Source organism: Rhinoraja longicauda, chromosome 1, assembly GCF_053455715.1.
Source record: "Rhinoraja longicauda isolate Sanriku21f chromosome 1, sRhiLon1.1, whole genome shotgun sequence".
Classification (NCBI taxonomy): Eukaryota; Metazoa; Chordata; class Chondrichthyes; order Rajiformes; family Arhynchobatidae; genus Rhinoraja; species Rhinoraja longicauda.
In genome coordinates this window covers 109303082-109424977 of record NC_135953.1, presented here as the reverse complement: position 1 = coordinate 109424977, position 121896 = coordinate 109303082, and the positions used below count along the sequence as shown (strand labels likewise).

Here is a 121896-nt window from a genome sequence, read left to right as displayed (position 1 = left end):
AGGAAGGATCAGCAGGTTCGTTAAGAGTGCCAATCAAGCAGGCTGGTTTCTCTTGGATGGTGCCAACCCTCTTGAGATTTGTAGCTGCAATCATCACAAATGGTAGTGGATATTTCTGTGGTGATGGAAATTACAAATATTACTATATATTGAATGGAGGAAAGGATTACCTTATGTGGCAGTCATTTTGCTGCTCGTCATATAGAATGGATACTAGTGTGAAACAGCAGACAAATACTATCCTTGGAACAGTAACCCAGCATAGTTCAAACTTAAGTGAAATACAGAAATTGGGGAACAATATTAATGGTCCACAGAATACCTTTGAGAATGTTTGTGACTTTAACTCTTAGATAATGGATAATATAGATTTGAACTCAGTGCTTGCTGATATGACATCATAATTGAGATTTTTTGCAATTATTAAAAAGAGGCTTTGCACTAAGTCCTTTCGAGTATGTTGCTGTTCAAGATTATTTCTTAGTACATGAATAAGTGAATGTCCTGGACCTACTAATGTTTTGAAATATGGTCCAGATTTTGCATTGATTTACCAGCCATTCTACATGGAAGCGTGGCATTTACTTTCAGAAAAGGAGTTTCATGGACCAACCACGTCTCAGTTAAAATGGGATTCCACCACCATTCTGGGCATCAATGCTTCATTCCAAGATAGTGTTTAGAACAACTTATATTTATAGATGTGAACATTATAAATCTGTGACTTCAAAGCTGAAGAAGTGAATCTCACTCAATAGATCACGACCATTTATTAAAAATACGTTTTTATGCAGTGTAAATAACCCAAAATACTGATAAACTAAATTTAACTTTTGAGTCTTTATTTAGGTGTAAAGTAATTCCACAATGAAACAAAATCAGTTACTCTGGTGTACATGAAATCAGAGAACAATACAACCACTTTAAGCAAAAATTAGAAAAAGGCTAACAACTGAGAAATGGGGAACTCAGGTTTCAGTACTATGATGTATACTATTCTACAACATGTTCTATGTTCTCTTTTAAACCTGCTTGTAGTAGATGGCAAATAAAACACCCTCCCCTACATTTCCTCGATAAATCACTCAGTTGAAACCCTGACCATAAGAAACTTGAAATCGCATTTCTCAAACTATCCCAATTGAGTGCTGCTTTTATGTTTTTTGAATTATACGAGTATGGAAACTACTTCAGGTGACATGTAAATGTTTCATTATTTCCTAATCCACTTCTTAAGCCTTTTTATCTTTCTAAAGATGACTTAACATTATAATATTCTTTTTGACAAGCTCATGCATCACCTGACATAGTCCTTATTTGTCTGTGTAAGCAGCTCTAAAAAGAAATCATAACTTAAGCATATATGATTTAGAGAAGGCTTTCAATTCTCTGCTCTTGTTAACATCCATGGCCATTCAAAAATTCTATAACCTTATTTAAACATAATGGTTATGAATTTCTTAAAGCTGCACCATTTGTTTTTGCTTGCTCACGCACTGTCGCTATTAAAATAACCCTCAATCAAAAAAATTCACAGAAAGGGCCCTGATAAATGTTTTGTAAAGTTTAAAATTGTAATGGTTAAAACTATTTCAATGAGCAATAGTAGCTATCTCTGACAAACTTGCGTGCAAACTATTATTTTTACGATTGGCTCATACGTACAAAAAAAAATGTTGCAGCTCTAAAGTTCTGGATGCTGAATTTATCAGTAAGATAATTCAATTCAATCCTTCCACTTTCTTAATATACTATAAATTATCACCATGATAAGTTCTGTGGTTACTCTGTTTCTAATATAAATTCAAGTTGAGGAAAATTTAACTCGAACTTTTGATCTACATTGTAACCAGCGATTACTGTCATGGGATCCAGGTAGCCAATCATGAAGTCGAACAACTCATGGCTGGCTGTGTACCTGGTGACCAGAATATTGTTCCCTTGGCTTTTTAATTTTGCAGATTTATCGCACAAGGGTGTGACAGATATTCAACAATAATGTTACGATGTCAAAGTGATGTTTATGACACCAGCGTTTAAAAAAAAAGGAAAAAAACCTCAAAGTAAGTCACATGAAGAAACAATCATTACTGCAGTCACACATGTTAATGAGATTCTTATGTTTTAAGTCTTCACTTGGTTCTTGCAGTCAGCAAAAGTAAAATGTCAGAATGGTTCCTCACACCCTTCCAAAACACAAAATGAATTCTGCTAAGAACTATAAAATCACAGTCACAACATGGATTAACTGTAATTTGCTCAGGATTTTGCATACAACCACAGTATACAGATTTATCACTCTTCTGCTTAATACTGATGCCTAAAGTCAGTGTAAGAATAAGTTTCATCAACCCAATCCTTCACACTGAAATCTTTCCCAAACCTTGTCAAATCCTGGCTGTTCACAGTTTGCATTTCACAAGCCATACTCACTAATTTTATCTCAATTTTATGAAAACATATTTAGAATCATTCAGGAAAAAAAAAGTATTTATACTTATTCTGATTCTAAAGCACAACCATGTTGTTCCTACTTTGAAGTGAGATAGCAGGTTTCAATTAGATGATTTAAGTCTATTCACCCATGCTGTTGTCCTGCATTCAGAAAGGCACTGATCTAATTATGTGAAAAGTTTACTTGAAGTATTTATCTCCCAATTCTTTTACAACAAAGCATTATAACTGTGCCATATGCTAAGAGCCTCCGAATAGCAGAAGTTGTAGTTCACAGAGTAGTCCTAATGAGAACAGTAGTTCTACAATAGTAATGGAAGCGGTCGTAATTAATCAGCAAAATAAGCATTGATGCTAGTAAGATAGACACATGCACAATCATTCTTTGACAAACACAACCTATACTAGTTGAAAAAGCCAAGGTTTCGATAAACTATCATTGTTAGTTTTCCTGTCATGGGATTGCAGTCAATGCCAAACAGTGAAACCTACAAGAAGAGAAAGATAAATCCTATCTAAAGGAGTTAAATGAAAAGAAAACTAAAGTTTTTTTTCAAAGAGCAATAAGTTCTCAGCAAGAAAGTTGTGAACTTATTAAAAGAGCAGTTGCTTCCCAGCTGGAAAGAGCTGAGCAGAATTAAAGATGTGTGCGAGAAAAAAGCTCTTCATCTGGAGGGTCATCCCAGTCACTTCCGTCTTCTGAAGCAGTTTCGTCCGAGCTTGAACAGTCGCTGGAGAAAAGCTTTCTGCGGATGACAGCTGACCTCCCTCTAGTGTCATGCTCTACTCTGCAATTCACCTCACAGGTTGCTGTAGTCTGCTGAGAGAGTAACGTGTTATAACTTTAATGTTTTGCGACAGTTATACATTTAATATTTTTTGTTCACTGAATAATTCATCAAAGTGAAAATATGCCTTCTTCTCCACAATTACATTAAAAATAATAAAAGGGTAATTATTTTAATGCCAAGAATTTAATTTATCCCTATCGTTGTTGCTCATGTTTAATCATCCCTGTGGTAACTTATTCCTGTCATGGAGAAACGTACTGAATAAGACTGTCTCTCAAAATATAAAACATAAACCTTGCAGCTCATTAAAACCTACCCAAATCATTTGTGTCATTTCTGATTGAAACAAATCTGTGATTGGTGAAACCCCAAACAAGAGAAATAATTCTATATTCTGTACAGTCTATTGATGATCAGAGGAATGGTCTTCAATGGACTGCACAAAATACAAATTGTAAAATTTCAGAGCTTAAATAATGTTAAAAAAATAATTTCCCATTGTTTACATATACATATTAAAAGACTAGTTCACCAAATCACAATAAAAATGTTTTAACAGGACAAGTTGTATATATAAATGTTACATTGAGTTTGTTCACTGTTAATCTATACCAAATGAATCTAAAATTTATCATTTACAAAAAGCAAAAGCAATTATTATTTGTATATCTGCTAAAACTATTGGAATGCACAGAACAAATCTGTTTTGAAAAGATGCAAAGAAAATATGCTGTTATTTGCAAACTACATAATTTCTATATTTATTGTTCTCTTCGGCCAAACTTCTGGTAAAAGCTTACTGTGCAACATTATAGACACAAAATGTTGGAGTAACACAGCGGGACACGCAGCATCTCTGGAGAGAAGGAATGGGTGACATTGTGGGTCGAGACCCTACTTCAATGTAACGGATGTAGAGTTCAGGGATAGGGCCAGTGTACGTCTGGAACATGGATTGTTCAACGCTCATCTACTGTATCCGCTGTTCCAGGTGTGGACTCCTATATATCGGCAAGACCAAGTGCAGGCTCGGCGATTGTTTCGCAGAAACAATTACCTTCGCCCAATCTGCCTAAACCTACCTACTAATCTCCCGGTTGCTAAATACTTTAACTCCCCTCCCATTCCCACACTGACCTTTCTGTCCTGGGCTTCCTTCATTGTCAGAGTGAGGCCCAGCTTAAATTGGAGGAACAGCACCTCATATTTCGCTTGGGTAGCTTCCACCCCAGCAGTATGAAAATTGACATCTCTAACTTCAAGTAGCCCTTGCTTTCCCTCTCTCCATTCTTCCCCTTCCAAGTTCTCCGACCAGTCTTACTGTCTCCGACTAGTCTTACTGTCTCCGTCCACATTTTATCTCTGCTTTGTTGTTACCTTCTTCCCTGCTAACAAATATCTATTCTACATTTTCCTTGATCTCTATTCCCTTTGTCCTGATTTCACACCTTACACATCCTTATCTATGTATCTCCCTCTCCCCTGACATCAGTCTGAAGAAGGATCTCAACCCGAAACGTCACCCATTCCTTCTCTCCAGCGATGTTGCCTGTCCCGCTGAGTTACTCCAGCATTTTGTATCTATCCGGTGTGAATTAGCATCTGCAGTTCCTTCCAACACTGTGCAACATTATGTTCACTCGGGGTTAAAATAAAAATAACATGTTAAGCCTTTGTGGTGCAGTGCTTTTGATGGTTGGAGGTGGGATGAAGTGATAATTCCTCGTACTACTATTTACCTTCGGTCATCTATATAATAAAACCCCTTGTTTGTTTGTTTGTTTGTTCCTAAACTAGTCAAAACGGTGCACGATAGCGCGACAATTTTAGGCCCACCTTACTCAACATCGTCCCTTTGGTGCTAATGGAAGAAGTTGCATTGAAATCGGTGTAATATTTTTAGTTATTCACATCTTAAGGTTTAAATCTATCTCCTAGGGAGGGAGGGGGGGGGGGGGATAAGGGGGGGATTGAGGGGGATGGAGTGGGGGGAGGGGAAGTAACATACATTCTGCGTGAAGAGGAACCAATGAATGTACTGAACATAGATTTCCAGAATGCATTTGGTAGGATATCACCAAATGGCTGAAAATAAAAACACATGTTCAAGGGAGGTAACATATTACTGTGAATACAAAAATTGGCCAGCTAAAAAAGCAGAAAGTAGTATCAATGGGTAATTTTCCAGACAGCAAGTTGTAACAAATGATATCCACAATAATTAGTAGGAAGGAACTGCTGATGCCGGTTTAAACCGGATAGACACAAATAGCTGGAGTAACTCAGCGGGTCAGAAAGCATATCTGGAGAAAAGGAATGGGTGATGTTTCGGGTTGAGACCCTTCTTCAGACTGAGAGTTAAGGGAAAGGGAAACGAGAGATATAGACGGTGATATAGAGAGATACAGAACAAATGAATGAAAGATATGCAAAAAGGTAATGATGATAAAGGAAACAGGTCATTGTTAGCTGTGGGCTAGGTGAAAACAAGTGACAATGAGATTCAAAAGACGACTTTGAACCTAGTACAACCACTTGGGTGGGGGAGGGACAGAGAGAGACGGGATGCAAGCGTTATTTGAAGTTAGTGAAATCAATATTCATACCGCTGGGCTGTAAGCTGCCCAAACGAAATATGAGGTGCTGTCAACTTCAATTTGCATTTAGCATCACCCTGACAGTGGAGTAGGCCCAGGACAGAAAAGCCAGTTTGAGAATGGGAAGGGCAATTAAAGTGTTTGTTACATTTCCCGCAGGTGATAATGTCATCAATATATACCATGAATGTGTTTTGCTTATTTACAGGCAGACTGAGCGAAGCGAAACGATTGCCCAGTCTATGTTTGTTCTCACCGATTTATAAGAATCCACACCTTGAACAACGAAAACAGTAGCTAAAGTTGGAGGAGGTGCACGTGAACCTCTGCCTAACCTGAAAGGACAGGCCTGTTTCCTTTATCATCTAAAAAAAAAGATGTTTATAGATCCAAATTAACTGAACAGATGGTTATAGCCCACTCAAATTATTTTTTTCTGAAGCTGGATTTGTTAGACGTGTATATTATACCCTGAACTAAACAGTACACCATCTTAGTTATATTGCTTCATTCACAATAATTCTGGAGCAACACATAATTTAATAAATCATATGATAATTTAATGGTTGCATAGATACAAACCTCTTTTTTTTAATACAGGTTTTATAGGCTCAAGATAGTGCAAGTAAGAATAATGTATTCGCAGCTGTATTAAATTATAATGAAGCAGATAGAAAGACGGACATACTAATAAATAAATAGTGTTAATATGGGCCTCTAAAACATGTTATGCTTTCGGCAGATGAGAGACTGGATCAGGTAGATTCAGAAATGGATGTTCAGCATTGCAAACCATGGGCCCATAAATTCCATTCAGATTATATCTCCATAAAATTACAGTAACTTTCAATAGATCTTGTCATTCTTTCCCAAGTTAACACAACATGATACTGTACATTCAGTTCTCTTGAAAAACAACTTAAAAATCCTTTGTAACTGTTGCTGAATGATAAAGGATTTTAGTTTCAATGTAAAATTGAAACTCTTCAATTTCTGGCAACAGATCTTTAAAACTTGATGAACTTACCAGGTCTAACGGGAGAAGACAATCTCCGTTTTGTGAATGTCCTCTTAAAATTGGACACCCATTGCCCCTGGCATCGGTGTAGCATTCTTAAGATAAAGGTAAATAAAAGTAACATTTTAGATTTTGATTTACAACACATATGTATTAGGTATACAATAAAAGTTTTTAAAAGAACCTAATCACGTTTTTATTTCCAGTTGTGATCAAATACATGCATAAATACATAAATTATACAGTAATAGTATGATCTTTAAAGCAAAAACCTTTTGAATGGTGACAATCATTCTGTTTTTGAACAACACTTGCTGCCATGCAGCTATAATTATACACATCAATTATCAGAGACTAGAATCTGTCCTTACTGCTATATACATTACATTTCAGTTACTGCAGTGAAAATATAAATTACTCTTGCTTATCTACTACAGTACAAAAATGACAGGTGGACCATTTATCAAGTGTGTTCACAGCCAAAGATCAGGAAAAAGATCACGATCAGGTACAACGAGCTAGGCTAGGGAAAACCAGTCTAACCCTTTAGTTGCAAAATACAAAGTATTGAAGGAACTCAGCAGATCAGGCAGCAAATGTGAAGAAAAATGGACAGATGGCATTTCAGGTAGGGACCTTTCTTCAGACTGGTTCTTCCAAACAGTCTGAAGAAAGATCTCATCCCGAAACAGCTCCAGAGATACTGCCTGATCCGCTGTGGTACTCCAGCACTTTGTGTCCTTTTGTATATTAACCATCATCTGCAGTTCTTTCTTTCAACTACATAGAATGGCAATACCTTACTTGGTTATAGCGAACAGTGCACAGTAACACCCCCCCCCCCCCCCGCGATACTATATCTTTGAGTGAATTTGGTTTCTGAAAGTAAACAGGGAATTAACAGATTTTTCAGATGTTTTATCTAATCTTGCAAACATCACTATTTAAGAGCAAAATAAATTTGTGCAGAGGTGTGATGGAACAAGAGTCATCCATCGTATTATGACTTTATGTGATATATTCAGAATGGCAGGCAGTGGTGAGTGGAGTGCCGCAAGGCTCAGTGTTGGGGCCGCAATTATTTACCATATATTAATGATTTGGATGAAGGAATTAGAGGTCCCACTAGCAAGTTTGCAGATGACACAAAGCTGGGTGGCAGTGTGAACTGTGAAGAGGATGTTTTTTTTTGGTTTTTTTAAAATCAAAAATATTTATTCAAATATTAAAATAATATATACAATACAATAAAATCAAAACAGAACCCACCACCAGAATACTATACAAACAAATATACCAATTGAAACTATTATACAATTATATTACAATCCCCATCCATGTTACATCCAATCCCCCGCGGTGCCCAGTGGTCCCGGAAATCCTCCAGAGTGCCCGTGGACAGCGCGTAGTCCCTCTCCAACACCACCCGGGCGCGGATGTAACCCCGGTAAAGGGGTAGGCAGCTGGCTCGGGCAGAGCCCTCTTCCGCCTGGCGCCGTGAGTCGCGGATGGCCAGTTTGGCCAGGCCCAGGAGCAACCCAACAAGAACATCTTCGGCCCTACCCTCGCGAAGAGGATGTTAGGAGGTTGCAGGGTGACCTGGACAGGTTGAGTGAGTGGGCAGATGGATGGCAGATGCAGTATAATGTAGATAAATGTGAGGTTATCCACTTTGGTGGCAAAAACAAGGAGGTAGATTATTATCTCAATGGTGTCAGGTTAGGTAAGGGGGAAGTGCAGCAAGACCTGGGTGTCCTTGTACACCAGTCACTGAAAGTTGGCGTGCAGGTACAGCAGGCAGTATAGGAGTAAAGAGGTTCTTCTGCAGTTGTATGGGGCCCTGGTAAGACCACATCTGGAGTATTGTGTACAGTTCTGGTCTCCTAATTTGAGGAAGGACATCCTTGTAATTGATGCAGTGCAGCGTAGGTTCACGAGATTGATCCCTGGGATGGCAGGACTGTCATATGAGGAAAAATTGAAAAAACTAGGCTTGTATTCACTGGAGTTTAGAAGGATGAGAAGGGATCTTATAGAGACATATAAAATTATAAAGGGACTGGACAAGCTAGATGCAAGAAAAATGTTCCCAATGTTGGGGAGTCCAGAACCAGTGGCCACAGTCTTAGAATAAAGGGGAGGCCATTTAAAACTGAGGTGAGAAGGGACTTTTTCACCCAGAGAGTTGTGAATTTGTGGAATTCTCTGCCACAAAAAGCAGTGGAGGCCAATTCACTGGATAAATTTAAAAGATAATTAGATAGAGCTCTGGGGGCTAGTGGAATCAAGGGATATGGGGAGAAGTTGGGCACAGGTTACTGATTGTGGGTGATCAGCCATGATCACAATAAATAGCAGTACTGGCTCGAAGGGCCAAATGGCTTCCTCCTGTAACTATTTTCTATGTTTCTATGATATTTGTAATGTCTCCAATGACAGCAACCACTTTCTGCAGTTGTACCACAGAAAGCATCCTATCGGAATGCATCACAGCTTGGTCATCAAATATCAGTGTCACTCACGGCTCCGTTACAATGGCACAGTTGAATAAAAGCTGTTAAAAGAGAAAATTATATTCAATATTCCAGGTGCGGTTCCATCCACATCTCATATAGCTGAAATATGTTGTCCCAACTCTTGTATTCAACATTTTGTCAATGATCGCAAGTGTGCCATATGCTTTCTTCACCAACTTGACTGCTTCCTTTGCCTCAAGATCGCCACATCTCCTCTTTCAGAATGCTTCAGGAACTCACCATCTCTTCATTGATTGCCCTAACTTTCTGAACTTCATTGTAAATCCAGACAAGAAGTATTCATTTAACTCCTCACCAATCTCCTGTGGTTCCACATGCAACCTCAATCATCCTGAAGGGGACTTATTCTCTCCCTAGTATCTTTTTCCTGGTGATATACTTAAAGAATCACTTAAGATTCTCCTTTGCCTTACTATATCACCTTTACTAAATCTGCCAATGATATCTCATGTCCACATTTTGCCCTGATTTTCTGAAGTGTACTCCCTATCTATTTTTAATATATTACTTAATCAATTGTCTTTAATTATTGACTTGCCTGCACACTCGATCCCAGTAAACGGCTGTGGGTACAGTGTTTCTCGCCACCATTCAGGTTCTTCCTTGCACTCACTCTTCTCATCTTGGGTCAAATCTGTAAAAGGAACCTGTTGTGACAACGTAAATAAATCATCAATTTGAAATGTCATTACTTTTTGTATACGCTGAAGATTTTACTGAAATTTTGATTATTGCTTACAAGTAATTGCTTCAACACAATGCAAAATATTTAGTGCGGTCATTAATGCAAATGAAATTAGAAAAATAAAAGGAGAATAAAACTTCAAAATTCACTATGACCGCTCACTTTTTTTTAATCAATTTTAACCAAAATATTACATAACAACATTAAGGCATCCGTCCAGAATTAGGCATTTAATCATGTCATTTATTGCATCTCGTCCTCAAATAAACTATATTTCCTTCCACAATTCCTAGATACGTATTATAATGGTAGTGTCACATAATTTAAGTGATACTTAAGCGCATTGACAGCAATTTGTAATAAAGCAAAGTAAAAATAAGCTTACATCATATTTTAATGTAAGACTTCAGCATTAGATCCCTTATACTGTCCTCAGCTCCTTAATGTTTCAGTTGTGATGTAGTAAAGGTTTCTTACAGAAGAGGCACTTGAACTGCACAAGTTAGAAAGTTTTGATTAAGATTATCAACATGATGCATTCACTCCATTTCAATCCTGTAAATGCTGCCTGCCCTGCTGAGTATTTTCAGCACTGACAACTCAATAATCAGTCGACAATTGCTGCTTTATTTACAATGTGGAGGTGATAACAAAACTAGTCAAGAAGGGCCTTATTTAAATTTCATTTGCAACTCCTTCTAAATATTTCTGATCATCTCCATAACATCATGTATAAAAACATATGGGGGGGGGGGGAGGGGGTGGAATAGATGGAGAGAATGCACAAAGTTTCGAAGGATAGGGGAATCAAAGACCAGGGATCGTGGGTCTAAGGTGAGAGAGGCAAGATTAAATCAGAACCTGCTGGGGAACTTTTTCACTCAGAAGATAGTGGGTATATGGACCGAGCTGCCAGCTGAGATGGTTGAGGCAGGTACAATAACAGCAGTTGAAAGATACTTGCATAGGTACATGAATAGTAAAGGTTTAGAGAGATGAGGGCCAAACATGGGCAAATGGGACTCCGTTTGATGGGGGGCATCTTGGTTGGCATGGACGAGTTGGGCTGAAAGGCCTGCTTCCATTCTATATAACTACAACATCAACATCCACTTATATGGACTTTTATTACAGCTGAATGTTCCAAGGCACCGTCACGGAAGCATTAAGGAAATAATAGGTAGTTGACCAAAAACTAGGTCAAAGAATGAGCCTTTAAGGAGCATCCAGAAAGAAGATACAAAAATAAAGAGTTGGAAAGTTTGATGGGAATTCCAGAGCACAGGAATCATTGTCCAATAACGTTCAGAAAAAAAAGCCAAAGCAAAGGTAGATTAAGAGAGGAAAAAAAAGAGAAAGAGACCCCCCAAAAAATGGATAAGATGTACAATTAAAATAAAGAGTGCAGAAGGGAATGTGGGTAGTAACATGAGACACACTTTAAAATTCCAACCTCCTGAAGGGGCAAAACACGCTTTACGTGTCCGAAACAGCAAAAATTGCATGCAATGGACACAACTAAATAATTCAATACCCAAAGGAGCTGATCAAAGCTCAGCCCTACCAAGTTTCTCATTGATTGGTGGTGGGCAATAGACAATAGGTGCAGGAGTAGGCCATTCGGCCCGTCGAACAACACCGCCATTCAATGTGATCATGGCTGATCATTCTCAATCAGTACCCCGTTCCTGCCTTCTCCCCATACCCCCTGACTCCGCTATCCTTAAGAGCTCTATCTAGTTAACAAACTAATGAGAAAATCAACTCCGAGAACATCACCAACCTCAATATGGTTGGGCGAAAGATGTGAATGTTAAGTAAGAGACCACAGCATTTACAAATGTGTTTGCCCAGAGCAACAAGTGGATAATCAAGTTCAAATTGTCCATGTGATTCCTAGCATCACAGACACCAGTATTCAACTAATTTGATTAATTGCATGTCAAAACACCAGATATTGTTTTGGGACCAAACATATCCAGACAAGCTGCTCCAATAAGGTTTCAATACTGACATCTACCAACAATATGGAAAATTGCCCAAATTTCTCCTGCTCAAGGAAAGTCGGATAAATCCAATTTGACGAATTACCACTCATTCAAAGGTTTCAAAGGTCTTTTATTGTTACATGTACCAATTAAGGCACAGTGATATGCGAATTACCATACAGCCATACGAAAAAAAAAGCAAAAAGACACACAACTACATCGAAGTTAACATAAACATCCACCACAGCGGATTCCCCACATTCCTCACTGTGGTGAAGGGCAAAAAAGTCCAATCTTCTTCCACTTTATTCACCTGTGGTCAGGGCAATCAAACCATCCATCGGGGTGATCGAAGTTCCTGCAACCGGCGGTCAAAGCTCATGCGTCGGGGCGATCGAAGCTCCCGGGTCGTGGCGATCGAAGCTCCCGGGTCGGGGCGGTCGAAGCTCCCGGGTCGGGGCGGTCGAAGCTCCCGGGTCGGGGCGGTCGAAGCTCCCGGGTCGGGGCGGTCGAAGCTCCCGGGTCGGGGCGGTCGAAGCTCCCGGGTCGGGGCGGTCGAAGCTCCCGGGTCGGGGCGGTCGAAGCTCCCGCGTCAGGGCGGTCGAAGCTCCTGCGGCTTGGAGTTCCCGAAATCGGTCTCTGAAAATCGGTTTCAGAAAGCCTTTGATAAGGTCTCACACGGGAGATTGGTGAGCAAAATTAGAGCACATGGTATTGGGGGTAGGGTGTTGACATGGATAGAGAATTGGGTGCCAGACAGGAAGCAAAGAGTAGGAGTAAACGGGTCCTTTTCAGAATGGCAGGCAGTGGCGAGTGGAGTGCCGCAATGCTCGGTGTTGGGGCCGCAACTGTTTACCATATATATTAATGATTTGGAAGAAGGAATTAGAAGTAACATTAGCAAGTTTGCAGATGACACAAAGCTGGGTGGCAGTGTGAACTGCGAAGAGGATGTTAGGAGATTGCAGGGTGACCTCGGCAGGTTGAGTGGGCAGATGCGTGGCAGATGCAGTATAATATAGAAAAAAGTGAGGTTATCCACTTTGGCGGCAAAAACAAGGAGGCAGATTATTATCTCAATGGTGGCAGGTTAGGTTAGGTAAGGGGGAAGTGCAGCGAGACCTGGGTGTCCTTGTACATCTATCACTGAAAGTTGGCGTGCAGGTACAGCAGGCAGTGAAGAAAGCTAATGGCATATTGGCCTTCATAACAAGAGGATTTCAGTATAGGAGTAAAGAGGTTCTTCTGCAGTTGTATAGGGCCCTGGTAAGACCACATCTGGAGTATTGTGTACAGTTTTGGTCTCCTAATTTGAGGAAGGACATCCTTGTAATTGAGACAGTGCAGCGTAGGTTCACGAGATTGATCCCTGGGATGGCGGGACTGTCATATGAGGAAAGATTGAAAAGTCTAGGCTTGTATTCACTGGAGTTTAGAAGGATTAGAGGGGGTCTTATAGAGACATATAAAATTATAAAAGGACTGGACAAGCTAGATGCAGGAAAAATGTTCCCAATGTTGGGGAATCCAGAACCAGTGGCCACAGTCTTTGAATAAAGGGGAGGCCATTTAAAACTGAGGTGAGAAGGAACTTTTTCACCCAGAGAGTTGTGAATTTGTGGAATTCTCTGCCACAGAGGGCAGTGGAGGCCAAATCACTGGATGAATTTAAGAGAGAGTTAGATAGAGCTCTGGGGACTAGTGGAATCAAGGGATATGGGGAGAAGTTGGGCACAGGTTACTGATTGTGGATGATCAGCCATGATCACAATGAATGGCGGTGCTGGCTCGAAGGGCCGAATGGCCTCCTCCATCACCTATTTTCTATGTTCCCATCTTTCTATGCTCCGTGATGTTAAGTCCAAAAGTACCCACAGTTGGAACTCCGAGGTCGATCCCTGGCAAAGGGATCACGGGCTCCGCGACGTTAAAGTCCCGTAGGTTCCCTGCAGTGGAGCTCTCAAAAGTCGGTCTCTCGCAAAGGCCGCCAACTCCTCGATGTTAGATCGCAGCACGGACAGAGATACAATACAGAAAAAAATCGCATCTCCGTGATAATCTCATCTCTGTAAGAGATGAGAAAAGGTTTCCCCCAACCCCCCACATAAAACAAGATAAAGAACACTAAAACCATACATTTAACACATACTATTAAAACACAAAGAAGGAAAGGACAGACAGACTGCTGGCAAGGCAGCCATTGCTGGCGCCACCCGGTCATTCAGTTTCCAGTCAAACATCAGCAAAAATGCTGGAAAGAGTTCTTGACTGTGTAATCAAGCGGCACTTACTCTCCAATAACATGACCATCTTGGGTTTCACCAGCATCATTCATCGAAAGACTTCAGTACAAACGAACTAAATAGACCAAAGGACTAAATACTACAAACGAGGCAAGTGATTGCCCAGGTGCATATATCCCATGCAACAAGATCTAGACAGCATTCCAGCACAACCAAAAAAATTAATGTATCATTCAAAAACAGGAATACAGATTGTTTGGAGCTAGTTTGCATTGATGGCTCTGCTAACTCACTGAAGAGCCAAGCATTTCCAACTAACTCGATTTTAATTGCAAATTCATGCCCAATTGCAGTAGAATACACCCTGACTTGAAAGAAACTGGTATTTGCTAGCCTGTTACGGCAAAATGTGTATTTGTCTTCTAAGTCTCATCAAAAATAACTAAATGGAAAAACTTTTTCATTCAGAGTTTAAATCTCAAACTATGAGGAAAAACTTTTTCAGTCAGAGAGTTGTAAATTTATGGAATTTTCTGCCTCAGAAGGCAGTGGAGGCCAATTCTCTGGATGCTTTCAAGAGAGAGCCAGATGGAGCTCTTAATAATAGCGGAGTCAGGGGGTATGGGGAGAGGGCAGGAACGGAGTACTGATTGTGAATGTTCAGCCATGATCACATTGAATGGCCGAATGGCCTACTCCTGCACCTATTGTCTATTGTTTATTGAAACTTTGATGAAGAAGTTTCAAGGACAGGATTTCCAGCTACTATTTTGCTTGATTTTTATGATTACGAGACAAAATAAACTAACATCGCCTAATGGATTTAGGTCAATGTAAATTATATACAGCAGTCCAGTGTACTATTAAGGGAAGTTTTTAGAAGTTTTAGTTACCTCTCTTGACTTCAGATCAGATTATTTTCTGCATTTTATCCTTGTGAACGGATTGTATTGAAGCATAGAGTGATACAATGTGGAAACAAGCCTTTCGGCCCAACTTGTCCCCACCAGCCAACATGTCCCAGCTACACTAGTCCCACCTGCCCCCGTTTGGTCCATATCCCTTCAAACCTGTAATATCTATGTACCTGTCTAACTGTTTCTTAAATGTTGGGATAGTCTCTGCCTCAGTTACCTCCTCTGACTCAACTACCTGAACTGCTACTTTTCTGAATATACATAAATACAAAATATTATCTGATTTTCAAACCCACATGAGATAATGCAGACTTTTTACGTAATACCTAATCTATTTGGCTGGAAGGCCAGTATCTTGGGCTTTCATACACTCATTTTGGTTCACAGGGAAGCTGCCAAAATAAATTTATTTTTTAAGGAAAAAGTATTGATGTAATATGAAACATATAATTAATTTTCATCCATTTTCTCAGTTAATTCATGGACATTTCAAAAGCCAATCTTTTCAAAAAGACAATCTTGATCTGATATTAGCAGCCTCCACATTCTTCCCCTGATAAGGCAACCAGAATAGTATAGAATACTCCAAATGCAGCATAACTAAAGTCCAGTAAAGCTGCAACATGACTTCCTGACTCTTATCGTAAATGCCCCGTCTGATAAAGGCAAGCATACCATACAACTTCTTTACCACTGTATTCATGTTGCCACTTTCATAGAGCTATGGACTTGAACCCCAAGATCTCTCTGTGCCCTGCTGTTAAGGGTATTACCATAAACTTTCCCCATACATTTGATCTCTCAAAGGCAACATCTCACACTTGCTTGGATTAAACTCCATCTACCATTTCTCTGCCATTTGTGTAGCTCTTCTAGCTTTTAAAGTTTAGGTTTAAGTTTAATATTGTCACATGTACAGTGAAAAGCTTTTGTTTGTATGCTATCAAATTAGGTAATACTATATATATTCACATATATATCCCCATGTATCGACAACCACACCAATTTTGGCTTTGTCTGCAAATTTACTAATTAAATCATGATTCATCACCATTAACTTCCGAGTTGTTTCTATATATATCACAAATAACAGATGTCCTGCACAATTCCCTGCAGAACTCTACTGGTCATAGACCTCTAGCCGGAATGATCCCCTTCCACCATGAATAGTCACCTGTGGATCTCATGCATCTTAATCTTTGGATCAACCTGCCAGGAGAGACTTTACCAAATACCTTACTAAAAACCATGCAGGAAACATCCACTGCCCTATCTTCATTGATCACCTTTGTCACTTCCTCAAAAACTCAATCAAGTTAGTAAGACATGACCTGCCATGTACAAAGCCATGATGACTGTCTCTAATTAGACCACACTTTTCTAAATGCAAATATATCGTATCGCAAAGAAACCTCTCCAATTGCCTCTCTATCACTGAAGCAAGGTTCACCATCACCATTCCTGGATTAATTTAAGAATATAGCTGCTCGTTTTACTGTGAGTGGCCACTGAAATTGATAATTGTTTCTATTGACACGAGTGTAATGATACTCGATCAAGCAATGCCACTTACAGCCCTTAATATTTTTAGCTTGCACTAACAAAAATACATTATTGAAAAGATCTTTATTAAAAAAATTATGCAGGAAAAATAACTTTGTTATTGCAAACCTGAAGCTCTCTTGTCCCTAAACCCTTTTCTCCCCCATTCATCACAATCGTCTTAATAATGCTATCTTCCATAACACAGGGTTCTTTGGAATGGAACATATTATAGCAGAACTACCTGAGGAAGAATGTTTATTACTGATCAATGCTGCACTAAACATAAAATATGTGATTTTGTTGCGAGGTCATTTGTTCAGAATTTTGATGTCACAATTAAAAGTGACAAATCTCAGTACTCTGAGATGTGAAGCCCACGAAAACTGCAAATCAGATCTTGTACTTAAGTTTATAAAAGCAGGCAAATCTGATTTAAAAAGTCAGAAGGTCAAAGTTACAAAGCACTTTCACAACCTCAGAATGTTTTTAACTGCTTTACTACCAACCAGCTATGGTTTGAAGTGTGGGCATGCTGTTGTTTTGCAAGTTTGAGTTTGCAATGAATTAGTTATGCAGTAATCAGGGAATAACTGATATCAATTATTCATTCACAGCAAAAAGGATTTCTTTAACTTAAGGAGACTTAAACAGGTTTGCTTTTATGGATAATTATAGGTATTTAAATCAACAAATTACATACCCATTCCTTCTCTCCTGAGATGCCGCCTGACCTGCTGAGTTACTCCAGCATTTTGTGAATAAATACCTTCGATTTGTACCGGCATCTGCAGTTATTTTCTTATAGTATTTGATACATTAGTTCAGTTCCTTCCACAAGCTTAAAGCCCTCTTCAAATCAATTTACAATATATCCATATTTAAAACCATGATTTGAAATCGTTTTAGACATCGAACAGTACCTTTGGAGGGAATTTTGTGTTCAACCTGTACCGTTATGGCTCAGATAGGGACAGACGCAAAGAACATCTTGCAGAGAGGTGGTGAGTTTCTCAGTTTATTCAAGGCCTTAACAGTACGCACTTTGAAGAGTGTTTCTGTACGTACTGTTGAGGGCTTGAAGAAACTGAGAAACTCACCACTGCTCTACGAGATGTTCTTTGTGCCTGTCCCTATCTGAGCCTTAATTAAGAAGCCATCTGGGCCCCACGTGAAGCCAGATACAAGGTACACGTTAAATGCCTTGTTCTTAGACCTGCAAAGTGAACAAAATTACTTAATCTTCAATACCAAACTCCACTGTGCAAGGCAAACAACTTAATTATCTGAGCGCAATTCTCAACAGATTCTGCCCAAAAAAATGTAGTGGTAATGTACAGGCTCGTTCTTTACATGGAAGGCCCAATACCACTTTTGTGACCCATTACCTCCGATTTGCTGTGGTCAATTCAACAAGAGGTTCACTGATAGTAAAGCTATGAACATGACGTTGATTGACTTGGGCTTTAATGTGTCCAATATCCCAATGGGATAGTTATTATTCTCCCTTTTATTATAATACATAGAAAATTTCAAAGCAGTGGAAAATGTAACTTCTTGCAACTATGTAGAAAGTGAATGTAAATAAACTTATAAAGTACCAAAAGCACTTACCTCTTGTAGTGATGCAGCTGTGACACATGTTCCCTCGCTAAATCCAGGAAAGCTCCTGCTTATTGTACGATTCTGGAACATTTCCAATTTATCGCTCGGTACCTTCAACTTAAAATCTATTTCGCAACTATTCACATTGGTGCATCCCATTGATGCCTGTAAATGGCATTCTGGGCACTGCTGTTCTGACAATAAAAGGCCACCAGATCCTTCATGAGAATCTAATGACGTCTGAGCACTCTTTTCCATTCCGGCTTTTTTTAATCTTGGCAGGAATTTACCCGATTCCAGCTCTGATTTTCCATAGTAATGACCTTCCCGCTCAGCATCTTCTTCCAAAGGCTTTAAATCTGCCTGTGGATCCTCAAATAAATCTGACTGTGACAGAATAGGTATGGTAACTTCCTCTTTTTCAGATTCAAATTCGGATTCACTTCCTCCGCCTGGTGAAAGTTCAGAGGCAGGTATAGGTCGGAAATGAGTCCGTGGTGAGATTCGAATTGCCCTATACTGTGTTTTGTCAATACTATATATTTTAGGATGGAACGTTTCACTTTCTGAGTCTGAACACAGTATAGATTTGGGTTTAAAACTTGGACTAAATGTTGCAAGCCTTTCAGGTTCAAATGAACATTCCACATGAAGAACTTGTGAGAAAGGATTGTTCAGGTCAAAGGAGGAAAAAGAATACTCAACACCAGGATCTTGACTCTGATAATTACTGCAATTCCCTAATAAATCTTCATGGAAGATGAAAGAGAACTCAGCATTTAACTTGTCTTCTTTTCTCATCTGATCACACTGTGAGAATGAAGCACAAGATCGCCACAATGGTCTATGGCCAGGTGCAAAGTTACTACCTGGAGTCATGAAGACATCCGTACCTGCGATTGTCACTACATCTGAAGATGCACATTGCAACAAAGTACCTTTTGCAGGATCGGGTGGAACCACTCCCCAGTCACCACAATTGTCAAATGTTTTCAGTTCTCCATAGACTCCACCAAGAATGAAAGCACTTTCTTTGTCAGTACCAATATCCCATGGTTTAGAGGGTGCAGTGTAATCACCTACATCTATCTCTGCAAGCTCACCAGTGGCAATGGCTTGTGCCTCCAAATTTTCCTTCTGACACTCCCATAAGTGATATTCGGACCTCTGTACTGCCTTTTCAAGAGGCTCTTGTAGAATGTCTTGTTTTGTTGCCATGTCCAAACAACAGCAATGGCAGCCATTCACCTCACCAGGAAAGAGATCCTCTTCTGGTCTCTCTACATCTAGTGTTGCTGCAGCATCGTTTTCAGCTATGGATGTCCAAATATCTTTTATAACTTCTGAGTCATAGCTATCCCCACGACTGGCTATCTGTTCCTTGAAAATTTCCACAGATGTTTCGTACTCCTTATTTTCTTCTTCTTCCAACTGAATTCCACAAACAGACTCCAACTTAGATTTCTGCTTGAAAGCCACATTTGTTACATTTCGCAAAGCTCCATCCGTTTGTGAATGAGTTTCCTCATGCAACAAATCTAATAGATCTTCATCAAGAAGGCTGGTTGAAATGCCAGGGACTATGCAATCAATCTCATCTGCATTAAATTTAGTGGACTCCTCCATTGGAATACCAAAGGAGGTTTCATTATCTGAACGTGTTTCTTCAGAATGTGACCATGGGCTGCATGTTCGCGTTGAAAGATTTGAGCAGTGGTCATTTTCATCAAAGGCACTATTTTTGGTCCATATAAGCAAACGAGATTGTGCTTTCCCAGGCAAATCTGCCCAGCCTCCCATATCATTATTTTGATTACCCAAGCAAAGCCCATCAAAACAGAATGGCGAAGCAGGGTTATCATATTGCACTTCAAACAGAGAAAAACAAGTGGAGTTTAAACTTGACCCTTCATTTGCTTCTGAAAAGTGTTCTTCTTGATTGCCAGTACTACTGCTTGCGTCACACACTGTATTATCTACAATAGGAGAAAGGGTAATGGGGGATTCCCCGGCGAAGCTTTCCCCCTCTGCTTCATCAGAGCTAGAGCACTCCCAAAATTGAGCTATATTTGCAAGATCATGCAAGAACAATCCTTCTGCACCAAGAGAAGGTTGTGAATCTGTCCATATTGCACTTTCCCTCGTCAATTGTAGTCCATCTAATACTATACAACAGTCTGCCTCAAAATCAATTTGCTCTGTACTTTTCCGTCGAATCATGCTTAAAATTCGACTTTCTCCTTGCAATGAATTTGAGACACTAGGATCCAATATGGATTGATGAATGTCTACTTCATAGAAGTGAGTAAATTCTGAAAGATGCATATCATCTAAAATATCACTGTTCTTGGGATTAGAACAGTTTGAGGTCCCAATGAGGTCATTCGCCTCATCTAATAATGCAGGCATTTCAACAAAGTGACCATCAACGAAAGCACCTGCCGCGAGGTATGTTTGAAAATTATTGTTATTAATACAAAGACCCTGCATTGTCTCGGAAAGCTCTTCCAAAGTCAAAGATTCACTATCATTAGCAGCTATACTATTCCGGTATGCAGTTTCTAGCTTGCTTTTTCTACTCGGAGGGAACCAATATTCTGTAATTGGTTCAGTGTACCACAATGGTTCTTCCTTAAATTCTTGTTCCTTTCCATTTTCATTGCCAAGATCTTTAGCACCACTGTTGCCATTGGTTTTCCTCCTCGTTTCTTTCATAAACTTTTTGCCTTTTTTGCACAGTTGTTTGGTAGGTCCGCTGCTGCTGCTTCCACAGGTGCTTTTATCATCTTTGTCGACAGATTTCAATGATAGCCTAACTTGTCCATTTCGCTCCTTTTTGTTCCTTGCAGTTTCTCTCAACTTATGTCGGATTTTTACAGCTTTAGTGGAACCTTTTAACTCATACTGGTTGCCACTTGAGCTTGAGCCTGCTTCACTGGAACCAGAGGACCATGAACGAGGGCGGATCTTGCCTTCTGACCTGTGCCTGATCTTCTTTCCTGTTGTGAGTTTTTCTTCTGGCATGCAGTTATTGTGCCTATTTTCTTTCTCCTTTTTACTTCTCCTGAATGTACGATTGTTGGTTATAGTGGAAGCCTCATTTGTTCGTTCTCTAGTACCTTCACCTTCACTATTGCATTCTTTTGGAGAGGATGTATCAGTGCTTGTTTGTGGAGCGGCAGATGATGAAGAAGAACCAGAAAATGAACTTGCTTTGGTCTTATTCCACACGGTCATGATTTCTTGCAGACAGATTGGCTTTTCAGAAAGAGGTGGGAATGCTTCATAATACCTAAAGCAAAAAACATATATATGTTAAAATCCAGTTCATATTTGAATTATTGGCAAAATTGTTAATGTCAATTATCATCAAATCTATTACTTTAAATTCATCATGTGAATTATATTTTTTAAAAGAGTAGCTTTTCTTGGAATACATGCAAGCAACTAATTCTAACAGATCTATACAATGCGAGCATATTTTACTTTTCATAGTTAAGAACATTATACGGTTAGTTTTTTTCCCCAATGCTTTAGCATTGTCATCATAAGGAAACCCAAAGTATGTTTCAACATGCCAAATATTTCAAATACATTTCAAATATTTTTCATACAGAACAATATTTTAAGTACATACTTACATTTCCACCTGATCCTTGGCGGAAGATGATCCTATAATTTCAGGAGATTGAGATCCTTCTGCTTTCTTACTACTTTGCTTCTCTTCTGTAATTTGGGAAGACAGAATATGTCAATTCAAGTCAGTTTCATAAATATAATCTTTACTTTCTTTATTATTTTTACAACTTTGAATGAATAAAAGATAAATGAAAACTTAGAAAACAAACTTACAGAACATACTTAGAGACAAACTAGTGTCAAATTTGGTTTGGTGGATAAATTTTAGGATTTTAGACAGTTGCTAATATTTATTACCCGTGGTAAATTACCATCAACGAGGGATTGCATGAGTTCACAAAAGGTTGTGGGTTACTGAAATAAGTAGTGTGCTTAGTTGTGACCAAGAGTAAAGAAACCTATCAATGGACTGGCTAGGTTGGGCTATTTTATTTAGAACAAAGTAAGCTACGGAGAGATTTGCTCAAGGTGTACAAAATTAAGTGAAGTCAGTGTAAACTTGAAGGAGCTGTTTGCTTTAAAAGTTACATCAAAAGGGGCAAAGATTTAAAGTATGGAATCATGATTTTTATCAGGACACAAGAGTCCAGAATTCACTATCCAAACAGTAATGAAGACAGAACTCCTCAAATATTTTAAATCAAATGCCGTAGGTGAGAACTGGGCTATAAAAATAACCCGATTTCTGGTTAGCATGATTTTTGGTTAGCATGGATGTGATTCAGTGAATAGCTATCGGTAGCAAGAAGTCTATACAGACTAGTGTGCAATGAAATAGTTAGGTAGGGCAAGCAAAGGACTACACAGTCAATGATTGACTACTGAAGGTAGTAGAACTGGGGTGCATATCCCCAGATTTCTTCAGGACCAATCATGGAATCATACAGCAAGGAAACAGGTCCTATGGCCCAACTCGTCCATGAAAACCAAGTTGCCCCATCGAAGCTAGTCCCATTTGCTTGTGTTGGGCCCATATCCTTCGAAACATTTCCAATCCATGTACCTGTCCAAGTGTCTTTTGAATGCTGTTATAGTACCTGCCTCAATGACCACCTCCGACAGATTGTTCCATGTACTCACCATTCCCTAAGTGAAAATGTTGTTCTTCGGGTTCCTACTAAATCTTGTCCTTCGCACTTTAAATCTATGTCCTCTGGGTTGTGACTGCCCTACCCTGGGTGAAAGACAGGTGCATTCTCCCTAACTATTGCTCTCATGATTTTGTAAACCTCTATCAGAACACTACTCAGTCTCCTGCACTCCAAGGGATAAAATCCTTGCTGTCCATCTGCTCCCTATAGTTCACGCCCTCAAATCCTAGCAACATCCTTGTAAATCTTCTCCACGCTCTTTCCAGCTTAATTACATGCTTCATATCGCAGGGTGACCAAAACTGAACACAGTACTCTAAATGTGGCCTCACCGATGTATTGTACTACTTTAACATAACACAACTTCTATACTCAATAAGACACAAAGTGCTGGCTAACTCAGTGGATCTGGCAGAATTTGGAGAACATGGAGAGGTTGTGTAAAGCAGCAGTTTTAAGGAAATCTGCAGTTCTTTGTTTCTACACTTCTATACTCTGAACTATGAATGCCAATGTACTGAAAGTCCTCTTTACAACTACCTGTGATGGCACTTTCAGGGAACCATGTATCTGTATTTATAGATCCTTTTGCTCTACAACACTCTACAGGGCCCTAACATTCAGTGAAGGTGTTTCCTTGTTTGACTTCCCAAAAAGCAACACCTCGTACTTATCTGTATTAAACTCCATTTGCCATTCCTCAGCCCACTTGCCCAGCTGATCAAGAGCCTGCTGTAATTTTTGATAACCATCTTCGCTATCAATGATACAACCTACTTTGGTGTCATTTGCAAACTTACTAATGATGCCTTGCACATTCTCATCCAAATCGTTGTTATAAACCACGAACAGCAATAGGCCCACGCCAATCCCTGAGGCAACCACTCGTCACAAGTTCTCCAACCTACATTTTTTTTTTCTCCACAGTAAAACAGAGGAGAAATATTCATTGAGGACCTTACCCATGTCCTGTGGCTCCACACATAGATAACTACTTTGGTTTCTGAGGTCCATATACTATCTCTAGTTACCCTCTTTCCCTAATGTATTTATGAAATCTCTTTGGATTCCCCTTATTTTTATCTACCAGAGCTATCCCCAGTTCCCTTTAAACTCTCTTGATTTCCTTCTTAGCATACTCCTCAGTCCCCAAACCTCCTCCAGGGATACACTTGATCCCAGCTGCCTATACTGGCCTATGCCTCTTCCTTTTTTGCATCCCAATTTTACCTAAATGGGAGCCCTATTGCAGCCAATCCCTCCACTTCCAACAGCAAAGGATGCAAGGTATTTATCAATTACTCAGGCAGGTTAACAATATTTAAATAAACCGAATGACATCTGTTTACACGCTGATACTATCAAGTATTTGTCATAAGTAATTTTTAAATGTTTTAAAATACATGCCTTTTCTGCAGAGATATTGGTTAATACTCCTAAAACACAACAAAGAACATGCTTCTGAATTACTGCTTTATCTTTATTATTCTTGAGGCAACATTTTTCTGTTCAGTCATGCATAGCATTAAATATGACCGGTCTGTTTGGTTTAGCTGATTAAGTGGTAGAATATGCTCTCTTAAAACTTCGTAGGGTCCACTGAAATCAGACAGAATTAACAATCCCATAGGTCATGAGCCTGGTTTCTCATCAATTTGAATGATGATAATGTCAGTGTCCCATCCAAACAATGTTCTGAGTGCTGCAAATTAGTTTTTTAAAAAGCTGTCCAGAGAATCATCAGTTCAACATTTTAATAATGAAGATTAATTGTAACTAAATTAACATTTCAGGGTCAGCTAAACAGATTGATAAAACTTCATTTTTTGTAAAATTATATCAACATTTAAATGTAACTAATATGGAAACAACCTCTTATGTTAGTTTTGTAATGAACTTTAATGGCATATTTTGGAATTCTACCTAAAGCAGGTTTGTCACATGAAATGTTGGGTTCAGATATTTATTATCTACCTTTCTGATAGTTTACCAATAACTCTGACAGTGACCAATTAAAATACATACCAATATGGTTGCACTAAACTTGGAGAAAAACATACCTTTTTGCTTATTTTGCAGTTCTTTCAATTTGGAGCAAAGTTCCTCAACTAAGGTCTCAATGCCAGAATTCTAAGAAAAGAAGAAAAGAAAATGAAGTCCTCGTGTTTGTTTGAAATCATTCTAACGCATTACATCAGCTAACAAGTACGAAGGAACAGCTGACAGCATTTAACAAACATAGTCAGACGCAATACCTTTTTCTTTGTAAAAGGAATGAAATCAAACAAATATTTTTTAGATTGCAGTGTCACACATGGTCACATGTAATATACACTTCAAATATGACTGTGTACCTAACAATCAAAGTACTGATTCCGTAGACTATAGAATATCTACTGCAATTGTAAAATTCCTTCCACTTCCATTTCCATAAATAAACACAGAAAAATATAATGAGGCATAAGAGACTGCAGATGGAATCTGTAGACTGGAATCCACAGCAAAAAAAAAAAACAGATCTGGGGAAATTTGGAGGATCAGGCAGCCATCGGAGGAGGAAAATTGAGTCATTGTTTCAGGTCAACACCCTTCATCTGCTGCGTTCCTCTTTTTAGTCTGAAAAAATAAGGAGATCAGGTATTGCTGAAATGAAACAACACCCAATTAATTTGGCTCTACAATCGAGAAAGTACATTGCTCAGGGAAAATAAAACAGCAATTTGCATATCAGTGACCACCTCTAACTTGAAATAATTAAATTAAATGAATAAAACAGATTACATAATAATAAAGGCACCAAGCTAAATTGTCAGATTAACTCAAAGCTCTATAGTCAAAGTAACTAGTTGTACAGCAAAATGGGCATGCCATCACTCTTAATTGAAAAACCAATACATAATCCTAAGTTAATGTATGCCAATTTCTTGACTGACTTCGCTTTTTTTTTTTAAAAAGAGGACTCTCTGCTGAAAACTACCTATTGGATCAGCAATACAATATTGTCATATCAGATGCAGAAGGTGAGGCTTCCATTTCTTACCCCAGGCCTTGAACACATAACTGGGCTTACATTGTGACAGCAATATGGACTGCCGTTGTCAGAGGCATAACCCTAGAAATGTTAAATCAAAGGCCAAATTTGACCATTCTGGAAAATACATTTTCTATTGTATGTTTACAAACAGAGTTCACCCATGACCTGCATTTCCAAATTCAAAATTTATCATTTATCTTCTTGATGCTGTTTGTAGAAACTTATATGACTTGCATTAATATGATTTTATTAACATTGAACAACAACCATCACATTTCAAATATTCATTGAGATATTCTAGTCGTGACAAGTTACTGTAGAAACTTTCTTGGGTTTACTATATCCCAGACGAACAGTACAAGCAGACGCTTCACATTTTTTAGTAACAGCTTTTCCAAATGCATATGCATTCATTCAAATTAGGCATCCAGAATCTTTTGATGTTTGTAAAAAGTGATTTTTTTTCTATCTTCATATGCTCATGCTTTTTTGTTTGGATACATGCCATTATCTTTTGTAAGACGCAACGAGTTAGCGTGCAGGAAGAAAATCTGAGTAAGTGGCTTAATGAAACAACACGAGCTGAACCTTCTATGTTGCACTCTGTCACAGCACCACAGGATTATCCTCAGACTTGTCATGAACACTTGCTGGCAGGTTGATGGCAGACAAGTTTTACCCGGTATTTGTTTCTATTTTTTAATAGGAATCATTCTCAGGCTTGTTGCTTTGTTTCACATATTGTCTGGATGAAGCCTACCATTGTATGCTAATAAGCCTGAATATCCAACCTGAGCCAACAAGACCCAACCAGTATTTTTAAGGTTTCAGTTTTTTTAATCTATTGTTTGTTTTGAAGGACACAAACAGGCCCATTTGGCTCGCTGTCTGGTGGAAATCAGCAAACATTTTGGAATGAAAGGGTAGCACAGAGGCATAGCTGACAGAACTGCTACCTCGGAGATCCGGGTTCAAACCTGTCCGCTGGTGCTGCCTGTGTGGAGTTTGCACTAACTTTGTGACTGGGTGGGTTTCCTCCGAGAGCTCCAGTTTCCTCCCGCACCCCAAAGACGTGAGGCTTTGCAGGTTCATTGGTCTCTGTAAATTGCCCCTAATATGTAGAGAGTAGATGAGAAAGTGAGATATATAGTGCTTTCGGGTGATCGATGATCATCGTGGAATCGTTGGGCCGAAAGGCTGGTTTCTATCTCTGAACTAAATCTCTAAACTAAATCATGTGTTGCATTTGGGATACGTCAGAAAACAATTGGGTTCAGTACTTTACTCAAGTCAGGATGATTAGCTTAATATTACCATCACACACCGTCATTTTATGAGGATGTTGCCAAGACTAGAGGGTCTGAGCTATAGGGAGAGGTTGAGTAGGCTGGGACTCTATTCCTTGGAGTGCAAGAGGATGAGGGGTGATGTTGTAGAGGTGTATAAAATCATGAGAGGAATAGGTCGGGTAGATGCACAGAGTCTCTTGCCCAGAGTAGGGGAATCGAGGACAAGAAGACAGGTTTAAGGTGAAGGGGAAAAGATTTAATAGGAATCCGAGGGGTAACTTTTTCACACAAAAGGTGGTGGGTGTATGGAACAAGCTGCCACAGGAGTTGAGGCAGGAACTATCCCCACATTTAAGAAACAATTAGACAGGTACATGTATAGGACAGGTTTGGAGGGAGATGGACCTAACGCGGGCAGGTGGGACTATTGTAGCTGGGACATATTGGCCGGTGTGGGAAAGTTGGGCTGAAGGGCCTGTTTCCACACTGTATCACTCTATGAAGTGTCCATTGTTCCGGATCAATAATACCTGATATTTCTATCCTCATGCTATTGATCTATATGCTTGAGATTATTATGCTCACACCAATGGACAGGTGGAGTCAGGAATTAAAAAATAAGTGCTTCAGTTTGGGTTTAGTTGAGATTGACTGTGGCCTGGTTTAATGTTACACTCGAACAGACTAAAACTAAGGAATCCAGAGAATTGAAAGAAATACATGGACACATAGGTGGCCCTTTAACTTTTTTGACCAATGTCTCTTTAAATCAAATAATTGAAAAACCACAACAAAAAACTTTTATTCCAAGATGTGGTTAATTCTGCTCATTAGTCAGATAAGAAACTGCATTAAACTTAAAAAACAAGTCCAGCAATTTTGTGCAAAAAAGTTAAAGTAAATTATACCTGAAGTTAAAGTTAATTGTATCTAACTTCAATAACTGAAGACGTGTGTAAACTTTCACATCACATTCTTAAAAGGAAAAAAAGTGTGAATTATAAACATATAAAGCAGAGTAGCATGTAGTGGCACCTATAAAACCTTAATTAGCTAATTAACATTGAAGTCTCACATAGGCCCAAATACAAAACAATGGGCAAAGAGAGTTCAACCAAAACAATACATCAAGGATATTCAGCATTTCTTTCAAACATTCACAGGACAGGAAAATAAATAATGGCATTAACAGCCTCCTTCAAACCAATAACAAGATTGAACAAAATTCCATTTAACATGCCATTTACTTGTAAAGTTATTAAGATATCAAAAGTTTTCAGCAAGCCATATAATTAAAAAAGCATGTTGTTCTAAAGGCAACAGATTACAATTTAAGCTACATTAGGTTACAAACTATGAAAACTGGCTTAAAATTTTACCATGCAGTCAAACAGTCACTTATCACTCTATTGAATTTCTTATGCCATACAGAATTAAATCAATGTCATCTCTAGTGTTGCATATTCGCTTAAAGATTAAGGAAATTGACAGATAATTACCAATGTTTTTGAGCAATACGGAAAAGAGAAGGAGAAAGAAATTCTTAATTTACCATCCTCCTTTAGCAGGTAAAAGTTTGACGGTTCTATACACTGTATTTCCTCTTACATCATTTTCATCAGCTGACAAGCTGCGTACTGAGTCACAGCAATTCAGTGCAGCCAGTTGTGCCAAAAATAGACCACAGTACAGAATGCCAAACCAATAGTTATTCCATTTTCCAATAGCAACCGGTTTAACTTGTACTCCTTAATAGGTTGTTAAAACACTTAATTTTCTGCAAATACTGTTGTGTTGATCTGTTGACATGTTAACTATAAAAGTTGAAAAATCCTAACTTATTAGTTTAGTTATTTCTTCTCCTTTCACTATACCGCCCTTCACAGAGTAATCCGTATTACTGGCAAATCACTGGCCTCAAACTTCAAATAGAGCATACTTTCTGCTCCATATTTCTGCTATAATAGCATGCAGTTCAAGGTTTCAGCTCATGCATTTGATTTGTTGGTCCTTTAAGCAGCAGGAGCTTATGTCTGTTTCTGTACCAGGTCTAGACTCCTCTCCTAGATATTATTCAAGCTACTTTTATTCAAGTTTTATGTTTTCTAGGAATATCCACATTTTACATACACCAAATTAAAAAATTAGCTAACCTATAATCTATGACAGAAGCCATACAAAAGCAGAAAGAGGTGAGATCGTGCAAAAAGTTCTCATTGTAGAATCCATCAGATATCTCACTCCAATCAGAAGTTTGGAGTTCTGATTGGATAGGAATAGTGTAAGAAAATAACTGCAGATGCTGGTACAAATCGAAGGTATCACAAAAAGCTGGAGTAACTCAGCGGGTCAGGCAGCATCTCAGGAGAGAAGGAATGGGTGATGTTTCGGGTCGAGACCCTTCTTCTTTCCCCTTCCCCTTCCCAGTTCTCCCACTGTCTTCCTGTCTCCTACTACATCCTATCTTTGTTCCGCCCTCTCCCCTGACATCAGTCTGAAGAAAGGTCTCGACCCGAAAGGTCACCCATTCCTTCTCTCCTGAGATGCTGACCCGCTGAGTTACTCCAGCATTTTGTGATACCTTCGAGTTCTGATTGGAGTTATCTTCCTGTGAATTCTCAACAATACCAGAGAAAAAGTTATAGGTGCAAATAAGTGGTTCAGAAGAATAAATGAACACCCTTGGTTTTCAAGGCCGAATAAATGCCATAAATCTAAAATAAAGTACCATAGTTACCATGAGCAATACTAAGAGCATTCTATTAATTGCAATTAAATGTCCTGTACATGCCATTTATTTGTTGTGGACATTAATCTAGTTTTTGTTTTTAATGAAAATCTCACGATAGAATTTTATAACCCACTCCTCAGGGAGTCAAATTTTGCCTATTTCTATCATTTTTTGTTTCTCACAAGAAACTGTTATTGACCAATTTAACATTTTATACATTTTATAGGGGTGTCAGGAGTTATGTGGAGAAGGCAGGAGAATGGGGTTAGGAGGGAGATAGATCAGCGATGATTGAGTGGCAGAGTAGACTTGATGGGCCGAACGGCCTAATTCTGCTCCTATCATTTATGACACTTTTTAATTTCTTACTTTTTAATTTCTTTCGAAATATGCAACAAACCGTTTTTAAGCCTCCAGTCATGCCTCCTATTTTTCATCTTCAGCATTACTAATGGCCACAGGCTTTTGCCAAAAAATATATTCAACTACTTACAAGTTTTCAGGATAGATTACCCTGCATGGTTTTAGGAGATGTTGTTTCCTCTCCCCTTAAGCATTCTGAGTTTGTTCAATATACAATAATCTATTTGCTGCCACTAGGGCTGGTGGAATGGGGAGCCGAATTACTATTGCTACAGCTCTTTAGCCTGCTTACTGTAAATCTCTCCTGAAAAAGACAATCGTGTCGTTTTCCTTTTGAAATTGAAGAAAGATCCTGACCCGAAATGTTGGTGAATCTGAAGAAGGGTCCCCTCTTGAGATATCGACCCTCCATTCCCTCTCCAGATGCTGCCTAACCCGCTGAGTTCCTCTAGCATTTTTGTGTGTTTTGCTCAAGATTCCAACTTCTGCAGTCTCGTATCTTTCGTTTCTCTTCCGGCTTTTGCCATGATTCCTAGCTCTGCTCATCTGTTCTCAGCCAGCAAGCAATTTCTCATGAAATGACCTCTACTGGCTTGCCCTACAGACCAGTCCAAGATATGCTGTGAGCCAACTTAATAACTTAACCACCATCTGTGGGCAAAAACCACATCCAACAAAATATACACTTTAATTGGATTAGGAAGGGTGTTGAAACATCAGAATCAAACATGAAATTTGATTATTTTTATTACTTAAAATATACGCATCACCATATCATTATTATGCCGTTAAAACTTTATTTCTCCATTCCACACCCAATGTGAATCCCTCTGCCGTTAGCTGCTTATATAGTTTGAACAAAGCTCAAAGTAAGTTCAAGGAATAGGAATTCTTTTCTGACATATTGCAAAATCCCGAATTCAACAATTACAGGTAAATAGCCATTCCAGTTTGTGTAAGAACTGGGCAGTTCTGGTGAAAAGTTTTTGATTTGCAGCACAACATACTTTTTTCTCCCTCCACAGATAGTACCTGATCTGCTGCGTATTTCACAATCTCCCCTCTATTTCAGATTTCCAGCAACAGATCCAATTATCATAGTTGAATGTGTTATCCTCCACTTTGGCTGCATTTATTTATTTCTACTATTTATTCTCCTCCAGAGGTCAATTTTGATTAACAAGCATTCACCACCCTCTCTTAGAAAGCCCCAACTAGTGTTTGTGTCACCTCGATTCTCTTTAACTCCACACTATTACAAATAGTCCCTTTGTCTCCATGCCCCTTCCTCCTCCTCAACGACCTAAAAACACGCATTTACTCATTTTTCCCAGTTCTGACCTGAAATTTAACTGTGTTTCTTTCTCTACAGATGTTGCTTTATCTGTTGGGTATCTCCCATATTTTCTATTTTAATTTATGGTCCTTTTTTGGATTAGCATGTCAAACATATAGCAACAATAGTTTTTGTTTGAATTTGTCATATCCCCAGAAGAAAATGAATAATTTCAAGCAGCAGAGTTCCCACACAATTTCCCTAATTTCCACCTGTTTCTCTCATTAAAAATATTTTATTCAACCAAAAATTAGGTTGTGACATTGTTATTCATCTTGAAAATAAATAATATAACTCTTTAAAACTAGATAAGTTGGAAAATATATCTGAAATTATATATATTTTAAAACTCATATAATTTAAAGAATCTACACTTCACCTACACCCCAATATAAATGCTAAGAATGCCACTTGCTTCTTCAAACACCAAATTCTGCTAACTGTTAAAAATCGCAGTCACCTGGGAAAAATAAGTGATATGAATTTTATTTTGCTATTCCCAGCAATTACTGAAAGTACATATTAAGAAAACCCATCCCAAGCCAATGATTTAGTCATAGTCATACAGCGTGGAAACAGACCCTTCAGTCCAACTTGCCCACACCAACCAACGTGTCCCATCTACACTAGTCCCACCTACCTGCGTTTGGTCCAGATCCCTCTAAACCTCTCCTATCCATGTACCTGTCTAATTGTTTCTTCAACTTTGTGATAGTTCCTGTCTCAAATGCCTCCTCTGGCAGCTTGTTCCATACACCCACCACCCTTTGTGTGAAAAAGGTTACCCCTCAGGTTCCTATTCAATCTTTTCCCCTTCACCTTAAGCCTATGTTCTCTTTTTCTCGATTCCCCTACTCAGGGCAAGGCACTCTGTGCGTCTACCCAGTCTATTCCTCTCATGATTTTATATACCTCTATAAGATTACCCCTCATCCTTTTGCACTCCAAGGATTAGAGTCCCAGCCTGCTCAACCTCTCCCTCTAGCTTAAGCCCCCCGAGTCCTGGCAACATCCTCGTAAATCTTTTAATTCCCCTTTCCAACTTGATTTACTGCTTATGCAAAATTATTAAGCAGTGGTATTGCCTTTTATATAAGGATCTTCATTAAAGGAAATTGATTAAAAAACGGTGAAAAATGAAAAAGAATGTCCAAAGTCGAGTCATATAAGGACTTTCAGTAGGCTTTTAAAAGAAGATGGCAGCAAATAGATGGAAGGTGCATCAGGTGGAAATATGAGTAGTTTACTCACGTGAATGACAAGAAATTTGCAAAAGTCCAGAGGCAGAAAAAATTGGCAAGGTTCAAAAAATGTTCAACGACACAGCATGTGATGCCCTGGAAATGTTGGTTCTGGGTTGAACATGACAAAATGTCTCTGCCGCGGTTTGCACCTTTTGTAATGGTAGACATCAAACAACTGCAATGGTTTAACTATATACATGTGGATTTGTGGGGGGGGGGGAGATTTCTACTTTTAGGATTAGAAATACAATGATTCAGTCTGGTGCAGGGAACCAAGATATTAAAGTGGTTCAGGAACTACTAAACAGGTACATAAATAATATTTAAGCAGAACAGATATTAACATCAGCATTTAAAAATATCTGAGCTACTAAGCACAACCAAACTTCCTTGCAGTTTTTACTGGAAAATAAATATTCAGAGCAATTTCAAAAAAGGGACGGATATCCATTTTTAATTGATATGTAATTCAGTAGAGTCAGTATCTTTTACAAGAAATGTGGAATGAAAATAAAACCTCCATTAGGGTTATTGAAGAGAAGGAATGAGGATTGAAAGTTGTTGCATTATCGATTGCCATTATCTTTGGAGCTGAAAATAATGAGTTGCATGATTCTCTGCAATGTTACAGTTACCATCAAAGGGAAGATTGGTTTCAAAATGGCATTTATAATTCTCACTTCTCAGTGACTTGAAAATTATGGTTAGATTCTCTTCAATGATGTTAATTTTATCTGTGGATGCCTTGATTCTGACATACAGTCACTGTTCAAAAAAAAACAAAAGGGGACAAGCAGGGAGTGGGCTGTAGCAGAAATATCCTCTACAGGATGGCAACCATCTCAAGTCAAATTTATTGTCAGTATAAGAAAATAACTGCAGATGCTGGTACAAATCGATTTATTCACAAAATGCTGGAGTAACTCAGCAGGTCAGGCAGCATCTCGGGAGAGAAGACACAAAATGCTGGAGTAACTCAGCAGGTCAGGCAGCATCTCGGGAGAGAAGACACAAAATGCTGGAGTAACTCAGCAGGTCAGGCAGCATCTCGGGAGAGAAGTCTGAAGAAACGTCACCTATTCCTTCTCTCCCGAGATGCTGCCTGACCTGCTGAGTTACTCCAGCATTTTGTGAATAAATCAAATTTATTGTCACATGTACAAGCATGATGAAGTATACAATGAAAATCTTGCTCACAGCAGTATCATAGGTGTATACTCAGACAACACAAAAACATAATACATAAATTAAAAATAAATTGCACACGATAGTAAAAAGAAAAAGACTGCAAAAACAAGACATTAATGCAAAACAAAATAAGAAAGACAAGCCACTGGTAGTGCAAGAGGTGGTTGCCAAGGTAGGATTAGGATTGTGTAGGTCAGTTCATCGAACTTTGGGAAAATGTTCAAGGTGAAGAGATATGCTATTTTAGGTTAGCTCAAGAATGGCATAAAACAATCTATATTGAGGGAAAGGTACAGGAGGTAAATAGGAGAATTACCTTCAGACAGTATAGACAGTTTCAAGTGAACTCTACTGTAGGCTCTAGATTTTTAATACATATTTACACCCCAAATAGAAGCCATTGCTCTGGAATTGGCATTCACTTTAAATAAAAGGTTGCAACAACACCATTTTGAAATGAAATCAGAAAACACTGGAAACATTCAACAGTTGTGTGTAGCACCTGTAGAAAGGGAAACAATGTTAATGTTTCAGGTCAAAGACCTATCACCATGGTTGGGAAAAATATAAGAAAGGTAGTTTTAAGTGACTCTGGGTTTCCTATTGCCTACCACTTTATGTCCTCTTCCCACTCATATTCCGATATCTGTGTGATTTGTGCACTGTTGCGAGTCCCAACAAGCTCATGGAACAGCACCTCATTTTACATTTAGGTACCTTGCCTTGTCTTTTGGACAACATCAAATTCCCCATATCCAGCTAACTCTGTTAGAAACGGTAGAAACAACACATGCTTTTTTGTCTATTTTGTCATCCTTTAATTGCCTGCATTAATTTATTCAACTGTATGATTCCTGGAATACCTCACCAGAACAACCTTGGCCTCAACGTATTATAGATATTCCCTCGTATTATAGATATTCCCTTGATTTGTAAATACCTTCGATTTGTACCAGCATCTGCAGTTATTTTCTTACACTATAGATATTCCCTCTATCCTTCCAAACCCACCTGTCATTTTCTGTGCATCCTCAAACTTTTTTTAAATCGCTTTTTACCAGCATTAATGAAGGGCCTTTGACTTGAGGCATTAACTTTATCCCTGTCTACAGATGTTGCCTGATGCGCCGTGTTTGCAGCATTTTCTTTTTTTTATTACATTGCCATTGTGATTTGATATTAATCTGCCTGTGGGATAAAGCTGCTCAGAAACTGTCCAATCTCAGAAATCCTAAGCAAAAGAGTTGCCTATTCTTCACAAAACTATATCAAGTGCTCATATCAACATCTTACATCATCATCCCCTGCAGCACCTTATGTGCTACATTTTAAAACAAAATAAAAATATCTTGTTTCACTGTAGCACTGACTTAAACTTTAAAAAGAAAAGATCAAAACACAATAAGACAAAATAAATTCCACCAGAGTAAACCAGCTAGGTAGCTTTGTGGTTACAATAAAAAGCGAAGAAAAATATTTTCAACCTTGTGTCTACACAATTTGCTTAGATTGATATGTACATATCTAAGGAACTAGAGGAAAACTATTAATGTTATATTAACAAATAAGTACATAAATGTTTAGAGGGAAGAAATTACATTTGTCAATCTGCATTGAAAACAAAAGACATGGTTAACATTGTCAAACTTACCTCTTTTATCAAGGCATAATTTGTGAGTTGGAACAATCTGACTGCTTTATTGCATGTGGTGGTGCCCTTGATCAGGAATACAACTTGTGCAGCAGGACAGATCAGTTTCTTTAATGTGAAGAATGTCACAGGCAGATTAAACAGCTGTCGTGGAGATCAGCTGCCAATCCACATGAAGTAATTTAAAGCAGAATGATTCCCTATGGCAGCTCTTACTACTGAATCCAGAAGATTTAACTCTGGTACTTTTGTTACTAATCAAAATGGCCACGTGCCATATTTTACATTATAACAGTGAGCACACGTCAAAAATATTTCACAATTAGTGAAATTCTTTGGTGTGTCTCGAAGTTGCAAAATGATACATAAAATACTTATTTCTTCGGAGTCCTCAAACATGGGAAGTTCAGATACATATATGAGTTTGCAGTCCATTTAAAATTGCGAGGAACTGAAATAATCTGTGTTTCAATGCTTTAGAATTTATTAAGTTAAATGAAAAAAAATATTCAACATTAACATTACAGGCCAGGACAAGTTATTCCCAATATATTTATTGGTCTCCACAAACAAAGATGAGGGGGGAAAAAAGTCCCAGGCCAACAACGTGGCCTGCGGGAGGAGGAGGAGCCAGCGCTGCCGTCGCAGCTGCGGCTTGCCTGCAGTCCTTCTGTCTTTTGTGTTTTATGTTGGTTTTGTATGAATTGTAGTTTTAATATGGTGTAGTGTTTGTATGTTATGTGTGTGTGGGGGGGGTGGGGGGGAACGGGAACTGGAACTGTAAAATTCTCTCTCCCGAACGGAGACGCGACCTTTGTTTCTGTGTCGTGTCTCCGTTCCCGCTGCGGCCTACCACCTGCAGCCCGGACTCACCACCTGCGGCGCTGGCTGTCTGCGGATGCTGCGACTCATCTCCGGAGGCTCCGGCGCGGGCCGCGTGGACGTCGGAAGCCCGCAGGCCCCTGGGTGGGGGCCGACATCGGGAGCAGCGGCAGAGGCAGCGTGTTCGCCCGTCCCGAATTGCGGGGCTTGGGTCGGCCCGCTGCGGACCTTTCACCGTCCTGGAATAGGCCGCGGGATTTTCACCGCCCAGCGGGGGCTTCAATGTCGGGAGCCCCGACGTGGCAACGACAACAGCCTGACCGCGGGACAAGACGGCAGGGGAAGAGAAAAGACATTGTGGCCTTCCATCACAGTGAAGAGGGACTGGAGGAGACTCACTGTGATGGATGTTTCTTTTTGTTTGGTGTTAGTTTGTGATTGTATGTGTTATTGCATTTTTATGGATTATTCTTATTGGTCTTATTGTTCAACTGCGGGTAATGTTTCATTTCACTACACATTTATGTGTATGTGACAAATAAACGACTATTGACTGTGCAAACCAAAATAAAAACAGTTTGCACAAACATATTATTGTAGGTATGCGGTATTTTTTTTACAAATATCAGTTAAAAGGCTAATTGTGTTTCAGTAGTAACAGTATAAGAATGAGCGGTGCCACAATTTCAAGAACGATTTCACAAATTAAACATATATTCTAGCATAACCTCGGTCTGAGAGACCACGGTACTGACTGAAGTGAAAATAGTTGAAAAGACAAAGGTGGTGAAAATGCAAGAAAGTGAAACACATTAGAGACAGAGCGAGACAAAGCTTGAGAGGGAGGGAGACAAAGGGAGGAGAGAGAGGGGGGAAGGGGGGGGGGGGAGGGAGGGAGGGGGGGAAGGGAGTTTGACAACTGGACCGGCAATAAATACTGATAAGCTATCATGGCAAGCAGTGAAACTGAATGCAATAAATCAGGTAATTTGTGGACAGACTACTGTACCATCGTTACCATGGATGTCTCAACAAGCAGAATCTTGCAGCTTACTTTTGTTACCCAATAAAGTTGACTTTTGTTCCAGGTAATGTTTTCCCTGCAATGCCTGAGGTTAAGGGGACACCCAGTAGAAGTATATAAAATTATAAGAGGCATTGATTGAGAGACAGTTGGAACCTTTTTCCCAGGATGGAAACATCTAACAGTCGTGGGCAGAGCTTTAATGAGAGAGGGACAAAGTTTAAAGGGGATGTGCGGGGCAAGTATTTTTTTCTTACACACATAGGGTGGTGAATACCTGGAACACACTGCCGGGGATGGAAGTGGGGGAAGACACAATAGTGGCATTTAAGAGACTTTTAGATAGGCACATACATATGCAGGCAGGTAAGAGTTGGTCTCGGCCTCAAGTTCGGCACAGACATCGTGGCCCATCGGGCCTGTTCCTGTGCTGTTTTCTTTCAATGTTCTATATTACAAAAGTACAAAAGAGCAGAAGATTCAGTAAGAACATAGACTCAGTGACGCAAAGACGGCAAGGCTAGCAGAGCTACTGCCTTGCAATGCTAGAGACCTGGGTTTGATTCTGTCTGGCTAGATGGAGTTTGCACATTCTCCCTGTCACTGTGTGGATTTGCTCAGGATTATATTAAACATAGAAAAGAAACATAGAAAATAGGCGCAGGAGGAGGCCATTCAGCCCTTTGAGCTAGCACCGCCATTCATTGTGATCATGGCTGATCATCCACAATCAGTAACCTGTGCCCAACTTCTCCCCATATTCCTTGATTCCACTAGTCCCTAGAGCTCTATCGAACTCTCTCTTAAAACCATCCAGTGGTTTGGCTTCCACTGCCCTCTATGGCAGAGAATTCCACAAATTCACAACTCTCTGGGTGAAAAAGTTCCTTCTCACCTCAGTTTTAAATCGCCTCCCCTTTATTCTAAGACTGTGGCCCCTGGTTCTGGACTCCCCAACATTGGGAACATTTTTCCTGCATCTAGCTTGTCCAGTCCTTTTATAATATTATATGTCTCCATAAGATCCCCTCTCATCCTTCTAAACTCCAGTGAATACAAGCCTAGACTTTTCAATCTTTCCTCATATGACAGTCCCGCCATCCCAGGGATCAATCTCGTGAACCTACGCTGCACTGTCTCAATTACAAGGATGTCCTTCCTCAAATTAGGAGACCAAAACTGTACACAATACTCCAGATGTGGTCTTACCAGGGCCCTATACAACTGCAGAACCTGTTTATTCCTATACTGAAATCCTCTCGTTATGAAGGCCAATACGCCATTAGCTTTCTTCACTGCCTGCTGTACCTGCACGCCAACTTTCAGTGACTGGTGTACAAGGGCACCCAGGTCTCGCTACACTCCCCCCTTACCTAACCTGCCACCATTGAGATAATAATCTGCCTCCTTGTTTTTGCCGCCAAAGTGGATAACCTCACATTTATCTACATTATACTGCATCTGCCATGCATCTGCCCACTCACTCAACCTGTCCAGGTCACCCTGCAACCTCCTAACATCCGCTTTGCAGTTCACGCTGCCACCCAGCTTTGTGTCATCTGCAAACTTGCTAGTGTTACTTCTAATTCCTTCATCCAAAATTCCTTCATCCAGAGGCAAAATTGCCTCTAATGTGTAGGGAGTGGATGTGAAAGTGGGAAAACATAGAACTAATCTGAAAAGGTGATCGATGGTTGACATGGACTCGGTGGGCCGAAAGGCCCGTTTCCTTACTGTATCTTTCAATCAATCAAAGATCAGAGAGCTGAAAATGGCAGCACTCATGACGTTGTGAGTATTGGTGAAGGAGAGTCTGTGAGACTGGAAAGAGAAAGCTGCATCAAGAGAATTCTGCAGAGTGGCAGCACAAGGAAGGCAGGTAAATGATTGGTAGATGATGTGCACTGCGGCTTAAACTAACATCGCATTTGACTACATTTTGACCACTAAACTTATTTTTACTTAATTTAATAAAGAAAACAATTTGATGAACACCACATTAATGAAGTAACTAAGTAAGTAAAGTGATGGGAGCACAGGCAGTGTGTCACTGAGCATGTGGACATTCTGGCCAGACAAGTACATCAAGGATAAATGTCTATTGGACGAGAAACTTCAGCTCAGTGCTGAAGAACTGGAATCTGAGTTGCAGGCATTATAACTTATCAGGGAAGAAAGGTGCTGCCTGGATATTTGGCTTCATGAGCAGTCATGTCACTTACGTCCTTTAGACACATAGTTAGATGTGAGGTGGATGTGAGTGAGACAAGTATGAAGATCTATGAGAATACATTACAGGTATGACATTATGGTAATCCTTGGGATTGTATGGATTTCAACCAAACTGACCACAACATCAGCATCTCGGAAGCCATTCAAGTGGAGGGTTATAAAAAGGTGTTTGTAATACAAGTATAGTGGGAGTGATTGGCACTGCCTTCTGCAACCAGGACCATAAGAATCAAATGATATGTTGCCTTCTTTGTGCCATTATCAGGAATCACTTCCTCCAGGCAGGAGTGGAACTTGAATTGGCAGGAGTACATTATTATGGTCCACATAGAAACTAATGACATGTGCAAGACAAGATAAAATGGTTTTGTCGAGAGTTGGAGCAATTAGGAATAGAATTATCAAGGTAGTAATCTCCAGACTAGGTATGGACATGGTAGGAACAGAGTTTGAGCAAACTGAGCAACTAAAGAGGTAAACTGGCTTGAAACTACAGACGGCAGCTGGATTGGAGGGTCATTGTTCAGAGAAATCTGGAATGCTAAAGAAGAAAAACAAGGAAACACTGCAGCAAATATACTGGAGTAGGGATACCTGAAATGTGACAAGAAGGAATAGAAAGCACATCAACATATAGTGTCCAGGTAAGAAACATAATGGAATAAAACAAATAGAGGCACTGTACAAAATGCTAAGATATCTAAAAATCAAATAAAAAAGCACAGTACCCAAATACAGAAAACAGTAAGATGGATAAAAAAAGCAGAGCAAATATGAATGTAATTGCTCGGAAGGATGCAAAGCTGCAGAGTGACCAAAGGCTGGAATCTAAATGTCTAAAAGTATTTATTGTTTAGGAAAGACAGGTAAAATAAAGGATAAAATACATAGAGTGGTATGGTTTGTAAAGCACAAAAAGCACAAGATAGAGAGAAAGGACAGTGGGTTAGAATAATGAGATGCAGAATCAGTCTAGTTGGCACTACAAAGCACTAAGGGGCAGAAAACATTGGTGACGGTTGACAATGAACTCCCAAACAGTAGAGGTAATGCCAATGATGACATCAATTACGAAATTAGAGATGCATGTAATAATATTCACTTATGTGTATATTTGGGGGCTTATATTCATTGGTATTTATACGGGTGAGAGGGGATCTTTTAGAAACATATAAAATTCTTAAGGGATTGGACAGGTTAGATGCAGGAACAATGTTCCCGATGTTGGGGGAGTCCAGAACCAGAGGTCACATGTTAAGAATAAGGGGTAGGCCATTTAGGATTAAGATGAGGGAAAAAAAATTCACCCAGAGAGTTGTGAATCTGTAGAATTCTCTGCCACAGAAGGCAGTGGAGGCCAATTCACTGGATGTATTCAAGAGTGAGTTAGATATGGCTCTTGGGGCTAACGGGATCATGGGGAGAAAGCAGGAATGGGGTACTGATTTTGGATGATCAGCCTTGATCATATTGAATGGCTGGGTTTGCTTGAAGGGCCGAATGGCCTACCCATACACCTATTTTCTATGTTTCTAAAGGTATTACAGTAATATTGGGTGACTTTAATCGATGCGTAGACGAGCTACAGTAAATTAGCAATAATAGTACGGAGAATGAATTCCGAGTATGGGCACTGTATGTTTGGTTTGATACTATTACATGAATGAGTCAACAAGGGAACAGGCTGTGAAAAAGAACACAGGTTATTCTTGACTTTGTACTGTGCAATGAAAACAGGTTAAATAATAATCTAGTGGCTTCCTTAGGGCAAGAGTAATCATAACATGATAGAATTCTAAAGTAAAATGAAATAGTTAAATACAAAAATATAATTGTAATCACTCAATCACACGAGTCAACTAATCACTTAGTTGGAGCAATCACTCTAATAAGATTATATTATAGGCCACCCAATAGCCAGCAGTAGATAGAGAATCAGATATGTAAACAGATTACATAAAGATGCAAGAACAACAAGGTTGTTGTAGTGGGTAACTTTAACTTCCTCAATAGTGACTGGGACTTATTCAGTGCAAGAGAATTAGATGGGGCAAACTTTGTTAGGTGCATCCAAGGTGGTGTATGAGTGAGGAAGCAATGATGCAGCTCTATAAGACTTTGGATAGACTTTGAGTATTGTGTGCTGTTCTGGACGCCCTATTACAGGAAGGATGTGGAGGCTTTGGAGAGGGTGCGATGGTTTACCAGAATGGTGCCTGGAATAGAGGTACAATGCTAATGACGTTTTTAAGAGGATGTAGCTGGAAGAACAGATAAGAGAGAACCAATGGATATAGTTTGAATTTTCAGAAGGTCTTTAATAGATGTACATAAGAGGTACATGTTCAAAATTAAAGCATATTAGATTAGATTGGGTAACACAGTGACGCAGCTGCCTTACAGCGCCAGAAACCCGGGTTTGATGCCAACTATGAGCGCTGTTTGTATGGAGTTCCGACGTTCTCTCCGTGACCTGCGTTGGTTTTCTCCGGCTGCTTCGGTTTCCTCCTACACTCCAAAGACATTGTAGGCTAATTGGCTTTGATAAAATTGTAAATTGTCCCAAGTACGATAGTGTTAAGTGTACGGGGATCGCTGGTCGACCGCGGATCAGTGGGCCGAAGGGGCTGTTTCCATGCTGATTCTCTAAACTAAACTTTAGAGCTGATATCGTCTGCACTGTAATTAGTTGACAGGAAAAACAAACTATCTTTGCTTTTTTGAGGTGACACATGATGTACTGCAGGAATCAATCAGCTATTTGTAAAAAAGGAATACTTAAAAAAGGAAATATACCTCCCGCAGACAGAATGCAATGAAAATTTATCAGACTGGTTGCTGATGTTGTTGGTAGAGAGACTGGATTAAATAGGCCTTTGATCATTGGAATTTTGAAGAATGGTAGGTACATCACTGAAACATACAGAATTTTGGCAAGGCCAGACTGACAAATGCGGAGATGTTTCTCATGATTGGATAGTCTAGAATGGGAGATCACAATCTCTTTGAGACTGCAAAGAAGAGACATTTCTTCATTTAGAGAATGGTAAATCTGTGGAATTCTCCACCACAAAAGGTGGAGACCAAATGGCCACAAGAGATATCAATCAGTATGGACAGGAATATGTCGTCCAGATGGAGTATCAGCTGTTAAATGAGAGAGTACGTTCAAAGAGGTAAATGGCCTTCTCCTATTCCTATTTTCTGTTTCTATGTATGCAAACAAGACAGAAACACAACTTAAAATCGAGCAGTGCAAGACAGAGGAAAACCATTTTTGTCAAAATGAGGTTTTAGTTTCAATTGTGTTGATATTAAATTTACAAACTTTTGCTCTCACAGCAATTTTCAGAAGATTTTTAGATGTTTAATTCAACTTACTTCATCAGAGGCAGAACGCAGACACTGAACAGCAGCCTGTTTCTTCATTTCCTCAAGACTCAGATCTGAACACTTCTTTTTCCCTTTTCCCCATTTCTTGGATGTTCCTTTCTCCCAACCCAAAAAGATGTCATTTTCCTGTTTCATAAAATCAGAATGGGAGAATTAGTTTCTGGAAAAACCCATCATGTTAAAATTCCAAGTGCAGCTTGTTAATATTACAAAAAATAAATTAAAGAGGCCTGGATGGTGGTTGCTCTGATAGTGCCTTTCCAGAGCAAAAAGATTCAATTTGGATTAGGAAGTAACAAAATGCTACATAAAGATTCACCAAAATATCATTTGGATACTTCGTTATAGAAACATAGAAAATAGGTGCAGGAGTAGGCCCACGGCTGATCATCCAAAATCACTACCCCGTTCTGGCTTTTTCCCCATATCCCTTGATTCCCTCAGCCCTAAGAGCTAAATTTAACTCTCTCTTGAAAGTGATTCCTGGTGATTATGTGATACATTAACTTTGAAAACAATATTTTGCACCATCAGAGTGGGGAATACAGTGCAAGCAATTAAATTACGTTATTCCAGAAGTAGTTGTTAATGGATAATTAGTGTCACTCCATAATGAAACTAGGTTTCATTAGTTTGTAATGGAAGGAACTTGCATGCAAGGATAAGTTTTATATCTGCGCAGGATCACTTCGCCACCTCCACTGACTCACTAAACTTTTTCTCCCCTCCATGAGGACCAGCATACAGCCAACCCCATAATCACGACATAATTCCGAGCCTACATATCTTCGAGGCAGCACCCAATTTTATACAGCACCCAACCACTATCATTTTATTCCCCACTACCACCATAATACAACTACCTACCCACCTGTAATGCTATTTATGTTCATGTACAGTGCGCTCTCCATATTGTTTGGGACAAAGACCCATCATTTATTTATTTGCCTCTGTACTCCACAATTTGAGATTTGTAATAGAAAAAAAGTCACATGTTGTGTCAAGTGCACATTGTCAGATTTTATTAAAGGCTATTTTTACACATTTTGGTTTCACCATGTAGAAATTACAGCTGTGTTTATACATAGTTCCCCCCCCTCCCCCCTGCCCCCCCTCCCCTCCCCCTCCCCCTCCCCCCCCATTTCAGGGTACCATAATGTTTAGGACACATGGCTTCACAGGTGTTTGTTATTGCTCAGGTGTGTTTAATTGCCTCCTTAATGCAGGCACAAGAGAGCTCTCAGCATCTAATCTTCCGTCCAATCTTTCCATCACCGTTGGAAACTTTTATTGCTGTTTATCAACATGAGGACAAAAGTCGTGCCAATGAAAGTCAAAGAAGACATTATTAGAAACAAGAATAAACTGAGAGACATCAGCCAAACCTTAGGCTTACCAAAATCAACTGTTTGGACATCATTAAGAAGAAAGAGAGTACTGGTGAGCTGACTAATCGCAAAGGGACTGGCAGGTCATGGAAGATTTCCATAGCTGATGGCAGAAGAATTGTGTCCCAAACATTATGGTGCCCTGAAATGCGGGGAGGGGGGGACAGACTATGTATAAACACTGCTGTGATTTCTACATGGTGAAACCAAAATGTATAAAAATTGCCTTTATTAAAATCTGACAATGTGTACTTTAACCACATGTGATTTCTTTCTATTACAAATCTCAAATTGTGGAGCACAGACGCAAATAAATAAATAATGGGTCTTTGTCCCAAAATTTATGGAGGGCACTGTATATGCTCCAAGGGCCATCAGCACTCCACAGCAGTTAAAGCAGGAGAAGACTTGGAAGGTATGCAACGACCTTTCGACCAAGCCAAGTGAAGACTTTCTGAGCTTCCCATTATTACAAAGATAAGTCCACAACCTCACTGGCTGTGGGCCCATCCGATTAAAATTGCTTTTTTTAAATGACTGTGATAGTATTTTTTTTTAAAGACAGAGTTATGAATTTTGTAGGATGCATATTGGAAGGGAAGCTATTGAATTTTGAATTTATAGGTAATCCATGCAAAGATTAAACATAACCACGCGGAAAATTTCCGCCAAATTCAGAAGGGCTGGGAGGTCTGTTAAGGGCTGGGAGGTCTGTTAAGAACATGACCCTTCACTGTCCAAGAAGGCAACGTATGATTGCCACAAGGCTATCATGGATCTCAATCCCTACTGGACAATAGATCTAACATTGACTGTAACAAAACGCTTTGAAAGATTGGCAATGGCCCACATTTGTATCAGGAGGTAGTGCTCTTTACAGAAAGTAGAAAGGGGTTAGAACAGATGTGGAAGATGTGAATGGAGCTGGGCTCACGTTGCAAGTGGCGGAAATGTCAGAGAATGAGTTGTTTGATGCAGAGGGTGTTGGGAGCAGAACTGCGGGATACAGAGGCAACAAGGGTGAGGGATCCATTCACGGCCACATGGGAAAAACACATTTATTAAATCTTCTTGTGTTCACTCTATTTACTGGTGTTGGCACTTTTAGGAAGCTGTGGACTTGGACTCTAAAATCCCTCTGTACGTCAATACTGGTCCAACTATTTACTGTATACTTTCCCATGCATTTGACTTTGCTAAGTGTAACACCTCACACTTGCTTGGAATAAACTCCAACTGTCATTTCTCATATTCATAGTGTGTATCCTTTGCCAGCCTTCTCCACTGTTCGCAACTCAACCATTTTTGTGTCGTCTGCAAACTTACTACCAACTCATCTACATTTTCGTCCAAGTCACCTATATTACAAACAACAGAGGTCTCAGTACCGATCCTTGCTGGTACTGGATAGACTAGGCTTGTACTCGCTGGAATTTAGAAGACTGAGGGGGGATCTTATAGAAACATATAAAATTCTTAAGGGGTTGGAGAGGCTAGATGCGGGAAGATTGTTCCCGATGTTGGGGGAGTCCAGAACCAGGGGTCACAGCTTAAGGATAAGGGGGAAATCTTTTAGGACCGAGATGAGAAAACATTTCTTCACACAGAGAGTGGTGAGTCTGTGGAATTCTCTGCCACAGAAGGTAGTTGAGGCCAGTTCATTGGCTATATTTAAGAGGGAGTTAGATGTGGCCCTTGTGCCTAAAGGGATCAGGAGGTATGGAGAGAAGGCAGGTACAGGTTACTGAGCTGGATGATCAGTCATGATCATATTGAATGGCGGTGCAGGCTCGAAGGGCCGAATGGCCTACTCCTGCACCTATTTTTTATGTTTCTATGTTTCTATGTAACACCACTCTTCACAGACCTTCAGCCAGAATAACACCTTTCCACCACAACATCTTTTATGGGTAAACCGATTCTGAATTAAACTACCAAGTCACCGTGGAACACATGTATTTAATCTTCTCGATCAGCCAACTATGAAGGACCTTGTAAAATGCCTTAATAAAGTTGGATGCAAGAGACTGCAAAATGCTGGAATCTTGGGGAAAAAAACAAAGTGCTTGAGGAACTCAACAGGTCAGCAGCATCTGTGGACGTAATGGACAAATGACGTTTTGGGTTGGGATCCTCCTATAGAAGGATCCTGACTTGAAACATTACCTATCCATTCCCTCCAAAGATGTTGCCTGACCCATTGTGTTCCTCCAAAACTTTGTTTCTTGCAGCACTAAAGGCTATGTAGACAACATCCACTGTCCTACCTTTATCAATCACTTTTGTGACCTCCAAAACTCAAATCAAGTTTGTAAGACATTACCTGCTCTGCACATAGCCTTGCTGACTGTCCCTAATTAGCCATTCTCTTTGGAATGAGAGTGAATCCAATCCCTAAGAAATTAAGGAACTCAGCAAGTCAATTGGCTTCTGTGGAGGCAAATCGTGCAAGTCAACCTGATGCAGGGTCTCGACCAAAATCATTGACATACTCAAGTTCAGTTTTTGTTCCCGATTTCAGCATCTGCAATCTTTTTTTTTCAGAATGCAATAGCTAATCAAGGGTTACGTATTTTGCAGAGTGTGACTCACCTCCAAAAATTTGTAATTAATTAGATTAAAAATTGCCATTGGATTGGATGGATGTGCACAGCTACAAGAACGTTCAAGACACTTGATCTAATCCATAACAAAGCATTCTACATGATCTGGACCCCTATCCACCATCTTAAACATAAACTTCTTCCACCCATGATCATGTTATTGCATTGCCGATCAAATGCATTGCTGCAATTCAAAGTTTCCATGGTAACACCTTTCCAGCCTCACAACTTCCAATCTAAAGAAGACCATGGACAATAAATGTGCTGAACTTTCATCCACTTTGATTTAAAAATAGATTGTCATTTGTTTATTGACCATGGGTAAAAATTCTAAAATTCCCATCCTAATAGCACCACAGGCTTGGATAGAGTGGATGTGGTGAGGATGTTTCCACTCGTGGGAGAGCTTAGGATTACAGGTCATAGCCTCAGAATTAAAGGACATTCCTTTAGAATTGAGATGAGGAAGAATTTCTTTAGTTAGTGGGTGGTGAATCAGTAGAAATCTTTGCCACAGAAGGCAGTGGAGGCCGTCAATGGATATTTTTAAGGCAGAGATAGATAGATTCTTGATTAGTGCGGGTGTCAGGGGTTGACGGGAGGAGGTAGGAGAATGGGGTTAGGAGGAAGAGATAGATTAGCCATATTCAATGGCAGAGCAGCTATGATGGGCTGAATGCCTGAATTCTGCTCCCATCGCTTATTAAAGGTCCATTCACCACACATATTGCAGTGCCTGAATTCAGAAACGCATCAACATATTTTCAAGGACAATCGGCCCTAGCCTTGCCATCAATATTTACATGCTGAATTTTGGAGGCAACAAAATTGTTTTTAATGATTGTCCAATAAAATCAAAATGAAGAACAAAAATTATAAGTATAGGATTACAGATTATGCTTACAATTATAAATATAAGATAAAAGATATATCTTTTCATATCACTAACAAGGTTACCAAGAAGACCTTTGTTTCCAGGTGGAACCAGAGTTGAAAACAGGAACAACATCCAACCCTTTGACCAAATTCCCCCTTCAAATGCACATACTTTCAGTTTGGCACCCATTTTTTCCCTTTTGCATCTGATAGGTATTTTGACGCTTTTATTCTTAAATTAAAATGGAGGATATTAATGCACACTCCTTTCCTTATTTGCATCTTCTAACATAAGGAATTGCGAGGAAAGGCAAACAGCAACAAGTTATTCCCAACAGGATATTCCATTTCTAAGATATATACCAGTTCGGGATGCATTCTGCAAGTGCATAAAGAGAGAGAAAGAGAGAAACATTTCTACAAAGATTGAGCAATATCCAAATGGTCAAGTAAATTTAATTAGAAAAGAATATGGAGATAATTCAAGAAACATTTGGCGAACTGGTTAGGAGGAATCCAAAAAAGTATGTGGTCCAGCATATCTGACTTCTGTGATATTTTTATTTCTATTATGATGTGACACAATTGCCAATATCAGCCACCTCAACTATGGGGTGAATTCAGACAATTGGCATGAAAATGGGTGCAAGCAAACATTCTTGAATGCTAGGCCGGATGAATGGAAATAAAGATTCTTGTGAAGCATTTGGTTTACATTAAATTAAGACATTTATCATAGAGACATTTAGGCTTTGGCATTTTGCATAAGAGTTTCACCTTTCCGTGGACACCTAGCCAATATTTAACTGCTGAAAGCCACAGAGTTGTTGTTCAAGAGCTTTCAACTAATAATTGTCATCTCTCTGCCTGATTCTTGTCCAAATATCCAATGAATATAACAAGAAATATGACTGGAATAGAATGACATGGCTTAATTTACTGATTTCCATTAACTATTTTGAACTTCCTGCAATCACTTCTGTTTAGTTTATTATAGTGAAATCAGTCTACAATATACCAAATATCACCCATAACTGCATTGAATCAATATTGCTATATTAAAGATAATTTTATTTCATAGGAACAATAGGTCATGCAAATAGTCATTCTTTGACCTCCTAAGTGAAGCAATATATTCTTAGACTTTAGGAGCACAAAGTAAGCATTTCATCCCTTGAAGCATATCCAGAATTCAATTACACCATTCTATCTTCATGCTTTGAGCCTTTAACTCAAAAGCAAAGACAAAACAATCAAATTCCAGTTTTGAGATTCTCAAAGGACTTCAGCTGCTTTTCGGGAGAGATTTCCAGATTTCTGATACTCTTGGATGAAGAAAATGACTGACAACTCAGAAACAGCTAAAGGAAGCTACCATTTACCCTCTGTACACACTGGCGAGCAATAAAGAAATATTCACTTGAATTTAGAAGGATGAGAGGGAATCTTATCGAAACGTATAAAATTATAAAAGGACTGGACAAGCTAGATGCAGGAAAAATGTTCCCAACGTTGGGGGAGTCCAGAACCAGGGGCCACAGTTGAAGAATAAAGGGGAGGATGTGAAAGTTGTGAATTTGTGGAATTCTCTGCCACAGAAGGCAGTGGAGGCCAATTCACTGGATGAATTTAAAAGAGAGTTAGATAGAGCTCCAGGGGCTAGTGGAATCAAGGGATATGGGGAAAAGGCAGGCACAGGTTACTGATTGTGGATGATCAGCCATGATCACAATGAATGGCGGTGCTGGCTCAAAGTGCCAAATAGCCTCCTCCTCCTCCTCCCCCATGTTTTCTATGTTTCTAAATTATTCTATAAAATAATACAATTTAATCAATTTATTTTTGCTGAAGAGATGCTGCAGAAACAATAAAATTATGGAAAATATGTACCTTAGGAAGCGCCTGTCATAGTAAAGAGAACATTATATTTAACACTACATATATTTTTATTTCACAACAAAAGCAGCCTAAACAAACTACTTGCTATTCTGAAATGAGACTCTGAAGTCAGGTCTCGATCCGAAACGTCACCCATTCCTTCTCTCCAGAGATGCTGCCTGTCCCCGCTGAGTTACTCCAGCATTTTGTGTCTACCGATTTAAACCAGCATCTGCAGTTCTTCCCTACACATTATAATTTATTAAATACATTAACAGTTACCATACGCACCTGTTCCTGCAAGTCGTAGTCATAACTGTCATGGAGCAGAAGACTAAGGACATAGCGAGTGTAGATCATGGCGTCGATCCCACATTTCTCCAACTCTTGTCCTAGCCAGGTCTGCACTGGACCCAAAGCTTGAAAGAGAGACATTTCAGGAGCAGAATCGAGCCCTTGGCAAGAGCTTGCGGATCCCTCAGATGGTGGGCCTTCCACAACAACTGCACAGGTTGGATGCGTGAAGGTAAGTTGTTGACATTCTTAAATCTTGCAGCATTTTCCTGACTGATATTGAAATATTATCTGGAGTTGTTCACTCCGGGTGGAATGGAAGACCAACTGCTTGGAGTACCATTTATGCAGGCTGCAAGTAGTCAATAGATGGAAATTTCACTCCACTGGCATGGCAGATGGCGATATAGGATCTCAAGTAGCAAAACACTCGCAGCGTGTTTGCACAATTTCAGATGCCTTTCATGGTGTTGTTGCTGTAGGGCTACTTGTTGTAGAGCCTGAAAAATATGATAAATATTGAGGTATTATTATTAAAAATTCCAAACGCTAGACCAATAATAATATAGTACCAATTATGATACCAATCATAAATCAGCATTGGCTGATTGGCTGAAATGACCAACTCCTGTGTATATTCTATGCAATCTTTAGTAATCTGGCAGTATTACTACCAACAACTGATCAACAATGTTCTTCACTTTAGCTGATTTAGTTTTAAGTACTACTAGACCAAGTGGACCCGTTGGGCCCAAACCTCTCCTGCATTGGTGCAGCACCCTCTCCTCCCCCACTCCCCCTCCCCACTCCATCCCCTTCAATCCCCCTTATCCTCCCTCCTCCCCATCCTCCCTACGAGATAGATTTAAACTTTAAAATGTGAATAACTTTAAAAATACAACACCGATTTCAATGAAACTTCTTCCATTAGCACCAAGGGGACGACGGTGAGTAAGGTGGGCCTAAAAGTGTCATGATATCATATACCGTTTTGGCTGTAGTTCAGGAACAAACAACCAAACAACAGTTTTAGTATATAGATTGTGAAAGACAAAATGGAACTAAGGTATCCAAACCTAATCAAGACGATAGAATGGAGTTTAAATGTCTTTAACAATTTCCATTCTTTTCCAACAAAATTCATATACTTTCGCTGTTTTCAATAAGAGTTGAATTTAAATGTGCTCTACCTAGCAGTTAAAAAAAAACCCTTTGTGCATCAGGTTAGGGTTACAAAAAAATTATAACATATTACAATGCACAGCAGATAGTATATGGAAAATATAGAATCTATGGTTGCATATCAATGTTCTAAAAATCATCCATGACACAACAGGCATAAGTAATTAACAATGTCTGATGCGGTTTGAAATTTTAAAACTGGTTTATTTCTTTCAAGTGCTGCACATCCAAGGTATGGTTTGATAGTCCATGTATTAACAAATGTGTAGAAAGGAACTGCAGATGCTGATTTACACCGACGATAGACTGAAGAGTAACTCAGAGGGACAGGCAGTATTTGAGAAGGAATGGGTGACGTTTCAGGTTGAGACCCTTCTTCAGACTGAGAGTCAGGGAAGAGGGATACCTAGAATTATGGAAGGGTGTGTTTTACCCAAAGGGGATGATGATCAAGGACAATATAGAATGGTTTAATGTTAGCTGAGGGAAAGGTAACAACAAGACGTACAAATAGTAAAATTTAGTCAGTAGGGCAGTGAAACTTGTCAGAGAACTAGGATGGGGAGGGGCGGAGATAGAGGGAAAGTAAGAGTTACTTGAAGTTAGAGAAATCAATACTCGTACCACTGGGTTGTAAGCTGCCCAAGCAAAATGTGAGGTGCTGTTCCTCCAATTTGCTTTGGGCCTCACTCTGATTGTGGAGGAAGCCCAGAACAGAAAGGTCAGTATGGGAATGGGAGGGGAAATTAAAGTGTTTAGCAACCATGAGATCACATCGACCTAGGTGGACTGAGCGAAACGATCGTCGAGCCTGCACTTGGTCTCGCCTATATATAGGAGTCCTGGGGTTTTAGAGAAAAAACAGTCAAGAATACCATGGATGTTTTGTAACAAATGAAGCAGATACATCAGAATTTTAAAAAATCCGCTATTTAGTGTCTGGCATCCTACTTCGAGCTACCCTCCGCGGTGCTTGATTTAATGATATCAGTCTTAGAAGTCACAAATACTTACCCACTTCCTACCAGGAAAAAATACATCCTCTGGGGGTAGACAATACTGGGCTGGGAAACTGATGAAAACCCCTGCCCTCCACTGGAAAATCCCAGCAATGGATTGCTCCAATGGATTGGAGTGGACTAGTTTTAACTGCGAGGGCTGTTGTTGGAAAGCTATGGGCAAGTAGTGTGGACAATCAGCACTTAAAAATGGGCCTAGCGTGCACTCCAGTGGGCATGGTGGATACAAGCTATTGCTTGGAACTAGAAACACTTGTTCCATGTGTTGCAAGCTCCGCTAGATCTTAAGGTCTCTCTCTATTGGATGTGATGGAAACTGCTATCACTCACTCTCTGTTTGCCTGCATTGCCCACCCCTGCCCAGAGATTTCTCTGTAATAACAAGCTCTACAGGTAGCCTCTTCACACTGATCCATAGGATAATTCGTCATTGAACTTGCACAGTGGGGGAAAACGGGGGATGACGAATGAGCAGTTGCTGGGATACTTTAATTCTGTTTCTTGGCATCCTACATCGTAATGTGAAGTTTGGTGCACCGCGATAAAATTGCACGCATTACAGCAGAGGGAGTACCTGTGTTTGTACCTCTCCTCAACTGTGCTTGTTCTCTTCCTGGAGTTGAAAGATAACTTAGTTAACAAGTACATCAAATGCAAGTGCATCAAATGCAAAAGGTAAGTGTGAGCTTTCCCCACATTCAAAGAATTGTATTGGCATACTTCCTTATTCATTTAACTTTAACGTTTGCCTTCGTCAATCAGGGAATTGAGTACAAGAGTCAGGAAACTATGTTGCAGGTTTATAGGACTTTGGTTAGGCCACATTTGGAGTATTGCATACAGTTCTGGTCATCCCTTTGCAGAAGGATGTGGAGACTTTAGAGCAAAGGAAGGTAGACCACTTTAATCAATATTCCTGCTTCAATTTAACAACCTTCCTTTCAGACTTAAAGTAGAGAACGAGCCTGAGAAAAATACATGTTTGTTTTTAGGTTTGCAGCATACACTTCTTCCAAACAAGCAGAGAGAGTTTGCCAAAGATGGCAAGGGCTTTTCTAATTGTTACATAAATAAAACATTTTTACAAAAACGTCCATCAAGTTTAAATGAGCTGCTAAAAATTCAATCAAGACCAAACTATATTTTTTAATACCATAGTGAACTTCAGATAATGCATCAGAGAGCTTGCTCACACGATCCTGCAATTCATCAGAAAGAAAAAGTACATGGGGCTCAGGTGACCCAAAAAGCAGGCTAAGCTCGAACTTGTATTTGACAAATTAGCTTATTCTTTCAAGTCAAGTCAAGTCAAGCCAAGTCAATTTTATTTGTATAGCACATTTAAATACAACCCACATTGACCAAAGTGCTGTACATCAGTTCAGGTACTAAGAACAAACATACAATGGCACACAAACATAACAGCACATACATAAACAGTTCACAGCGGCCCCTCAGAGGGCCTCAAACGCGAGGGAGTAGAAATAGGTTTTGAGCCTGGACTTAAAGGAGTCGATGGAGGGGGCAGTTCTGATGGGGAGAAGGGTGCTGTTCCACAGTCTAGGAGCTGCAACCGCAAAAGCGCGGTCACCCCTGAGCTTAAGCCTAGACCGCGGGATAGTGAGTAGCCCCAAGTCGGCCGACCTGAGGGACCTGGAGATAGAGTGGTGAGTTAGAAGATTTTTGATATTGGGGGGGGGGGGGGGGAAGCCTGTTTAGGGCTTTATATGTGAATAGGAGCTTGAAGTTGATTCTGTACTGTACTGGGAGCCAGTGGAGAGAGGCCAGAATCGGGGTGATGTGGTCCCTTTTACGGGTACCCTTCAGGAGTCTCGCTGCGGCGTTTTGGACCAATTGCAGGCGGGACAGGGATGATTGGCTGCTCCCTGTGTATAGGGAGTTGCAGTCGTCTAGGCAGGAGGAAATGAATGCGTGGATGATTTTTTCAATGTCATCAAATTGGAGGAATGGTTTGATTTTAGCTCTGGTACGAAGCTGGCTTTTACCACAGTGTTGACTTGCTTGTCAAACTTTAATGCAGAGTCAAATATCATGCCAAGGTTTTTGACATGCGGTTTGACTTGGGAGGATAGGCTTCCAAAGCTGCCGGTTATCGTTTTTAATGGAGTCGGGGGTGGGGGGCGAATAGGATGACCTCAGACTTGCTCTCGTTTAGTTGAAGGAAGTTCTGTGCCATCCAACATTTTATGTCCTCAAGGTAGTGCATGAGGCTGATTAAATTTGACCGGTTGTTGGGTTTCAGGGGGGGATACAGCTGTGTGTGTTATCCGCATAGCAGTGGAAGGAAATGCCGTGCCTTTGAATGATTTGGCCGAGGGGGAGCATGTACAGAGAGAAGAGAATGGGGCCTAGGATAGAGCCTTGTGAACCTCGCAGGAGAGGCTAGCTGGGGAAGAGGAATAATTGCCTTTGAATAATTTCTCTTCTTTGAAGAGGAGATCCTGAACAGTCAGCTGGGTGCCATGTCTTCTTCTGTGAAATTGCCTGTTCATGAGCAAGCTGGTCCACCCTTGATTAGTTGACAAGATTAATCATTTTACTTGATGAGCACAGACCATATTTCAAATCCAGCATGCAGACCATTGCTTCTTCCTAGTGTCAATGCTGAACATATATATTTTATTTTCAATGGTTATTTGAATATGTGCTTTCTCCCATGAGATTCCTTGAATTGTGAGGGCATCTAATGTGCACAACCAATTTTGAAGAGGATGACATAGATGTCATTCCAGCTAACCAGGTTGAAGATCTTGCTGAAGGTCAACAAGAGCTACATAACAGATCTCTTTTGTTCAAGATTTCAAGATCAATTTATTGTCGCATGTACCAGTTAAGGTACAGTGAAATTTGAGTTACCATGCTTGATTCCCTCAATGTAAGTGTCTTGATATTGTGTCATGAAGCATCATTTATTTTTTTTAAATCGTTAAATGTTATTTTCATACTAGTTGCTTTACTTTTGCAACTTCCCTTTATTTCTTCCGGAAATACATCTAGTTGATACCTTGATCATTACAGTTCGAGTCATGGCAAATATAGTACTGGTCAAACAGTACATAAATTTATTTTAAAAAATATACAAAGTGTTGGAGAAAACTCAGTGGACCAGGCAGCATCTCTGGAAAACATGGACAGGTGACATTTCAGGTCGGGACTCTTCCCCAAACTGATTGCAGGGTTGGGGGCGGGAAAGAAAGCTGGAAGAGAGTTGTTGTTGTTGTTGTTCGTCCTTCGGGTTCGAAGATGACCATGACTTCACTTTCAGTTGGAAGATTGGTGACTGTGGGTCCGGAAGTGACTGGTGAGGCCAATCCGGGCCGAAGGCACGCCCACACGTAGGACACAAGTGGATGGGTGCTGCTGTGGGAATGGAGGTAGCCCGGGCCTTGCGCGCGGTGCGTTTCCTCTGGGCCTCTGCAGTAGGGGCAAGACAAAGAGAGTAGGGGCAAGACAAAGCCTGACAAATAATAGGTTCATGCAGGTAAGGTTTTTTTTAAATAGGCAGATGGTGGACAAAGGCCAGAGATGAAAATATGGAAGGTGTGAGACAAAAAATTGAAGAGTTGTGAATTGTGAGGCAGGAGGAAGGAATGTAGGCAGAAGGGAATGGGGAAGGTTGCATGGGAAGAAGGGAGAAGGGAAGGGTTTTGTAATAACCTAAAATTGGATCATTCAATGATCACCTTGTTGGGTTGTGAACTTCCTAAGCGGAATATGAGGGATTGTTCCTCTAGTTTGCGAGTGGCCTCACTCTGGCAATGGAGGAGGTCCAGGACAGAAAGATCATTATGGTAATGGAAAAGGAGTTAAAATGGTCAGCAACTGGGAGATCCAACAGGCCTTGGTGGATTGAGCGCACGTGTTCGGCGAAAAGGTTACCTATGTACAGGAGGCCACATTGGGATGCATTAGGTGAAGATAGAGGAGATGCAGTGAACCTCTGTTGCAGCTGGAAGGACTGCTGGGGTCCATGGATGGGGGTGAGTGAGGAAGTATAGGGACAGGTGTTACATCTCCTGCAGTTGCGGGGGAAGGTACCCGAGGAGGAGATGGTATGTGTAGGAAGAGATAAGTGAACCAAGGAGCGGCGGAGGGAACGGTCTCTGCGGAAGGTTGGAAAGGGTTGAGATGGGAAGATGTGACTGGTGCTGGGATCACTTTGAAGGCGACGTAAATGTCAGAGGATAATGTGTTGGATGCGGAAGGAGCTGAAAGGACAAGGGGAACTGTATCCTTATTCCACCTGGGAGGATGGACAGTTAGAGCAAAACCACAAAACACAGAGGAGACACAGGTGAGGGATCCATCCATGACAGTAGGGGAGAAACCATGTTTACTAAACAATGAGGACATTTCAGATGTTCTGGAATGGAAAGCCTCATGCTGGGAGCAGATGCGGTGGAAACTGAAAAAATTGAGAGCAGGGGATAATGTCTTTGCAAGCGGCAAGGTGGGAGAAAGTGGTCCAGAGATACATGGGTTTTCGTCCATATTTATTGTTGTGAGGCAAATGAAAATTCCAATTTACTTAAACTTTATTTAAGCTTTAAGCAACTCATTTCCGTAATACATATCTTCAAAGCGTCTAGAAATTATCGCTGATTCCGCAGGCCTCGCCCGCCCGAGAGTCCCGCACATGCGCACACTTCATTCTCCCCTCCTATTTATAAGTTGAGATGGTCAGGGGGTTTAGTATGTCTTGATGACCGTCGCAGCACTGGAGCATCAGGAGATAATGGTGTTTCAATAGCCGGTGGTACATATATTGCTTGGTCATCAACTTCACTCATATTGTTATTTACATTTTCAATTTTAGAATTACTTATAGAAGTTTTCATAGGGGATGATGGGAATGTTGAAGGACGTTCTCGATGAATATTATCAAGGAGTGATGGAGCTGATGGAGAAGATGGACATGGTGCAAGGTCACGAAGTGAGATGGTTGACTGACGTCCATCCTGACACTTGATAGTTGCATAAGAAGGGTTGACATCAGTCAGTTCAACTTCATCAACAAAGGGCTCATTCTTATTTGATCGGACATATCGACGAAGCAACACAGGCCCAGGGCTAGTCAACCATGATGGCAGAGAAGTACCACTAGAAGAACGCCGTTTGAAGTTATAGAACCGCTCATGTGGAGTAGTATTGGTAGCAGTTGACAGTAGAGATCTGATGGAGTGTAATTCATCTGGTAGAACACATTCCCACTGCCAATCTGGTATGTCGTTTGACTTTAAAGCCAGTTTCACTGCTTTCCAAATGATTCCGTTATACCTCTCAACCTGACCATTTCCAATAGGATGATATGGTGTTGTTTTACTTGTTGCAATTCCTCTATTAGAAAGGTAGTCCTTTAAATCTTTTGACATGAATGAGGTGCCCCTATCAGAATGTATGTAACTTGGAAATCCACAGAATGAAACACAGTTGATCTAAACATTTGATAACCGTAGCAGCTGACATATTTGGACAAGGAAAGGCAAATGGAAACCTCGAATATTCATCAACTTTGGTAAGTATATAAACATTTTGAGAGGAGGATGGTAAAGGCCCTTTGAAGTCAATACTCAAACGTTCCATAGGTTGAGTAGCTTTGATTAATCTTCCTTCTTCAGGACGGAAAAACCTTGGTTTTAATTCAACACAGATTCTACATGAAGCACACGTCATCTTCACATCTTCTGTAGAGAAAGGCAAGTTTTTGGAACGAACATAGTGTAACATACGAGTGACTCCAGGATGACACAGCCCATTGTGAAGATCAGTGAGTGCAGAAGAATGAACAGAGGCACAAAATGCTCGAGTTAATGCATCCGGAGCAACATTATCCTTACCAGGGCGGTACTCAATTGAATAACTATATGCAGATAATTCAATCCTCCATTCACGAATTTTACTGTTTTTAATCTTCGTTCGCTTCCGATTATTTAGCATAAAAGCTACTGAACACTGATCTGTTATCAAAGTGAAGTGCTGGCGAGCAAGGAAATGACTCCATTTTCTCACTGCTTCAATAATTGCTGTAGCTTCCTTTTCGACGGGTGGGTAATGCAATTCACTACCTTGGAGAGTACGAGACATGAAAGCCACTGGTCGTCCTCCTTGATTTAATGTTGCTGATACTGCTAAATCAGAGGCATCACATTCAACAACAAAGGGGAGATCCTCATCGATGGCGTGTAATGTCGCAGATTCTAATTGTTTCTTTAAAGAAGTAAAGGCACCAATTGCTGTAGAGTCAAGGGGGAAAGATTTTGCTCTAATCAAAGGTTGAATTTTGTCAGAGAAATTTGTTATCCATTTAGCATAATATGCAAACATGCCAAGAACCCTTCGTAGAGAGTTTAATGTAGCTGGAACAGGTATCTCTTGGAGTGGGCGGAGTCTTTCTGGATCAGGCTTGATCATATCATTTCCAACCCAATAACCAAGAATATTCATATCATATATATACAGCCGGAAACAGGCCTTTTCGGCCCTCCAAGTCCGTGCCGCCCAGCGATCCCCGCACATTAACACTATCCTACACCCACTAGGGACAATTTTTACATTTACCCAGCCAATTAACCTACATACCTGTACGTCTTTGGAGTGTGGGAGGAAACCGAAGATCTCGGAGAAAACCCACGCAGGTCACGGGGAGAACGTACAAACTCCTTACAGTGCAGCACCCGTAGTCAGGATCGAACCTGAGTCTCCGGCGCTGCATTCGCTGTAAAGCAGCAACTCTACCGCTGCGCCACCGTGCCGCCCGGTGATGACACTGATATTATTGACTTAGCCTCATTTAATGTTAGATTTTTAGAATGTACAACTTCTAAAAACCGTTGTACATTTTTGTCATGTTCAGCTTGGTCTTTTCCTGCAATAGTTATATTATCAAGATAAGGGAAAGTATCTTTAAGGTTTTCCTGTTCAACAAGTTTGTCCATCTCTCTCTGAAAAACTGCCACACCATTAATTACACCAAAAGGAACTCTGCAGTAGTGGTATAATTTTCCATTTGCTTCAAACGCAGTGTATTTCTTTTCTGATTCTTTCAAAGGAATTTGGTAGTAAGCACTTTTTAGGTCAAAAGTAGAGAATACCTTATACTTAGCTAATGTATTGATAATATCTATACGAGGTAATGGATATGCGTCAAGCTCCGTGAACTGGTTTATAGTTTGAGCGTAATCAATGCAGAGTCTCTTTCTATGTCTCTCCAAGGGGTCCTTAACCACGACAACTTGTGCCCTCCAAGGGGAAGAGCTGGGCTCTATGATCCCTTCTCGTAAAAGATTAGTTACTTCTGTGGCGATAAAGTTTTTGTCATCCTTACTAAAATGTCTTGATTTTGTAGCAATTGGCTTGCACTTAGAAGATAAATTAGTGAATAATGAAGGATATTCAACAGATGCAGCAGAAAAAACTCACAATACTGGTGGCTTTGACAATACAAGATCAGGCATAGTTCCTTCATACATTATTTGAAGTGATCTGTGCTGTTTCTGAAAATCCTGACCTAGAATTACATCGCTACACAAATTTTCCATAATACCAAGACATACGGATTTATAACTAGTTTTGTTCAGAATAAAGTCTACAATACAAGATCCAATAATTTGAGCATTGAGAGATGTCAGAGCCATCGAGATTTCTCTATTTGAAGGAATTACAGTTAGATTTAGTCGAGACACAACTTGTTCATTTATAAAATTATCTGAACTGCCAGAATCAAGTAGTACATTAAGTGTATGGCGATTGATGGATACCATTGTAGCTGCTTGAGACAAGCTCTGAGGAAATGCAGCTGTAATTGCACATAGAGAAGGCATATACATGGCAGCAGTCACACTTTTAGTAGTTGCTTTGGACTTGCATACTCTAGAATAATGTCCCTTCTTGCCACAACTATTACAAGTTGCCTCTCGAGCAGGACATATCTCTCTATTATGAATATTACCCCCGCAAAAGTAACACTTCCTTTTTGGATAAGTATATGCTGCAGCAAGGGCACATTTATCAGTAGAAATTGTTTCAGCTTGCTCCATGTTAGTACTTGGGTGAGATTCTTTTGTAGTAGTTGCAGCAGAATACACATTAGATGAGCCATAAGCATCTGAATTTCTCTGAGCCAAGTCTAATGAGTAAGCTTGATTGTAAGCTGACTGTAAATCCAAGGTTTTGTTTTCTAATAGTCTCTGTCGTATTAAAGGCGATGCCAAACCATTGATAAACGAGTCTCGAATAAGTTCCTGTCGATATTGATCAGCTGTAACTGCTTTGAAGGCAGTCTTTACTAAGTCTTTGAAGTTCTTGTAAAAACTCATCAAGTGACTCACCAGGTTTTTGTTTAGGAATAGCAAGGAGGTGTCGAGCAAATATTACATTGGGTGTCTTAACGAAGAGTCTGCTTAGTACATCAATAGCAGAATCATAAGTTGTACATTCCTCTATGTAATCATATATATCGTAAGAGACAGAGCTTATTAATGTCCTGAATTTGTCTGGTGCATTGTCGCCACACTCATCAAAGAAGTTATTTAGTGTACGAAGCCAGTGCTTCCATTCCTTTGCTGCAGTAGGTGAGTTGGGATCCAGATCCAAGCGTTGTGGTTTCAATAGTTTCTCCATCTCGATGTCACACTGCTTAACTTCTGAGATTGAGTTGCTTAAATTGTTGTGAGGCAAATGAAAATTCCAATTTACTTAAACTTTATTTAAGCTTTAAGCAACTCATTTCCGTAATACATATCTTCAAAGCGTCTGGAAATTATCGCTGATTCCGTCCGCAGGCCTCGCCCGCCCGAGAGTCCCACACATGTGCACACTTCATTTATGTATCAAGTTCCTCTTTTATCATAAAGAAATTGCAAATATTTCCCCTCCCCCTACCATGCACATACACACACAATTATCTTTGACAGCTCTCATTTTTAAATATAAACTACATATGGAAAGTAGCACTGAACATATTTGCATATAATGCATTCCACAAACAAGATAGAAAGTTCAAATTCCAAATGAAAGGTAGACTTATATGGAATCATGGTTGCTGAGCATGTGCAGACAGCAGACAACATCTTGATAGCACTAAATGATCTATATATTACTGTAAATAATGAAATATTAGTGGAAGACAAAAACCATTAATAAGGAAAAGAAGCGGTTTTCAGAGAAAAACCGGGCACCAAGGAAATAGAATGGGTTCATACTAAAATAAGCAAGTGCACTCTTTCAAAATGAGTCAGTGTCATCCATCATAATAATTCATGTAGAACGTAATAAGATTCTATGATCTAGCCAGCGGACATCCCAAAAGCATGTATCACTTTGAGTTTAACTGTTAAGTACTTGAGTTGTCAAATTGTAATTGTGATACTGCACAAAATCATGCAAGTTATTCCACACAACTGCCTCATAAAGAGTATCAAAGGAAATTCTTTCAACTTGGGAACATCATGTGGCTCGAGTACAATTAGAGTACTTTCAAGTTTCTTAGAATAGGCCCCTACTTACTTCCCTGTACATTTCTATGATTCCAAGAAATGTTATACTGCCTTTTAATTGAACTTCATTTTGTGCTTATTTTATCTGCTTTCAATCAAATGAAACAAGCAAATGTCCTTGGCCCGTTACATAAAATGAAGGTCCGTATGCAATAAAATTATACTTTAGCAGAGATGTAGCAGAAAATAAAATTTCAGAGTAACACTGTTAAGAGAAGTCAATAGGAGATTTCTAATAAGTAAATCTGTATGAATGAATTCAGATAAATCTCCAAGACCAAGTAATTTTATTTTAAATTTGAGATAAAAATAGAGAATGCTCAAAATACTCAGAAAGTATAGTCAGCAAAACATTATCTGTGAAAAATGAAACCGAGTTAATATATCAGTAGAAGACTCCCACTGGGTGAGAGAGAAAAAACAAGTTAGCTTTAAATTGTCGTCATGGGAAATGTAGAGCAGAATGGGAATATGATTTTCACAGAAAACTGGATTTCTCAGTCTCCATCCTGAGGAGTAGGTCAATACCAATATCCACCATAAGCTAACCGACTCCTACATCTATCTCAATTAACTTACACCAAAGCCTTCTCCCAGGACTCCATTTTATTCTCCCAGTTCCTCTGCCTTTTTCCTCATCTGCTTAATGACATCTAAACAAGCGGCTCCAAGAAATCTTCTTTTAGCTGAGTCCAGTGATGAGGTCTAGAACTATGTGGTAGTAAAACCCGAGCTAGGCATTGGTCATCAGGCTTTTGTTGAATTTCCTTTTTTATAGTCCTGCTGTTTACAGCGTTCATCAGCTTAACAGATGGAGTGGCAGTTAGCTGGATTGGATTTGTCCTGCTTTTTGTGAACATGACATACATCTGCACATTTTTCCACATTTTGGATAGATACTACTTTTGTAACTATACTGGAATAGTTTGGCAAGTACTGGTACGCATGTCTTGAGTACTACAGCTAGGATGTTATCTGGTCCCTTAAATCTTTGCTATAGGCAATGTTCTTAGCGATTTCTTTATATCACATAAAATGAATCAAATTGGCTGGAGTCCAGCTTCTCTGATACAGTGCCCTCCATGTTTGGGACAAAGACGCATCATTTATTTATTTGCCTCTGTACTCCACAATTTGAGATTTGTAATAGAAAAAATCACATGTGGTTAAAGTGCACATTTTCAGATTTTAATAAAGGCCATTTTTATACATTTTGGTTTCACCACGTAGAAATTACAGCAGTGTTTATACATAGTCCCCCCATTTCAGGGCACCATAATGTTTGGGACACAGCAATGACATGTACATGAAAGTAGTGATGTTTAGTATTTCGTTGCATATCTTTGCATGCAATGACTGCTTGAAGTCTGCGACAGTTTGAGAATAAGGGGTAGGCCATTTAGAACGGAGATGAGGAAGAACTTTTTCAGTCAGAGGGTGGTGAAGGTGTGGAATTCTCTGCCTCAGAAGGCAGTGGAGGCCAGTTCGTTGGATGCTTTCAAGAGAGAGCTGGATAGAGCTCTTAAGGATAGCGGAGTGAGGGGGTATGGGGAGAAGGCAGGAACGGGGTACTGATTGATAGTGATCAGCCATGATCGCATTGAATGGCGGTGCTGGCTCGAAGGGCTGAATGGCCTACTCCTGCACCTATTGTCTATTGTCTATTCATGGACATCACCAGTTGCTGGGTGTCTTCTCTGGTGATGCTCTGCCAGGCCTGTATTGCAGCCATCTTTAGCTTATGCTTGTTTTGGGGGCTAGTCCCCTTCAGTTTTCTCTTCCATATATAAAAGGCATGCTCAATTGGGTTCAGATCAGGTGATTGACTTGGCCACTCAAACTATTTTTTAGCTTTGAAAAATTCCTTTGTTGCTTTAGCAGGATATTTGGGATCATTGTCTTGCTGTACAATGAACTGCCGGCCAATGGGTTTTGAGGCATTTGTTTGAACTTGAGCAGATAGGATGTGTCTATACACTTCAGAATTCATTATGCTACTACCATCAGCAGTTGTATCATCAATGAAGATAAGTGAGTCGGTACCTTCAGCAGACATAGGTGCCCAGGCCAGAACACCCCCACAACCGTGTTTCATAGCTGGTATGGTGGTATGCTTTGGATCTTGGGCAGTTCCTTCTCTCCTCCACACTTTGCTTTTGCCATCACTCTGATATAAGTTAATCTTTGTCTCATCTGTCCACAAGACCTTTTTCCAGAACTGTGATTGCTCTTTTAAGTACTTCTTGGGAACCTGTAACCTGGCCCCATAGCAGAAGCGTCCACGTCGCGGGGCTGGAAACTGGAAGTGTCCTGAGCTAATTCTGCTACCACCATCATCTATTGCAACATGTGATGGCTCCCACTGATTGTAGCATTGAAGCTTGCGTTCTTTTCAGGACGGACGATGACAGTGATCTCAACATTTGAAACATGGATGATGGGCACGAAAGAAGAACTGTAACCTGGCCATCCTTGGCATTCAGAATGGCAGGCAGTGGCGAGTGGAGTGCCGCATGACTCGGTGTTGGGGCCGCAACTGTTTACCATATATATTAATGATTTGGATGAAGGAATTAGAAGTAACACTAGCAAGTTTGCGGATGACACAAAGCTGGGTGGCAGTGTGAACTGCGAAAACGATGTTAGGAGGTTGCAGGGTGACCTGGACAGGTTGAGTGAGTGGGCAGATGCGTGGCAGATGCAGTATAATATAGATAAATGTGAGGTTATCCACTTTGGCGGCAAAAACAAGGAGGCAGATTATTATCTCAATGGTGTCAGGTTAGGTAAGGGGGAAGTGCACCGAGACCTGGGTGCCCTTGTACATCAGTCACTGAAAGTTGTCGTGCAGGTACAGCAGGCAGTGAAGAACGCTAATGGAATGTTGGCCTTCATAACGAGAGGATTTCAGTATCGGTTCTTCTGCAGTTGTGTAGGGCCCTGGTGAGACCACATCTGGAGTATTGTGTACAGTTTTGGTCTCCTAATTTGAGGAAGGACATCCTTGTAATTGAGGCAGTGCAGAGTAGGTTCACGAGATTGATCCCTGGGATGGCGAGACTGTCATATGAGGAAAGATTGAATAGGCTAGGCTTGTATTCACTGGAGTTTAGAAGGATGAGAGGGGATCTTATAAAACATATAAAATTATAAAAGGACTGGACAAGGTAGATGCAGGAAGAATGTTCCCAATGTTGGGCATCCAGAACCAGGGGTCACAGTCTTAGAATAAAGGGGAGGCCATTTAAAACTGAGGTGAGAAGTAACTTTTTCACCCAGAGAGTTGTGAATTTGTGGAATTCTCTGCCACAGAGGGCAGTGGAGGCCAAATCACCGGATGGATTTAAGAGAGAGTTACTCTAGAGGCTAGTGGAATCAAAGGATATGGGGAGAAGGCAGGCACGGGTTATTCATTGTGGATGGCCAGCCATGATCACAATGAATGGCGGTGCTGGCTCGAAGGGCCGGATGGCCTCGTCCTGCACCTATTTTCTATGTTTCTATCCTATTTTTGCAGCTAACCATCTTGCAGTGTAGCCTCTGTATTTTGCATCCTGTAATGTTGCCTCTGTATTTCTGTTCATGAAGTCTCTGCAGTCATTGACAAATCAACACCTGATTCCTGAAGAGTGTTTCTGATCTGTCGGACAGGTGTTTGGGGATTTTTCATTATAGAGAGGATTCTTCTGTTATCAGCTATGGAGGTCTTCCTTGGCCTGCCAGTCCCTTTGCGATTAGTCAGCTCACCAGTGCTCTCTTTTTTCTTAATGATGTTCCAAACATTTGATTTTGGTAAGCCTAAGGTTTGGCTGATGTCTCTAGCAGTTTTATTCTTGTTTCTCATGTCTCATAATGGCTTCTTTGACTTTCATTGGCACAACTTTGGTCCTCATGCTGATAAACAGCGATAAAAGTTTCCAAAGTTGATGGAGAGACTGGAGGAAAGACTAGGTACTGAGAGCTCTCTTATACCTGTATTAAGGAGGCAATTAAGCAGACCAGAGGATTTACAAATGCCCATTAAACCATGTGTCTCAAACATTATGGTGCCCTGAAAAGGGGGGGACGGACTATGTATAAACACAGTTGCAATTTCTACATGGTGAAACCAAAATGTATAAAAATGGCCTTTATTAAAACCTGACAATGTGCACTTTAACCACATGTGATTTTTTCTATTACAAATCTCAAATTGTGGAGTACAGAGGCAAATAAATAAATTATGGGTCTTTGTCCTAAACATTATGGAGGGCACTGTAATGGGAATCGCAGGGAATGCCGAGACGGACCATCTGTTCACACATTTGCCCAAACATTGTTGGAAATATTTCAGGACTGTAGAATCCATTCTGAATTACAGTTGTGTCAGTGTGAAATTTTCAAGTTCTTCCTGTGTCTCTGTGGGTTTTCTCCAAGTGATCAGGTTTCCTCCTATCTCCCAACATTGTGCCTTGTAATGTGAAGAGGTAGGATGGCGAGAGATAACAATCAACATATGTGTGAGAATAGTTTACAAGGAAATGTGAGGGAAAGGGATTTATCGAAGAGCTGGCAGACATAATGGGCCCAATGGTTTCTTTCCATAATGTAAGAAAACATGGAATAAAGATGGAATGTTGTTTGAGCCTTCTCTCTTGGTTAGCTCTTCAACTAACCATGAATATACACATGCCTGACATGTGTCTTGGCCAAGGTCTGCAACCGCTTGATTCTCAACCAGATTCGGGCTGCTATCGACCCGAAACTATGTTACAATCAGAACGGCTTCGGAGAGAAGAGGAACACAGTCACACAGATCCTTGCCCTCCGAAGAATCATTGAGGAAGTGAAGAATAACAATGCCTAACCTTCATTGACTTCAAGAAGGCGTTTGACTCGATTCATCAATGCAAAATTATGATTTTGAAGGCTTATAATATCCCTCCTCGTCTCCTGTGAGCCATTGAGGATATGCACTTGGGCACCACGGCCAAGGTTGCCACCCTGGATGGCGAGAGCAAAATGTTCAAAATCCTCGTGGGGGTCTTACAGGGAGACATGCTGGCACCCTTTCTCTTTGTCATTGTCCTTGATTGTGCAATGAGGCAAGCGCTCAAGGAACACGTGACCTCGGCTTCACAATCACCCCAATGCGTTTGAGATGAATCAGGTCACTCAACTTGTCAGACCTCGATTTCGCTGATGACATCGTCCTGCTGTCAGACCAAATTGGGGAGGCACAAGAGCTGCTCGGCAGGGTCGAGACAGAGTGTGAGAAAGTGGGCCTCCACCTCAATACCAAGAAGACAGAGTACATGGCGTTCAACGGTGGTGACCATGAGCCTCTTAAAACCAGCAGCGGTGCATCTCTCAAGAAAGTGCCTGGGAGCGAGGATGCAGAGCTCAGAGAATGACATCAAGGTCCGGAAAGCGCTCGCATGGAAAGCCCTCAATAACACAGGAAAATCTGGACGTCACGGATGTCTAAGGGTCTCAAACTGAGATTCTTCCATGCAACTGTAGAGGCAATATTATTGTACGAGTGCGAGGCCTCTCACTCGAGCACTGTCCAAGTCTCTCGATGGTATCTGCACCTCAATGCTCAGAAAAGTTCAAAAATGTCAGTTGGAGGGACCACATCACCAACGCCCAGCTCTATGGGGAGTTTCCACCTCTGACCAAGAAGATCAGGTCGAGAAGGGTGAGGCTCGCTGGTCATTGCCACCGCCATCCAGTAATACCAGCAAACAAGGTTGTGCTGTGGGAACCCACCCATTGAAGACGGAACCCAGGACAACCAAAGAAGACGATGCTGAAGATGTTGTTGGAAGACGCACGCATATGTTGAGACAAAAGAGCTTGCCAGCTGTATGGAGGACAGAGATGTGTGGTGCATCCGTCACCGTGCCCGTCGGAAACCAGCACCACTGCGTCGCTAATGTTTTCAACGATTTTAATTAAGTTAATTTAAATGTAATTAAAATTAATTAACATACACATCTGGATAGAGTAGGATTGCAAAGCTTCAGTATGATCTGTTGGATGCAAGATCATTTAACCTGTTCACTGCCAAGTTTTTTTTCCACTATTGGCCATGACCCGAGCATACTCAGGGGTGGCACTAAACAGGTTAACCTTGTTTTTGCCATGTAGCGTAGTTTCCATGGTCTGGCACCTCAGCATTTTTATCCATGTCTGGTGCTATCAGCGTGCCCCTCTGTATTTTTTATTGAACCCAGATTGATCATCTGGCTTAATAGTCATGAGTCAAAAATTGTTTAATTGTCATATGTACTGGCAACAGAACAATGGCATTCCTACACTGCAGCTTTTGCAGCTTCATTGTTTGTGAATGTGGAGATCGCCAAGAACCATTCACTCCCACCTGCACCTCACTGTGCTGCTGCTCTGGTGGATCTATCCTGCCAGTGGACGAGACATACCCAGGGACAATGATGGATTACTCTATTCGTAAGGTATAAATCTGTAAGACAAGATCAAGCTGTTGATCAACTAGTTTGTGAGACAGCTCTCTCCCAAAGACTCTGGCTCTCACATATTCCTGAGGAGGACTTCTCATGGATAAATGGATGGAAGTTGCCTTCCCCATCCGTACTGGGCGCCTAGGTAAATGCCAGGTACAGGTGCTCCTCAACTTACGATGGGGTTACGTTCCGAGAAACACATCGGAAACCGAAAATATCTTGTCGAAATGCATTGAATACACATGATCACATGGCCAGAAGCGAGCTGCGGCTCGCTACGGGTCACTGCCGTTTGCACCATCGCAAAGTCGAAATATCGTAAGTCGAAGCATCATAAGTCGGGGAGTATCTGTAGTCTATCAATTTTCTTTTACTTATCAGTTTGAAAGCACAGATATTGGTACAATTGATTGCCTTCTGAGGGCATTTAAGAGTTGACCACATGTGGCAAGTCTGGAGGCACCTGTAGGCTAGACTGGTTAAGAATGGCAGGTTAGCCTCCTGAAGGATACTATGTAAACTAGATAGGGTTTTAGTTTCCATGGTCATCATTGCGAAAACTATTTCCTTTTATAACAACTAATTTTAGCAGAGATTTGTAATTTAAATTCCTCATCTGATGTGATGGGATTCAACCTTAGCTCTCTGGTTTTCTAACTTCCCTCTTGTATGCCTTGGGTCTGATATTTAAGATTATAATCGTTTATCCGAGTTTCTCTCACCGGTAGAAAAACTTTATTTCTATTAATTTCTTACAAAATCGTTAAAGCTTCTAACAATCACTTTTTAATTTTTATCTAGTCCAAGGAATATAAACATGGTTTATGCAATCATTCCTCCATATGTAATCTCTGAACCTAGTTGTACACCTAGAGATGTAGGGATTATGGAAACAATAATATATTGTGAACCAACTGGAAAGATGCCAATGTTTCGTACTAAACGTCCAACAAGCATATTCCGTGGCACAGTGAGAATCAAACATGTTATAATGTCACTTGATATGGTTCTCTGGATTTACTTTTCCACTGAAGAGTGGTGTACCAAACTCCAAACTGTCATCACATTAACTAATTGGTGGGAAGATTCAGTTTTTAAAATTTTATATTTTGCTAAGAAATGCAGCTAAAGGGGCAATACTACTACAAACATTCTGTAAATTGTAAAGGCGTGTAAGTTAACATTATTAAATGCAATAGATATACAACCAAGGAAATGAGAAACTTTCTTACACAAGTTGTGAAGTGGTTAAATTTATTTCCTGGGTTACCGTTTGAGGCAGGAACGTTCAAGGTTGGACTAGATGAGAGTGGCAGATGAAACACAGAAATAGGGTGGATAAATGCAATTGGAACTATTTGAATGAATGAATAAGTTTATTGGCCAAGTATGCATATACAAGGAATGAGCCTTGGTGCTCCACTCACAAATGACAACACAAACATACTAGAGAGAGCTAAATAGAGCTCTTAAGGATAGTGGAGTCAGGGGGTATGGGGAGAAGGCAGGAACGGGGTACTGATTGAGAATGATCAGCCATGATCACATTGAATGGCGGTGCTGGCTCGAAGGGCTGAATGGCCTACTCCTGCACCTATTGTCTATTGTTTATTGTCTATTGTTGCAGCCTCCGGATGTCGTGCTTGGTGGCTGAGCCAAACCAGACCATGATGGAGAAGGTGAGGATGGACTCAATGATAGCAGTATAGAATTGGACCATCATTGCCTGTGGCAGATTATGTTTCCTCAGTTGACGCAGGAAGTACATCCTCTGTTGGGCCTTTTTGACTGTGGAGTCGATGGTGGCCCCCCATTTAAGGTCCCTGGAGATGATGGTTCCAAGGAACTTAAATGACTCCACAGATGTGACTATGGTGTTGTTGATGGTGAGTGGGGGGAGGGAAGGGGGATCTCTTCGAAAGTCTACAATTAGTTCCACTGTCTTGAGAGCATTGAGCTCCAGGTTGTTGCGATGGCACCAGGATGCCAGCTGTGTCACTTCCTTGCTGATCATTTGCTGAAGTAAATGATGAAGGCTGATGTAACTTGGTGTTGAATGACTCATTTCCTTATATGCAAAATAAAACTTTGCTTGCCTTTGACTTAACAGGCCAAGCTACACAAAAAACAACAAAAGGACATAAAGTGCAGGAATAACTCAGCAGGTCAGGCACATTTCTGCAGAACATGGATAAGTGATGTTTCAGGTCGGGACATTTCTTCAGACTGAAAGGTCCCAACCAGAAACATCACCTATCCATGTTCTCCAGGGATGCTGTCTGACCCGCTGAGTTACACCAGCACATTGTGTCCATTTTTGAAAACCAGCATCTGCAGTTCCTTTGTGGCACAGCGAGGGTGGCACAGTGGCTGCCTTGCAGAAACTTGGGTTCATTCCCGACTGCAAGTGCTGTTTGGTACGTAGTGACCTGTGACCCCCGTGACATTCTCCCCGTGACCTGTGTGGGTTTTCTCCAGTTTCCTCTCATGATGCAAAGACCTACAGGTTTGTAGGTTAATTGGCTTGGCATAATTGTAAATTGTCCTTAATGTGTGTGGGATAGTCTTTGCGGGGATCACTGAACGGCGAGGACTCGGTGGGCCAAAGGGCCTGTTTCCGCACTGTGTTTCAAAATTAAACTAAACTACATATTTTTTTAAACAAGTTCCTCCAGTTATACAAAGTATTGCCAGACTCACCTGGCACAAGGTAAACCACTCTGGATACCCCAATTGAGATAGATATGTATTCAACAAAGATCCAGCATCACAACAAGCAAGCTAATTGCAAAGTAACTTAAACTTAGAAAGCACGAGTTATATTCCCTCAGGATATTTAATAGTTGGAACAGCAATTACCCTTTAACATTTGTTTGCATTGAATAATCTACTTAGAACAAGTGCTGTTTGATTTAGAACAGACTGTACACCTTGCGAATAATGCAGATTCAAAAGTCAATGCAAAGTCTCAAAGACGGATGATGCCTGAAAATTTTAAATTGTGCTCAGGCATCAAAAAAAACTCAAGGCCAAAATGGCTAGAATAACAATAAATCCAACATTATAGCTTATAAGAAAACAAGAAAACAACAATTTACAGAAGCCAAAAGGAGCAATAAACTAATTTTTTGTTCGAACTATTAACAAAAAGAACCAAAGTAGAATTGACAGAAACCCAGAATTTAAAATAACCCAGAACAAGGACAGAACAAAACTGAAGACTATTCATTAAAATTCATAGCAATTTAAAAAAAAATAGAACCTTTAACTTAAATATTGGGGGCTCTAACATGACATTTTCAAACAAAAAAAATCATCCAAGCCAATAATATAAAAATTAAAGTGGATGAGTAAATCCTTGGTCAAAGAAACAGAAGAGGTGGAAGGTAGAGCGGGAGAAGGCACATGAAATATTACATGGCAAATAAATTTGACGGTGTAATTAAGCTAGGATATAAAAATATAGATGTTTTGTGGCAGGGCAGAAAATTACAAAGATAGGGAAAGGCAGGCCTATGGTGGGATTTGTAAACAGGAATGAGATTCTCATTCTTCTAAACTAGAGTGAATATAGATCTAACTGACCCAATGTGGGCAGCACAGTGGCACAGCTACTTCATTACACCACCTGAGCTGCTGCATCACTGCGCCAAACATCCAGGTTTGATCCTGACCTCGGGTGCTGCCTGAATGGAGTTTGCACGCTCTTCCTGTGACCACATGGGTTTTCTCCGAGTGTTCTGGTTTTCGTCCCACATCCGAAAGACACCCAAGTAATAGTTTAATTGGCCTCTCTAAATTTGCCCCGTGTGTGGGGAGTAGATGCAAAAGTGACATAACAGAATTAGTATGAGTAGTGATCAAACGTTGGCATTGACACGGTGGGCCAAACAGCCCTATATCTCAATACTAAACTGAACTAATATCTCCCCATACATCCTGGAATGAATGAGTCCAGTTAGATTGTTCCTACAACTTCCTTTTTGGCAAGTGTATCATTTATTACGTTATTAGAGCATATCTGTATACAATACTTAAGATGTGGTCTCAGCAAGGTACAATGAAACTGAATTCAAGAGGTTAATCATTTAGCTCCAATAATACAATTCAATATTCAATGTTTTTTTTGAGATGATCAAAAATAATCAATTTGTGTAAGAAAATGTCACTGAGTAAAATAAGCTTCATTTTTTAATTTTGGCTAATTCATTCTATTTTAGCTGGTAGCCCCCAAGGAATTACATTAGATCTCTGGCAAAAAGAACATAGGATCAGAAGGCAAGACAGGAATAACATTCCCCACTATTGCTCAACACAATAGAAGAGTGAAACCCAAGTTGTCATCACCGGCAATAGTATTCCCAGAAAGAGTTAATACCTTCCTCAATTTTACAAGGGGAAACGAAATAGGTTCTTCTTAAAATTGCACATTGTATTTTTATGTATCACTGTTTTATTCAATTGATTTCTTTGCCCTTCCTGATATGACATGGGCCAGCTGTGTTCATTCATTGATTTGCTTCCTACTCTGAATTAAAATCATTGTGCAGATCTAATTTTTAGCTTCATACAATCTTGTTTCCAGTATTAGCTCTATTAGTACATATCTTCTACGCTTTATAACATCCTACATAAATGGTCCTAAAGACAGGCTATAAAATGTACAACACAGGAAAAAAAGGAAATTATATTTCCGCGTCAGATATAATGTCCCAACTGGAAAGTATGCTTTTGTGATTTAAATTCAAAATCACAAATTAAAAGCTTATCTACAAGTAATCTTGTGTAAATGATAACTAATGCAGGTTCAATTCAGAATAGATTTTCAAGAGGACATAGTCACATTTGTTTGACATATCACAGGCTCCATTTGCATTCCCAGCACAAAAAGCTATTATGTCAATCTATAGTTTAATATCCCAGACTTGATTACAAATCCTATAAAAACATTGATGAAATGTTATGCTCTAATATGCTCCATTATGAACAAAAAAAAATACTGCCAAACTCAAATTTGAGCCCCAAAGAGAGAATGATCTGATCCCACAAAGCACCTAATTTCTTGCTGAGAGCAGATAATTTTCAATTTAATTGAAAAAACATGACAACAATTCAAAATACTCCCTTGACATCAAACCACAGGGTTTCACCTTCACATGAATTAGAACTTAGTTATTCACCAATATATACTTTTCCTTTTCACAAATGAAAAATGCTCATCTGTTTGATATCTGCAGCAATGAGTCATAGGTCATAGAAAGATCAATTATTATGAAGTAGCTCTATTCACTGGTCACATAGCTACCAATTGTGGAGTCATCAATGATCTATGCTGCTAAAGGTCTTGGCTCTAGTTGCAATTACACTACTTACTTTGTCCAGCGGAAGCAAGTTATTCACAGGAAGACTTGTTATTCAAGTGACCAGGTTACCTGAACACAAAATAATGGATTGTAGAGAAGTGATCATCGATAATGGTTCTGGGTTTTGCAAATCTGGGTTCGCTGGTGACTGCTTTCCAACATCAGTAATACCATCAATTGTCGGTACATTCAAAGCCAAGGGAAACTCGCATGAATCATGCCCAACAGAAACTTATTTTGGAAAAATGGCTCAAGCTAAGAGAGGCAGTGCGTCATTAAAATACCCCATTGAACGTGGCACAGTAACTTCTTGGGAGCATTTAGAAAAACTCTGGAAGCACATTTATGCATCTGAGCTTCATGTCAAATCAAAAGAGAGGCCAGTTTTGATGACTACTGCTCCATTGACATCTTTCTTTAACAGAGAGAAGATGACAGAAATTATGTTTGAATGTCTGAATGTGCCAGCAATGTATCTGGCTATACCTGCAACTCTGGCACTCTATGCATCAGGACGCACTCGGGGAATAGTCTTAGATAGTGGTTTTGGATTAACAGACGCTGTACCCATCTACGAAGGTTACTATTTGCCTGATGCTGTTAAAAGACTTAAACTAGCAGGAAATGATATTACAGAGAATATCAGGAGACTCCTCTTTGAAAGTGGACATAATATCCCAAGTACAATCCCTAAAGAGGTCTTTGAAAACATTAAGGAAACATTGTGTTATATTGCTCGTGATCCTAATCAGGAAGCTAAAAATCAGATAGACAATCTACAACAGGAATACACGCTCCCTGATGGAAATCTGATTACAATCCAAAAGGAGCTCTTCAAAGCACCAGAAGTTCTCTTCACAACAGCCAACATATGTTCGGAGGAACCTGGAATTCATAAATTGATCTACAACAGCATTTTAAGATGCGATAGATGCTTGAGAAAAGATCTATTTTGCAACATAATACTCTCTGGTGGTTCCACACTGTTCCCGGGTTTGGAAGAAAGATTACTCAAGGAAATTAAGTCTCAAGTACCCAGTGGATTACAAGTTACTATCTGTGCACCAAAAAACAGGAATTATTCTGTTTGGATAGGTGCTTCAATTTTAACTAGCTTAACAGCATTTAAGGATATGTGGGTCACTAGCAATGATTACAAAGAATATGGGCCAACCATAATTAACAAAAGGTGTTTTTAAGAATTAGTTAAGTGATTGATTACATTTTGCCTGCATAAGATCAAACCCATTAATAAATAATCCAAAATCAATCAATTGTGTTTAATGGTCAAATTTAACATATATAACTGAGTTTATTAATGAATACAATCTAACAGTAAACGCAGTTTATTTTTTAAAGCCATCCTGGATATCCAGCAGTCAGCCCCAACAAATAGCCTGCGGATTTGCAGTCCAGGTGGTGGTTTAACCAATAAGTGTAAAATTTCATTTTCTAGAACTTTCTTGAACAAACCACTTTTCTTTGAGAAGTTAGGATTATCCAAGGAGAGTTCTTGGGACTGTAAACACTTCTACGGCTGGGGCAAGGAGTATATCAAGAATGTTTTAATATTCATTTTTTTGAACAATCCAATAAATTAACTCATTATTAGCCTCCTTGTAATCTTTGTCTCTGTTCATGTCCACCAGATATAAGAATTATTGGGAAGCGGCACATTCACATGGTTGACAGATATTGAAGCATAGCCTAAAATTACATTTCCATTATTCATATTGATTTTTTAATGCAATAAAAACATAAACATAAGATCCTTCAGCAACAAAGACCTCAAGGCCAATATCACTTTTTGACAAACCTACAAGCTGTTTGAGCGTCTCATCTTGACTCGCCTCAGCCAGGTGATAGAGCCATCCCTAATAAAGGAACAGGCAGGGTTCCGGGCCTGGAAAGTCCTACACAGGTCAGCTTCTCAATCTCACCCAACAAGTATGCCAATCGAAGGTTGAAGATCATATAGAATGGAGGCAGATTGGAGCACTATGACATTCCAGTCTATCTCGGTGTGACTCTAAATCGATCTCTGACCTACAAAGCACATATCACCAAGCTTAAAGGAAAAGTAAGTTCCAGAAATACTCTTCTTAGCAAGCTGAGTGCCTCAAAATGGGGAGCAAATTCTAAAACCATTCGATCAACAGCTCTGGCTCTCTGCTTCTCCACTGCCGGGTATTCCTGCGCAGTATGGGAGCGCTCAGCTCATGCAAGGATGATTGATCCTGTGCTAAACACAAGCTGTCGCTGCATCAGTGGATGCATGAAACCTACCAAGACTGACAACATCTACCTACTCTCTGGCATTGCACCTCCTGGAATCAGAGGAGCTGTAGCCAGTCAAAAAGAACGCCTCAAATAATCAGAGGATGAAAGACACCCCCTACATGACCACCCTTTGCTACCTCAGCATCTGAAATCACGCAGAAGTTTCCTCTCTTTTGTCCATCGCGTGGACTGCAGTGCATCGTCCAGAAGGCTCAAACTCTGGGAAGAGAAACTAAAGAAATCATCAGAAGACATTCATTTGGCAATCGATCCCTCTGAGAAACTCCCACCAAATTCCGACCAACCGTGGATAACCTGGCACAGTCTCAACAGACTGCGGACAGGCATGGGAAGGAGCAAACCGAACATGCTGAAGTGCGGATATACTGAAGATGCGGCAGACTGCGAGTGCGTACGGGGCTGCCAGACTATGAAACATCTCCTGAGCTGTGTCATTCTGCATGACACATGCACTGTAAAGGATCTTGCAGAGGCCAACGACGTGGCACTGAAATTTGCTCGCTATTGGCAAACAATTGTGTGATGACACGAATAAATAAATAAATAAATAAAACTCCACGCCTTTTATTCTTCCAGCCAACCAACTCATTTCCAAAATTAGGGAACACATTCTCGTCTCCCATAACTAAACTCGCCTTTCCAGAGCTCTGAACTTTCCCCCATCAAATTTTTATCCCCCAAAAAATCAAAAGAGATGATATCCTGTTTGATTGCAGTGCAACCTTCCTCCTCAATTTCCTTGAACATTCAATCATTTGAAATGGATGATCTCATCATTCTTCACAAATGCTTTTTTTCCCCCCCATTATCTTGCTGAATGTGGCTATCCTTGCCTAGTTGAATTCTCTTCTCTCCAGTTGTTGCCAGAGAACTCTCTGCAATGGAATTTCTCACCACTCTTACGCCACCATCGCCAAGGGGTCCTCACACATTTTTACTTGTCTGTGTATTTCTCATTTAGGCGACCACACCACGGCATTCAAAAATCGTTAATTTCCACGTATGTACTGACAAATACCCAGCAAATACTCAGAACTTTGATAGGAGGCTATATTTCATTATCCAACATCAAATGTTGTTCAGCTAAATAATCATCAAATGTTTAACTAGAACTATATAAAGATGAATACCACTGGATTTCAGGGCTGGGTCAACAAAATCTATATATAGCTATTAATAGATCATTCCTGTGAAACACTCTACCTGCTTGCAAATTACAACATTGAACATTCAAGATTTATAAACCAAAATCCCAAATCACAACATAATGTGGAAGCATTCAAGTTCAGTTTAATTAAGTCACTCCAAATGCTTCCTGAAATTTATCTCTTCCATTTATTCCTCACCAAATGAAAACAATGAAATCTAAAATAAAGTTTTAAACAAAACACAAATTACACATTCCACCTCCATATAGTTACAAAGGCAGCCCCTGAATTGAAATGTGCATTTTAATACAATTTAAAATTTATTGAAGATAAATCCTAAAATCTAGCTCCTATAAGTTTAGATTCAGATTGTTATCCAGCCAGTCACAAATACAAAATATCTTGCAAAGGCATCTCTTCCCAGGTCTGCAATATTTCCACTGAAGTGCCACCACAGATCAATTCTTGTTCTTGTATTTTTCATTTCATCCAGAAACACACCTTTTTTTAAAAATAGGTTGTCAATACAATTCTTAAGTCATCAGTCCAAGTGACACTCCACTGTCTTTTTTGTGAAGTTGCATCCAACATGAGATGATCCAAGATATTACAGAAGGTAACTAAAAAGGCAATACGGGGAGAAAAGAAGAAATACGAAGGTAAGTTAGCCAATAATATAAAAGAGGATAGCAAGAGTTTCTTCAGTTATATTTAAGAGTAAGAAAGAGACAAGAGTGGAAGTTGGGCCGCTGGAGAATGATGCAGGAGAAGTGATATTGGGGAATAAAGAAATGGCAGAGGAGTTGGATAACTTTTTTTGCATCAGTCTTCACAGTGGAAGACACCAACAATGTGCCTGAAATTCAAGAGTCAGTAGTTGGAAGTTAGTGAAGTGGCTACTACTAGGGAGAAGGTGCTTGGGAAGCTGAAAGGGCTGAAGGTGGATGTCAGCTGAACCAGATGAACTGCACCCTAGGGTTCTGAAAGAGGTAGCTTTAGAGATTGTGGAGGCATTGACAGTGATATTTCAAGAATCACCAGAGACAGGAGAGGTCACAAATGATTGGAAAATTGTCAATATTACCCTGCTGCACAAAAAGGGAGCAAAGCGGAATAGTTGGAACTATGGGCCAGTTAGTCTGATTTTGGCGGTTGGTCAGATTTTAGAGTCCTATAGTATTCTTATAAAGGATGAGGTTACGGAGTGCTTAGAAGTTCACAATAAAATAGGCCAATGTCAGCATGGCTTTGTGAAGGGGAGGTCATGCTTGACAAATTTGCTGGAATTCTTTGAAATAGCAGGACAGACAAAGGAATGTCAGTAGATGTTGTTTAATTAGATTTTCAGAAAGTCTTTGATAAGGAGCCACATGTTCCATGTGTTCACATGTTCCATGTGTTCACATGTTCCATGTTCCAGCTGAAGGAACATGAGAGCACACAGTATCAAAGGGCAGATACGAGCATGGATAGCAGGTTGGCTGGATGGCAGAAGACAGAGTGACAAGGAAGGGGGCTTTTTCTGGTTGGCTGCCAGTGACTTGCGGAATTCCGCAGCGGTCGGTGCTGGGGCCACTAGTCTTCACGTTGTATGTTAATGATTTGGACAAGGGGATTGAAGACTTTGTGACCAAGTTTGCGGATGATACGAAAATAGGTGGAAGGGCAGATAGTGTAGAGAAAGCAGGGACAATGCAGAAGGACTTGGACAGGTTGGGAGCGGGGGAAGCAGAGAAGTGGCAGATGGAATATAGTGAAGCAAAGTGCGGCGTCATGCATTTTGGTAGTAGGAATAAAGGCTTAGACTATTTTCTAAATGGGGAGAGAATCCAGAAATCGGAGGTGCAAAGGGACTTGGGAGTGCTGGTGTTGGATTCACAAAAAGCTAATATGCAAGTCGAATCAGTAGTAAAGAAAGCAAACTCAATGCTAAAGTAACAAAATGCTGAAGTAACTCAGCAGGTCAGGCATGGGTGACGTTTTGGGTCGAGACCTTTCTTCAGACTGATGCACAAACTCAATGCTAGCATTTATTTCAAGAGGGCTTGTATACAAAAATAGGGATGTAATGCTGAGGTACTCTATAAGGCACTGGTAAGACCACATTTGGAATATTGTGAGCAATTTTGGGCACCATATCTGTGGAAGGATGTGCTGGCTCTGGAGAGGGTCCAGAGAAGGTTTATTAGAATGATCCCAGGAATGAGTAAGTTAACCTATGATGAGCGTTTGTCGGCACTGGGCCTGTACTCGCTGGATTTTGTAAGAATAAGGGGGGGACCTCATTGAATCATACAGAATAGTGAAAGGTTTGGATAGAGTGGAGGTAGAGAGAATGTGTCCACTAGTGAGAGAGTTGAGGACTAGAGGTCATAGCCTCACAATTAAAGGACTTTCTTTTAGGAAGGCGATGAGGAGAAATTTCTTTAGTCAGAGGGTGAGTAATCTGTGGAATTATTTGCTACAGAAGGCTGTGGAGGACAAGTCAGTGGATATTTGTAAGGCAGAGATAGATAGATTCTTGATTAGTACAGGTGTCAGAAGGTATGGGGAGAAGGCAGGAGAATGGGGTTAGGAGGGAGACTTGATGGGCCGAATGGACTAATTCTCCTCCTATCACTTATGAGCTCATGAAATCGCCTCTATCTCATGGCCATGAATTTCATTTCCATTCCTGTCACTGTTGAAACTGAATCAGTTTACGCAGCATTTGCGCCCAAGATGAGGTGTTCCCAACCAGGACATCGAGATGTCCTTATTCTTTACGGAATGGGGGTTCCCCTCTCCCATCATAGATGAGGCTCTCACTCGTGTCTCCTCGGTACCCCACAGCTCTGCCCTTGCTCCCCCTCCCCCCCCTAGGCACAACAGAGACAGAGTTTTCTTAGTCCTTACCCTTCACCCCTTAAGCCGTTGCAAACAACACATATCCTCCAAAATTTTTGCCACTTCCAACGGGATCCCAACACTAGTCACCATCTTCCCATCTCCTCCCCTTTCTGCCTTCCCGGCATTCCCTCTCTCTCTATCCCTCGCCCACCCAAGTCGCACCAACTTCTCGTTTTTGCCCAGCAAACAGGTGACAATGGCCTGTTTCTTTAATAATCGTTACTTTTTTGCATATCTTTCATTCATTAGAAAAATAGAATATAGGTGCGGGAGTAGGCCATTCGGCCCTTCAAGCCAGCACCACCATTCAACAAGATCATGCCTGATCATCCAAAAATAGCACCCCATTCCTGCTTTCTCCATATATCACTTTATTCCGTTAACCCTAAGAGCTGTACCTAACTCTCTCTTGAAAACATCCAGTGAATTGGCCTCTACTCCCTTCTGTGGCACAGAATTCCACAGATTCACAACTCTCTGGCTGAAAAAGTTTTTCCTCATCTCAGTCCATATTCTTACACTGTAACCCCTGGTTCTAGACTCCCACAACATCGGGAACATTTTCCTGCAATTAGCCTGTCCAATCCATTAAGAATTTTATATGCTTCAATAAGATCCCCTCTCATCCTTCTAAATTCAAGTGAATATAAGCCTGGTCGATCCATTCTTTCATCATATATCAGTCCCGCCATCCCGGGAATTAACCTGGTGAACCTGTGCTGCACTCCCTCAATAGCAAGAATATCCTCCTCAAATTAAGAGACCAAACCTGCACACAATACTTCAGGTGTGGTCTCACCAGGGCCCTGTCCAACTGCAGTAGGACTTACTTGCTCCCTGGTGTACAAGGACACCCAGCTCTCGTTGCCCCTCCACTTTTCATAATCTGACACCAATCAGATAATAATCTGGCTTCTTATTCTTGCCACCCAAGTGGATAACCTCACATTTATCCACATTATATTGCATCTGCCCACTCACTCAACCTATCCAAGTCACCCTGCAGCCTCATAACATCCTCCTCACAGCTCACCTTGCCACCCAGCTTTGTGTCATCCGCAAACTTGGAGATGTTACATTTAATTCCTTTGTCTAAATCATTAATATATATTGTAAATAACTGGGGTCCCATCACTGAGCATTGCTGCACCCCACTAGTCACTGCCTGCCATTCTGAAAAGGACCCGTTAATTCCTACTCTTTGCTTCCTGTCTGCCAACCAGTTCTCTATCCATGTCAATACCCTACCCCCAATACCATGTGCTCTATTTTGCACATTAATCTCGTGTGGGATCCTGTCAAAGGCTTTTTGAAAGTCCAGATACACCACATCCCTCGTCCATTCTACTTGTTACATCCTCAAAAAATTCCAGAAGATTAGTCAAGCATGATTTCCCCTTCATAAATCCATGCTGACTTTGACCGATCCTGTCACTGCTTTCCAAATGCGCTGCAATTAATTCTTTCATAATCGACTCAAGCATCTTTCCCATTACTGATGCCAGGCTAACTGGTCTATACATTTTCCTGTTTTCTCGCTCCCTCCTTTCTTGAAAAGTTGGGTTACATTAGCTACCCTCCAGTCCACATGTCTCAGAGTCTCTGGAACTTTGTCTCAGAGTCTCTGGAACTTTGTAAAATGATCACCAATGCGTCCATGATTTCTATGGCCACCTCCTTGAGTACCCTGGGATGTAAACCATCAGGCCCTGGGGATTTATCTGCCTTCAGTCCCAAGTTTACCATTTCCTGACTAATGTGGATTTCACTCAGTTTCTCCCTCCCACTACATCCTCGGTCCCCTAGTATTTCTGGGAGATTGTTTGTGTCTTCCTCAGCGAAGACAGAACCAAAGTACTTGTTTAACTGTTCTGCCATTTCCTTGTTTCCCATTATAAATTCACCTGTTTCTGACTGTAAGGGACCTCCATTTGTCCACTAATCTTTTCCTCTTCACAGATCTACAGAAGCTTTTAGTCAGTTTTTATATTCCCACAAGCTTCTTTCATGCTCTATTTTCCCCCTCTTAATTAACCCCTTTGTCCTCCTCTGTTGAATTCTAAAATTCTCCCAGTCTCCAGTTTGCTGCTTCCTCAGGCCAATTTATACACCTCTTCCTTGGATTTAACACCATCCCTAATTCCCCTCGTTAGCCACGGTTGAGCTGCCTTCCCTGCTTTATTTTTACGCCTGACAGGGATGAACAATTGTTGTAATTCATCCATGCAATCTTTAAATCTTTGCCATTGCATATCCCCTGTTCTTTAACTCTTTATATCATCATCTATATCTCTCATTTCCCTTATCCCTAACTAGTCTGAAGGGTCCCGACCCAAAAAGTCACCCATTCCTTCTCCCCAGAGATGCTGTTACTCCAACTTTTGTGTTTATCTTCGGTTTTAACCAGCATCTGCAGTTCCTTCCTACACTAATTCATTAAAATTATATTTCTGAGAAGGAAAAATCATTCACTGTAGGAATTGGCAAGATATGTCTCAGAGCGAAATGGGCAGGAGGCAGGGACCAAGGGCAGGTGAGGTGGTAAGTAATTTTGTTTAACATCGATAAAAGTGAAAGATGATGAGATGGCCAAAAAGGTAGAACCAATATCGGGCAAGGGAAAAAAATCAAAGTGGTAGAATGTACAGTTAGCAGCAGATAGTTGCTTTCAAAGGTTGCTTCCTTTGAGCCAAGTTTCAACAATGCCCCAAGATAGTCGACCCATAAGTTTCCCATGCAGCACTAATCAGACAGTTTAAAAAAATACTTTTTGTATCATCAATGCATTTAAAAAAACACTATAAATTTAAATCTTCAAAAAAGTTATTATTTGTAAGGCAACATTTATGTCATGTATGCAGACACAAGGAACTGCAGATGTTGGAATCTTGAGCAAAACACCAAGTGCTGGAGGAAGTTAGTAGGTCAGGCACCATCTGTGGGAGGTATGGGCAGCCCACATTTTAGGTTGGGACCAAGTCTGAAAAAAGGTCCCAATCCAAAACATTATCTGCTGATTCTTTCTATAGATGCTGCCCGACCCGCTGAGTTCCTCCAGCACTTTATGTTTTGTTTTTTTGTAGCTAAATTTAATTCACACATTACTTGCATAGTGACAATTTTTAACTATATATATCTGGTGGCCTCTCATAACATCTTAAATTTTCCTAGTTAAAAAAAAATCAATTTTCTAATAAGCCCATTTATTTACATGTTTTTTTTCTTCTTATGATAATTATCTTCTATTTCAAAACTTTTCATTAATTTCTTTGTCACTTTGCCTACCTAGTTTTTTTTAATAGAATAAATTATCTTGGGCTATTTTTTCCTTACCTGCTTAAAATTATCTCTTGACTTAAAAGTATTACTTTTCCTTCAGTTTCAATGAAAGGCCATGAACCTGAAATGTTAACTGTTTTCTCTCCAAAAATGCAGCCTAACCTGCATATTTCCAGAATTTTCTACAATTCCAACATCAGCAGTTTCTTGCTTTTCTATTCCTCTTCAGGTTTTATTATTTCAAATGTAATTATATTTCAGCAGTTATTCACTTGATGATTGCCATTTTCACATTTTTCAATTACTTCACACAATTTCCGAGAATTAGTTGAAGAACTTTCCTTCCCTTCACATTCAGGCTTATACCCCCACCAGCCTAGCATTAATCCCTTCCTGATTTAACTCATGTCTGTTCACTCCTCCAAACATTAGAGTGCACCCCATCATTCATCCCAAGTTCTCTCAGTGAAAAAGTATAATGCCTGGACGTAGAAAAGAAACATCGAAAATGAACAGCCTAAACTAAAAATCAAAATGATATGCAATAATTTTGTTATTAAATAACAATATGCACGGTCGTCTGCTTCCCTTAATTGCTTTGAATTTTTTTAACTGAGCTGTATACCTTATAAAACATATTTGAAAAGCAGATCAAAGTAACAATTCTGTTGAAGATGAGCTAATATTCTCCAATCGAACCTGAAAAGTGTTTTCTTGAATTGGTAATAAAACTGAAATAAAATTCCCCATCCTGCCACCTATGTTGTTTATCTTTTGTAAAACATTTTGGTAAACTAAAATTCACTATCAAAAATCAATGAAAATACAAACGACAATTGTTTATTTTCATTCAGTAAGTCAGCAACATAATTATGTATCTTAACAAGAACCCAAATGGGATTTTTCTAAATTAAAAAAAAGGAGTTCAACGATGACTATCTTTGGTTTAAACCAGCAGATGCAGTTCCTTCCTATTCATAAGTTAAAGGAGCAGTATTAGGCCATTCAGCCCATCAAGTCTACTATACCATTCAATCATGGCTGATCTATCTTTTCTTCTCAACCTCATTTTCCTGCCTTCTCACTATAGCCCGACACTTGTACTATCCAAGAATCTATCAATCTCCGCCTTTGCTGTATACAAACAGCTCATTTGATCCAAACACTTAACATCTCTGAAATTTACAGAAACTAACAAAAAAAAAATTGATAAAGAGATTATCTATGATGATCTATCTCTAACTCACCCTTACATAAAAATATGTATTTCATAATACCCCACCAATATTGATCTTATCACAGAAATAATAAAACTCCTTGAAGCTTGGAAACAAAGTAAACTAAAGTGGGCAAAGTGGAAATCATTTTTGCAACCTCAATCAGTAATCCAAGTGCTAAGCTTCAAATATATATGGTCGATGCCATGTGAAATGACCAGCAAAATAAACTGAGTAACCGAGTAAACATTCACTTACGGTTCAACAACAGGAGATTATGAAAAGATATATCTAAACTATCGCCATTCATGTTATTATTAATAAATTATCCAAAAAATTATATGAATAGTTCTGGGACATGCTCTGCAACATTACTGGCAACTCCCACATATTTCCCTGCATTTGCAAGGCTGATGAGAATACAACGCTGTACACAGAAATGTACTTGGACAACTACAGAGCACAAACAAAACCAACAAAGTGCAACCTAAAATAAATTCTACCATATAGTTAAAATTCAGTACTTGCACAGTAATACATCAAGCAGTTACCAGCCAAAACTTGGGAACTTTCCACTATTTTTTTCATAAAAGTCATAACATTACAGCATTGCCAGGATAACATAAAGCAACTAAATCATGAACAAAATTATCCTTGGAAAACCATGTGCAATATTTCACATGGTGGATTATTTACAAATTTAAATTTCTTTAAAAAAAAAATTATATGCTGATGAATAAATTTTATTCCAATAAAAATAAAAACATCATATTCTCTCCTAGTAGCTGTTGTCAGCCCTCTACCAGTTAAGTGCTTTCCATTGGACATGATTATTGTAGATGGTTATGCATGCAACCTATACTGTAGCTACCTTATCACCACTAACCACGCCCCATCCTATTAGTACAACTGTAGTCTCCTCCCTTTTGTTCCACCCTTTTAGGTCCCGGTACGTCTGAAGGCTGGATGCAGTCAGTGCTGGGACGTGTGTGCCATGTGCTATAATAAACTACCAGTAAAGGTTACAGTGTGTCAGAGAACACTCCTTTACATGGTGTCAGAAGTGGGATGCGAGCGTTTCCCGTTTACCGGTTTTCATTTATTTTGTTCCCGTTAGTGCCCAGTTTCGGGTTTCCCTCGATATGGCGTCCTCATGCCGAAAGCCATCTCCCCTTGTCTTCGATGCCGACATTGCGGAACGATGGTCGACTTTTGTGATGGACTACACTCACTACGTCAATATTGCGAACCGGAACGACCCAGCCGCGGTCAAAGCATCACTTTTGCTCAACCTGGCCGGTCCCGACGCAATGAAGAGAGCTCAAGCCTTTGTCTATGCACCAGCGGTCCTGGATGACAACGACCAGCCGGTCGAGCCAGCTGAATCGGCCGACGACCCGGTATGTCTTTTGCGCAAATTCGCGGAGCTATGCGACCTGCCCTCCAACCGTATACTGGAGCGGGCCAGGTTCTTCTCACGCAAGCAACAGCCGGATGAACCTGTTGAATGCTTCATTGCCGACCTGCGACACCTTGCCCAGCGGTGCCGATTCGAAACCATGCGCGACCAGCTCGTCAGAGACATTCTCGTTACCGGTATGGTCGATCAGAAGCTGCGTGCCGACCTGCTGCAACGGCCTGACCTAACCCTGACTCAAGCAATGCATGCGTGCCGCATTGCCGAAGTGGTCCACCATCCTCACGGACAGAGGGGGTCTGACAACCGAGCCGTAAATTTAACTGGAGTTGCTGGACAACGACGGATGAGGGAGAACTTTCGCCCTCCACAGCGGCCCGTTCGCACACCCCGGGACCCAAGATCTAACAAGTGTCCTAACTGCAGCTACGTACACTCCTCAGAATCACAGTGCCCAGCCCTTGGGAAGACATGCAATTTCTGCGGGAGAAGAAACCATTTTGCAGCTGCCTGCCGATCCCGTGGGAAAGTTCCCTCAGCTCCCAGACAACTCCTAGACAATCTTTTGCAGGTTGATAGCGAGATGGACTCTGAGCCCAGCTTTTCTACGGGAGATGTAAGTATTTACACTCTCCTCCACAGCCGATCTCGCCTCCCCGATCCTTCTGTGAACATAACTGTCAACAATAAGTGTTTCTCTGCTAAACTTGACACGGGGGCGAAGGTGAACGTAATGTCCACAAAGCTGTTCCACCGGATAAGGAATAATGAGCTGCTGATTGCCGACCGCTCTGTTTTGCGTGCCTATGGGGGAGAGGAACTAACACCTGTGGGGAGGGCGACCTTCCACTGCGTGCTGCAGGAAGGTTCCCAGGACCTGTCTTTCTTCATTCTGGACAGTGACTGTGTGACGTTGCTTAGCAACCGGGCATGCCAGGATCTTGGGCTGGTGTCGTTTAACCATACGGTCCACAAGGTGCAACCTGTGATGGATCCACTATGTGAGTACCCAGACCTGTTTGACGACAAGCTGGGGAAGCTGCCGGTGGTGTACAAGATCGCGACAGACCCATCTGTGGAGCCCGTGATCCGTCCACCCCACAGGGTGTCTTTTGCCATGAAGGGCAAAGTGGAGAATATGCTCAAGGACATGGTCAACATGGGAGTGCTGGAGGCTGTCAGCGATCCAACCGTATGGGTCTCCACCATGGTCGCCACGTTGAAGAAAGGAAAAAATGAGATACGGGTGTGCATTAACCCCAAGGACTTAAATATGGCAATTAAACGGCCCCACTACCCCATGAGGACTGTCGAAGATGTTGCCGCCCAGGTGGGACAAGCTACTGTGTTCTCCGTCCTCGATGCAAGGAGCTCGTTTTGGCAGATACCCCTGGACAAACGCTCCACGGATCTGACCACGTTCAGCACGCCCTTCGGCAGGTTTAAGTTCTTACGGATGCCGTTCGGCATCAACTCTGCCAGCGAGGTATTTCAGCGTTCTATGGAACAACTATTTGCAGGTCTGCCCTGCGCGATTATTGTGGATGACATTCTGGTCTATGGGAGGGACGTGGCCGAACATGACCACAACCTCCGGCGGATTTTGGACCGTGCCCGGCAGATAAATTTGAAGCTCAATCGGTCAAAGTGCAAGTTCCGGGTGCCTGAGGTCACATACGTCGGACACATCTTCACAGCCCAAGGGTTAAAGCCAGACCCGCAAAAGACCAGCGCCATCTCTGAGCTGCCGGCCCCGACTGACGCTGTCAGTCTGCAGCGCTTCCTGGGCATGGTGAACTACCTGGGGAAGTTTATCCCCGACCTCAGCGAGTTGAGCGCACCCCTGAGACAACTCACAAAGAAGGACATTGCCTGGGCATGGTTTCCACACCACCAGCAGGCGTTCGACCTGCTGAAGACGAGGCTGGTCAGCACACCAACACTAAGGTTTTTTGATCTGCTGCTTCCAATCGTGGTCACCTGCGACGCCTCCCGATTTGGACTGGGTGCTGCCTGCCTGCAACTCCACGCTGACGACTCGCTGCAGCCTATCTCCTATGCCTCTAGGACAATGACGGCCACAGAGCAACGCTATGCTCAGATAGAGAAGGAGCTGCTGGCGGTGGTTTTCGCGTGTTCGAAGTTTAGAGACTTCTTATTCGGCACCAGGTTCACCATTGAAACGGATCACCAGCCACTGGTGACAATACTTAATAAACCGATACACTGCGCTCCTGCCAGACTACAGCGGATGATGCTGCAGCTACAGCGCTTTGACTTTAAGATCGTATATAAGAGGGGCACCGAGATGCATGTGGCTGATGCACTGTCCCGGGCCCCCCGGACCTCCTGCGACCAGCACCCCTTCGAGCAGTCGGACTTACAGGTACTGAACGTCAACTTCGTCCCTTCTCACCAGCTGAAATGCCTGGTTGAACACACCGCAAACGACCCCGACCTGCAGCAGCTTGCTGCTGTCATCAAGCGCGGGTGGCCCACCAAGCGGAATTCGTTGCCTGCCAGCGTCCACCCCTATTTTTTGGTCCGCGATGAGTTAGTCCTCCGGGATGGTATTATTATCAAAGGGCACAAAGTTGTCATCCCGGAATCACTGCGTGGCTTGTATTTTGATGCCGCCCACATGGGACATCCCGGTGCAGATGCCACCATCTCACATGCCCAGGACCAGTACTACTGGCCGGCCATGGCTAAATACATCCAAGCCCGAGTCGATTCCTGTCCGGACTGTCACTCGCTTGCCCCGCATCAGCAAAGACAGCCACTTTTGCAGCAGCCTGCACCTGAAATGCCCTGGACTTCTCTGGCTGCCGACATTTTCGACTGGCGTGGTAAGCAATACCTTGTGCTAGTAGACTCTTACTCGAATTGGTTCGAGGTGGACTTCCTCCCTGCCATCACCTCCGAGATGGTGATCAGCAAGCTTCGCCGCCACTTTGCCACGTTTGGTTCCCCTGTCCGGCTGCAGACAGACAACGGTCGCCAGTTCACCAGCGCTGAGTTTCGAGCGTTTGCCACAAAGTGGAACTTTAATCATTTCACTAGCAGCCCGGAGTACCCTCAAAGCAATGGTCTAGCGGAACGGGCGGTCCGGAGCGCTAAGCACCTGCTTGAACAAACCCGCCTCTCGAACGGGGATTTCTATCAGTGTCTCCTGAACCTTCGCAACATTTCTCGAGACATTTCCATGGGATCCCCTGCCCAGCGACTCATGTCCCGAGTTGTCCGCCCTCCGATGCCTATTGCCCAGCAGTCCCTGATGCCTAAAGTCCTGCAGCCTGCTGATGTCCAGAAACGTATTGCCCAAAAACACGAGATCCAGCGACGGTCGCATGATAAATCCTGCCGCCCTCTTTCTCCACTGATGCCGGGACAGGTCGTCCGTTTGCAGACGTCCACCGGCTATTCCCGACTTGCCACCGTCGTCGGGTTTGACACCGCGCCACGTTCCTACCTCGTGGATTTCGAAGGGACTGTCTACAGACGCAGCCGCCAGCACCTGTTGGCGGTTAACGAGCCCAAACCACCTCCTGCGGTTCCGTATACCCCTCCATCGCGTGTCGAGCCTTCCTCCACTAACGTACCCTCTGCTCCCTGCATGCCACGGTCGGTCCTTTTGCCTCGGGTAGCCCCCCCTGCTCCTCCCGGGCTTGCTCCCCAGGCTCTGTTGTCCCCTGCAAAATCTTCTCTCTCTCCAACTTCAACTCGTTCTACCCCTTCATTTTCGCCTGGCTCTCCTGTGTCTCTCCGTTCCCCCTGCAAGCTGGGTTCTCCACCCAGCTTCTCTCCTCCTGTTTCTGTTCTTGTCCCCCCTCCTACTCTTTCGGGCGGGGAGGGTGAAGGTGCTGTGCGCACTCGCTCGGGTCGGATTGTAAAACCTCCGGCTCGCTACGGAGAATATGTCTAGCTTTGCAGGTACTGTATAATAATCCTGCTACTGTAGTAACTTGTTTGAATTGTAAGGGGAAGGATGTAGATGGTTATGCATGCAACCTATACTGTAGCTACCTTATCACCACTAACCACGCCCCATCCTATTAGTACAACTGTAGTCTCCTCCCTTTTGTTCCACCCTTTTAGGTCCCGGTACGTCTGAAGGCTGGATGCAGTCAGTGCTGGGACGTGTGTGCCATGTGCTATAATAAACTACCAGTAAAGGTTACAGTGTGTCAGAGAACACTCCTTTACAATTATGTTGTAATGTATATTGATGTTAAAGGAGACGTTATCACAGCGAAACAGATGTCACCATCATTGCTTCGACAAACGTAGCTGCAATTTAGCTACAAGCCTTCAATCACTCTTGCCTAGTTTCCGTAAATCTGCTAAACACGCCCCGATCCCAGTATGATTAATGATAAAACGTGCAAAAAATAAAACAAACTTTCCTTTCAAATCTTGAAAATAGCATATATAAATAGTTAAAATTAGCAATCTATGCAATTTATACTTTTGGACGAAACATCAATAATTTATTGATACTCACATTTTGGTTACCATTTATCTATCAAACCATGATGGCATGATTTTATTTTTAAAAATCTAAGTTAGAGGAAGACTGGTCTGAAGAAATCTAAAGAATTTAATAAACTGTACGAGCTCGTGAATTGATGTGAAAGTTAAATGTAAATGTTTTATTTAAGAATCCCGATATAACAATAAAATAAATCCGGAGACTCCCAGGATTACAGTGTGAAAATAACCATGGATCATGATCTGCATTAAATAGGATTTATGGAGGCTTAGAATAAAATTACCATATGACCACAGCTAGAGTACTTTTAACCTGAATGACAAAATTGCACAATTAGGATGAGGCACTTTTAAAACTGGGATGTCAAAATAATGTGTAAGAAGGAACTGCAGATGCTGATTTAAACCGAAGATAGACACAAAAAGCTGGAGTAACTCAGCGGTACAGGCAGCATCTCTACTGATGTTGAGTTCCTCCAGCTTTTTGTGTCTATGTCAAAATAATGGCCCCTTTATGAATAAATATAACCTACATTTCACTGTAATAAATCATAATTAGAACATTCCTAATACAGAATGGATTAAAAATCTCAAGTCTGAATTCTAAAAACTTAAGATAACATATTAAGATAACAAAAGCTCACTTTTTTCAGAATGACGACAACGCATTCAGCCAACTCTGCACCAGGTGAATCCAAACCCCCAAACTCATCGCTTCATTCAGACTCGATGTACATTTCTTACCCAATCGCTAAGTAGGATAAAGAAATCCATCCCCCCCCCCTCCCCTCCCCCCCTCGACGTTAACCATAAACTGGATTTATGTGAACAAATTTGACATACAAGTGACAAATCAAAATGAAAATGAGAACTGGAATAGAGGCAGATAAATTTAATGTAATCAACAGGAAAATATAATGGGCGTGGTGTTTGAATTAAAAGTCAGTTTAATAAATACCGTTCAAAATCCACGAGATCGCTACAAATGCGCACAAACTAATGCACCAAAAATATGCAACCGTTTTTGAACTTGACCTTTAGCTCAACTTGTACGACAAACTATGAACGAAGCGATTTCGAAGAATTAATTCATTCAGCTCTTGCACGTGCATTTACAGGAGACAAGAGAATGAATATGTTCAATCCAAAATTTACACGGAACGAAATGAACTGATTTGAATTGATCTGATTCGTTCTGCTGCCCCCTCCCCCCCCAACCAGCCAACCCCTCCCTAAAAAAATAATTTCCCCGCCTCTCGCTTCTTTCTCCCTTTGACCGCTCCACCTAACCTGATCATGAAGGCACCGCCCCCCTCCGTCACCATTGGTGGGAACACGCCGGCAGCCCCTCGACGCACCGTGTCAGTGGACCCGGCCCACTTTCTCACTGGTCAACGTCCCCGTCAATCCGAGCGCGTCACAATGCTTAAGGAGGACATCAAGTCAGGTTTTGCCGTGTACACTGAGGCCCAGCGTTTAAGGACAAACTGCGGGGAGGAGGAGGAAGATACAGAGGAGGAAGAGAGGTGGAGGAGTGGAGGAAGAGATGGAGGTGGAGATGGAGTAGGAGTAGGTGGTGCTGGTGGACGGGACTGCGATGATGAAACACACGCACTTGCTCTTATTCCAAACCACAACACTTGCTGACAATATACATCCTCTATATATGAGAGAAGGCGCCCGCCTTCATAACACAGATGCCCATTTAGGAAAGGCGGGGGGAATGGGAATTAAATCTAACGCTGCGGAGCTGTCACACTTCAATAAAACGCTGGTTATTTTTTGAATTTTAAACCGTTCCCCATTCTGACGCAGCTCGAGGGCGCCGGCTGACATTTAAAACACACACACACACACCCGGCGCTTTGTATAAGCCGGTCACTTGCTCCAGCAATGGCACGGCAACCAGGGCCCCCGCCCCCTCCCTCCCTCTCTCTGCTCCTCACACCCCCGTTGCCCAAACATGCGCATCAACCATGAGAGAGACACACTCAGAAACAAGATGAGCCGGTGAAAGGCTCAGCTCCAGGGTCAGAGCGATCCCCCGAGCGTCCATTTCATTTGTTCAGCTCCGTTTACAGTTAACGTGACTTGCCTGATTCTCGCTGCAGCGGGTGGAGGAGGAGGAGGCGGCGGCGACGGCGGCGGAGGAGGCGGCAGCGGCCCCGATCGCTTCTGCCCGGCGGCGCTGACAGCACGGATCGTCCTCCCCTCCCTCCCTCCCTCCCTCAGCGTGCGCCCGGGACTTGACCAACGTTTCTCCCCCTCCCCCCGCCCAAAGCTAAAGCCGCAGCCGCGCAGCGCCACGGCCCCGTCGCCAAGGGAAGCACGTAGTCAGGCGACAGGCCGCAGCACGCCCGCACGCCCAGCCCCTCGCAACACGATCACTCCGCCGCGCACCAGCGCCAGCACGGGCCGGGAGGAGGGCAGCAAAACGTAGGTCGCATCACCCCTCCCTCCCTCCCTCCGCGGTCGGAGCGGCGAGCGGGAAAACAGGTGGTCGACCTGAGCTGAGCTGAGCTGAGGCAGCGGCGCTGCTATTGCTGCTGGGCGTCGAATAAGTCCAGCGATGGGAGGTTATTTGTTTTGTTGCTTATTTCCAAACACATTCATTGCTCGGTCGAGGAAGCGGTTACTTTTGGAGAGGGAGTAAAATATAACTTTTCGAAATAGTCCATTAAATGCGAAAACGTAGGAGCTATTTCCATCCTGTCTCCTTTTGACACAAAGTGCTGGAGTATAAATCAGCGTCTGCAGTTCCATGTTTCTACATTCGGGTTATAATTTCGATTGCACAACAGTGATCATGGTTACATGGTTACTTTATGGTTACTTGAAAGTGATCATAAACGCGCTATACAAATGCAGGTCTTTCTGGTGGATCAAACATATTTAGATAGTGCAGTGGGTTCTCAAAGTTCACTTGGAAATAAAAGTGTGACGTCCTCACCGATTCTTGGGACTTCTTTGCCATAACTCATCAAAATAGGAAAAAAAGGCAAGAAAGGATGCGGATGTCGGGGGCAAATATTGCAAGGTGTTGACAACATTGCAAATTACCTACCCGTCCTCCCCAACAAGAACATTTGGAGCTCATTTTGGAGATCCCAGTCCAAATCCAAGCCATCCAAAACTAAATAAAACTTGAAGAGTTTTACGATTATATTTATTCATTTGATAGTTGTATATAAATATGGCATGCGTTTTCGCAATACCATGACAAGAAATATTTTATAAAGTTGCATCAGATCATAGATGCAAAACTGCAAATCCATGGAAGTACAGCAAACGTTTTTTTATTTACGAATGGTGTACATCAAAATAAGCCATGGGTGGTAACTGCAAGTTTTCATAAGTGACACGTCTAGGTGAATTACACAAATCTCTAACTGTCCATACTTCAGAATGGTTTACTTGGGGAAAAGAATGAAGGTGCACATTGTCTTACCTTTCGTTGTGATGTTTTATCCCCTAATGGTAAGCTGTTCTTGTGCCAAATGGATACTACAAGAGGCAGTTATTGGGTGAGAGTTGCTATGGCTGTAACTGAGCTCACGTGTCAATGCCATTGGATACTGGGGCTGATTTTGTTAAACTACCATGGCTTCTGGGTAATGAGTTACTGCAAACATCTCGCAAGAGGAGCAAATTCTACATTCCAGAGATGACAGATGTTTAATGCGTGGGTTAATTACATCATTTTATTTAATGCATTATAGTTGCAGCAGGTTGTCATTTTTTTGTAATGACAGGTGAGTTTTGATTTGCACATAGTTGAAATTCAAATCATGCAAATAATGACATTAACAACTGCACAATACGTGGAAATAAAGATATTTTGGGGGAGCTTTAATTGCTATAGACCGACATAGACCCGTTTGGGTCCAAATCACTCCTGCTGCAGGCCGGGCAACCCTGCCACAACTGGCAATCCTGCAGGCCCGTGGACCCGTTGCCGGGCAGGGAGTGTTCCTCGGGGCCGTGGGCAGGCGAGGGGGGACAGGGAAAAGCCATTGATCTCGGTCCCGTGTGTCCAGAGCTGCAGGCAGAGCTTGGTTGTGAACGGTAGCGATCGGTGGGGAACGGCGGCCATCGGTGGGGAAGGGCGGCGATGACCACCATCTTGTTGGACCCTCTGCCGCCGCGCTGCACCACGGGAGGAAGGTCAGGTGCGGGGCACGCCGGGACGGGCGCTGGTCCTCGGGGGGGAGCGCATAAAAGTTTATTAGGTAAATTGTTTTTAGAAAGTAATAAAAGTCGATTTACTGAGACCGTGGGGGAATGGTGTGTGGGTTGGGCCTAAAATTGTCGTGCTATCGTGTGCCGTTTTTTTCTGGATGAAAATGGCACAAAGAAACATACGGGACAAACATAAGGGGGAACAAACATTCAGGAAGAGGGGAACAAACAAGATGAGAGTTTAAGTAATATATAGATTAGATGAGATCCATGGAGCAGTAATGTTGCCAAAATTAATGCCATTTTGCAATATAATAATGTGTATTCAAAATAAAAATATCTGTTCTTCAATGTATCAGTTGAGTTCATTATCTCAGCAATGACATGAATATGTATATCATGTGTTAGTATGGATTTTTCTGAATAATTTGCAATTGAAATTGAAATTTAGTTTGATTATTTAGTTCTTCTGACATGTATGGTTGATTTGCGACCCAACTTTATATGTCTGTCTTTACCCACATCGCTTTAATGCCTTTGGTTAACAACTTTCTTTTAATCTTAGATTTACCATTCACAATTGACTTTTTAACAATTGGCAGTTGTGAAAGAGAGTTTCGAGCTTCTCTGATTCTTAACATACAAAAATGTTTCCAAACTTCATTACTGGGAGACCTGTTTGGCATTTTTAGCCATCCAATGTTCCAATTCCCCTCACTCCTCAATTGTAGGAAGTAGGGTTTTTTTTCTCAATGTCCAATCACTTCCCCTTTAATATGCAAAGTTCAACAAACGGCAACTTAACCTTCTGACTTCCATGAAAAAAAAATTAGTTTGTGAAACCATTATTTAACCATTAGATTCTGTGTATGTTATTGATAGATAAATGTATCTGATGAATATGTTATAGTTTCTTATTATAATTTTTTCTTGTTAATAGTCTGTATATAGTTAATGTGCAAATGTTAATATTTTCAGAGACCTTTTTTTATATTTAGTATTATACATTACATAAAATTACTTAAACTAAAATTACTACATTCATTTTCAAATTTTACCAACAAAGAGCAAAAGGAATATTTTTTAAACTATTTTAGTTTCTCTAATTGTAGCTTGCACTGAAGTAGTGGAGCATATAAAGATAGAATATCAAAGAAAATAGGTTTCCTAATTTTGTATTTCCAACTTTCATGAATGAAAGTGATTTTAAATGTTTCCGTTTTTTCCATGTAGTAATTTTGGTGAATATAGTTATTCACCATAACACGAAACTCTTAAGAATTGGAAGATAGTGAGTTTGGCAAAAATAGGTATAACTGCAGTTCTCTTTTAAATGTAAAAAAGTATTCATAAATGGATGCAAGAGATGGTCAACAACAAAGAATTTGTTGGAATCAAAAAGTAGAAATATTTCAATAGGTAATTGGTTGTTTGCTTGCCTGCAGAGTATATTGCTTTGGATGTGTTTTGCAGAGAATCCTTTTTATCCAGTTAATAAAAGTGAACTGATATGAAGGTAAATAAGGTATTAGGATGTAAATATGGACTGATTGTCATGTAGTTCCAAGAAATAAAGCGTACTTTTCAAGATCTTGGCAGACTTTATTTGGAATACTCAGTAACATACCTTTATTTGGAATACTCAGTAACATACCTTTATTTGGAATGAAAGTAACATACAATGGCATAATTTTACACTTTGTGAACTTCAAAACAGAAGCCAGCCATTTAGCTTCTCACGCTTATTTTTATCACTTTTATTATTATTTTTAGACAGTGCCTGCTCCGATACCCTCAGCTAACAGATAGCTGATTCTGCTACCTGGTCATTTTTTTCTTATAACATTTAAATTTTGTTTTTTATTTGTCTTTTTTGCTACAACTATAATAATGTTGGTATCTTCACCTGGACGTGTACATCAATGTTTCTAGGTTAATTTTAGCTGATGTTTTTAATCTTCAAAATCTCTTTTGTAATTTTACTGGGTAAGCCCTGCCTTATATATTAGCGACAAGTTCTTTATCATTTATCCTTTCTGAGAGGACTTTAGTTCAGTTCAGATGAATGTCCACCAGTAGTTACATTTTGACCCTGTTCTGATTACTGAACCAATACCCCATGGAATGGAAATCCTTCTCACAACTTCTCTTCAGCCATAGTCATTCACTTTTCTGATCTGTCTGTTTGTCACTGTGAGTGACAGGATTGCTTGAGTGTCAATCCTGAAAATACCCACCTTTTGAATTTTTGTTTTTAAATTTAGCTCCTACCAACTAATCTTCCCTAATATTTCTTTCTCTACAGTAGAGTCTCCAGTAATCAGCCTGAGTATAATCAGCAAGTCATATTATTATGTTTTCTTTACCTTCCGGTAGTTCTTGTAGTCCAACTTCTAAACTTAGTCAGTGGGTGATTATTGACAGTAAGCAACATAATTTGTTTTGCTCCAGATATTTTCTGGGTTGTCACAAAGATCCCAGAGTAGAGGTTAGGTTACAGCCATGGTCTTTTCTAAACCTATTCAGCAAGACCACTGACCAAGGCACCAAGGAGATAACATGTCTTTGGACCTTTCTTCATGGTGATGCTATGTTCCCAATAAGTGACGCAAATCGTCTGTTGCCGCCATCACAAACCCAAGACCATCTCAATCTGTCATTTAACCTTAAAATGTTGATTGCTATGTAATCTCCAACTCCCACCTCTTCTCTGTATTGGCATGGCTCTGAATGAAGCAATCTATGTGTGGGTCACATTGTGCAATTTTCTTAAAAGTACCCAGTGAGATTCATCCGGTACTGTAATAGGCTCATTGTTCTATCTTGTTCTTGCATAAATCTCTCTATTCAGTGAAAAATATTTTTTATTCCAAGAAAAGTTTTAGTTGTCTTTATACCTTTTAACACCATGTAACTTTGTACAGTACTCTATATAATTCATACTGATTATTGGTGAGTATTGACAAGGCAGGGCAGTAGATATTGTCATCGACTTTAGTAAAGCTTTTGACAAGGACCTGCATCTTCGGCTGGTCTAGAAGGTCAGATCACATGGGATGCAGGATGAGCTAGCCAATTGGATACAAGATTTGCTTGGTGGTAGGAGGTGGAGGGTGGTAGCAGGGTTTGTTTTTCAGATTGGAAGCCTGTGACCAGAGGCATGCCATAAGGATCAGTGCTGGGTCATTTGTTGGTTGTCATATATATTAACAATATGGATGAAAATGTAGGTGGAATGATTAGTAAGTTTGCGGAAGACACCAAAATTGGTGGCACAACAGGAGCAAAATCAACTGGGAAGGTAGACAAAGGACTGGCAGATGGCATTTAACCCAATACAATTGTAAAGTGATGCAGTTTGGAAACTTAAATCTGTGCAGGGCATCTAACACAAGAATGGGCGGGCCTTGGGGAGTTTTGGAGAAAAGAGAGACCTAAGGGTACAAGTACATAGTTCCTTCAAAGTGGTGGTACAGTTAGATATGGCACAGAAGGCATATGACATACTAGCTCTCACTGCCTTAGACAATAAGAAGAAAGAGGAGGGATGTATTATAGCTGTACTAGAAATCACAGAGGAATTGAGGTTTTTGTGTGCCATTCTGGTTGGCACACGAGTGGAAGGAGGTGATGAAGCCGGAGAACATGCAGAAAAGAATCACAGAGATGTTAGTTTGGACTGGAGAGCTTGAGTTATAAGTAGGGCTAGGGCAGGCTGGGACTGTTTTCCCTGGAGCACAGGAGGTTGAGGGGTAACCATATAGAGGTTTATAAAATCCCAACAGTAGATAAGATAACAGTATTTTCCCAGAGTAGGGGAGTCTAAAAGTAGAGGGTATCAGTTTCAGGCGAGGAGGGAAAGATTTGAAGGGGACCCAAGGGACATGATTTTCTCACACAGGGTAATGGGTATGTGGTCTAAGCTGCCAGAAGATGCGATGGAGGTGGGTGCAATCAGAACATTTAAAAGAAATTTAGACAGATACATGGATAGGAAAGGTTTTGAGGGATAAGGGCCAAACCCAGGCAAATGGGACGGGCTCAGGTGGGCAGTTGGTCAGCATGAACAAGTTGGACTTCAGGACCAGTTTCTGTGTTGTACAATTCTATTTAGTCAATGCAGCAAAAAACTATGCATAATCGAGACAAATAATAAGTAAATTCAAAGTCTATATTTAGAAGTAGATGTGACAGATTTGAGAAAATGTGTGCAGGCTCGGTTGGAACACTAATTACAGTGAAAAACGTGAAGATTCTCCTGGTGCTACTGTGTAGTAAGGTGCGGATAGCTTTATAATGCAACAGCATGGAAGATAATATTTGGTGGGGTTTTCCTCAGCAGGGGGAGGAGATGTGTTTGTACTCTTTGCAGGATTGTCGCCAGCTGCCCCTTTTCTTGCTTGTACATAAATACAGGTGTGCTTGAGGCAGGTTCTTCAGAGGTGTTTGCTTGCCCAGGTTATTGCCCTTGGTCTCTTTAGTCCTAGGTCTGATGGCTTTTCTACTTGTTTTTTTCAGAGGACCATATTCTACTGTGCCTCTGTGTTTTCAGGTTTGTTTCAGTTCAGGCACACGATTTTCTCTAGTTGCAGCAGGATGGTGGCTCCCTTTTCAACAACCCTCAGTGTGGTTTTGACCTGGCATTTGCTCATCCGTAGTCACTCACATTAATGCAATTTCCTGCTCGCTTGACCGTATTGGGAGAGGAAAATTAGCACATCAATGACAGGAACATGCAGGCTTGATGTTATGGTGAAGCTATTCTTCCTGTGTGGGTAGGTGAAGAGCAGCAACAGTGGCACTCCCTTTCCTTCTCCCAGAAATTCTGCCGCAACCTCTGCCATTCTGCAGCATACTTGACGGTAATATAAATATATCTGTTACCGAGGAAATCTTGCAGGCAGTGGATTTATTTGGCCTCGAACCGGTAGCATTCGATGTGGACCTTCACAAGTAGATTGCGGCTAGAGGTTCACATAACTGACATCCTTGACTGTCCCCCTGACAATGTTCTCCAGTGAGGTTCATTGCCCTGACCATCGCGATGGAGCAGGTTATGGCAGGTAATGATTACTGGAAATTAGAGTTAGATTTATCCTGTGATCACCTGTGCACTAGCAGGTCAAACTCACCAAGCAGCTATACGATCATAATAAAATCTCTGGGAGGCCTTGTCATCATTCGCCTCTTCATTTTCTTCTTTGCATATCTCCTTAATAGCCTCATCCTAGAAGCATGATCTCCAATTCTCCCCTGCCAATGAACAAGCCCCTGGGGGTGAGGTCCTCTGCCATGCCATTTGGTAACTCATGACTCGAAGTTCATTGTTTAAGTGACTTAAATCCAAACATACAACACTCTGCAGATCCACAATAGAAAACATATTGTCAGGTTGCACCACAGGTTGGTTTGGGAACAGCTCTGACCATGACCATAAAAATAGCAGAGAATTGTAAATGTAGCTCAGCCTGGATTCCCCACCATTGACTCCATCTACACTTCACACTTTTTACCTTGGAAAAACAGCCAACATAACCAAAGACTTGTCTCACCCTGGTCATTCCTACTCCCCCCACCCATCTGGCAGAAGGTACAGAAGCTTGCAAGTGCGTCCCACCAAACAGGAACATCTTCTTCCTCTCTGTTATCAGGCTTCTGAACGGTCCCTTTCATAAGCAAGGTTACTGTCTGATTCCGTTCTACCCAATAATGGACATTGAACTTTGTCTATGGAACAGATATGTATACATATATACAAAGACTGTGTATGCCTTTACTGTACCTGTTGTATTTGAGTTTGACTTGATTGCATTTATGTATAATATTGGATAACATGCAAAACAAAGCTTTTCACTATACCTCAGTACACCTGACAATAATAAACCTAAACTCAGCATTGACTATATAATAAGATGAAGAATCTTGGGAAGAGCCATTGTTTTTATGCAAAAATTGGGAGAAGAATGAGACTATGGTCAATTGCTTTTGGATGTTTATATAAATTATCCATGAATATTTATTTATATAACAGCATTATTTAATCAGACACTATCACATGTGTCACAACAGTTATGCACCTGAGTAAAATGGCTGTAGGGAAACAGTGGACACTAGCCTCTCCATTATTCAAGTGTAGTAAAACCATCAAAATGACTGTAAAACAGCATTGTTTTTAAGGAGCACCAAATTATCACTTGACAAAAGATGAAATAAACTCATTCATTTCTGATAGTTATGAACTATAAATATGAAAATCTAGTCACCTGCTAACAAAAATAGGCGCATTAGCAGGCAACCGGCAATGAACTGAACTATATTCTTTATATTTTCAATTTGAGTTAATTGGGGGCTAATTGATCACTAGTTTATTTACTTTTCAACGTAACAATTATTAGGCATAATTTTGATTTATTTAATCCATTGTCAGTGAAATGATTGAAAACATTATTTGCTAAATGGGTAGTTTTATACCAATATTTATGAATGACTTTGGGTTTTTCCTTATTTAGACTGTAATTAATCAGTAAGTTCCAAGTGATAAATATAGTTTTGAAATTCTTGAACCAAATCCGAAGCTTTTGCAGACTAGCTAAATGTGGTATGCTTCATTCTTTACCAAGACTTCACAAAGGAAAGATCCTTTGGCTCCTCCAACAGGCATGGAGAATGGAAGCTTTGAGCAATAGAAATGCAGTGCCTCTGAGTCTGTGGTACAACACAAGATTTAACGCTGTGGAACAGCATTTAGCATAGGAAGGTTGTACTGGCACCTTATTGCGAGCAGCAACGATGGACTGGATATCTGCGATGAAATATGGGCGAGTCCTAGCCAAAGTCCTCATGCCCAGGTTAAGAAGAATTTTGTGATCAAATTCCCCAATTGCATTTGCATTTTGGGTCTACCCACTAGCCTTCTGCTTCACAGTGCTTCAGACCAAATTATGGCATTCCTCCCCACTACACATTTCTCCTTATCAACACAGCTGCTTGCAAGACTTTCATCCCCTTTCATGTGAAAGATCTCCCTACGCTGCTGACAGATTGTTATTTTCCCCTCTTGCTGCACCTGTGCTTTCCTATATCCTCAACATTCCCTCAAACATTTTGCATTTCTTGCCAGTAAAATGCCATTCTTATCCTATGCACCAAAGAAAACAGCTTGGTGAAAGATGGTCCATTTTAAAGTTTTGCAATATGTGTTATCTATATACTAAAACTCTCCTTTATTTGTTAGTATGTTCCTGAACTACAGCCAAAATGGTACACGATAGTGTGACAATTTTAGGCCCACCTTACTCACTGTCGTCCCTTTGGTGCTAATGGAAGAAGTTTCATTGAAATCGTATTATATTTTTAAAAGTTATTCACATTTTAAAGTTTAAATCTATCTCCTAGGGAGGGAGGGGGGAGGCTGGATAAGGGGGGTTGAGGAAGATGGAGTGGGGTGGGGGGGAGGGGGAGGAGAGGGTGCTGCACCAATGCAGGAGAGGTTTGGGCCCAACGGGTCCACTTCGTCAAGTATCATTTTAAAATGAACATTTTCTCAACAATAAATAAAAGTAGTCCTTGATTGTAGCTGATAATGTGAACTATATATTGCCATGTTATCTAAGGAGCTTTGCTTATGAAAATTATAAACTGTCTTGATTGGTGATGATGTAAACCATGGTTTGTGGACATGTGAGATGAAAATACATTTTTTATAACTAATTTCCCACTAAATCTCAAGGCTTTCTCTGGATGGCAGACACACAGGCACTGTAGCATCCTTACTGAATATCAGTGCTGTTGCCTCAGGTCCTGTGCAGCTCAGTTGTCTATGCAAACAATGTCATTTGAATGTCATTGTTACTGATCATTCCAAACAATAGGGCTATTTATATGGCATCATTAAACATCAGTGTTTTCTTTGGCAAAGTATTAGTATAGATCATTGAAGAATCAGTTTGTTATTGTTCCCTAAATCCTTAGGACTTGAGATGGATTTTTGTTAAAAGTTCTGCATTCTTTCTGGTTGATTCATGGATTAGAATGCTTCGATTTTCATCTTTGGGACTTGGATTCATAGCTGGCCTTAATTTGAAACTCTCCTTTCTTTATTGACTATAAGAAGCCAAAATGAAATGAGTTTTCCAACTCCCAGCCAAAATGTACCAAGCAGCTTAATGAAGTACAGACAATGCTTGTAGAGTGCTAAAGAAATATTATTAAAGATAATATCCAAATCAGTAATTCAGTAAGAATTTTTACATTTCAAAATGCACCAGTTAAGCATTTTAGTGAGTGCTAATCATGTTTTTTTAAGGCATCAAATCATTTTTATAACATTGTGAAGGAAACCTAATTGTGCAATTGTGCAGGATGGGACAAGAACTTTGAAAGGGAAATAAATTGAATGATCCTTAATCTTAAATATCAACCAATAGAAATATTTAGTGGAGTTTCTCAACTCAAGTCTAATCCTGTTTCATGTTTCAAAACTGATCATTAAAGGCAGCCTGAAGGGAGATATGTGAAACATCCCTTTTCATGTGAAAGTATCCTTGGGTAATAAAAACCATTATCTATATCATTATTTAAACTGATTATATATAAAATGCTATGGTGTCAATAACTTGATTCTTGGTGCCCATGACAATGCGATGGAAAGGGTGAATATGCTACATTAAGTACTATAAACACCATATGTTGGAAGGAACTGAAGATGCTGGTTTAATTCGAAGATAGACACAAAATGCTGGAGTAACTTAGCGGGACAGGCAGCATCTCTGGAGAGAAGGAATGGGTGACGTTTTGGGTCGAGTCTGAAGAAGGGTTTGAAGAAGGGTCTCGACCCGAAACGTCACCCATTCTTCTCTCCAGAGATGCTGCCTGTCCTGCTGAGTTACTCCAGCATTTTGTGTCGACCTACTATAAACATCATGTTCATTTATTAGAACCATCATTGATAGTTTTGATTAACAATGTATGTGTACCCAAGTATAAATGAGAAAGACACAAAATGCTGGAGTAACTCAGCTGAACAGGCAGCATCTCTGTCCCGCTGAGATATTCCAGCATTTTGTGTCTATCTTCAATTTAAACCAGCATCTGCCATTCCTTCCTACACACTAGATAGAAATGAAATCAGTCCCAAGAAGGCACAAAGGCTCACAAAGCATTAAATGGATGCATCAGCCAAATTTCTAGAATCTCAAAAACATAATGCAGAATTAAATTAACTGACATTTGGGAAAACCAGGGTTAATAAATTGTAACCAAATTTCTTAAAGGCAAACTGATTTAAGTATTCAAATTCCTGGGCGTGTATATCTCTGAAGATCTGTCCTGGACCCAGCACATTGATGCAATCATAAAGATAACACATCAATGCTTCTACATTCTTCCTCTACTTCCAATCAGAAGATTGAGGAAATTTGGTATGTTGATGAATACTCTCTTGAACTTCTATAGGTGTACAGGAGATAGCATCTTAACTAATTGCATCACGGCCTGGTTCGGCAACTCGAACATCCAGGAACGAAGAAGATTACAAAAAGAGGTGAACACTACACACGAACTCCCCACCGTCGAAAGGATCTACAAGAGTCACTCAAAAAGGCAACCAGCATCATCAAAGACCCACACCATCCTGGCTATGTTCTCATTTCACTCCTGCCATCCCGAAGAAAGCATAGGAGCCTGAAAACTGTAATGTCCAGATTCAGGAGCAGCTTCTTCCCTTCAACCATCAGGCTATTACTACAACCTCCAAATATAACTATATAGACTTGGGGATATTAATTTGACTTTGCACTACTATTGGCTATTAGTTGTCTGTTTTTATATATACTAAACCTTTTTGTTTATCGTGGGGTTTACAGTTATATGTCTACATATCTGTAGTGCTGCTGCAAGTAAGAATTTCATTGGTCCGTTTGGGACTTATGACAATAAAACACTCTTGACTTCTGAAGTAAGTGGAGGAATGGTAGCAGGGCTGAGGCAGAGTTTGGGAATAGTACAGTTGATAGGTGCATGAACTTTCAAAATGTGTTCAATAAGGGCTACATAAAAACATTGGAAAAATTGAAATCTACAAAATTGGGGAAGAAATAGATTCAAATATTCAAGGAGGTACACAGCATGGAAATAGTCAGTCCATACCAACCAAGAATTCTATCGAAGCTCATCCTATTTTCCTGTGTTTGCCCCATATCCCTCTAAACATTTCCTATCCAAGGAATACCCACACAAGCATTCTAATCCATGAGACATCCAGAAAGAATGCAGGACCTCCATGGAAATCCATTTCACGTCCTAAGGATCTAGGGGACAATAACAAGCTGATTCTTCAATGATCTCTACTAATGTGTATTTTTTTACCTTATCATCAACTGCTTGTAACACAATCCAAATATGGAGAAACTTGACCTTAGATCACCATTTAATCTTTCCTCTTTCACAAACCAATGCCCTCTAGTTTTAGACTCCCCTACATTGGGGAAAAAGACTATGACTATCTAAGCCCCATATAATTGTTATAAAGCTCTTTCAGGTCACCCTTCTGCTTTCTTGGCTCCAGGGAAAGCCATCCCAGCCCAATCCAATCTCTCCATTTAGCTCAAGCCCCAACATCCTTGTGAATCTTTTCTGCATCTTTTCTAGCTTAATCTTATAGAAACATAGAAAGTAGTTGCAGGAGTAAGCCATTCAGCCCTTCGAACCAGCACCGCCATTCAATATGAACATGGCTGATCATCCAGAATCAGTACCCTGCTCCTGGTTTTTCCCCATATCCCTTGATTCCGTTAGCCCGAAGAGCTATATCTAATTCTCTCTTGAATACATCCAGTGAATTGGCCTCCACTGCTTTCTGTGGCAGAGAATTCCACAGATTCACAACTCTCTGGGTGAAAAAGTTTTTTTCTCATCTCAGTCTTAAATGGCTTATCCCTTATTCTTAAAATGTGACCCCTGGTTCTGGATTCCCCCAACATCGGGAACATTTTTCTGCATCTAGCCTGTCCAATCCCTTCAGAATTTTATATGTTTCTATAAGATCCATTCTTCCTATAGTGTGGTGAGCAAACTGCACACAATATTTTAAGTGTGATCTAACCAATCTTCTATACAATTGTAACATGACACTTCAACTCGTATATTCAATGTCTTGGTTAATGAAGGCATTCCATATGCCACCTTCACCATCTTGTCTACCAGAGTTGCTGCTTTAAGGGAACCAAGTTCAGCAACACTCTCCAGTGCCCTGCAATTCACTGTGTATATCCTGGCTAGGTTTAACTTCCCAAATTGCATTTACTGTACCATAGTTCTGATGATGGCAGAGATTGCATTCAGAGCTGAGGGAAGAATGCAGTTGTGACTTTTTGAGTCTTTTCTAACTCAAACTCCTCTTTCTCAACTACAGCTTGATACCTGCTCCACCATTTCAAAGTCATGGAGTCACACAGCACAGAAACAGGCACTTTGGCCCAGCATATAGACATTGATATCAAATACTCATGTGCCAGTTTTAAAACGACTTTTGTGATTGGGCAAAATCTTGATCTGTCCTGTCAACCATCAGGCGTTTGTAGTGCTAAAGCATTGATACCTCTTAAGTCAGATAGACATTCAAGCAGAGTAACCAATTCTTAACTCGAACCATAAATTAATCCTGAAAGAAATAAACACTGTAGTAGTGTGTGTTCACTTTTACAAACAATACAATATTTTGGTGAAGTGGTTTTACCTTTAAAGCTGGCTATAATAAAGTTGTTGAGGACAGTTTGTAGCAAAAAAATGTCAGGTTATTCTTTGGCATAATTCTATTAAATCTATATTGGAGAGATTTTGGAACTGGAATATCAATAGGTTTTTTTTGCTGGACTGTCATGTATCTTTGGCCATGACAAGTAGGACACCCATGAAATACAGCCTGTCATTTGCAGAAAATGGGTGTTGTGTAATGGGGGAAGTTCTTTCTCACCTGCTGTTTTTTTTTTAGCAAATAGCCTGACAAAACAATGGGAAATAAACAGCTGTAAATTAACATTACAGGTCATGCTTGCTTATCATGGCATTGTTTAGCCCAGAATTCTTGTGTATGAATTTTAGACTGACTCATATGCAAGCAGATGTGTTTGTTGCACCCAAATTCTTGTGGCCAGTTAATTGGTATTGTTTATTATGTGCAAATTTAGGGTGTTGTGGAAATAATGATGAGTAAAATTAAGGGCAAGACTAAAAGTTTAGTTTAGTGATACAGGATGGAAACAGGGCCTTCGGCTCACCGAGTCTGCATTGACCAATGATTACCCACACACTAGTTCTATGTTTTCCCTGTTTCGCATTCTACACACTAAGAGCAATTTACAGAAGCCAATTGAACTACAAACCTGCACGCCTTTGGAATGTGGAAGGAAACTGGTGCACCTGGCCAAAACCAATGCGATCATGGAGAGAATATACAAATCCATACAGACAGCACGCATAGTCTGGATTGAATGTGGGTCTCCGGCGCTGTAAGACAGCAACTCTACTGCTGTGCCATTGTGCCAGGCTTATTATTTAAAAAATAAGCTCAAGATTTAAAAGCAACTCAGATTTGGGATAACCTTTGGTAATGCAGGAGGAATGACAGGGTAAAAGGAAGGAAAAGGATGGTTACATTTCAGCCATAAAGCAAAGCACCCAAAAACCCACACCATATTTGATGCTGCTGAAATGGAGGGTTAAGGCATTAGAAGGTTAAGGTGTGTAGGAAAGAACTGCAGATGCTGGTTTAAATCGAAGCTCTGGAGAGGAGGAATGGGTGAAGCTTTGGGTCTGAAGAAGGGTCTCGACCCGAAACGCCACCCATCCCTTCTCTCCAGAGATGCTGCCTGACCTGCTGAGTTCCTCCAGCATTTTGTGTCTACCAGAGGGGTAAGGTACCACCTTTGCAAACTCCTGCCGCCACCCCCACTTCATTAAGCAGGAACAACCCTAAAACTGAAAGGGATAAACCTTGACTGACTTTGCAAATTGTTTGTTACCCTGTACCTGGAAATAACATAGTCCTGATCTGCTTGTTTTTTGGTGCAAATGATTAATATTCACTAGATTACAGCCAGATAGATGTATCATTGAATACCATAAGAAATAGGAGCAGGAGAAGGCCATTCAAGCTTGCATTGCCATTTAGTGAGATCACAGTTGATTTGATCTTTGTCTGAGCTTAACTTTTTGCCCATCCCCCATCACACTTTGGTGGCCTACAGACCAAAATACACAAATATATTCTTCTTTCAGCCTTTTTTGTTCCAAATAAGATAACCTGAGCCTTGTCCCAGCTTTCATCATGATTAAAATTTCATGGTCCTGATAACATCGCCTATCTATCCCCTCGACAGATACTGCCCAACTGACTGAATTACTCCAGCTCTTTTTGTTTTGCTCAAGATTCCAGCATCTGCGGTTCCTTGTATCACCTCCTAAATATCTTCTGCACCCTCACAATCATATCTTTCCTGCAATATAGTGGCTGAAACTCGACATAATACTCAAACTGTGGTCTCACAGCAATTCTTGTGTAACCTTCATGCTCTTATTATTCTAAGTCTGGGCCAATTGTGGAAAGAAGCAGTTTGCCATTTTACCGATGTGATCGGACTATCGTGCTTCAGGGATACTTGGATGTGCATAGCAAACTCCTTCTGTTTCTCTGCAAGATTCAATATCTAAACTCCCTCCGTTTCTCTACATTATTCTTACAGTACCTCCCAAATGCATTCTGTATTCAATTCTATTTGCTATTTTTCCGTCCAAGAATAATTCTAGTTTCTTTCGCTGACATTTTACTCTTATGAGTCAAAATAATTTCACTACTGCAGTGATATATTTATGTATTGAAGAGCTATCCTCGACTTCCTTTCTGCTATTCCTTACAAATTGAAGGTACCCCAAGATATTCCTTTCGCAGAATTGGTCATGTAACACACCACCAAAATGACTATTAGATCAGAGCCATTTATTTGTATGTATGCCATTAACCTTTTGACCATTGATTGCATTCATAAAAAATGATTTAATTTTTGTTATTTTTTTCCAATTCTATTTTCAGGTGCACTCTAATATTTGTACACTTTGATCCTTTTTCTCTTTCTGGTTCTTTGAAAAATATGTGCTTTAGATAAATGGGAACCAGTGGGTGTAGAATGATTAGATTTCCAAAAGGCATTTGGGTGCTGCATCATAAATTATGCTGGAAAATAAAAGCTCATGGTACAGCAAGTAAAGTATTGGTGTGGAGAGAAGATTGGCTGGCTTACAGGAAACATAATAGAGAAAATAGGGCTTTTGCTGGCAAGATGAATTGAGTAATATGCCACAGGGATTGATCCTGGGATCTCAAATGTTTACAATTTATTTATATGACTTCAATGAAGACACGTGAGAAGTAATTGTTAAATCGACTGAATCTGTTGTGAAGATGGTTAAGTGAGAGGGCAAAAATCTGACAAATGGAGAACAATGTGGGAATATATGAAACTGGGTAGCCGACAACCCAGTCAAATCAACAATGAATTCTCTAATCTTAGGTAACCTCATAACAATTCCCCCTTTCCCCCCGTCCCCCCCTCCCCGCCACCCAGTGCCCTACTTGGACTCGCAATCTTTCCACTCCCACCGCATCCCCACATCCCCACATCCCTTCCTCTGGCTTCATAATTTGTTACTCTTTAATCATTCTGTCTCACACCTTCTGTCTTAATTTCTGGTCTTTGTTCCAAACATCTGTCTATCAACCCCCACCCCCTCTATGCCTATGTTTACCTATTACTTATCATGGTTTGTCCCGCCTTGCTTCTCCCCCACCTCCCTCTCCCGCCCCCCACCCCATAATCAGTCTGAAGAAGGGTCCCAACTCGAAACGTCACCGATCCATGTTCTCCAGAGATGCTGCCTGACCCGCTGAGTTACTCCAGCACTTTGTGTCCTCAGATGACTATTATTTAATGCTACGAGAAATTAAAACAATAGACAATAGGTGCAGGAGTAGGCCATTCAACCCTTCATGCCAGCACCGCCATTCGCTGTGATCATCCACAATCAGTACCCCGTTCCTGCCTTCTCCCCATATCCCTTGTCTCCGCTATCTTTAACAGCTCTATCTAACTCTCTCTTGAAAGCATCCAGAGAATTGGCCACCACTGCCTTCTGAGGCAGAGAATTCCACAGATTCACAACCCTCTGGGTGAAAATGTTTTTCCTCATCTCTGTTCTAAATGGCCTACCCCTTATTCTTAAACTGTGGCCCCTGGTTCTGGACTCCCCCAACATCGGGAACATGTTTCCTGCCTCTAGCGTGTCCAATCCCTTAATAATCTTATATGTTTCAATAAGATCACCTCTCATCCTTCTAAATTCCAATGTATACAAGCCCAGACGCTCCATTCTTTCAACATATGACAGTCCCCCCGCCATCCCAGGAATTAACCTCGTGAACGTACATTGCACTCCCTCAATAGCAAGAATGTCCTTCCTCAAATTAGGAGACCAAAACTGCACACAATACTCCAGGTGTGATCTCACCAAGGCCCTGTACAACTGCAGAACGATCTCTTTGCTCCTATACTCAACTCCTCTTGTTATGAAGACCAACATGCCATTAGCTTTCTTCACTGCCTGCTGTACCTGCATGCCTACTTACAGTGACTGATGAACAAGGACACCCAGATCTCATTGTACTTTCCCTTTTCCTAACTTGACACCATTCAGATAATAATCTGCCTTTTTAGTTATCTTCTGTTGCTCTTTAAAAGTTTCCCCAATCCTTTTGCTTCCCGCTCATCTTTGCTATGTTATACATTTAAAAAAAAATTATACTGTCATTGACTTCCCTTGTCAGCCATGGTCGCCTCTTACTCCCCTTAGAATCTTTCTTCCTGATCCTGCACCTTCTGTATTATTCCCAGAAATACCTGCCATTGATGTTCCACTGTCATTCCTGCTAGGTCTTTCCAGTCAACTTTGGACAGCTTACTCCTTCCTGCCTCCATAGTCCCCTTTGCTCAACTGTAAGACTGACACTTCCAATTTTCCCTTCTCCCTCTCAAATTGTAGATTAAAACTTATCATATAATGGTCACTACCTCCTAATGGCTCTTTTACCATGAGTGCCCTGATCAAATCCGGTTCATTACACAACACTAAATGCAGAATTGCCTTCTCCCTGATAGGCTCCAGTACAAGCTGCTCTAAGAATCCATCTCAAAGGCACTCTACAAACTCCCTTTCTTGTGGTCCAGTACCAACCTGATTTTCCCAGTCTACTTGCATGTTGAAATCTCCCATAACCACCGTAGCATTACCTTTGCAACATGCCAATTTTAACTCTTGATTCAACTTGCACCCAAAATCCAGGCTACAGTTTGGGGGCCTGTATATAACTCCCATTAGGTCTTTTTACCCTTTTAATTCTTCAGTGCTATCTATACTGACTCTGCATCTCCTGATTCTATGTCACCCCTCGCAAGGGACTGAATTGCATTCCTTAGCAGAGCTACCTCACCCCCTCTGCCCACCTAACTGTTTTTCGATAGGACGAATACCCCTGAATATTCAGTTCCCAGCCCTGTTCCTCTTGTAGCCATGTCTCTGTAATTCCCACAACATTGTACTTGCCAATATCTAACTGAGCCTCAAGCTCATCCACTTTATTTGTTATACTTTGTGCATTCAAATACAACACTTTAACTTCGCTATTCACCTCCCCTCTCACACCGGTCACTATTACTTTCTTATCCCTTCTCGAACTTTCTTTCCCATTAATTCGGGAGTCTTTTGCAACGTTTCCTGTACTCACTCCCCCTTTAACTCCATCTTTATACTCCCAATTTATCAACCCCTCCCCCCCGCTATTTAGTTTAAACACACACGTGTAGCACTAGCAAACCTGCCCGCTAGAACATGTCCCCCTCCAGTTAAGTTGTAACCTGTCCCTTTTGTACTGGTCACCCCGACCCCAGAAGAGATCCCAGTGATCTATAAATTTAAATCCCTACTCCCTGCACCAGCCTCCCAGCCACACAGTCAGATCCTGCCCTCACCAGCATGAAGTACAGGAAACAATCCAGAGATAACCACCCTAGAAGTCCTCCTTTTCAGTCTTCTTCCTAACTCTCTAAACTCTCATTGCAGAACCTCCTTCCTCTTCTTCCCGATGTCGTTTGTGCCCACGTGCACAATAACTTCCGGCTGTTCACCTTCCCTCTCGAGGATGTTCTGAAGTCAGTCCGTGACATCTTGAACCCTGGCACCAGGGAGACAACAGACCATCCTCGAGTCTCGTCTGCCACCACAGAATCTCCTGTCCGCACCTCAGACAATGAAGTCAGCCACCACTATGGCTCTGCCCAACTTTGGTCTCGCCGGTCGAATCTCATTGCTTGGATGGGAGCCACTGACCTGTACACCGCTTGAACTGGAAGCGTCTTCTGCACCGTCAGCTCCCAAGAGGGTGTACCTGTTTTCATTATGCACAGCCACCGGGGTCTCCTACACTCCACGTTTACTCCCCTTTCTCACAGTCACCCGCCTTCGCTCTTCCTGTATCCTTGGCGTGACAACCTCACTGTAGGTCCTGTCCAGGAAACTCTCATTTTCCCGGATGGCCCTGAGGTCATCCAGCTGCTTCTCCAGTTCCCCAACACGTTCATTCAGGAGCTGCACCTGGACACAATTCCTGCAGGTGTAGTTTCCAGAAGCTCCAGCGGTGTCCCTGACTTCCCACATCCTGCAGGAAACACACTGCATCAACTTGCCTGCCATTTCTTCATTGGACAAAAATCACAAAATATGAACAAGTGTAGCCTCCTTGCCTCAACCTCCTCGCCGAAGACTCTTGAGCCAAAGACTCACACTTTACCTCCCAAGGCACTTCACCTCAACAAGGCCGCTCCGCTACAGCTGCACTTCTTTATCTGTTACCTAATCAACTACTTTAGGGTTAATTTGTAAATTACTTGAACCTGGGCCTTTGGCGCTCTTTTAAAATCTTCTTTCCCTCTGACTCACCTACTTCCAGCCAATACTCGCTCTCACTGCTTCTGGCTGCTGCTTCTCTCTGACCTTCATGGAAGAAAAGAAAAGAAAAGAAAAGAAAAGAAAAGAGAAAAAAAAGTATGGAGGTCATGCTTCTATTACATTAGCAAGACAACATCTGAATTACTATGTATTACATTCATCTCCTTATTCAAGAGTGGGTATTAATTTTTTGGAAGAAGTTTTGCTAGAAACTTTGCTAGACTGATAAGATACCCTGTATGGACAGGTATCCTAAGATGAAGAAAAAGTTGGAAAGGATGGACTTTTATCTGTTGGAATTCAGAAGAGTGAAAGAACAGAAGGTGACTCTCACTGACTTTGAAAAAATTAGGGGCCTGAAAAGACTTGATTGGGTGGATGTAAAGAGGATATTTTATTTTTTGGGAAAATATAAAACGGGTTCATTATTTAAAAGTATGGGGTTGTCTATTTAAGTCAGATGATTTTTTTTATCCCCCAGAGCTAGTGAAACTTTGGAACTTTTTCAAATGGTGGAAACAGAGTCTTTGAATATTTTAAAGGTAGAGGGAGATAGACGCTCGATAAACAGGGAGTGAAGAACATTATAACTGGTTAGTGAAATGCAGAGCTGTGATTACTCTCAGGTCGGCCACATTCTTGTAATATGCTGGAGGGGCTGAACAGCCAACTGCTCCTAATTTGCTGCCTTATTCCAGTTATCATTACCTATTTTGCACTAACCCCTAGCCTTTTGTAACTTTCTAAATCCCTCCCCTTAACTTGCTCCTCGACTCCCCTCTTCCCAACAAATATGTCGTTTATAGGTACATAGACAGAAATAGTTTGGAGGGATATGGGCCAAATGCTGGAAAATGGGACTAGCTGAAATGGGGCATCTTGATCGGCATTAATGAGTGGACCAAAGTGCCTATTTCCATGCTTTATGACTAAGCATATAGTTAAAAGTACTATCTTCAGCCCTAATTATTCAATTTCTCAGACGGATAAGCAGCAGCACTTCCATCTTCTCAAGTGCAATTAGGGATAGGAAATATGCTGGTTGAAATTCTGGAAAATGAACAAATAATAGTCCAGAGAATTCTCCTTGCTAATTTGTCCCGTGCTTTCCACTTAAACACTGTTATTGGTACCATGCTGGTGAAACCCTAATTGTGTTTGTAAATTCTAATTACGGACATAAACTTATTATTTGCTTGGAGTCAGACTTGACTTAATCACATTGTTCTATGTTATCATGGTAAACAAATATTTAATCCTTGTTGCACTATTAATCAGTTTAGTGCCTAATCTTGCAATGATGAGTTAGTGCATAGTAAAAGCCATTCTGCAATTGGTCATTTTAGATTGTTATACCTGAGAATCAAATAGAATTTTGCCTCCACCTGAAAACAAAGCAAGTAATTCAAAACTGCAAATTAGTAGTATCAGGATGAACAGATAATTATTAACCAGGTTGCAAAGGCGTAGGAAAAATGCATTGTTCTTGTTATATATTAGTAGACAAAATACCTATTCTTATTTTCCCTATTTTCATGTGTCATTAAGTCTGCCGATTCATTAAACATATGCATAAATACAGACATATAACCTTCTAAAAATTAAATAACAGCCGTGTAAGTGCCAAAATACAGTAAAAGCAAATGTGAAAAGATTTTACTAAGCCTTTCCTAATAAGTATTGGAGAAGTTACAGGATAAAACTACATTTAAATTAAAGGTTTTCTTCACAAGACACCGTCTTCCTGAAATTTCACGTACCAGAAGCTGAACACCCCTTTAAGTACTTGCTTATTCCTGGCGTAGAATTTTCCAGGTAATTTCTTCCTTTAACATTGGGCTATTAGCCTAAATTCCCATTCATTTTGCATATTTCCATGATTTTTCTATGGAGCTTGCCTGTTCATGGTGAATTATTAACAGCAAACTTCCAGGTTTCTGCAGTTAACCCTCAATGGTTCAATGGTTTCTTTATTATCAAATGTGCCAAGGTACAGTGAAATACTATTTTTGCATACAGCTCAGCAAGACTATCACCAGACATACTGTTAGCACGATTCCCCAGTTAGTATGGAATTGAGTCTATTTGCAAGAGCCGATTTGCAAGAGTCTATTTGCAAGAACTCAGATGCAAGATCCGAATGCTACAGTCAGTTCTGCAGACTGATGATGGGGAACCCCCGTTATTTTATCATAAACTTGATGTCAAGGTTTGATCCTATCCTCCATATGCTTTAATGGAGAGGAATTACAATTGAGACCAGGAGCTTTGGTAATTGTTTTCTTTCTCTACTCGAGAAGTCATTGCCTTTGTCTTCAGTAAAAATAGCTGCAAAAGGGACATTGCACTGTCCCAGGATGTTCTTTTAGAGGTTTCTGCTGTGATGTGTGTACCTTTTTCACATGTCCCTGTGAGACCTCCAACAGAATCCTCCCAAAAAGAGTTGAAGCATTGAAACTTACATAGTGGTTAATAAAAGAATGATTACCATCTGAATGCTTGTTAGTTTTGGGAGCAGATGAAAAGGTAATAATTAGCTGACTTCCACAAGTTGCCAACATAAGTGTGATCACACCTTGCCTCATTTTATAATTCTGTTTTGCAATTTATATTTGTAGTATTTCACTGAAAGACTGGTGGAACATCACAGTGAAAAGTGCATGCTACCGTGCCAATAGTTCAGATTTCCAGATTCCCTTAAATTTTTTATTAAATTTAAGATTAGAATTTAAGAAGGAGAAAAAAAATAGGTTCCACAAGTAGGAATTTGCTAAGCAGATTCTTGGTTTTGCACTAGTATGTCTGGTTACCTTATAATACATTATTAATTTGTTGAATTATTGATTATATTTATCTATTTGTTTTTGATTAATTGACATGTAAATCTGCAGCAAGTATGAATTTAATAGTTCCATTACTGGTGCATATGTCAATTAAATATTCTTGACACTCTTGACAGATTTAGATTTAGAGATACAGCGCAGAAACAGGCCCTTCGGCCCACCGGGTCTGCGCCGCCCAGCGATCCCCGCACATTAACACTATCCTACACCCACTAGGGACAATTTTTTACATTTTGCCCAGCCAATTAACCTACAAACCTGTACGTCTTTGGAGTGTGGGAGGAAACCGAAGATCTCGGAGAAAGCCCACGCAGGTCACGGGGAGAACGTACAAACTCCGTACAGTACAGCACCCGTAGTCAGGATCAAACCTGAGTCTCCGGCGCTGCATTCGCTGTAAGGCAGCAACTCTACCGCTGCGCCACTGTGCTGCCCTGACAGAGAGCAATGTTAAAATTAAATAACCATATCAACCACAATCTCTGACCTCTCCCATCCACCTTGCATAATTTCCAATAAACCTGAAAGGATAGCTGACATAAAAGATTCTCTCATAGAGAGATTTATCAGTGCATGAATGCAGGGATTTGGGAAACATATGAATGTGACAAGCAAGTGTGCTTCTTTATCAAAATCAGGTTGTTTGGATAAAGAACCACACTTGCTTGTCACATTCATATGTTTCCCAAATCTCTGCATTTCTGGCCAGGAAGCATAAATTCAAAGAATTAATTGTGTAAAATGAGACAAAAAAAGTAAAATGAGACCAAAAGACCAGAACAAGATGTAAAGCATTATGTAAAAATAACAAGCTGATACATTAGGCCGAGCCTTTCCCTGGGTGAGTGGATGTAATTAGTTGTGATGATGGTCAGGGTTGGGGAATGAAAGGGGGGAATTTCATCACAATTTCACACTTTTTGCTTGGATATCAATGCCAAGTTCCTCATTGAAGTACTCCCCAGTATACAGTGGAACAGCGGGGAAACTACCCAACAGTTTAACTGTGCAGATACTGATCAGAAATGCTGTTCCATTTACTTCTTAATTTACTAATGATTCCTTGTTATTTTTTTTTGATAAATATTTTTATTAAACATAAATACATATTAATAAAATTTACTTATTACATACATTCGTGATATTATTAATATTAACAATTGTGTCCTACATATTTCTATACTTTTTTTTTTAAGAGAGGAAAAGATAGAGAAAAATAAAATAAAAATAAGAGATCCAAATTGGAGAAATGAATGGAGTATTAAAAAAGTTATCTATCATTGGAGATATATCCATAATTTATTATTCATAATTCTTCCTCCATTCCATTATTCAGGCCACGGTCAAGTCCTCGAACCAAGCCATTTTGACCCTTTAAATATACAATAAATGGAGACCATATTCCTCTGAAAAGATTCAACCTGTCCACTAGTACAAGTCTCAATCTTTCCAGATGAAGTGTCTCCGACATTCCTGTAATCCACATTTTAGAATGTTGTTAATAGGAAGCTGATCCCTGACTCAAATTTAATAATACTGGGAATATTAGAAACAGATCAATTATTAACAACGAATCAAAGAATTTTTATTGATTATAGTTTAATAATTGGGAAAAAATTAATACTGAAATTCTGGAAAGGTCCTACATCCCCCACAATTAAAATGTGGATTCCTTGTTATTTTTAATCAGAATTAATGACTGATGATTGTCTTTGAATTATTTTTAGATTCTATTTGAGACAATAATAAAAAAGGCATTGTGGGAAAATAATGCTCCTTCGATTACAATAAGATTCTGCAGATTATTGTTATAATCAATATAATAACCAAGCATCTGAAAAATATTCCATCACATTCCTGACTTGTATTGTTGCAGGTGACTCTGGGAAATTAGGTGAGTCACTTTCTGTAGTTAACCTAGTTTCAGTTAAATACTTCTTTGTGAAATGGTAGTGAAATGATCTACTCCCCTAAAAGAATCATAGGCCTCTAAAATTAATCAGATCAATATTAGCAGTACATTAAGAGTAATTTTGTTATCAAAATGAACCTAGTTTTATTAATCTCTTTTGTAGCTCATTGATATATCAAACATGTACATATTCTTTACAAAATATCTGTTAGGAATGTAGGTCAACTGTGAGATGTAAACGTGTCTTTGACCCTCCCAGACTATGCTATGTTAGACAAAGGGCAATGGAATAATTACTTTGAGAAATCCCAGTCCTAAATCTGGAAACCGTCAATGCCTTTGCTAAATATTCAAGGTATTCTTATCATACAAGGATAATTAAAATGCCATTTTAATTACAGTATGCACTGTAAACAATTGCCATTTACATGAGTTATAATTAGCTGCTAAAAGCTGACCCAAAGAAGCTATCACTGGCTTCTTGTTACCTCCCTTTGTGAATCTTGTTTTTATTTTTGAGAGCTTTTATTGTTTCAGTTTTCAAGGGATGGATATTGACCATTCTCCTATGGGTAGTCCCTGCAGCCTCCAGTTGCACTGCAAGAGAGAATTGTACATTATGCAATTTGTCTGAGTGATTTGGCTGCAATGATTGACTAACAGTTTACATGCTGGGAGTTGATACAAACTGTGAGATTGTGGGCGTAAGGTTTGCAGCAAAGTGTGCAGAGTAGTAGTCATATAACAAGGGAATAGCCCCTTCAGCCCACCAAATCGATGACGACCATCAAGGATTACATTAATTCTATGTTAATCTCATTCTTTTAATCTCATCAGGGAGAACATGCAAACTCCACTCAGATGGCACCGGAGATCAGGATTGATTCCTGGTTGCTGAAGATGTGAGGCAGCTGCACTACCAGCAGTACTAATGCCATTGCTTCAGGGAGCTGAGAATGTATGAACGTCATTTAAATTCAGATTGAAAGAGATTGTTGATACATGAGTAATACGGGTGTAGTGAGTTAAGTGGTGGGTGAAGCTAGAGGTGTTTCTGGCAAGATGATGCATTCTCATAATTGGCCGCCCGTGACAAATCATTGAGCTTACTGTAGCACTTCAACTCGCTCTTCAGGGTTTGATTCACGTCATTGGACTCTACAATAAGCTGTTCCCATGTAGCTCCGTTTCTGTAGATACAAGATGTCTCTCCTGTTCCTCACTTCCTCCAGCAGAACTAAATTGCAGTAACTGAAAAACTTATCGATCCCCTGCAACTGCAGGAGATGTAACGCCTGTCCCTATACCTCCTCTCTCGCCTCCATCCAGGGACCCCAGCAGTCCTTCCAGGTGAGACAGCGGTTCATGTGCGCCTCCTCTAACCTCCTGCTCCCAATTATGGCCACCTGAACATCGACAAGACCTAGTGAAGACTCGCCGACAGTTTGGCTGAACACTTGCAATGGCTTAAGGATCTCCTGGTTGCTAACCACTTTAACTCCCGTTCCCGTTCCCACAATGACCTTTCTGTCCTGGGTCTCCTCCATTGCCAGAGTGAGGCCACATGTAAACTGGAGAAACAGTACCTCGTATTCTGGTTGGGTAACCTACAACCCAACAGTATGAATATTGAATTTTCCAATTTTAGGTAACCTCTAACTAACCTCCCCCCTCCCCTCTCCCTTCTCCCCACAACCCATCTTTTCTTCTTCCCTTTCCCTCCCCTGTGCTCCATCTGGATTCCCCCTACTTCTTCTCTACAACCCCCTTCCTGCTACTTTCCCTCAGGTTTCACAGTCTGCAACACTTCAAACCTGCCTCACATCTATGCTTATCTCTGGCCTGAGTTCTAACCATCTGCTTAACAAAAATCCCTACTCACTTGCCCACCTATTAGTGCCATTCTTTGTCCTGCCTCTCCCCTTCTCTGGCGTTCTTCTCCGCTGCCCCCCTCTGAAGAAGGGTCTCGACCCAAAACGTCACCTCACCATGTTCTCCAGTGATGCTGCCTGACCTGCTGAGATATCCCAGCATTTTGTGACCTTATCTATCCTTTGTTGTGCTATTCCGCAATAAATCCCAGATGGAATTTACTAAAACTATAGTCAGATCCTAGAAGGGTCTCAAGAAGGATCTCAACCCAAAACGTCACCCATTCCTTCTCTCCTGAGATGCTGCCTGTCCCGCTGAGTTACTCCAGCTTTTTGTGTCTATCTTCGGTTTGAACCAGCATCTGCAGTCCTTCTTACACATATAGTCATATCCTGTTCCAGAAAGAAATGTAATCTTTTTAAGAGATGCAGAATAGGTCAAAGAAGAATATTAGAAATTTGGAAGAAAAAATCAAAATGCTGGAAATACGTAGCATCAATAGAGAAACAGTTTTGATGTTTCAAGTTAATAACCATTCATCTGAATTCAAGATTAAACCAATGCATTCTAGCTTTTACTTTAACTCCCATGTTATGGTGTGATGTTGCATGCAGCAAATCAACACCATCAGTGAGAAGGAATGGGTGACGTTTTGGGTCGAGACACACTGTACACGCATACCTGCGTGGCCAAGTTCAACGGCAACTCGATCTTTAAGTTTGCTGATGATACCACGCAATGGGTGTCAGTCAGATAAATAACAATAATGAAACAAAGTATACAAAAGTGATTGAGAACCTGTGCCAGGACAATAACACCGTCTTTAACATCAACAAGACGAAAGTTAGTTGTTGTCCTAAGGAAGCCAGGGTGACCCTGGCCTCATCAACAGAGTTGCAGTAGAGATGGTTGACATCTTCAAGTTCCTAGGCATCTACATCACCAGCAATTTAACCTGGGCCGTTCACATTAATGCAGTGATCAAGAAAGCACATCAACATATTTACTTTCTTAGGCATTTGAGAAAATCAGCATGTTCATGAGGATTCTCTTGAACTTCTACAGAGATACAGCATGGAAACAGGCCTTTCAGTCTGAAGAAGGGTCTCGACCCGAAACGTCACCCATTCCTTCTCTCCCGAGATGCTGCCTGACCTGCTGAGTTACTCCAGCATTTTGTGAATAAATCTTTCAGCACACCATGTTCCTTGCCGACCAGTACACTAGCACTATCTACACACTAGGGCTAACTTACCAAAGCCAATTGACCTACAAACCTGTCGTCTTTGGAGTATGGGAGGAAACCAGAGCACCCGGAGAAAACCCAGGCTGTCGCATGGAGAACAACTCTATTGCTGCGCCACTGTGCCGCCCCTCATGTAACTGCCTGAACCTGCAGAGAATGGTGAACACAGCTCAGTCCATCACAGGCTCAACTCTTCCTTCCATCGTCTATTTTTATGGTGTGTTGCATCAGGAAGGTCGGAGGTATAATCCAGTATGCCCTCTATCCTGGCCTTTACTTTTTCTCTCTTCTACCTTCAGGAAGAAGATACAGGAGATTGAAAGCTCAGTTGTCCAGACTTAAGAACAGCTTCTTTTCCCACAGCCATTAGACTCCTAAATCAATTATCTACTTCTCTCTTTCTTCCCAGAAATGCTGCCGCATCCTCTTCCTTGTCAGTCCACTCCATTTGGTTATTCCATGATTGTACTTGAACTATTTTGCTCTGCTTCAGTTTGCACTATATTGCGGTATTTGTCATTACCGTATTTAACCTGTGAGCTTCATGTGAACAAGGAATTTCATTGCATCCTGGTATATTCATGTCATCGGAGCAGAATAGACAATAGACAATAGGTGCAGGAGGAGGCCATTCGGCCCTTCGAGCCAGCACCGCCATTCAATGTGATCATGGCTGATCATTCTCAATCAGTACCCCGTTCCTGCCTTCTCCCCATACCCCCTGACTCCACTATCCCTAAGAGCTCTATCCAGCTCTCTCTTGAATGCATTCAGAGAATTGGCCTCCACTGCCTTCTGAGGCAGAGAATTCCACAGATTCACAACTCTCTGACTGAAAAAGGTTTCCCTCATCTCCGTTCTAAATGGCCTACCCCTTATTCTTAAACTGTGGCCCCTTGTTCTGGACTCCCCCAACATTGGGAACATGTTTCCTGCCTCTAACGTGTCCAACCCCTTAATAATCTTATACGTTTCGATAAGATCTCCTCTCATCCTTCTAAATTCCAGTGTATACAAACCTAGTCGCTCCAGTCTTTCATCATACTGGAAAGTCC

At 40.8% G+C, this 121896-nt stretch overlaps 2 protein-coding genes across 8 annotated transcripts; one reads left to right on the top strand and one right to left on the bottom strand.

Moving 5' to 3' along the window:
- Positions 1–840: 840 nt before the first annotated feature.
- Positions 841–92999, bottom strand: kiaa0232 (KIAA0232 ortholog). 6 transcript variants are annotated; one of them, XM_078404527.1, is made up of 10 exons: positions 92834–92999; positions 50451–50953; positions 43403–43540; positions 25168–25237; positions 22019–22103; positions 18387–21669; positions 9936–10044; positions 6870–6955; positions 6099–6207; positions 3137–3274 (listed from the first exon to the last, which is right to left on the bottom strand). In XM_078404527.1, exons 2-9 carry the CDS (start codon positions 50592–50594, stop codon positions 6103–6105), a joined length of 4020 nt encoding a protein of 1339 aa, XP_078260653.1. In that variant the 5' UTR covers positions 50595–50953; positions 92834–92999; the 3' UTR covers positions 3137–3274; positions 6099–6102. The 6 variants fall into 6 exon arrangements, with proteins under 6 accessions (XP_078260627.1, XP_078260644.1, XP_078260637.1 ...); XM_078404535.1 differs by having other exon boundaries at positions 3254–3271; XM_078404501.1 differs by lacking the exon at positions 6099–6207 and having other exon boundaries at positions 841–3274.
- LOC144596260 (actin-5-like) lies at positions 65341–75195 on the top strand. 2 transcript variants are annotated; one of them, XM_078404480.1, is made up of 2 exons: positions 65341–65362; positions 74096–75195. In XM_078404480.1, exons 1-2 carry the CDS (start codon positions 65341–65343, stop codon positions 75193–75195), a joined length of 1122 nt encoding a protein of 373 aa, XP_078260606.1. The 2 variants fall into 2 exon arrangements, with proteins under 2 accessions (XP_078260606.1, XP_078260615.1); XM_078404489.1 differs by lacking the exon at positions 65341–65362 and having other exon boundaries at positions 73992–75195.
- Positions 93000–121896: the final 28897 nt, after the last annotated feature.

Coding starts and splice junctions, on each gene's coding strand:
- kiaa0232 (XM_078404501.1), bottom strand. CDS start 50,594: ATGTCTCTCTTTCAAGCTTTGGGTCCAGTGCAGACCTGGCTAGGACAA. Junction 25,238..43,402: donor TGCGTTCTGCCTCTGATGAA/GTAAGTTGAATT, acceptor TTCTTTTCTTAG/AATTCTGGCATTGAGACCTT. Junction 3,275..6,869: donor GTCTTCTCCCGTTAGACCTG/GTAAGTTCATCA, acceptor TTACTCTCTCAG/CAGACTACAGCAACCTGTGA.
- LOC144596260 (XM_078404480.1), top strand. CDS start 65,341: ATGCAGGAAGAATGTTCCCAAT. Junction 65,363..74,095: donor GCAGGAAGAATGTTCCCAAT/GTTGGGCATCCA, acceptor ATTGTAGAGAAG/TGATCATCGATAATGGTTCT.